At 43.9% G+C, this 102,784-nt stretch overlaps 1 protein-coding gene across 2 annotated transcripts; it reads left to right on the plus strand.

Annotated features, from left to right (window-relative positions):
- Nucleotides 1-1,447: 1,447 nt before the first annotated feature.
- ATP13A2 (ATPase cation transporting 13A2) lies at nt 1,448-94,054 on the plus strand. 2 transcript variants are annotated; one of them, XM_063436422.1, is made up of 29 exons: nt 1,448-1,518; nt 58,505-58,587; nt 60,680-60,847; nt 62,616-62,674; nt 63,878-63,992; nt 64,305-64,384; nt 65,658-65,735; nt 66,413-66,482; nt 68,431-68,565; nt 68,865-68,931; nt 69,366-69,497; nt 69,598-69,765; nt 69,931-70,041; nt 74,377-74,423; nt 74,632-74,820; nt 75,574-75,780; nt 76,303-76,407; nt 77,002-77,158; nt 78,473-78,593; nt 78,887-79,011; nt 79,101-79,261; nt 79,558-79,668; nt 81,672-81,751; nt 82,112-82,264; nt 82,578-82,674; nt 82,902-83,125; nt 83,364-83,515; nt 84,023-84,195; nt 92,877-94,054. In XM_063436422.1, the coding sequence occupies exons 1-29, from the start codon at nt 1,506-1,508 to the stop codon at nt 93,042-93,044; spliced, it is 3,549 nt and encodes a 1,182-aa protein (XP_063292492.1). In that variant the 5' UTR covers nt 1,448-1,505; the 3' UTR covers nt 93,045-94,054. The 2 variants fall into 2 exon arrangements, with proteins under 2 accessions (XP_063292492.1, XP_063292493.1); XM_063436423.1 differs by lacking the exon at nt 1,448-1,518 and adding an exon at nt 36,792-36,909.
- The last annotated feature ends 8,730 nt before the right edge of the window (nt 94,055-102,784 follow it).

The following is a 102,784-nucleotide window of genomic DNA, read 5'->3' on the forward strand; positions in this document are numbered from 1 at the left end:
AACTGATATCAATGGATACAGAGTTAGCCCCTCCCTGTCTGTAATATTAATAACTGATATCAATGGATACAGAGTTAATCCCTCCCTGCCTGTAATATTAATAACTGATATCAATGGATACAGAGTTAGCCCCTCCCTGCCTGTAATATTAATAACTGATATCAATGGATACAGAGTTAATCCCTCCCTGTCTGTAATATTAATAACTGATATCAATGGATACAGAGTTAACCCCTCCCTGCCTGTAATATTAATAACTGATATCAATGGATACAGAGTTAACCCCTCCCTGTCTGTAATATTAATAACTGATATCAATGGATACAGAGTTAATCACTCGATGTCTGTAATATTAATAACTGATATCAATGGATACAGAGTTAATCCCTCCCTGCCTGTAATATTAATAACTGATATCAATGGATACAGAGTTAATCCCTCCCTGCCTGTAATATTAATAACTGATATCAATGGATACAGAGTTAATCCCTCCCTGTCTGTAATATTAATAACTGATATCAATGGATACAGAGTTAACCCCTCCCTGCCTGTAATATTAATAACTGATATCAATGGATACAGAGTTAGCCCCTCCCTGCCTGTAATATTAATAACTGATATCAATGGATACAGAGTTAATCCATCCCTGTCTGTAATATTAATAACTGATATCAATGGATACAGAGTTAACCCCTCCCTGCCTGTAATATTAATAACTGATATCAATGGATACAGAGTTAACCCCTCCCTGTCTGTAATATTAATAACTGATATAAATGGATACAGAGTTAATCACTCGATGTCTGTAATATTAATAACTGATATCAATGGATACAGAGTTAATCCCTCCCTGCCTGTAATATTAATAACTGATATCAATGGATACAGAGTTAATCCCTCCCTGCCTGTAATATTAATAACTGATATCAATGGATACAGAGTTAATCCCTCCCTGTCTGTAATATTAATAACTGATATCAATGGATACAGAGTTAATCCCTCCCTGCCTGTAATATTAATAACTGATATCAATGGATACAGAGTTAATCCCTCCCTGGCTGTAATATTAATAACTGATATCAATGGATACAGAGTTAACCCCTCCCTGCCTGTAATATTAATAACTGATATCAATGGATACAGAGTTAATCCCTCCCTGCCTGTAATATTAATAACTGATATCAATGGATACAGTTAACCCCTCCCTGCCTGTAATATTAATAACTGATATCAATGGATACAGTTAACCCCTTCCTGCCTGGTGTGAATGGTGGTGTGTAATAGATAATTATTAGATGTAATTAATGGCTCCCTGCATTATTTTGTTTGTTTTAGAGGTAGATTTGAGAAGTTTATCTCGAGAATAAAATTAAATTTATAGTTCAGCTCGCCCCCTCCTCTCTGTCTAGTGGGAGGGACTACAACTCCCGTCATGCCTCGCGCCCCGCCCTCCCTGTGAGCCCTGCGCCTGGTTTGTGCTGAGATGAGAGCGGCCGGGGGGCAGCATGGAGGACACAGGTCAGTGGGGGGCAACCTGCATGTGGGAATGGGCATGTTCAGGGCTCTTTATCAGACAGCTAGTATGGGGGGAGCTGGCATAGAGATAGGTGGCACTGGAAGGGGACTGGCACAGACTGGGCAATGGGAGACAGGCAGTGAGATGGAGACTGGGCAATGGGAGACAGGCAGTGAGACTGGCAGACTGGGCAATGGGAAACAGGCAGTGAGACTGGCACAGACTGGGCAATGGGAGACAGGCAGTGAGAGACTGGCATAGACTGGGCAATGGGAGACAGGCAGTGAGACTGGCAGACTGGGCAATGGGAAACAGGCAGTGAGACTGGCACAGACTGGGCAATGGGAGACAGGCAGTGAGAGACTGGCATAGACTGGGCAATGGGAGACAGGCAGTGAGACTGGCAGACTGGGCAATGGGAAACAGGCAGTGAGACTGGCATAGACTGGGCAATGGGAGTCAGGCTGTGAGATGGGGACTGGCATAGACTGGGCAATGGGAGACAGGCTGTGAGATAGAGACTGGGCAATGGGAGACAGGCTGTGAGATAGAGACTGGCACAGACTGGGCAATGGGAGACAGGCTGTGAGACTGGGCAATGGGAGACAGGCTGTGAGACTGGGCAATGGGAGACAGGCTGTGAGACTGGGCAATGGGAGACAGGCTGTGAGACTGGGCAATGGGAGACAGGCTGTGAGACTGGGCAATGGGAGACAGGCTGTGAGACTGGGCAATGGGAGACAGGCTGTGAGACTGGGCAATGGGAGACAGGCTGTGAGATGGAGACTGGCAAAGATTGGGCAATGGGAGACAGGCTGTGAGATGGGGACTGGGCAATGGGAGACAGGATGTGAGAGACTGGCATAGACTGGGCAATGGGAGTCATGCTGTGAGATGGGGACTGGCATAGACTGGGCAATGGGAGACAGGCTGTGAGACTGGCATAGACTGGGCAATGGGAGTCAGGCTGTGAGATGGGGACTGGGCAATGGGAGACAGGATGTGAGAGACTGGCATAAACTGGGCAATGGGAGTCATGCTGTGAGATGGGGACTGGCATAGACTGGGCAATGGGAGACAGGCTGTGAGACTGGCATAGACTGGGCAATGGGAGTCAGGCTGTGAGATGGGGACTGGCATAGACTGGGCAATGGGAGACAGGCTGTGAGACTGGCATAGACTGGGCAATGGGAGACAGGCCGTGAGACTGGCATAGACTGGGCAATGGGAGTCAGGCTGTGAGATCGGGACTGGCATAGACTGGGCAATGGGAGACAGGCTGTGAGACTGGCACAGACTGGGCAATGGGAGTCAGGCTGTGAGATGGGGACTGGCACAGACTGGGCAATGGGAGACAGGCTGTGAGATGGAGACTGGGCAATGGGAGACAGGCTGTAAGATGGAGACTGGCACAGATTGGGCAATGGGAGTCAGGCTGTGAGACTGGCACAGAATGGGTAATGGGAGCCAGGCTGTGAGATGGAGACTGGCATAGACTGGGCAATGGGAGTCAGGCTGTGAGATATAGACTGGGCAATGAGACAGGCTGTGAGATGGAGACTGGCATAGACTGGGCAATGGGAGTCAGGCTGTGAGATATAGCTTGAGCAATGGGAGACAGGCTGAGAGACGGAGGCTGGCACAGATCGGGCAATGGGAAACAGGCGGTGTTATGGAGACTGGCATAGACTGGGCAATGGAAGACAGGCTGTGAGATGAAAACTGACATAGATTGGGCAATGGGAGACAGGCAGTGAGATGGGGACTGGCACAGACTGGGCAATGGGAGACAGGCAGTGAGACTAGCAGACTGGGCAATGGGAGACAGGCTGTGAGACTGGTAGACTGGGCAATGGGAAACAGGCAGTGAGACTGGCATAGACTGGGCAATGGGAGTCAGGCTGTGAGATGGGGACTGGCATAGACTGGGCAATGGGAGACAGGCTGTGAGATAGAGACTGGGCAATGGGAGACAGGCTGTGAGATAGAGACTGGCACAGACTGGGCAATGGGAGACAGGCTGTGAGACTGGGCAATGGGAGACAGGCTGTAAGACTGGGCAATGGGAGACAGGCTGTGAGACTGGGCAATGGGAGACAGGCTGTGAGACTGGGCAATGGGAGACAGGCTGTGAGATGGGGACTGGGCAATGGGAGACAGGCTGTGAGATGGAGACTGGCACAGATTGGGCAATGGGAGACAGGCTGTGAGATGGGGACTGGGCAATGGGAGACAGGCTGTGAGAGACTGGCATAGACTGGGCAATGCTAGTCAGGCTGTGAGATGGGGACTGGCATAGACTGGGCAATGGGAGACTGGCATAGACTGGGCAATGGGAGTCAGGCTGTGAGATGGGGACTGGCATAGACTGGGCAATGGGAGACAGGCTGTGAGACTGGCATAGACTGGGCAATGGGAGTCAGGCTGTGAGATGGGGACTGGCATAGACTGGGCAATGGGAGACAGGCTGTGAGACTGGAATAGACTGGGCAATGGGAGACAGGCCGTGAGACTGGCATAGACTGGGCAATGGGAGTCAGGCTGTGAGATGGGGACTGGCATAGCCTGGGCAATGGGAGACAGGCTGTGAGACTGGCACAGACTGGGCAATGGGAGTCAGGCTGTGAGATGGGGACTGGCACAGACTGGGCAATGGGAGACAGGCTGTGAGATGGAGACTGGGCAATGGGAGGCAGGCTGTAAGATGGAGACTGGCACAGATTGGGCAATGGGAGTCAGGCTGTGAGACTGGCACAGAATGGGTAATAGGAGCCAGGCTGTGAGATGGAGACTGGCATAGACTGGGCAATGGGAGTCAGGCTGTGAGATATAGACTGGGCAATGAGACAGGCTCTGAGATGGAGACTGGCATAGACTGGGCAATGGGAGTCAGGCTGTGAGATATAGCTTGAGCAATGGGAGACAGGCTGAGAGACGGAGACTGGCACAGATCGGGCAATGGGAAACAGGCAGTGTTATGGAGACTGGCATAGACTGGGCAATGGAAGTCAGGCTGTGAGACTGGCACGGAATGGGCAATGGGAGTCAAGCTGTGAGATGGAGACTGGCATTGATTGGGGAGTAGGAGATAGGCTGTGAGATGGAGACTGGCATAGACTGGGCAATGGGAGTCAGGCTGTGAGATGGAGACTGGCATAGACTGGGCAATGGGAGTCAGGCTGTGAGATGGGGACTGGCATAGACTGGGCAATGGGAGACAGGCTGTGAGATAGAGACTGGGCAATGGGAGACAGGCTGTGAGACTGGGCAATGGGAGACAGGCTGTGAGACTGGGCAATGGGAGACAGGCTGTGAGACTGGGCAATGGGAGACAGGCTGTGAGATGGAGACTGGCAAAGATTGGGCAATGGGAGACAGGCTGTGAGATGGGGACTGGGCAATGGGAGACAGGATGTGAGAGACTGGCATAGACTGGGCAATGGGAGTCATGCTGTGAGATGGGGACTGGCATAGACTGGGCAATGGGAGACAGGCTGTGAGACTGGCATAGACTGGGCAATGGGAGTCAGGCTGTGAGATGGGGACTGGGCAATGGGAGACAGGATGTGAGAGACTGGCATAAACTGGGCAATGGGAGTCATGCTGTGAGATGGGGACTGGCATAGACTGGGCAATGGGAGACAGGCTGTGAGACTGGCATAGACTGGGCAATGGGAGTCAGGCTGTGAGATGGGGACTGGCATAGACTGGGCAATGGGAGACAGGCTGTGAGACTGGCATAGACTGGGCAATGGGAGACAGGCCGTGAGACTGGCATAGACTGGGCAATGGGAGTCAGGCTGTGAGATCGGGACTGGCATAGACTGGGCAATGGGAGACAGGCTGTGAGACTGGCACAGACTGGGCAATGGGAGTCAGGCTGTGAGATGGGGACTGGCACAGACTGGGCAATGGGAGACAGGCTGTGAGATGGAGACTGGGCAATGGGAGACAGGCTGTAAGATGGAGACTGGCACAGATTGGGCAATGGGAGTCAGGCTGTGAGACTGGCACAGAATGGGTAATGGGAGCCAGGCTGTGAGATGGAGACTGGCATAGACTGGGCAATGGGAGTCAGGCTGTGAGATATAGACTGGGCAATGAGACAGGCTGTGAGATGGAGACTGGCATAGACTGGGCAATGGGAGTCAGGCTGTGAGATATAGCTTGAGCAATGGGAGACAGGCTGAGAGACGGAGGCTGGCACAGATCGGGCAATGGGAAACAGGCGGTGTTATGGAGACTGGCATAGACTGGGCAATGGAAGACAGGCTGTGAGATGAAAACTGACATAGATTGGGCAATGGGAGACAGGCAGTGAGATGGGGACTGGCACAGACTGGGCAATGGGAGACAGGCAGTGAGACTAGCAGACTGGGCAATGGGAGACAGGCTGTGAGACTGGTAGACTGGGCAATGGGAAACAGGCAGTGAGACTGGCATAGACTGGGCAATGGGAGTCAGGCTGTGAGATGGGGACTGGCATAGACTGGGCAATGGGAGACAGGCTGTGAGATAGAGACTGGGCAATGGGAGACAGGCTGTGAGATAGAGACTGGCACAGACTGGGCAATGGGAGACAGGCTGTGAGACTGGGCAATGGGAGACAGGCTGTGAGACTGGGCAATGGGAGACAGGCTGTGAGACTGGGCAATGGGAGACAGGCTGTGAGATGGGGACTGGGCAATGGGAGACAGGCTGTGAGATGGAGACTGGCACAGATTGGGCAATGGGAGACAGGCTGTGAGATGGGGACTGGGCAATGGGAGACAGGCTGTGAGAGACTGGCATAGACTGGGCAATGCTAGTCAGGCTGTGAGATGGGGACTGGCATAGACTGGGCAATGGGAGACTGGCATAGACTGGGCAATGGGAGTCAGGCTGTGAGATGGGGACTGGCATAGACTGGGCAATGGGAGACAGGCTGTGAGACTGGCATAGACTGGGCAATGGGAGTCAGGCTGTGAGATGGGGACTGGCATAGACTGGGCAATGGGAGACAGGCTGTGAGACTGGAATAGACTGGGCAATGGGAGACAGGCCGTGAGACTGGCATAGACTGGGCAATGGGAGTCAGGCTGTGAGATGGGGACTGGCATAGCCTGGGCAATGGGAGACAGGCTGTGAGACTGGCACAGACTGGGCAATGGGAGTCAGGCTGTGAGATGGGGACTGGCACAGACTGGGCAATGGGAGACAGGCTGTGAGATGGAGACTGGGCAATGGGAGGCAGGCTGTAAGATGGAGACTGGCACAGATTGGGCAATGGGAGTCAGGCTGTGAGACTGGCACAGAATGGGTAATAGGAGCCAGGCTGTGAGATGGAGACTGGCATAGACTGGGCAATGGGAGTCAGGCTGTGAGATATAGACTGGGCAATGAGACAGGCTCTGAGATGGAGACTGGCATAGACTGGGCAATGGGAGTCAGGCTGTGAGATATAGCTTGAGCAATGGGAGACAGGCTGAGAGACGGAGACTGGCACAGATCGGGCAATGGGAAACAGGCAGTGTTATGGAGACTGGCATAGACTGGGCAATGGAAGTCAGGCTGTGAGACTGGCACGGAATGGGCAATGGGAGTCAAGCTGTGAGATGGAGACTGGCATTGATTGGGGAGTAGGAGATAGGCTGTGAGATGGAGACTGGCATAGACTGGGCAATGGGAGTCAGGCTGTGAGATGGAGACTGGCATAGACTGGGCAATGGGAGTCAGGCTGTGAGATGGGGACTGGCATAGACTGGGCAATGGGAGACAGGCTGTGAGATAGAGACTGGGCAATGGGAGACAGGCTGTGAGACTGGGCAATGGGAGACAGGCTGTGAGACTGGGCAATGGGAGACAGGCTGTGAGACTGGGCAATGGGAGACAGGCTGTGAGATGGAGACTGGCAAAGATTGGGCAATGGGAGACAGGCTGTGAGATGGGGACTGGGCAATGGGAGACAGGATGTGAGAGACTGGCATAGACTGGGCAATGGGAGTCATGCTGTGAGATGGGGACTGGCATAGACTGGGCAATGGGAGACAGGCTGTGAGACTGGCATAGACTGGGCAATGGGAGTCAGGCTGTGAGATGGGGACTGGGCAATGGGAGACAGGATGTGAGAGACTGGCATAAACTGGGCAATGGGAGTCATGCTGTGAGATGGGGACTGGCATAGACTGGGCAATGGGAGACAGGCTGTGAGACTGGCATAGACTGGGCAATGGGAGTCAGGCTGTGAGATGGGGACTGGCATAGACTGGGCAATGGGAGACAGGCTGTGAGACTGGCATAGACTGGGCAATGGGAGACAGGCCGTGAGACTGGCATAGACTGGGCAATGGGAGTCAGGCTGTGAGATCGGGACTGGCATAGACTGGGCAATGGGAGACAGGCTGTGAGACTGGCACAGACTGGGCAATGGGAGTCAGGCTGTGAGATGGGGACTGGCACAGACTGGGCAATGGGAGACAGGCTGTGAGATGGAGACTGGGCAATGGGAGACAGGCTGTAAGATGGAGACTGGCACAGATTGGGCAATGGGAGTCAGGCTGTGAGACTGGCACAGAATGGGTAATGGGAGCCAGGCTGTGAGATGGAGACTGGCATAGACTGGGCAATGGGAGTCAGGCTGTGAGATATAGACTGGGCAATGAGACAGGCTGTGAGATGGAGACTGGCATAGACTGGGCAATGGGAGTCAGGCTGTGAGATATAGCTTGAGCAATGGGAGACAGGCTGAGAGACGGAGACTGGCACAGATCGGGCAATGGGAAACAGGCGGTGTTATGGAGACTGGCATAGACTGGGCAATGGAAGACAGGCTGTGAGATGAAAACTGACATAGATTGGGCAATGGGAGACAGGCAGTGAGATGGGGACTGGCACAGACTGGGCAATGGGAGACAGGCAGTGAGACTAGCAGACTGGGCAATGGGAGACAGGCTGTGAGACTGGTAGACTGGGCAATGGGAAACAGGCAGTGAGACTGGCATAGACTGGGCAATGGGAGTCAGGCTGTGAGATGGGGACTGGCATAGACTGGGCAATGGGAGACAGGCTGTGAGATAGAGACTGGGCAATGGGAGACAGGCTGTGAGATAGAGACTGGCACAGACTGGGCAATGGGAGACAGGCTGTGAGACTGGGCAATGGGAGACAGGCTGTAAGACTGGGCAATGGGAGACAGGCTGTGAGACTGGGCAATGGGAGACAGGCTGTGAGACTGGGCAATGGGAGACAGGCTGTGAGATGGGGACTGGGCAATGGGAGACAGGCTGTGAGATGGAGACTGGCACAGATTGGGCAATGGGAGACAGGCTGTGAGATGGGGACTGGGCAATGGGAGACAGGCTGTGAGAGACTGGCATAGACTGGGCAATGCTAGTCAGGCTGTGAGATGGGGACTGGCATAGACTGGGCAATGGGAGACTGGCATAGACTGGGCAATGGGAGTCAGGCTGTGAGATGGGGACTGGCATAGACTGGGCAATGGGAGACAGGCTGTGAGACTGGCATAGACTGGGCAATGGGAGTCAGGCTGTGAGATGGGGACTGGCATAGACTGGGCAATGGGAGACAGGCTGTGAGACTGGAATAGACTGGGCAATGGGAGACAGGCCGTGAGACTGGCATAGACTGGGCAATGGGAGTCAGGCTGTGAGATGGGGACTGGCATAGCCTGGGCAATGGGAGACAGGCTGTGAGACTGGCACAGACTGGGCAATGGGAGTCAGGCTGTGAGATGGGGACTGGCACAGACTGGGCAATGGGAGACAGGCTGTGAGATGGAGACTGGGCAATGGGAGGCAGGCTGTAAGATGGAGACTGGCACAGATTGGGCAATGGGAGTCAGGCTGTGAGACTAGCACAGAATGGGTAATAGGAGCCAGGCTGTGAGATGGAGACTGGCATAGACTGGGCAATGGGAGTCAGGCTGTGAGATATAGACTGGGCAATGAGACAGGCTCTGAGATGGAGACTGGCATAGACTGGGCAATGGGAGTCAGGCTGTGAGATATAGCTTGAGCAATGGGAGACAGGCTGAGAGACGGAGACTGGCACAGATCGGGCAATGGGAAACAGGCAGTGTTATGGAGACTGGCATAGACTGGGCAATGGAAGTCAGGCTGTGAGACTGGCACGGAATGGGCAATGGGAGTCAAGCTGGGAGATGGAGACTGGCATTGATTGGGGAGTAGGAGATAGGCTGTGAGATGGAGACTGGCATAGAATGGGCAGTGGGAGATGGGGACCAACAGGCGTCCTTGCATAGAATGGGCCTGGCCTTGAGAGGCGTCTCTGAGCGCTGCCTGTCCCTGAGAGGCGTCTCTGAGCCCTGCCTGGTATTGACATTCTGTTCTGTGAATACAATAAGACTGACTGTGAGCCGTGGTATCTCAGTGGGAAATTCTTTGTCAGACTTTGATGTAGTTAATATCCACCACTTGGTAGTCATGTTAGAGCCAGATTATACTCCCTGCCATGTTCGTTCCATTGATAACCTCATTGTGACTGATAAGGAGTAATACATTCAGCACTGGTACCTGGCGTTCAGTGGGCGGACTAGATGCCAGGAATGGAGACAGATAAGCAGAGACCATTGTCCATTCAGCTAGCAGAGATTATAGTGAGGATATTGCTTTATTTCCTGTTCAGAATGTGTTAAAAGATTGTCAGAAAAGCTGGGCACTCTGTCATCCATTCTGAGTATTAACAAGGTTTCTAGTGACCTGTCAGGTGGCAGGGTGCGCCAAGCCCACTGTACAGGTGGTTAAGCTCATTATTGGGTTGTAGATCGTGTGGGTAGAAAATGACTCAGTGCTTGTCCTACGTCTGTCTTTGCCCAAACAAGGGACAGCTGACTGCGATCTAACATTGATAATTTGCTGCACAACGTGTTATTCTAGGTGATCCTATGGGAAGGGGGTTCTTTAACCCCTTAAGGAAACATGACATGTGTGAGATGTCATGATTCCCTTTTATTCCAGAAGTTTGGTCCTTAAGGGGTTAAATGGGTATTCTTCCATGTTAGAAATGAGAAAAGCAGGCAGCGGTCTCAAAATATACTTTCGCTAATAATTATAAACATACACAATCTCATGGAGAGTTAATAATGTGTGACAGGGAGTGGTTTAGAAGCCTTATTTACTTGGCAACAAACACTTATTTTCATTGCTTTTGGCATGGTGACATATGGCTTCCGTAGCATTATTCTAGCCTTGGGAAAATGAGGAAATTCGATTTTATTCAAAGAGAGTTCTTCCTTTCCAGTAATCACTATAATTCTCCGCTCTGTGATGTCCAGGGCGATGACGTCTGCTGATAAACACCATATTAGAGAACGTGGAGTCTGAATACCATCTATAGCACCCTCACTGCGCCGTTATCGCCATGGATTTAAAACAAATTGTCATAGTGTGCTCAGGACTAGGACTGCCAAGAATTACAAGTAAATAAATGACTATCCAATACTAACTTGTGTCGGGGAATAATCTCAGAAGTGACCGTTCAAAAGAGCCAGTTGTTTAAAGGAGCACTATAGGGTCAGGAACACAAACATATATTTCTGACCCTATAGTGTTAAAACCTCTTGCCTCCATAAATATAGTAAAATCTTACTTGTATTCAAGCCTGAAGCTGTTGGCTCTGCCTCAGACCTGTGAGCTGTCTGCTGACATCATCAGAAGTGTTATTCTGAGCCAATCATAATGCTTCCCCATAAGATTGGCTGAGAAAGAGGCAGATCAGGGGTAGAGCCTGCACAATTCAAACACAGCCCTGGTCAATCAGCATCTCCTCGTAGAGATGAATTGAATCAATGAATCTCTATGAGGAAAGCTCAGTGTCTGCATGCAGAGGGAGGAGATACTGAATGTTGTGATGCACACTAGGCAAGACTGAAATAGGAAGCGGCACTAACAGCCATCTGAGGAGTGGCCAGTGAAGTTATCACTAGGCTGTAATGTAAACACTGCATTTTCTCTGAAAAGACGGTGTTTACAGCAAAAAGATTGAAGGTAATGATTCTACTCACCAGAACAAATGAAATAGGCTGTAGTTGTTCTGGTGACTATAGTGTCCCTTTAATACAAGAGTAATCAGGACTAAGCAGTCAATATGTATCAAAGTGTCATATTCCACAATGAAAGCTTCAGAGAGCCTTTAATTTAACAACAAACTACCTTCTAAAATGTGTGCCCCCTGTAGATGATTTTGGATAGATTGGGAAGTGTGCCTCTCTGCCTTGGGGCGCTGAAAGAAGTCTACGATTTTATAATTCTAAAATATGTTTTAGCATCCTGTTTTTCACATATTTTTTGTTGTTGTTGTTTATTTAGATTTCTATAGATGTATATAATTGTTGAATTTCTACTTTTATATAAAAATAGTTAAACTTATAATAACGCTGACTTTTGGAGCATGTTTGCTATCTGGCTGTTCTAAAAATGTTAATTCATTTTGAATTCCTGACAATTCTCACTTGAACGAATAACGCCGACATTGTTTTATAAATCAGACATACATGTGGTCCTAAAAATCAGCAATGTACTTTACACATTTAATATATGAATCTTGCTTAAATTACTCAGATTTGGGATAACACTGTTGTTTCACAGATATAAAGAAAAATCCTGCCCTGTGACAAATCACATGGTCTCAAAAAACATGGCCGCAGGGCACCGTGCGAGCGTAAAGACTGTCCGAATTCAATATATTCATCTAATAAATGCACAATGAGGCCTTTTACTCACAGTGTCTGCACCGAGCACGTGATTTCTCTTTTACACAATATTTCGCAGAACGTAACAAACATTTTCAATATTTTGAGGAAGTAAATATCCCCAGTCACAGGGTTTGTCAGCACTCATGTTTAATTTCTATTACAAAAAGCCAGAATGTACAGGAAAGACACATAACCATAATGCTTGGTAATAGTAGATTGTAGTTTCCAGTCTGTCACTTTGAGATCTAAGGCCGCGTCACATTGAGAAGTGTTGCCATTGTAATTAACCGTAACATCATTTAGGAAACTCCACTGTGTTGTAAGAATCATTTATTGTAAGTGTGACCTACAATTGGGGTCAAGTGTGAACATGTCCTTAGAACATGCCTTGCTGAGTCTTCATGTTTATAATGGCAGCTCAGGGCGCTGAGTTCACCATGCCTTGCTGAGTCTTCCACGTTTAAAATGGCAGCTCAGGGCGCTGAATTCACCATGCCTTGCTGAGTCTTCCATGTTTAAAATGGCAGCTCAGGGCGCTGAATTCACCATGCCTTGCTGAGGCCTCCATGTTTAAAATGGCAGCTCAGGGCGCTGAGTTCACCATGCCTTGCTGAGTCTTCATGTTTAAAATGGCAGCTCAGGGCGTGGAGTTCACCATGCCTTGCTGAGGCCTCCATGTTTATAATGGCAGCTCAGGGCGCTGAATTCACCATGCCTTGCTGAGGCCTCCATGTTTAAAATGGCAGCTCAGGGCGTGGAGTTCACCATGCCTTGCTGATTCCCATTGTGCAGTTACAATGTTTATAATTTTTTTCTTTATTAATAATTATCAGAGGGGTTCGGTTGAAGATAACGTGGTACTGCTGCACGCATGACATCAGTGTGTTACAGTATGTGAGTCGGGAAGTAGCATTTTCTGCTCTTATAACCAGAGAGCTAAGGGGCATGGCTTCAAGCTGTGCTTCCAAGCCTTCTTTTTAGTTTAATATTGGGTTTTGATGGGTAGGACACAGTGGCTAGAACTGAAAGCACTATAACAAGCACATTAACACCTGGACACTGTGCTGTGCTTATTGTCCACATGGGGGCAGACTACACATTTCAAATATCACACCTGATATTTGGCTAGTGTTGCCAAATACACCTTATGTTATTGGAATGGTATTAATTCGTGCTGATGGGAAGGACTTGAAATGTGTTGCCTTGCTGTATGTAGAATTCATATGCTGGAGTCTTCCATGTTGACTATGGAATTGATTTAAACCAGGGGTGCCCAAAAGGTAGATACCCAGATGTTGTAGAACTACAGCTTCCATGGTGCTTTGTCACACTAAAGCATTCTAAAGGCATGCAAAGCATCATGGGAGTTGAAGTTCTACCTTGTGGGGAACCCCTAATTGAAACATGGTACAGGGCTGCCCATTGATATGTATTGGTGACATGTCCAGTAAAACACATTGCCGGCATTAAAGGAACACTATAGTGTTAGGAAATCAAAAATCCCGACACTATAGTGCTGAAGTGACTGCCCCCCATCAAAGCAGTGACCCCTCCTGGCCCCGCCTCCATGGCTGAGATGGGAAAGCATTGGGAGGCTAGTGCGCATGCGCAGCATAACGCCTCAGTGTGCCAATCAGCATCTCCTCATTGAGAACCATTGAATCCATGCATCTCTATGGAGAACGTTCAGTACCTCCGTGCAGCGTGTGAAGACTCTGAATGGAGGACACAGGATGCACCTCTAGTGGCCGTCTGAGTGACTGCTCCTCGAGTGTTACTAGGTTAATCACCCTGTTCACATATTAAAGGTTTTTTTTACATTCGACTGGCATGTTGTCCTTCTCTAACCATGAATGGTGCTATTGGTAAGCTGGGACAGCAGATTCAGTTGTATTTTTTTTTTTTCATGAATGGAACTGCTGCTTAGTATTGAACAATATTTCCATACCTCCCAAGTGTTCCTATATAGAAGGGACAGTCCCTATTTTGGGCCCAAACCCCCTCTGTCCCTCTTTTCTCTTCTAATGTCCCTCATTTCCAGGAGCCCCATATAGTTGGTGTGTCTGAGTGTATAACAGAGCTCCACACCCCTAAAATGAAAGTGTCCCTCTTTGTCCATTTGCAATGTGGGGAGGTATGCCGTTCCCATAACCCCCTGCTCAGCTTGGTTATTAGAAACGATGAGAAGATTATTGGCTTATAGGTCTTATCTACTTCCCAGTGTGAGCAGAGCTCGCTGCAGTATCCCTTTAAGAGCTGAGTGGGTGCTAATTATTGTTACATTGATTCCCCTTGTTCTAGTAAGTGTTTGTTCTGGAGAATAAAGGGTGCTCCGTATAATAACCGCAGCCGGCTTTGGGCTATTGGTTGCCTGAAGCTTTTAGCTGAGATCCTGCTGCTAACATCACCTGATCACCGTTGGGTTCATTTAGAATTTTAATTCAGGGCCTTCCTGAATGTCAGGCTGGCTGAGAACACCTATAACAATGAGCGTCTGTCACTGAGCGTCTGTCACAGCCTTTGCTATAATTCACATTGGTTCGCAGGTATTGGGGTCATACGTTGCCTGCGTCTTTCTGCTATCATTTTATAACCTGATTTTACTTCTCATATATTTTTAGTTTGTTTTGTGTATTTTTCAATTTTATTTTTTTGCCATTGTATAACCTTTTTTTTTTTTTTTAAATTCTTTATTTTGGTTGTGCACAGGATGAACAAACAGCCGGCTTGTGCCACAACAGCGACATCCGGTAGGATAGGTGAACAGTGGTATTACATAGTGTGGCTTTTGATGTACAGGCACATTTTTTTATAGTATTGATATGTCTTCATAGGTGAAATACACGAGTTATGCTAAGCATTTTCATAGGTGAATTACACGAGTTACTCTAAGCATGTTTCATAGGTGAAATATACGAGTTACGCTAAGCATTAGTCATAAGTGAAATACACGAGTTACGCTAAGCATTATTCATAAGTGAAATACACGAGTTACGCTAAGCATTTTTCCCAGGTGAAATACACGAGTTACCCTAAGCATTTTTCATAGGTGAAATACACGAGATGCGCTAAGCCTTATCCATAGGTGAAATACACGAGTTACGCTAGGCATTTGTCATAGGTGAAATACATGAGTTACGCTAAGCATTTGACATAGGTGAAATACATAAGTTACGCTAAGCATGTTTACTATTAAATAGCCTAGTTAGGACGATTATTCAGATAAAGTAACGTAAGGTATTATAAAACAAACTAAATGCAGTGTCATATAGAGATATTGCTAGGCTAAAGAGGAGAGTGCTGCCTCTTCTAGGTACTGCTTACCCTATGCCTATCAATGGCATCCAGACTGCCCCATATAACAGGATTGTAACTTCGAGCCCCCCACCCTGAGTCCCATGGCGGTCCATAGAGCCCATATCCCATGGCACAGCTCTAAGGGCATGTTTGACTTGTAGTCGTGGATGAGTGTGGAGCTTCGCACGTTCCCGCGTATATGCCTTTCGAGGTGCTCGTGGAGGTAAGTCCTTTCGTGGGTGCGAGTCGTGGGTATGAGGGCGACCCCCCCTGAGCTGTAGTGCTAATAGCTCCCGGATTCCTGCCGGGTCCGGTCCTCGAGAGCGGTGTTGCTGCGGAGGTTCCTGCTTTTGGCTCTCTCCCTGCCGTGTTGCGCCCGGGTCTCGACTGTGTGGTCGTGGCGTGGCTTTGTCTCGCTGTGGGTCTGGGGTGGGCTTTGTCACTTGGAAAGGTGCCCTTGAGTGTCGTCGGGATCGGGCCACAGTAAGCCGGGGGCTTCTCTGGGCTAGAGGACGCCGGGCTGGCGTCCGCGTTGAGCAGGCCTTGCGCCTGGATGGAGGTACCTTAGCCTCCGTTGTCGTTAGGCTTTCACGTGTTGAGGTTAGTCGGTGTGCCTGGGGTTTCATGCGGAGCCAGAATGCCTGCCAGAACTTTTCAAAGGCGGTCTCAAAGGGCTCAATTTCTCGATTGCCCCCTAGACCATCCGCCATCTTTGGTGACCATGCGGTTCCAGGGTCTTTACTCCATCTTGTCGACCCTGCTGAGGTGAGGTGGCACTCAGAGGGGACCGGGATATCCCCCGCCGGTCCAGGGGGGGGGAGCAGGGCTGTGCAGACTTTTTTGGCCGCCTGGAGTCCAGGGTCGGGAGATCGGCCGTCTCCCCCAGCACCCTGACCGTCGACCGTAGTAGGCCGCAAGCTGAGGCTCCGTATGCTTCCATCGGGTCACCCAAATTCAAGCTTGGGGAGTAGTTGAGTGTAGTGAGGGTGCTCCCTTGGTTGCCTAGGGCCGAGTTTCTCAGGTTTTGCCGCAGTTTTTAGCTGTTTTAACGTAGTTTACCAGGAGCTAGTAGCAAACACATCTGGCCATCTTGGCTGTCAGGCCCCGCTGTATAACCTTTTTATAGTGCCCTGACAATGCGTTGAAGAGGCAGCCTGCATTGGTTGTAAAATCCAGTAAGACCGGTTTAACTGCGGAAGCCAGATCTCACAATCTGAGCGCTGGATCAGCCACATGTTCTGTGAAGTGATAATGGGGTTGTTTAAACTTTGCTCTTAGCTTTATTACATCCTGCTTCTTGTGAACCTAATATTGTTCAGTAGGGAAACGATATTACTGATATTTGCTGCTGTTTCACTTGGCTTAGTGAAGTCCATTTATATCATAATAGTAGCTAAAATATTGGCTTAAAAAATTAGATTGTCACCACAGTGGAAATTAAAGGGATACTTGAGGTACCATAGCCACTACAGTAGCCAATGAGCTAAGCCAGGGTTCCTACATGGTAGATCCCCAGATGTTTTAAAACTACAGCTTCCATAATGCTTTGTGCTTCTAAATGCATACAAAGCATCATGGGGGTTGCAGTTCTATAACATCTGGAGATCTACCTTTTGGGCACCCCTGAGATAAGCACTAAAAGAGGAGGCAGCTTGTGGCGCAAGGTAAGAAGCCATCCCCTGCTAGTCTCGCCTTGATAATAAAGATTTGGATATATTCATATTTTGTCACATGTGATGCTTGGAACTTGGACCTGTAGCCTCCCCTCGTTATCCTTTGTTTTGTGTTACCTGTTTCAGCTGTTTAAGTTGCTCTGCTTATTTCTGGTCCTTTCCAGAAGGGAAATTCCTGATTTGTGTCACATCCGGTAAATTTTTTTTGCCAAAAACCTGTAGTGGTTATGGTGTCCATTGAAGTCAACTGATTTTTCACCACTAAAATAGGAAAAGTAGCGAAGGTGGGAAATTTACCCGAGATGAAGACCTTTTCAGATTTAGCTATCGCTGTGCTGTCCCGAGGACATTTCCTTGAGGTTCCCGAATGGGAGACAACCGGGAACAAAATTGTGGTATGATGACGGAGTTAGAAAGAAGCCAAATTTGTATTTTTTTTTTTTTTTTGCTTCAGTTCAGATATCAACTACAGATCTGTACCCAAATAACCTTGGCAGCCTGTCTCCCGCTATGATTAAAGGAACATTATAGGGTCAGGAATACAAACGCATTCCTGACTCTGTAGTGTTAAAATCACCATCTAGGCCCCGCCCCCATACCACACTAAATATTGTAAACTCTTACTTGTATTCCAGTCTGCAGCTGCTGGCTCTGCCCCTGTTCTGCCTGCTTGGCTGACATCATCAGAAGTCGTGGTCTGAGCCAATCACAAATCTTCCCCATAGGATTGACTGGGGATCAGGGGCAGAACCAGCACAAGTCAAACACAGCCCTGGCCTATCAGCATCTCCTTATAGAGCTATATTGAATCAGTGCATCTCTATGAGTAAAGTTCAGTGACTCCATGCAGGGTGTGCAGCACTGCCCCAGGAAGTACCTCTAGCAGCCATCTGAGGAGTGGCCAGTGGAGGTGTCCCTAGGCTGTAATGTAAACACTTGTACACACTGCACATTACTGTTTTATTCGTGGGGAGCTCTGTGATACACTCGTACACACTGTATATTACTGTGATGTTTATTGGATTGGAGCTCTGTGATGCACTTGTACACTGTATATTACTGTGATGTTTATTGGATTGGAGCTCTGTGATACACTCGTACACACTGTATATTACTGTGATGTTTATTGGATTGGAGCTCTGTGATACACTCGTACACACTGTATATTACTGTGATGTTTATTGGATTGGAGCTCTGTGATGCACTCGTACACACTATATTACTGTGATGTTTATTGGATTGGAGCTCTGTGATACACTCGTACACACTGTATATTACTGTGAGTTTTATTAGATTGGAGCTCTGTGATACATTCGTACACACTGCACGTTACTGTGTTTTATTCCTTGGGAGCTCTGTGATACACTCGTACACACTGTATATTACTGTGAGTTTTATTAGATTGGAGCTCTGTGATACATTCGTACACACTGCATGTTACTGTGTTTTATTCCTTGGGAGCTCTGTGATACACTCGTACACACTGTATATTACTGTGATGTTTATTGGATTGGAGCTCTGTGATACACTCGTACACACTGTATATTACTGTGATGTTTATTGGATTGGAGCTCTGTGATACACTCGTACACACTGTATGTTACTGTGATGTTTATTGGATTGGAGCTCTGTGATACACTCGTACACACTGTATATTACTGTGATGTTTATTGGATTGGAGCTCTCGTACACACTGTATATTACTGTGATGTTTATTGGATTGGAGCTCTGTGATACACTCGTACACATTGTACATTACTGTGTTTTATTCCTCAGGAGCTCTGTGATACACTCGTACACACTGTATATTACTGTGAGTTTTATTAGATTGGAGCTCTGTGATACACTCATACGCACTGTGTATATTACTGTGTTTTATTAGATTGGAGCTCTGTGATACACTCGTACACACTGCACGTTACTGTGTTTTATTCCTTGGGAGCTCTGTGATACTCGTACACACTGTGTATATTACTGGGATGTTTATTAGATTGGAGCTCTGTGATAGTCTTACACACTGCACGTTACTGTGCGTTTTGTTTCTCTGTACCTCTGCAATATATACTCTACACATACTGATCGCCTGCAGACTTTACTCAGTGGAGTCCTATCAAATTACTTTAATTTAATTATTTTTACGCTGGAGTCACAATTAATATTTGCTTTGTGTTTATACAAACCCGTATCCTGGTTCTTTTCACTTGCACTTAATCATCTCCTCTGCTGGGAAGTGCTCTCTGTACAGGTGATTGGGAAGAAGTGTACCTTATTTATTCATTAATCCGCATATTACGTGGATTCTCCGCGGTTAGACGCAGGTAGTCCGTGGCAGCTCTCCTGCTCTGTGATATCTATTGAACACGTCCCACAGCGGACTTCCGACAGCTGCAAATTCACTGATAATTAATTGGTTTCAGAGGGTGTTTTATTTTCTCTGCCACAGAGGCGTTCAGTCACACTTTGCCTGTGAATGGAATTGAATCATGTCCTGACTGCCTCAATTCAATACGTAATGCTCAGATCTCAACGTGAAAATTGCAGCATCCTCATCGCGTTTTATTAATGCAGATAGTACCAGGACAACTTTATATAGTAAACTCATTAACCACCAGTGACGTTTACGGTCGTCATAACAACCTATCGCAGACCCTATTTTGATGCAGAATTATCTGTTAATAATGTACTTTTTTATAAATGTTTACCGTTTCACCGACAAATGTTTGTGCATCTACTTTTATTTGGCATTATAAAGCATTGAAAACCAAAGAGAAGAGTTACTTGTGCACATTTAAATAAACTGAGTTTTTTTTAGTAACTCCAATGGTCGTTTCAGTGTAAGCTCACGGGCCACGTCAAGGCAAACCTCCATAGGGGGGTCCTACGCTAACAATTCACCTTGCTTGCTTCAGCTTCTGAGAAAAATCTGAGACAGAGAGGGGTATTTTTCTAAACCTCTACTGTGATGTAATTCCAGTAAAATACAAGTTTAGCAGGCTAAGATTGCCACAAGGCATATGTATGTATATGTGTTTGTAGTATCAGTTAGTTAATTACACGTAGCTAAGATACTGTTATCACTGTACTGACCAGGTGCAGGAATGTAAGAACTGGAATTACGCGTCCCTCTCCTTTGTATCAGATGAGCCACGTGGTTAGACCGGATGGATGAGTTTAGACTCTATTTATTAAATAGGTTAAGGGTATGTGTGGGTGTAGTTAATTGTGGGAGGAGCTACAGTGCTATATAAGGAATGTACTCTATGTATTCAGTACTCAGACTTTGCTGTATTTTGGTGACGCTAGTCCCTCTGAGTCCCGATCGGTGATCCAATAAAGAATCTCTTCCTTCCTGAAGAAACCTGTGTCCATCTCTCTGTGCTTGGCTTCCGTCAGTTTCTCCGGTATCATTTGGTGCATTGGCCGGGAAGCTCATCGTTCAACGGTAGCTGAGAGGCAGAGGCGTGAGACGGTCTATCTTTGCCCACGTTCTCTACGGCTGCACCCCTGAACTTCTGCGTGGACCTCCCTTCGTCTCGGCGCCACTGGTCTGTTGTCCAGGAGATCATCGGCCTCTACGTGAGAAGTGCTGGGGTGTCCCCGTCGATGAGTGTGAACTCAGGTTCAGGAACGAGGAGGTAAGACAACTGCTGTTTTAGACGGCAGGACCCACTAGGGGTATACCGATTGTGCGGTAGGCCCAAAGGGGTTTTGAATCTGTGTATCTGCCCCCTCTGTCGGAGGGAAGGAGCGAAGGCGCACCGCTCGATCGAACGCTCTTTAGTCAGACCGTTTGATTTGGTTAGTCAGGCGGGGTCCTGGTGTAAATAGCCCTAGCCGGACACCGGTGTCTTGTCTAGACTAGCGTTCTAGGGTGTATATTACGTTCGCTAGGTCGGAGGGACCGGGAGACTAAGCGGCGCCTGTGTAAATTCGGTTCGCTAGTTCTCATCCTATCTGGGCTAAGTGGGAAGGCGTGTAAATTTGGAACCCACTAGACTTTTGATAGTGCGACTAAGAGGCGCCTGTGTAAATTCGGTTCTCTAGCTCGCTATATATGTGGTGATTGGGCAGTGTGGCTAACCAAAACGGGTGTATATAGTTTTAGGTAGTCCATTCAAGGTACTGGCCAATAGTTTAGTTGGGAATTGTAAATGTGTTAACGATTGTTTTAGTAAAGTGTATATCTTGTTAGATAGCGCGAGCTCAGCCGTCTAGCGAGAGTGTTAATAGTGTGTTGCTGTATTATAGTGCACGGTACCATAACCCTGTATATTTACTGACATTATATAATAAGTACTAATCATTGTCGTCCATTGCATGTTTAACACCATAACCACTAATAATTGTATTGTGACCTTAACTTGTGCTTTGACCTATGCTAACCGTACTGTAACCGCTATTTGTAAAAGACGATGTTACTGGGGTGTGTTATAGACGGGTAATTCGTATATAGAGAATTATAGCGTGGGTGACTGTATAGTTACGCCAAAGGGCATAATATTGATTATATAGTGACTGGTGTAACAGCTGTGTGTGTACGGGAATTCCCTGAGTGTTTATTGTTATTGTGTACGTTTCACTTGGTAACCGTACCACGTGGTGCTGTTGCCAGAGGAAACGGGTGTGACTGTTGAATAGTACGCGTGTATAGTATTCGTTGTCGACGACGTTCCATTGTTAAGTATGGGTGCGTCGCAGTCAACGATTCCGGATCCCTTAGGATGTATGGTTAAGAATTTTAAAAAGGGATTCAAAGTTTGTGATTTTGGGGTAAAGATGTCTCCTGTACGTTTGGTCACTTTGTGTACTAGGGAGTGGCCTACTTTGGTTGCGGCATGGCCGCCACGTGGCAGTTTGGATCCAACTCTGGTACAGCGCTTACACGTGGCTGTATCGGGTAGGCCTGAACTTTACGGCCAGTTTCCTTATATTGACTGTTGGAGACAGGCCGTAAATGACTCGCCAAAATGGCTCCAGACATGCCACGAGGAGCAGTGTCGCCTCATGGTAGCTAGGACTTGCTCGTCCACTAGGACTGGTGTTAGGCCCATTTTGGACACGCCCCCTGAGTCCGAGATCCCTTTGCCGCCCCCTTACTTTCCGTTAAGAAGAAGTGACGCAAACGCAGGAAGTCCTGCACCCCTCCCCTCATTACCCTCATCCACTTCCGCTTCCTCCTCCAGTACAGGATCCACCCCCCCTCGTACTAAATCTCCCCTTCCGGAACCAGAATCCACCCCCATTAGAAACGAATATCCTGATTTGGCGCCACTTCAGACTTCCGGTCAAGCTTCATCTAGCTCGGCTCGAAGTGTTTTATTTACGACCTTTTCCCAAAACCGACCTCCCACATCCCCATACCCTATCTCTCCCCGACCGGAACCCATGACTGACGCCTCTCTACGTAGCCCCATCCAAACCCGACAGTTGACTGGTGCCCAACAATTAAAGCACTATCAGATGCCTCTTCGTCTGAATCCCGGGTCAGCTTATATCGATGCCGCAGGTCAAATGGCACACGCTGACCCAGTCTTCGTATATGTCCCATTTACCACAACCGATCTTTTAAACTGGAAGACCCATAATTCCTCGTATACTGAGAAACCACAAGCTATGACTGATCTGTTCACCTCAATAGTACAGACGCATAATCCGACATGGGCTGATTGCCAGCAGTTACTAATGACTTTATTTAACAATGAGGAAAGGACAAGAATAAATCAAGCAGCCATTAAAGCATTAGAGGATAGAGCCCGTGCTTTGAACCAAGCCAATCCAGCAGCATGGGCCGCGACACACTATCCCAACACCGATCCCGATTGGAACGTAAATGGTGCTGATATGGTTCAACTCAGAGCCTATAGAGACGCTATAATTGCTGGCATGAAAGCCGGAGGAAAGAAAGCCATTAACATGTCGAAGACAGTTGAGGTGATCCAGAAAAGCGATGAAGCGCCCAGTGTCTTTTATGACCGATTATTGGAGGCATACCGCTTGTATACCCCCTTTAATCCGGAAGACGCAGACAATTCCCGAATGGTTAACTCCGCCTTTGTCAGCCAAGCATACGGAGATATTAAGCGCAAGCTACAAAAGTTAGAAGGGTTTGCAGGTATGTCCATCACCCAACTAATGGAGGTAGCAAATAAGGTCTATATGAACAGGGATACAGAAAGTAAGAAAGAGGAAGAGCGCAAGATGCGTAAAAAGGCTGATATGCTAGCGGTAGCGATCGCAGGCGTAGATAAACGGGGCCCAGATAGAGGCAATAATAGATGGAGTAGGGAGCCTTTGAGTAGGGATCAATGCGCGTATTGCAAGGAAGAAGGGCATTGGAGGAACGAATGTCCGCAAAGAGAGCAGTACGAGAGAGACCAACCCAGGGCAGGCTACGGAAACTTTAGAGGTAGAGCGAGAGGTAGAGGAGGCCCCGGAGGGAGTAATGGTTATAGAGGGAGTAATGGGAACAGAGGAAGTGTTAGGGAAGACAGGTATATTCCAGCAGCGCAAAGGTCCCGCGATAGAGAAGGTAGGGACTTTGTAGGATTGGCTGACACTGTCATGGAGGACTATTGATACCGACCGGGCTCCTTCCCCCTTGGTCGAGCGGAGCCTATGGTCGATGTATCAATAGGGGGGAAAAGGAGTGCGTTCATGATCGACACTGGTGCTGAACATTCAGTGGTGACTAATCTAGTTGCTCCTCCATCTGGAAGGACTATTACTGTGATAGGAGCAACTGGAAGAAGTGCTGAAAAACCGGTTCTTAAAAGTCGACTCTGTACATTGGGAGGCCACGTAGTAAAACACCAATTCCTTTATATGCCTGAATGTCCAGTCCAATTGCTGGGACGTGATATGCTATCAAAATTACAAGCGCAGATTACGTTCCTACCAAATGGAACAACATCCTTAAAGTTTAATGGACCTTCAGGTATTATGACTTTATCCGTACCAAAGGAAGAAGAGTGGCGACTTTATACAGTGTTGACTAGCCAAAACCCTAGGAGTGATGAGACATTGTTTAACATACCAGGAGTTTGGGCAGAGAACAACCCACCAGGACTGGCCCGCAATATTCCACCAATAAAAATTGAACTGAAACATGGGGTTTATCCAGTGAGCCTAAGACAATATCACATTCCGCAGAAGGCTAAGAAGAACATCCAATCCTATCTGGATAAGTTCATACGGTATGGTATCCTAAAATTCTGTACTTCCCCCTGGAACACCCCATTGCTGCCTGTTCAAAAGCCCGGCACAGATGAGTATCGACCTGTACAGGACTTAAGAGCAGTCAATGATGCGGTTGTTAGCATACATCCAGTTGTACCCAATCCATATAACCTGCTTGCTTTAATTCCGGGCGGGGCTACTTACTTCACAGTCTTAGATCTCAAAGATGCCTTCTTTTGCCTCCGAATTGCCGCAGAAAGCCAATGTATTTTCGCTTTCCAATGGGAGAACGCTGTAACGGGCTCAAAACGCTAAATGACTTGGACAAGACTGCCCCAAGGGTTTAAAAATTCACCTACCCTATTTGGTTCAGCTCTAAGTCAAGATCTACTGGATTTCGAGTCTATCCCAGGAGAATGTGTATTGTTACAATATGTAGATGACTTGTTGATAGCAGCAGATACAAAAGAAAAATGTCAGCAAGCAACGCACGATCTACTACATATTCTCTGGAAGGCAGGATACAAGGTGTCCAGGAAGAAGGCTCAGTTGTGTTTGCCAACTGTCAAGTATCTGGGATTCCATATCTCTGAAGGTCAAAGGATTATGGGGCCAGAGAGAAAAGAAGCTGTCTGCCAAATACCAATACCCAAGAATAGAAGACAAGTGCGAGAATTCTTGGGGGCAGCAGGCTTCTGTAGGATATGGATTCCCAGCTATGCGATACTGGCAAAACCTCTGTACGCAGCCATCAAAGGTACAGAGCACGACCCCTTCTTATGGACCCAAGAACAGCAAACGGCATTTGAAGATGTGAAGAAGGCTTTGATGAGTGCCCCAGCATTAGGTCTACCTGATCACACACGACCATTCTACTTATATGTACACGAGCAAAGAAGAATGGCTGTGGGAGTATTGACACAGTACTTGGGATCATGGCAAAGACCTGTTGCCTACATGTCTAAGCAACTGGATGCAGTGGCCAGCGGACTTCCACCTTGTCTAAGAGCCGTAGCTGCAGCCGCCCTGCTAGTAGCTGAAGCCGATAAACTCACTCTGGGTCAAGAACTTTATGTACGAGTCCCACATGCAGTACAGACGTTGTTGGATTACAAAGGAAATCATTGGTTTAGTAACAGCCGTATGACCAAGTATCAAGCAATGTTGTGTGAAAACCCAAGAGTGCATTTAGAGACTGTAAACACCTTAAATCCAGCTACCCTTTTGCCGCAACCTACTGAAAGTCAACATGATTGTTTGGAAGTAATGGATGAAGTATTTTCAAGTAGACCAGATCTTCGTGATTTTCCCATCCAGAACCCCGATGTTCAATATTACACCGACGGCAGTAGTTATGTGAAAGAAGGGATCCGCTATGCAGGATATGCAGTGACAACAATAGACAAGGTGATAGAAGCTCGGCCACTGGCGAAAGGAACATCAGCACAAAAGGCAGAATTAATAGCACTAACACGAGCGTTACAATTGGCTGAAGGTTTAAGAGTAAATATCTATACGGACTCTAAGTATGCGTTTTTAACCACTCATGCCCACGGAGCTTTGTATAAAGAAAGAGGACTACTGAATTCAGAAGGCAAAGAAATCAAGTACGCAGCTGAAATCCTACAACTATTGGAAGCAGTGTGGGAGCCGAAAGAAGTCGGTATCATACATTGTCGAGCGCATCTGAGAGGAGATGGTGATGTAACCAAGGGAAATCGGATGGCAGATAGTGCAGCTAAGCGTGCTGCTGAATCAGGAAGACAGGAGTATGTGGGGCATATAGCTGCTCTTATACCAACTCCACTGTCCCAATGGACTCCAGTTTATACAGCTCAAGAAGAGGAGTGGTTAAAGACTGAACCGGGAAAGTATTTGGAGAACAAGTGGTATCAGCTAGAAGATGGAAGAATAGTCATACCAGCATCACTAGCGGTAGAAATTGTCCAAAATTATCACAACGGGACACATTCTGGGAGAGACAGTACTGAAGAATCTCTCAGGAAACATTTCTACATACCAAGATTGTCCAACTTGACTCAGGCCATTGTACGCAGATGTGTAACGTGTGCTAAGAATAATGCAAGACAAGGACCAGTAAAGCCACCAGGAGTCCAGTTTATGGGGGGACTCCCCATGTCCGATCTACAAATAGACTTTACAGTAATGCCTAAATCGGGTGGACATCGTTACCTGTTGGTAATTGTGTGCACCTATTCAGGCTGGGTAGAAGCATGTCCTACTCGTACAGAGAAAGCAGGAGAAGTTGTAAGATTCCTGCTACGAGAAATAATACCCCGATATGGACTACCCTGTTCTATAGGATCGGACAATGGTCCAGCTTTTGTTCATCAGTGCCTACAACAACTGACTCATATGCTTGGTATAAAGTGGAGGCTTCATACTGCATATAGACCCCAGAGTTCTGGTAAGGTAGAGAGAATGAATAGAACTATAAAGAACCAGTTGGCTAAAATGTGTCAGGAAACCCAACTTAAGTGGAACGTTCTCTTACCCATAGCTTTATTGCGAATCCGCAGTACCCCTACCAGAAGGATGGGCCTCTCTCCTTTTGAAATCATGTATGGGCGACCACCTCCCGTACTTGGTAACTTAAGGGGGGACTTGAGTCAGTTGGGAGAAGGAATTACCCGGCAGCAGGTTGTAGAGTTGGGTAAGACTATGGAGGAGGTACAGAAATGGGTACAAGATAGATTACCTGTGAATATTTATCCCCCTGTTCATAGTTATCATCCAGGAGACCAAGTGTGGATTAAAGAGTGGAATAATGTACCGTTAGGGCCCAAGTGGAGAGGTCCTTATGTTGTTCTTTTGTCTACCCCTACAGCGATAAAAGTAGCCGAAGTAACTCCGTGGATACATCACTCCAGGGTTAAACCAGCAGCAGTCGATTCTTGGCAAATTACAGCAGATCCAGAGAATCCCTGCAAGATCCGGTTGAAACGCACTACTCAGTCGGAGTAACGAGGAATTATTGTGGATTACAAATTTTATTGTTACAGGTGTGAGTGAGAAGGCCATAATAAAGCCTGTCCGCTTACCAACACATAGTGTATAAGCCAGGAAAGTCTCGAAGGGACACCTGTGAAGACGAGCAGAACTCCATTCCCTGCAGCCCTCACATCCTGGAAGCTGAGGTTCCATCGCACGGACGAAGACTGAGGATGACGGCGAAAGATGTGCTTTTGATTGTGTTTATTTATATGTGTTTTTATATTCAGGAAGGTAGAGGTACCGACACTCCTAGCTGTGAGGTATGCATTAAGACTACGAGAACAGGTAACCATATTTCCCAAACCCTAATTTGGCATTCACAATACGAATGTAAAGGAGAGGTATCAAGATGTAGATACCTAAATATAGACTATAGTGTGTGCCATTTAGGAGTAGGAGAACCTAAGTGCTTCAGTCCAGAGTATCAACCTCGTACAATTTGGTTGACTCTCAGGAATGGAGATCCTCAGGGGACCCTAATTAATAAGACGGTGTTAGAATCCGTACATTCTTCGGGTGTTCTGCTATTTGATGCATGTAAGGCGATATCAAGTGGTAGAAAACCGTGGAATGTATGTGGGGATCTTAGATGGGAGAGGACGTATGGGTCTAATGATAAATATATTTGTCCCAGTAGTAAAAATAAATATGTGAGTCCTAGATGCCCAAATAAAGACTATAACTTTTGTCCATATTGGTCTTGTGTGGGGTGGGCGACTTGGGGACAGACAGTAGATAAAGACATGATAGTGACTAAGTTGCCGACTAGCCCTTATTGTAAGTCTATGGAATGCAACCCAGTCCATATACTTATTAATAACCCCGACAAGTTCCTAGATAAGTATGGAAATTTATTTGGGTTTCAGATATACGGGACGGGTTTAGATCCTGGGACATTATTGTTTATAGGAATAGAGACTGATACGGTATCCTCCCAGACTCATCAAGTATACCATTCCTTTTATGAAGAGATGAGTATAGATAATAAGATCCCCCATAACGCTAAAAACCTGTTCATTGACCTAGCTGAAAGTATTGCTGGTAGTCTTAATGTTACCAACTGCTATGTGTGTGGAGGTACTAACATGGGAGACCAATGGCCTTGGGAAGCAAAGGAGGTAATGTCCGGTTCTGAGGCAGTTGACCAACTAATATCTACACAAGCCGATTATCATTTGAGTGTTAGAGGTAAATCTGAGTGGAGATTAAAGACCTCCATCATAGGTTATGTTTGCATAGCAAGGAAAGGAATAATGTATAATACTTCTGTAGGAGAATTAACTTGTCTAGGGCAAAAAGCTTATGATGATGATACTAAAAATACAACTTGGTGGTCGGCTTCAAATGTCTCAGAACCATCTAACCCGTTTGCTAGATATGCCAGTTTAAAGGATGTGTGGTTTGATTTATCCATCACATCTACCTGGAGAGCCCCAGCAAATTTGTACTGGATCTGTGGTAAGAAAGCCTATTCGGAGTTGCCACAGGACTGGGAAGGGGCATGTGTGTTGGGTATGCTCAAACCATCCTTCTTCTTGTTACCGATTGAAACAGGTGAGACTTTAGGTGTTAAAGTGTATGATGTGAATCATAGGAAGAAAAGGGGACCCTTAGAGATAGGCACCTGGGAAGATAATGAATGGCCTCCCCAGCGTATCATAGATTATTATGGGCCAGCCACGTGGGCAGAAGATGGTACCTTTGGTTATAGAACCCCAATTTATATGCTCAACCGTATTATAAGATTACAGGCGGTGGTTGAGATTATTACTAATGAGACCTCACAAGCACTCAATCTTCTAGCGAAGCATAATACCAGGATGAGGACAGCAGTGTACCAAAATAGATTAGCCTTGGATTACCTTTTGGCAGTAGAGGGAGGTGTATGTGGGAAGTTTAACCTGAGCAATTGCTGTCTTCAAATAGATGACGAAGGGCAAGCAATAGCTGAGCTTACTAGCCATATGGTTAAACTAGTGCATGTGCCTACTCAGGTATGGAAAGGGTACAATCCAAGTAGTTGGTTTGGTAGCTGGTATGAGTGGTTTGGAGGGCTTAAGGCAGTGGTAGGTGGAGTCCTACTGATTTTACTGTTGTGTCTACTCCTACCGTGTCTTATACCCTTAGTAGTTAGGTCTGTGCAAAGCCTGATAGGAAGTATAGCAGAGAGGAAGGCTGCTGCACAGATAATGGCGATATATAAGTATAAGGCTCTAGATCAAGGAGAACCAATGCAGGAAGATGAGTGTTAAAAGATTCACATCATAAGATAAGTCTGGTCTGGTTCATGGTAACCTGAGGTATATGCAAACCAAGGTTAAGTGATGCCTCAAGTAAATGTGAAATATCAGAGGCATCAAAGGGGGGAATGTGATGTAATTCCAGTAAAATACAAGTTTAGCAGGCTAAGATTGCCACAAGGCATATGTATGTATATGTGTTTGTAGTATCAGTTAGTTAATTACACGTAGCTAAGATACTGTTATCACTGTACTGACCAGGTGCAGGAATGTAAGAACTGGAATTACGCGTCCCTCTCCTTTGTATCAGATGAGCCACGTGGTTAGACCGGATGGATGAGTTTAGACTCTATTTATTAAATAGGTTAAGGGTATGTGTGGGTGTAGTTAATTGTGGGAGGAGCTACAGTGCTATATAAGGAATGTACTCTATGTATTCAGTACTCAGACTTTGCTGTATTTTGGTGACGCTAGTCCCTCTGAGTCCCGATCGGTGATCCAATAAAGAATCTCTTCCTTCCTGAAGAAACCTGTGTCCATCTCTCTGTGCTTGGCTTCCGTCAGTTTCTCCGGTATCACTACATACTCCCATTACTCCTGGGCGGCAGCGATGACTATAGTACACAACTGCCCCAATACAATTGTAAAGCATTGCAAAAAAAATGTAGTCCATGAATCCATCCATACTAATCTTTTATATCCCTGAAATGATTTTAAGCTGGGTGAGATCGAAAACAGGGATTTACTTCCATGGAACCCCAGTAAATGGACTGAAAAATACATCCCCCTCCCCCGCCCCCCCCATGAACCCATGCACTGTAAGGGAAGTTTAAAAATGAATATATGTCATTGCATTCTAACAGTCAAAGTTGGGAAGCACAGAAGGAGGTTTCTGCTAAAACTCAGAATGATACAGAGATTAAAACCTTTATTCCTGATCATGTAGTGTTAAAACCACCATCTAGCCTCCCTTGCCCCCCTAAATATAGTAAAATCTTACCTTTATTCCAGTCTGCTGGCTCTGCATGTGATCTGCCTGCTTGGCTGACATCATCCAAAGTGTTTCTCTCAGCAAATCACAATGCTTTCCCACAGGATTGGCTGAGACTGAAGGAGACAGACCAGGGCCCTGGCCAATCAGCATCTCCTCATAGAGATACATTGAATGAATGCCTCTCTACAAGGAACGTTCAGTGTCTGCATGCAGAGGGTAGAGACGCTGTCCGTCACACTGTGCAGCACTGCCCCAGGAAGCACCTCTAGTAGACATCTGATGAGTGGCCAGCGGAGATTTCCCTGGGCTGTAATGTAACCCCTTAAGGACAGAGCTTCAGAAGCTTGTCTTTCACTTAATGACAACGGCATTTTTTGCATTTTTTGCTATTTGCGTTCAACTGCAATTTGCATTTTACTAATTTATTGCACCGACACATATTATATACCGTTTTTTAAAGGACAGAAAGGGCTTTAATTTGATGTAACACATATATATACATGCTTATTTATTATAAAAAAATACAGAAATATGCAAAAAAATGAATTTTTGTGTGTTTTTTTTACAGTTTTTGCAATAATAATGTGTACATAATTAGTGCAGGTTAAGGAAAGTAATTAAAAATAAATTCATTTAGTTGTTCTGAATTACAGAATATATAATGTGTCTGGGATTTTAAGTTTTTTTTTGGTAGTTACAGGTCACAAAGCACAAGGAGTAAAATAAACTTTTTATGTGGAGCGATTTTAGAATTTGGTATGTTTGTCTTGTAAGCCTAATAGCCATAAAAGAAAACAAAATTGCCACACAAAAGTATATATTTATATAAAGTAGACACCACAGGCTATTTACCTAAGGTTGTTTTGACACTTTCTACGTAGCCATTTTACCGCCAACCTCTGCTAAATATTGGTGTAAAATTGTGTTTTTTGGGGGTTTTCGCACACAAACTTATAACAAAGAACTTCTCATGTGTATTTTGTAAAGTTGGTGTGTGCTATTCCTGTACAAAGTTTTATAATGTGTTCAGTTACTTCTGCTGAGTACAACGGTACCCCCATTGTATGTCTTTGTCACTATTTCGTGAAGCTACAGTGCCATATAGGAGACCTGTCCTTTTCAGTATTCACAGTAGAATTTTGAGAGACGGATTTAATGAGCCTATGCTTCCATTTGGGGTATTATAGTAGTTTGACTGTTCAAAAAAAACCCACAAAGGCCTACCATTTGTAAAAGTAGACACTCCAGGGTATCTCATAAGGTGCATATTGTGCCTTAACATGCCCCCATTTTTTTACCATTACATGCCAAAGTATGTGGTAAAAAATAATTTTGTGCATATTTTACATACGGATTGCATTTTTGCTGGGCATTTTGTATATTTCATGTGTGCCACTAAGTTCAAACCCCCCAAATTATGCTCAGCTAAGTCTTCTGAGTAAAAGGACACCCCCATTGTATGTCTATGGCACTATTTCGTGAAGCTACAGTGCCATACAGGAGACCTGTCCTTTTCAGTATTCACAGTAGAATTTTGAGAGACGGATTTAATGAGCCTATGCTTCCATTTGGGGTATTATAACAGTTTGACTGTTCAAAACACCCCACAAAGGCCTACCATTTGTAAAAGAAGACACTCCAGGGTATCTCATAAGGTGCATATTGTGCCTTAACATGCCCCCATTTTTTTACCATTACATGCCAAAGTATGTGGTAAAAAATAATTTTGTGCATTTTTTACATACGGATTGCATTTTTGCTGGGCATTTTGTATATTTCATGTGTGCCACTAAGTTCAAACCCCCCAAATTATGCTCAGCTAAGTCTTCTGAGTAAAAGGACACCCCCATTGTATGTCTATGGCACTATTTTGTGAAGCTACAGTGCCATATAGGAGACCAAGCCATATCAGTTTTGACCGAACTTTGAATTTTGACGCCGGGCCTATGTGCAATTTCCAAGCATCTTTGCAGGTTTTAAATTCAAACTACCCCACAAAGGCCTACCATTTCTTAAAGTAGACACTCCAGGTTATTTCAAAAGGCATATTTTGAACCTTAGCGTGGGATCATTTTTCCGCTAGCTTGTACCAGGTGTAGTGGTAATAAGCGTTTTTTCTGCCTTTTTGACACACAAAGTGAGTTTGCACAGTATATTTTGCAAACCTTATGTGTACTACCACTGTATAATACTTCATATGTTGCTCAGCTATGTCTGCTGAGTACAAAAATACCCCCGTATGTACCTTTGCCAGGTATATGTGGACATCGGAGGGGCACATTTGGGACACAGCCATTCCATTTTTTTTCAAACTTAAAATTTTTACGCTGTGCCCATGTCCCATTTTAGAGTATTTTACCAGGCTATATAAACCAAATACCCCATAAAGCCACACCATTTCTTAAAGAAGACATCCCAGGGTATTTCAAAAGGCATATTTTGAACCTTAGCGTGGGATCATTTTTCCGCTAGCTTGTACCAGGTGTAGTGGTAATGAGCGTTATTAAATGTATTTTTTTACTTTTTAAAACTTTTTTTTACTTTTTAAAACTATTTTTTAAACTTTTGTTTTGATTATTCATTTTTTGAAAGTTTCCTAAACTTTCGTAAAACTTTTTTTTACAGATTTAACATTTTTCTAAGCTTTTTTTTTACGTTAACCCCTAACTAGCAGTAAGCAGCACTAACAGTAAATTCCCCATTTTCCCATAAATCCCACCCACCCCAGCTAGCAAAATATTTAATTATACAATATTTAAATTAGTTAATTAAATAAATTTAGCCCCTGAGGGTTAAAAAATAAATAAAAGTTAATCGTCAGGGGTTAAAAAAAAAATTAGAACAGTATAATACTGTGATCTGTATTTTGATCACTGTAGGCAGTGATCGACTGGCAGGGAAGGGGTTAATTTTTATTTGGACTGGGTAAAGGGTTTATTTTTTAAAATTTTTTACTTAAATGTTATTAAAACTTTTTTTTTAACTTAATTTTTTAACTTTTTAAAGCTTATTTTTAAACTTTTTTTAACGTTAACCCCTAGTTAGCGTAATACTAAATCCCCCAATTCCCCACTAACTTCCACCCTCCCCAGCTAGCTAAATTTATAATTTAAAAATATTTAAATTAATTAATAAAATAAATTGAACCCCTGAGGGTTAAAAAAAAAAGAATTAACCCTCAGGGGTTAAAAAAATAAATCAGATCTTAGTAAAATGTAATCCCTGCCAATTGATCACTGTAGTCAGTGATCAATTGGCAGGGAAGGGGTTAATTTTTTATTAAAATGGGTAAAGGGGGGGTAAAGGGGGGTGGGATTTTAATTTTACAATGTTTTCTTTCCACCAGGGGGCAGGATCACTGAAGATCCGTCTCCCTGCACTTCACACAGAACCAGGAAGTGCAGGGAGGCGGAGGTGAGTATAGAGAGCACATGTGCCCGCTCTGGCATGCTGTCAGAGCGGGCACATGTACTCTGACAGCCCGATCCGGTGCTCCCGGTTTGCCTCTAATGCAGAGGCAGACCGGAGCACCATTAACCCCGCGATCGCCGCGATTGCGGCGATCTGGGGTTAATTTTAACGGGTGACGGACGAGGTCCGTCACTCGTCATTAACGCATTCCCCTGAGTGACGGACCTCGTCCGTCACTCGTCGTTAAGGGGATAAACACTGCATCTTCTCTGAAAACACAATGTTTACAGCAAACAGCCTTAAGGGAACGATTATACTCACCAGAACAAATACAATCAGCTGTAGTTGTTCTGGTGACTATAGTGTCCCCTGAACTGCATGTTGCTGTAGCATTTTGCAAATTGTATTGTAACTGTATTTTACAAAGATCCTGAAGATACCTTAATTTTTTTTCGAGAAGGTTTTCACATTTAAAGTCATCACAATTTGCAGGAGACTTCACAGAATCTACCATCCTCCAAAGCTCTGGATTACTTTATTCTCAAACTAGAATCTCTTGGAAATTAACTGTCTCAGTTGTTCATGAGTTAACTCTAGGCAGCAACTTTTTTAAGAGTTGATTAAATGAAAAAAATAGCAGATACAGCCAATAGTAAAAGTTCCGTTAAAACTTAAAGGGTTATTCCAACCACCATGATTGTAGTGGTTACGGTGGAAGGAGTGTGTATACTCAGTGTTTCAGCTTGATACACTGCACATACTGAGTTAGTGGCACATTTTTTTTTCTGGTGGATAGTTGCACCCCCAACATGTGACATAGGCAGAGCAGAACTCTGCGTTCTACCTGCGGCCCCCAAATAGGATGGGAAGACCTCCTCTGATCGGCACTACAGGTGGGCAGAGACATCGAGGACCAGCCGCTATAGGCGCACATGCGGTGGTTTGAAGTCCTCTTAAAGGGGCCATGTCAGTGCAGGCGGTGTGTTGTGAGGCCCATCGTTAGTATGCGGGGGTATACCTCTTCACCCTGATATAACAGCCTGTCTGCTAGTCCTCTTTGCTCGGTTATACTGTGTTCCTTACTTCTTATTGGATTCCTGGTATTTGTGTCAGGATCCCGCGGGCGGCTGCGAGGGGAGGCTGCAGTCCGCTCGCGGCACTCACCCTCAGAATTAACCTATGGATTTATATACTTACCTTTCCTGTTCCTCTCTGCCCTGTTGTGGTCTTTGCTTGCTAGTATTGCTACCGAACTTGTGTTTCTGGTTACGTACTCTCTGGCTTGTTTATCTGACTTTGTGACTTTCTCCTACCCTTTGACCTCGGCTTGTTTCTCGTTATTCTGTCTTCTGGTTCCCCTTACTCGGCTTGTCTCCTGACTATTCTTTGTGTGCTTAGCCCGGCCACTCTAAGGTCCGGTACTGCACCTTTTCTGTGTGTGTGTTAGCGTGTTTGGTTCCCGGAATCGTGACATTACAACAGGGCCGAGAGGAACAGGAAAGGTAAGTATATAAATCCATAGGTTAATTCTGATTGGATAATTTCCAATCAGAATTAACAATCACACGTGGGAGATATCTAGACATCCCACTGTGAATGAGGCACTGTGCCTTTAACGCCGGGTCAGGTGGCTGACCCCGGCGTTTAATAAAATGGGCGGTCTCCCAGCGTGCAGCGTCATGCATGCTGCCGCTGGGGGATGCAGAGGAAGACGCGGGCGGCATCCGTGGCTGGGAGGATGCCGAGCGCACAACAGGAAGGGGACCGCGGACGGCTGGAGGGTGAGTGCCGCGAGCGGACTGCAGCCTCCCCTCACAGCCGCCCGCGGGATCCTGACAATTTGACCGTCTGTCTGACCCTTGTAGGAGCGAGTGCTGTCTGACTTTTTGCTACCCTGGCCACGTTTATTTCCTGATCCTTAACGGTACTTCGACTTTAGTATTTCTGTTGCAGTTTTGGCTCCTTCCGCTAAAACCTTACATTGTCTTACTCTCCGTAACTGTCTCTCTTACGCCTTACAATACGAGTGGCGTTTCTGAAGATCTAACTCCAGCTCACTTCCAATCTCCTCGTTTTTAGTTTTTTCTCATTTTTTGCTTTTTTTGGAACCATCACATGATATTATTTACCCCATATTTAAATAGAAGTGTCCAATATGGACTGTGCATATGGGCTATTATTTGAAATACTTGTATTTTCTATTTTTGAATTTCCATTTTTGCTGGCTCTCCTGGCACAATCAGAACATGGCTTGTCAATTATTCCCCACAGTGCCGTGCACACATACAATATATCAGTGGACGATACCCAACCCACCACGGCGCGTGTGTGATGGGGTTGCTAGCCTGGCCTTAAAAGTTACTGGCCACTCCAAGCCTTGAGGATCCATGGCACACTCACCAGGGGTGCTAGTGGTGAGAGGGAATCGTGTGCTCTGATACATAATGTAAAAATACAGAGAACATTCTATACAATACGTTATCTATAAAAGTAAAACCCTGTATTACTAATCCTGGCTTTGCCGCTAACAATCGGCAGATTAATGTTAACCTTTACAGCACTGCCAGAAGGATTTTAATGTATTTGTCAGCCGCTGCTGAATAGGTTAAACTGTCTCTGTCTTAATGGAAAAACCTGTTTAGGAGCTGGCGAGCCTGCTTGTATTACAGAGCTCCTATGTGGCTGTTTTGCAGGAGTGGGAGGGGTTATTGTAAATTCCTAATGAGTGCCTGTGTCATTTGTCACTGTGTGTACCTGCCTGCCTGCAGGAACAGTCACCTGTTACAGGGAACACTGACTGGTGGACGGGAAAAGAGAAACTGCTGGCTTCGTGCAGAAAAGGGGCTTTAAATGAGGAACAGCTGAAATCCAGAAAGGTGAGAGCCAAAGGGTACAGGTAATCGGAGCTGGTGTAACCTAATCCTGCAGGTTTTACCGGGTTATATGTCTGTGTCTGTACAATGAGCTGATAGACTCCAGCCACGGATAATCCGGATCACAGCACTGACTGCTGGTATATAACAGGTTAATATCCCCCAAACTGGTAAATTAGAACCTTGCTGGATGTATCGGGGCTGCAGGAATGTTGGGGGGGAAGGGGGGCAGTTTAATGATCCCTTTAATTCTGTGTGTTATATCTGGTGTGTTTTTCCCCTCTGTGGAGTCTTTATAGAGTATTTAATGGTGTTGGTGCTGCATACTTTTGCGTCAGTGCTTTTTCTAAGATCGGGTTCCAGTAGCAGACTGGCAGGAACAGGTGGGGGGGACCCTATAGCGTTCTGCCGAAACCTTTCAAGAACCCCTAGACGAGCTGCTAAATCCCTTTCACATCTACTGCATGTGTCCTATGGGTCCCCCAGACAGTTTGAATTCACCTGTATGAGTTAATTATATTCATGGATAAAATGCCTGAGGAATTGGCGTAGATTGTGAGCTAGGGTTAATATTCTCTGCTGTCTAACTGAGTAAATGCCCCATCCTAGGTGTGGGATCTACCACTTCGAAGTGACGCCTCCTGGGGTGGCTGACATTTTCTTTACACTGTGGGTTTGTCTGTTTGAGTATTGGGACGACGATCTGCTTGTACTGTGTGTATTGATGATTAATGGGACTGAGACGTTTTCGCGTCTTACTGTGCGTGGAAAGCTGTGCTAACCATTTGTGCGCTTGAAATTTGTTGTTCAAAATCCTAAAAAAAAAAAATTCTCATTCCTGTCCCGTTTGCCTCCGCCGTGTAACCCTACGTTATGATCCGGCGTGTCGAGGCATAGCAGGAAATCTTGTGGGAACCTGGGATACGAGACGTGTTTCTTTTTTTTTTAATTCTTTATTTTTGATTCAACACGGAATGCGGCATAGTGATATACAGTGGCTCACGCAGGGGCCGATTACCAATAAGTTTTACAGGGTATGTAACAATAGAAAGGTGGTTTTTCAGCACATTAGTGATTTTGTGAATTAATACATTAGTATTTTGCCGTTCTATGTCGTCTTTAACTGAGGAGGGCATTCCTTGCCCGTTCATAAAGTAAAAAGAACACAACAATACAATAAAATACGTTACACTGTAAAAGTACAATACGTAGTTCAGGACACTTTCTAACCGATTCACAGTGGTAACATACAATCTGTTTTTTGCTTAAATCAGGTCGGGCTTTAATTGCTTTGTGTTGAGTCGACACTAAGGGTGGCATGGTGATATACAGCGGCTCATGCAGAGGCCGATCACCGATAAGTTTCGTTTGGCATACAATAACTAAGAGGTGTTTTTTCGAGGTATATGACATTGGTATTTTGCCTTCCTGTGTCGTTTGTAACCGCGGTGGGCGTTTCTAGCCCATACATAAAGTAAAAAGAACACTACAATACAACACAATAATATAAAAAAGAAAAATACCTTAAACTGGGAGAGTGCGATGAGTGCAATACGTAATTCGAGTCACTCTCCAACCTATTCACATTGGGTGCATACAATCGTTTGTCTGCGTAGCGCAGTTCTGGTTTTTGTGCTGTCGGCTGTATGTCGTGGCCAACGCCGTGTGTGAGTTGGAGTCATGTCGTGGTGGTGTTTCAGTCGTGTAGGTTCGAGTGTTAATTGTGACTAGTGTCGACCTGTCCCTTGGGCCGTCCCATCTTTCTTCTCGGGACCGAGGGGAGTATCGTGGGGAGGCCCCAGTGCCGGGTCGTGTGCTTAAGGTGATCGCGGTGCGTTACTTACACAGCGTAATGTCAGCTTAGTGGTGTGGTGTTACTTTTGGTTTGGTGTCTGTTTAAATTCGTCACATTGTCCGATTTGTATGAAATGAAAAATAAAAATAAAGGAGGGGGGGAGGGGGTGGGCCAGGTCGTGGGGCTGGGGGGAGGGGGGAAGGAAGGGGAACGCTGTTCGTTGGGGCGTACAGCGGATCGAGGCCCTCTCGGGAGCCTCTGTCTTTGTCATGGTGGTATGACATTAATCGTCAAGATAGTCTTCCAAGGGTTGCCATATTTTATGGAATGATTTCTCTGTGTTCCTAATTTGGGCTGTGAGTTTGTCCATCAAATATGTGTCTTTGATCTTTACAATCATGTCATTATCTGTGGGTAAGGTGGGCTTCAGCCACGCCTGGGCAAGAGCCCTTCTAGCCGCCAGTGTAATTTTATTAAAGAGTTGTTGTTCTTTTCTGGGGAGGCCGTCTATGGGTTTGGACAATAGGACCGACCACGGTTCTAGATCAACATGTTTCATTAGTACGTCAGCCAGTAGTGTCTGTATGCGCTTCCAATATTTGTGTATTTCAGGGCATTCCCACCACATGTGCACGAAGGTGCCCTTACCACCGCAGCCCTTCCAACATGTGTCTGTCGTGGTTTTCCCCATTCTATGTAGTTGCACTGGTGTGGTGTACCATCTCATGAGCATTTTATATGATTGTTCTTGGTGCAGTACACAGATTGAAGTTTTGGCTGTCGCTTCCCATATGTCCACCCAGTCCTCTCCCTCTAGTGCCCCCCCTAGGTCCGTCTCCCATTGGCCAATGTATCGTGGGTCTTTAGCGTCTTTGGTAGGGGCGCTGAGTTGTGCGTAAATAGTTGTTATTAAGCCCTTTTGTACGGTTTCGGTGTTACAGAGCTGTTCATAGAACGTCATGGGGGTGTGCGCTGCTCTTTTAACCTCTGGGGTTTTGGCGAAGTCTCGTAATTGCATATGGCGGAATACGTCCTTTGTAGTTAGGGGTGTTAAATGTTTCAAACTGTCAAACGTTCTAAAGGTGTCCCCCTCGTACATATGGCCATATCTCTGCATCCCCGTACTCTCTATGCCCCTAAAGTCTCGTGCGCTCAGCCCGGGTTCAAACGCTTTATTCCTCAAATATGGTGTCAATGGCGAGGGTGTGTGTTTAAGTGCGTACTTGGTAGCTGTCTTGTCCCATATTCGTATGGAATTTAGAATTGCCGGGCAAGTGGTTCGTAGGGCTGGTCTGTCTTGTTTGGGTACCCATATCCAGAATTGTGGCAGATCCGTGCTCATGAGCTTTGTTTCCAGGTCGACCCACCAGTGTGAGCCTTCTGGTGCGTGCCACGCTACTATTTGGGCTAACTGAGCCGCCAAGTAGTATTGGTACAGATTTGGAAGTCCCAATCCTCCCCTTGACTTCGGTCGGTACAGCACCTGTCTAGCTATTCTGTGTCGTCTTTGTGCCCATATAAAGTTATCTATGTGTCTTTGTAGTGTCGTTAGATATTGCTTAGTAACTTTAATCGTCAGGGCCTGGAACAGGAACAGTAGGCGAGGAAGCAACGTCATTTTTATGGCATGTAGTCTCCCAATCCATGAGATTGGCTTTTCTTGCCATTTTTCTATATCCCTACATAGTTTTTGCAATGTGGGTGTGTAGTTCGCGTCGTACAGTCTCTCTGGGTCTGCGATTAGTTTAATCCCTAAATATTTAACGTCGGTTCTTGAGAAATTGAGGGAGTGGTCGGCTTGTATGGCTGTGATCTCTACCGTATCCAGTTTCAGTGGCATGGCCACTGATATTTCGAAATTAATTTTGTAGCCTGACACCCGACCGTATTATTCGAGGAGGGAGAGAAGGTGTGGCAAGGATCCCAGGGGGTTGGTGAGTGTGCAGATACTTTGTATTCCTCCCCTCCCGCCCTAATGCCTGTTATGTTTCTATCCTCCCTCATCCGTTGCAGAAGTGGCTCTAGCGCTAGGACGAACAACAAGGGGGAGAGGGGGCAGCCCTGTCTGGTGCCGTTGGCGGGTTTAAATGGGGTTGAAGCTGTTCCTGGAACAACTGTTTGCGCCCGCTTTTATGCCCTTTATGAACGTTTACGGCATTCGTAGGTGCTCCAAGAGTGAGAAGAGGTAGTGCCACAGGACCCTGTCAAACGCCTCCTCCGTGTCCAAGGATAGGAATCAGAGAAGGCGTCCGGGTCCTCACCGCCCACCAAATGACATCCGCCCCTCTCCTGGTGTTCTTGTACAGTTGCCGAGATGGCACAAAGCCGACCTGGTCTGGGTGGACCAATGTTCCCAGTAGGGGGGTTCACGCGCGTCGCTAGGATTTTAGCAAACAACTTTACCTCAAAATTGATCAGCGAGATGGGCCTGTAATTCCCCGCCTCCGTCGGATCTTTACCTGGTTTGGGGATGAGAGTGATGTCTGCCGTTAGTGTTTCTGGGTTAGGATGTCTCCGTCCATCCATTCCGTGTACACCTTCACTAGCCGTGGGATCAAAGTGTCTCTAAGGATTTTATAGTAGGAGCCGTCGTAGCCATCCGGTCCTGGGGCCTTGTTTCCTTTAAGTGCCGTGATTGCCCTATCTATCTCCTCCTCCTCTATCGGAGCTCCCAACGTTAGTATGTCTTCCGGCGTTAGACGTGTCCTATTCGTTTTGGTTACGTAATTTGCGACCACTTGTGCATATGATTCATTGTTTCCGTTTAGTTCTGGGGAGTGATTATAGATGTTGGCTAGGAGCTCCGTGAAGATCTGGTTAATTTCCGTGGGGTTATGTGTCACCTGCCCTGTCTTGTCCCGGTTCGCCATTATGGTTTTGAAGAGACGTGTTTCTTAATGGTATAGAGATTAGGTGTTAAAGTAACACTGTAGTCACCTAAATTACTTTAGCTAAATAAAGCAGTTTTAGTGTATAGATCATTCCCCTGCAATTTCACTGCTCAATTCACTGTCATTTAGGAGTTAAATCACTTTGTTTCTGTTTATGCAGCCCTAGCCACACCTGCCCTGGCTATGATTGACAGAGCCTGCATGAAAAAAAAAAACTGGTTTCACTTTCAAACAGATGTAATTTACCTTAAATAATTGTATCTCAATCACTAAATTGAACTTTAATCACATACTGGAGGCTCTTGCAGGGTCTAGCAAGCTATTAACATAGCAGGGGATAAGAACATCTTAATTAAACAGAACTTCAAGTTTGTGGTACCAACATCAGTCCATCCTTGCAAGCGCGCTGTCTTGGCGTCATACTTGACTCTGGTCTCACCTTTGAGCCTCACATCCAGCATGTTGCCAAATCCTGTAGATTCCATCTTAAAAACATAGCCCGCATCCGCCCCTTTCTTGCACCAGATACTACCAAGGAGCTTGTCCATGCTCTAGTAATTTCCCGCATGGATTATTGTAACCCTCTCCTGATTGGTCTTCCCAATAGCCGTACTGCACCCCTACAGTCCATAATGAACACTGCTGCTAGATTGATTTTCCTCTCTAGTCGTTTCTCTCACACCTCACCCCTCTGCCAGTCCTTACATTGGCTCAATTCAAGGTACTAACTCACACCTATAAAGCACTGAACAACTCTAGCCCCTCTTATATCTCCTCACAGATCCATAGGTATGTCCCTTCTCGGTCTCTCTGCTCTGCCCGTGACCACCTCCTGTCCGTTGTCCGCACCCGTACTGCCAACTCGCGCTTGCAGGACTTCTCGCGGGCGGCTCCCTTCCTATGGAGTAGCCTGCCTACCGCCATCAGACTCTCCCCTAGTTTTGCATCTTTTAAGAAGTGCCTTAAAACCCATCTCTTTAGGAAAGCTTATGGCCTCCAAGACTAACCCCTACCTCACATTTCTGTCTCTTGCCCTCTCCTAAAGGGCAGTCCACCTTATTTGATTGCAAACTCCTGTCCTAATGTGTTTACACCCCACCTCCTATAGAATGTAAGCTCGATCGAGCAGGGTCCTCTTCAACCTATTGTTCCTGTAAGTTTATTTGTAATTGTCCTATTTATAGTTAAATCCCCTCTCATAATATTGTAAAGCGCTACGGAATCTGTTGGCGCTATATAAATTGCAATAATAATAATAATAATAATAACTTGCAATAAAGAAAGCCTAAATAGGGCTCTCTTTACAGCTCTAATGCGCATTAGGTCTCCCCGGCCGGTGGGCGGAATCAGTCTCGCCAACTGGCAGACGTAATGCAGAGGAGGAGCGGCAGCGGAGAAAGAAGCAGCGACGTGGGACATGCCGCTGCCTCTGGTAAGTGACTGAAGGGGTTTTCACCCCTTCAGCAACCGGGGATTGGGAGGTGGGAGGGAGAGGGGACCTGCAGTTCCAGGAAAACAGATTGTTTTCCTGGCACTGGAGTTTCCCTTTAATCACACACAGGAGGCTCCTGCAAGGTCTAGCAGAGCAGAAGAAAAGAATTTCTAAATTAAACAGAATTTGCAATAGAGGAAGGGTAAACATCAGATGACTATTTACAGGAAGTGTTTATGGAAGACTGTGCAAATCACATGCAGGGAGGTGTGACTAGGGTTCATAATCAAAGGGATTTAACTCCTAAATGGCAGAGGATTGAGCAGTGAGGCTGCAGGGGCATGTTCTAAACACCAAAACTGCTTCATTAAGCTAAAGTTGTTCAGGTGACTAGTGTCCTTTTAACTGGTGAATTTAGAAAAAAAGAATAACTATTCCAGACATCCACTCCAATGGAGATGGGTGTATGGGAATTAGTACAACCTAAAATAGATTAGTAGCATCAAAAACCAAAAAATAAAAACTCCTTTTTGAATGAGATACAGATTATCCCTCTGTGTTCCCCAATCACCACTTATTAAGTTCTGCTTGATAGCAGGGTATCCCTCTTAAGTTGAACGCTTCATGTACCCCTTATCTGTCTCGTAGGGCTGATACGCCATTACCCGGTGTGCAGACATTTGTTTCCTATTTAAGACCCTCTATTAGATATAGTAGCACTATGCTTTTAGATTCTATTTATTTATTTATTTATAAAATATTTTACCAGGAAAGACACATTGAGATTTCTCTCGTTTAAGTATGTCCTGGGTTTTTATTTTTTGCTACTAATCTATTTTAGGTTGTACTAATTCCCGTACACCCATCTCCATTAGAGGGTACGTCTGGGATATTTTTATTTTATTTTAATTTCTAGTAATTAGGGTTACCCCCTGTTATGCTAGTACTACCAGGTGACCCCTTCCTAACTAGGGGATAGGGTTATAGGTCTCCCCTAGCCTATGTACTTTGGCTTATGGCGGATGTTTTGACCTATCCCAGGGTTAATATCTTAAAAGCTGTTACTGGTGAATTTACCCTATAGGCCGGCCTTGTTACTCAGTGGGTACAGTTTGACGGACACAGATGCCCAGGAATGTTTGTTAGATCTTTGACCCCCTTACGAGGCACGCTATGCACACAGTGAAAATAGCAATTTCCAAGTCACCGCAATCCATGAAAAAGAAAATACTCCAAAATATGACATTTTGAGTCATTTGAATCTCTGGTTTTCTTGACAAAATGCTAATTTCATCATCATTAACTTTGGGCCATCAAAGCTGAGTGCATTGACTTCTCGGACACCTGTACTGCCGAACGCCACTTCCTTTTCTGTTAACCATGTTGACGGTGGGCCACGGGATTCCCAATGCCATGATTGGCCCACCATTTCCATTATTTCCACTGCGAGATTCCCAAACTAGAAAAACTAGCCAGGTTTACAAGTTACTAGCCACGGCACACCTGGAGGGTCCATGGAACACTTTCCAGTACTACATTTTTACTCTGCAATGACTAGTAGGCGAGTGGAAATTTTGAGCCATATATACAGCCAAATTACCTCCAAATGTCCAGATGGTGAAGGCTGCGTGTTGTGGGAATGTTAACTACGTTGTATTTTTATTTTATGCAATGACTAAAGTGCTAGCTATTGAAGTGTTGACTGGTGTGAGGTGTGCAGCGGAAGATAATTGTGCCATCATCTTCGCAGGATGCCCCACAATGCAGTGCATGTTTGCAACATCATAAGGATACCAAAGATTTGCATAGTGTGCCAGGCTATGCCACTGTAGCGTTGTATCAATCAACATTTTATAACCATGGTATTTGGAAAAAACAAATGCTACTAATCACTACCACATTATTTCAGATAATCAGATATTTGTTTCATGTTTGGGTAGCATACTGTTCATATTGTGTTTATTATAAGTCTGGGGCAGGATACCATTAAATAATGTTGTACGATGGAGACTTTTTTAGTTTAGAATCTGCTTTTTAGTACGGAATTTCTAAACTCTAGATGGCTACCATTAGAACTGCCAACTATGTGATACCTTGTAATTTAGAACCCCAGCTGTCCGCTACGCCGGGTGCTTTGCATTCTGAAATGGTTAGTGTGACGTAATCATGATGGGGTAGTGCGGTAATCCGGCCCTTTTGTCAATCATAGAGTTTGAATGGAACCACCTGTTTTCCCAGGTTCTCAGTGAAAGTCCATGTTCCCATATCGTAATAATTGTACGACAGCGGCCAAATAAACATCCTCTCCTGTTGATGAATAAAGGGTGTTTCTTTGTGCAATTTATTAACTCCTGGGTTGTTAAACATACACAGCATGTATTACAGAACCCATAGAAGCAGAACGTGTGTTAATAATTCCTTAGACCTTTGGTAAATAGGACCTCACTGTTTGTGTTTAACCCATATGATGTATAATGTGCTAGGAAAACACAAACCGAGATATTACAGATTGTCAAGCTCTAATGGGATTTTACCGACTCCTTGTTAAATCGGGATTTTTTTATTTTTTTTTATATATATGTCCAGGTATGTCGCTTAACAAAAATTAGTGATACGGAAGAAAAGTAAAATAATTTCAATTGGAAAATGTTATAAACTTTTTTGGGGATTCTTCCATTGGGGTTTATTCCCTTATCCATGAATTTTATAGAATTGACAAATGAATTTAAAATGTTTAACTGCAATATCGACTGGTTATAATCACTGCCTTAAAACTGCGAAACCCAGATTCGAATCCCAGTTGGACCACCTCTGGGAATGACACCCAATGACCACATTAAAACACCTGCCTAATATCGTGTAGGTCCCCTCGTGCTGCCAAAACATCTATAAAGCATTGAGGTGTCCTGTGATATCTGGCACGTAGACATTAGCAGCAGATCCTCCAAGTCCTGCAAGCTACAAGGTGGGGCCTCCATGGATCTGATTTGTTGTTCCAGCACATCCTATAGATGCTCAATCAGATTGAGATCTGGGTAATTTGGATTTCAAGGTCTGGCACTGTGCATTATCCTGCTGAAAGAGACCTCTGGCCTCAGGGACCATCACTGCCAAGAAGGGGTTGGTGGCCTCCAACATCTGTAGGCAGGTTGGACGGGTCAAAGTAACATTCACATGAATGCAAGGACTCAAGGTTTCCAAGCAGAACATTGCCCAGAGAATAACACTGCGTTATTCTCATAGTGCATCCTGCTGCCATCTCTTTACCAGGTAAACGAGCGCACACACACTCAGCCATCCACCTGATCGAAAAGAAAACGTGATTCATCAGACCAGTCAACTTTGTTCTATGGCTCAGTCTTGACACTCTTTGCCAGGGGTCATCGCGAGCCCATACTCTGCAAATTGTGATGCACTGTCTGTTCTGACACCTTTCTATCATGGCCAGCAGTAAGCAATTTGAGCTACAGTATCTCTTCTGTGTGGTCGTACCAGACAGCTAGCCTTCGCTCCCCACATGCATCAGTGAGCCTTGGGCACCCATTACCGTGATGCTGGTTCACTGGTTGTCCTTCCTTGCACCACTTTTGGTAGGTACTAACCACTGCATACTGGAAACATCCCACAAGACTTGTCGTTTTGGAGATGCTCTGACCCAGTCGTCGAACGACCACTATTTGACCATTGTCAAAGTCACTCCGATCTTTTCTCCTACCCATTTTTCCTGCTTCTAACACTTGAAATTCAAGAACTGACTGTTCACTTGTTGCCTAATTAACAGACGCCATTGTAACGATATACTCAATGCTATTCACTTCATCTGTCAGTGGTTTTAATGTTGTGGATGAATCTTTTCCCCTTTCTAGAATTGTAAAGCGCGTTGGAATATGTTAGTATTATATAAATGCAGATTGAAGGGGAAAAAAATCAGCTTCATTTTATGTTATTTATAAAAAAAAAAAACGTTTGCACTAAAATTTGCAATTCCCTTCTAGCAATCTCCAGTTTATCAGATAAGCCATTTTTTCTAAAGTACCTTGTGAACATCCATCTGATTAATAAACTCTGAATCTGCGACATGGGCACTGGTGGGGGGCCTCGGTGAACAAGCTTTTAAAATGCTGCACTTCGAAATAATCATCTGCTTCACTGATTTGCAAGAAAAAGACGGGTTTTATCTTGTCAATCTCTAGCATATAGTGTGTACTCTTCATGATACTTAAAATAAATTCTATGCTATTCCAGAAAATGCTCAGGGTCAGATTGTTTGCTCCTCTGTTCTGGGTCCCCGGCAAGAGATTTGGAGCCAATCATTCCATCAAACTGGGGAATGTACGGTATATTGTTCAGCTGCCATTCACGGGAAATAAATCATTTTTTAATTCTTTATTTCAGAGATCAGGGAGATAGACATTACAGACAAATACAATAGTCACCTTTACAACTTGCAGCTCCAGGACGATGACATGCTGTGAGGTTTAGTACATGACATATAGTGCCGATACATAACTGGAATATCATTAGGGGTCATATTTGTGTCTCTGTCCCCCGTCTCTAAGTTTCTGAACTCTTTTTAGAAAGGGGAGGCGAATTCTCCGTCTCCAGGTCTGCAGCACGGTCTATCTCAGGGTCGTTATATCTCCATCTCACCCATGATACTCTTCCAACATTTGCTACTCCTTGTTAAATGTTGTCATCGCGTTCCGTCCCCAAACTGAGAGTTTGCAAATGAATCTTTTCTATTGTGCTTTCTGGCATCACGGTGGTGGTTTCTTTATGATTTTCTAACAGTATTTTGGGGTCTGTAGCTGATGCGTTTATTATTTTCTACCTCCCCTTTTTAAACCTATAATTTGCCATTTGTTTGTCAGTTCTCTACGATGAACAGTTTAATGAATCCCATTATTAACCCAATTTCTTTTGTGACCTAAGGTCCTTTGTTTGTTTCATTTCCAGCCCTGCAACATGTATTGTTTAGAAGACTTCCCTAAATGATTTACTGACACCGATTCCTTCCCTATCCTCCATGACCCAAACCGTACTGTGCAGCCAGAGCTGAACTCCAGCTATATGGTGTTACTGTGTATCGAAGGCTTATCTTCTGACGATAACACCCTTCTAATAAAGAGGAAATATCACAGCTCAGAGAGAGTTCCTCATTCCAGGCCTGGGTGCACACTATGACTATTGGAGTGCTTACTGGGTTAACGATTGCGGTGGAGGTAGATCTAAAGCATTCTTACCTCTGCCTTTGGGTTGCGGGCGAGGGCACCATTACATGCTGCTCTGTGTATGTGCAGGCTGCCCCCCACATTCCTTCAATAGTGCCATAATCGTGCATGCGCCCCCTGCATTCCTTCAATAGGGCTATAATCGTGCATGCGCCCCCTGCATTCCTTTCATGGTGCCATACTCCCGCATGCGTTTTTGGATGGGGTATTGGTTACTGTGCGTTCCCTTTAAGCAGTGTTTTTGGATGGGGTATTGGTAACTTTGAGTTCCCTTTAAGCAGTGTTTTTGGATGGGGTATTGGTAACTTTGAGTTCCCTTTAAGCAGTGGTTTTGGATGGGGTATTGGTTACAGTGCGTTCCCTTTAAGCAGTGTTTTTGGATGGGGTATTGGTTACTGTGAGTTCCCTTTAAGCAGTGTTTTTTTTGGATGGGGTATTGGTTACTGTGAGTTCCCTTTAAGCAGTGTTTTTGGATGGGGTATTGGTTACTGTGCGTTCCCTTTAAGCAGTGTTTTTGGATGGGGTATTGGTTACTGTGAGTTCCCTTTAAGCAGTGTTTTTTTTGGATGGGGTATTGGTTACTGTGAGTTCCCTTTAAGCAGTGTTTTTGGATGGGGTATTGGTTACTGTGCGTTCCCTTTAAGCAGTGTTTTTGGATGGGGTATGGGTTACTGTGAGTTCCCTTTAAGCAGTGTGTAACAGATCGACGGGCACCCCAACTGGGTACCTCCATTGAAGGATGCTCCTAGCGCTGCAGCAGACACCACAACCACCGAACCGGAGAAACATATACATTCTCTCAAGCATATGAATGCTGTATACATCCGAATAGGACAAACCATGCGAATAGGTTTACACTTCTAGCAGTCAAACTGGAACAGCATACAATAAATCCTCCCCCAATAATGAGACGACACTTAATTTTGAGGGTTAAGAGGAAACTGCAAATTTATTCACACAACCTCCTTTTAAGACATTCTTCCATGCAAGGGAGGGATCCACAACAATTAGTACAACAGCCAATAATGTACCAGTTACCTCCCACCCATCTCCTCCCACTAACTTATCTGTTAACATAATTAAACAGTCCACAATTTCCCCCAAGTTTTAGATGTACCCCAAATATGGTAGGTACACCTTTAAAAATAGCCCTGATCTGGGTGTGCAACATACTCAAAAATCACCCAGATCGGACCAGGGGTTCGGGAGTTATGGCTGTTTAAAGTTTTGACCGACCGCACAGGCAAAGTATCCGAAAATAGTTCCAAATACTTTGGCCCTGCGGTCGGTCACAGAAAAGTGAATGAAAACATACGAATTGCCGGGGTTCAGGGGCGTATTAGCCGCGAGGCAAACAAGGCATTTGCCTTGGGCGGCATTTTCCAGGGGGCGGCAAAAAAAGCTGCCCCCAAATGCCCAAGGCAAATGTCTTCTTAGCCTTGCGGCTAACAGACATGCCGGCGGGCTGCTAGGCTGGGCGGGCGGCTGGCGAGGGAGCACTTCCTCTGAGCTGTCTGCTCAGCTCCCTCGCGCGCCGCAGAGTGAGGCTGGGAGCCGGAAGATGACGTCATATTCCGGCTCCCAGCCTCACTCTGAGGCGCGCGAGGGAGCTGAGCAGACAGCTCAGAGGAAGTGCTCCCTCGCCAGCCGCCAGCCAGTGCCGCTCGCCCAGCAGCAACTGGACCACCAGGGACGAAGAGACCCCCCCCCCAGCATTCCCAAAGGTAAGGAGGCTGGGGGGGTGTTTAAATACATTTTAAAAAACGTGTTAATGTGGGTGTTAGTGTGTGTGTCTGTTAGTGTGTGTCTGTTAGTGTGTGTCTGTTAGTGTGTGTCTGTTAGTGTGTGTCTGTTAGTGTGTGTCTGTTAGTGTGTGTGTCTGTTAGTGTGTGTGTCTGTTAGTGTGTGTGTCTGTTAGTGTGTGTGTCTGTTAGTGTGTGTGTCTGTTAGTGTGTGTGTCTGTTAGTGTGTGTGTCTGTTAGTGTGTGTGTCTGTTAGTGTGTGTGTCTGTTAGTGTGTGTGTCTGTTGGTGTGTTTCTGTTGGTGTGTTTCTGTTGGTGTGTTTCTGTGAGTGTGTGTTTCTGTGAGTGTGTGTGTCTGTTGGTGTGTTTCTGTGAGTGTGTGTTTCTGTGAGTGTGTGTGTCTGTTAGTGTGTGTGTCTGTTAGTGTGTGTGTCTGTTAGTGTGTGTTTGCCTGTGAGTGTGTGTGTCTGCTAGTGAGTGTGTGCGTATCTGTCAGTGAATGTGTGTGTGTGTATTTAGAATGCGGGGCGGGGGGAATGGTTGGGTGGGGGTGGCACGTGGAGGGGGGGGGGGCGCCTGAGTTTTGTCCTGCTTAGGGCAGCACAAAACCAGGATACACCACTGCCTGGGTTATAGAGCCTGGGGAGGATTTGAATGAATCCCCTTGTTCGTGGGGTTCTTTCTACCGAACGGCGGGCCATTCGGAAGTTTCTACACAAATTCATGGAAGTCTGGAGGTCTCAGCGGTGTTTGCCTAGTCGAGTGTCCGATTTTAGTTCCAGACACTCGACGGCAAAACATAGCTGTTCGGGAGTTTAAGATGGCCGCCGCCACGTGTTCGTTTCCCGAATGGCGGCCACCCAGAGGACAAAACCACACATTGCCAATTACCCGTTTGCAACATTGTTGTGAACGGTAATTGGAGGCACACTTTAATCCTGGGTGGTCTGGTTGTTCGGTAGTTTCACTCAATATAATGAATGGAGTGATTCTACCGAGCAATCATACGAATGCTGCATACACATAACACAGTTTACCGAACAAGACAGCCTGAATGCAATCTGCTACACAGTCTTAAAGGGGCATTGTTCCTAAAAGTCCTAATATGTCCACGGATGTCCCTTAAAGGGCAAGTAGCAGCAATATAAAATACCACATGCCCGAATATTGCATTCAAAGGTACAAATTTACCAGGGACCATAGTCAGCAGGTAGGAGGCGGGCAGCCAGGCCTCTCCCAGTGGCGAGGCGGGATCCACCACACAGTGTTTTTAGATGGAGTATTGATTACTGTGAGTTCCCTTTAAGCAGTGTTTTTGGATGGAGTATTTGTTACTGTGAGTTCCTTTTAAGCAGTGGTTTTGGATGGGGTATTGGTTACTGTGAGTTCATTTTAAGCAGTGTTTTTGGATGGAGTATTTGTTACTGTGAGTTCCCTTTAAGCAGTGTTTTCGGATGGAGTATTGGTTACTGTTAGTTCCCTTTAAGCAGTGGTTTTGGATGGGGTATTGGTTACTGTGAGTTCCCTTTAAGCAGTGTTTTTGGATGGGGTATTGGTTACTGTGAGTTCCCTTTAAGCAGTGTTTTTGGATGGAGTATTGGTTACTGTGAGTTCCCTTTAAGCAGTGTTTTTGGATGGGGTATTGGTTACTGTGAGTTCCCTTTAAGCAGTGTTTTTGGATGGGGTATGGGTTACTGTGAGTTCCCTTTAAGCAGTGTTTTTGGATGGGGTATGGGTTACTGTGAGTTCCCTTTAAGCAGTGTTTTTGGATGGGGTATTGGTTACTGTGAGTTCCCTTTAAGCAGTGTTTTTGGATGGGGTATTGGTTACTGTGAGTTCCCTTTAAGCAGTGTTTTTGGATGGGGTATTGGTTACTGTGAGTTCCTTTTAAGCAGTGTTTTTGGATGGGATATTGGTTACTGTGAGTTCCCTTTAAGCAGTGTTTTTGGATGGGGTATTGGTTACTGTGAGTTCCCTTTAAGCAGTGTTTTTGGATGGAGTATTGGTTACTGTGAGTTCCCTTTAAGCAGTGTTTTTGGATGGGGTATTGGTTACTGTGAGTTCCCTTTAAGCAGTGTTTTTGGATGGAGTATATTGGTTACTGTGAGTTCCCTTTAAGCAGTGTTTTTGGATGGGGTATTGGTTACTGTGAGTTCCCTTTACGCAGTGTTTTTAGATGGAGTATTGGTTACTGTGAGTTCCCTTTAAGCAGTGTTTTTGGATGGAGTATTGGTTTCTGTGAGTTCACTTTAAGCAGTGTTTTTGGATGGGGTATTGGTTACTGTGAGTTCCCTTTAAGCAGTGTTTTTGGATGGAGTATTTGTTACTGTGAGTTCCTTTTAAGCAGTGTTTTTGGATGGGGTATTGGTTACTGTGAGTTCCCTTTAAGCAGTGTTTTTGGATGGGGTATGGGTTACTGTGAGTTCCCTTTAAGCAGTGTTTTTGGATGGGGTATGGGTTACTGTGAGTTCCCTTTAAGCAGTGTTTTTGGATGGGGTATTGGTTACTGTGAGTTCCCTTTAAGCAGTGTTTTTGGATGGAGTATTGGTTACTGTGAGTTCCCTTTAAGCAGTGTTTTTGGATGGAGTATTGGTTACTGTGAGTTCCCTTTAAGCAGTGTTTTTGGATGGGGTATTGGTTACTGTGAGTTCCCTTTAAGCAGTGTTTTTGGATGGAGTATTGGTTACTGTGAGTTCCCTTTAAGCAGTGTTTTTGGATGGAGTATTGGTTTCTGTGAGTTCACTTTAAGCAGTGTTTTTGGATGGGGTATTGGTTACTGTGAGTTCCCTTTAAGCAGTGTTTTTGGATGGAGTATTTGTTACTGTGAGTTCCTTTTAAGCAGTGTTTTTGGATGGGGTATTGGTTACTGTGAGTTCCCTTTAAGCAGTGTTTTTGGATGGGGTATTGGTTACTGTGAGTTCCCTTTAAGCAGTGTTTTTGGATGGGATATTGGTTACTGTGAGTTCCCTTTAAGCAGTGTTTTTGGATGGGGTATGGGTTACTGTGAGTTCCCTTTTAAGCAGTGTTTTTGGATGGGGTATGGGTTACTGTGAGTTCCCTTTAAGCAGTGTTTTTGGATGGGGTATTGGTTACTGTGAGTTCCCTTTAAGCAGTGTTTTTGGATGGGATATTGGTTACTGTGAGTTCCCTTTAAGCAGTGTTTTTGGATGGGGTATTGGTTACTGTGAGTTCCCTTTAAGCAGTGTTTTTGGATGGGGTATTGGTTACTGTGAGTTCCCTTTAAGCAGTGTTTTGGATGGGGTATTGGTTACTGTGAGTTCCCTTTAAGCAGTGTTTTTGGATGGAGTATTGGTTTCTGTGAGTTCACTTTAAGCAGTGTTTTTGGATGGGGTATTGGTTACTGTGAGTTCCCTTTAAGCAGTGTTTTTGGATGGAGTATTTGTTACTGTGAGTTCCTTTTAAGCAGTGTTTTTGGATGGGGTATTGGTTACTGTGAGTTCCCTTTAAGCAGTGTTTTTGGATGGGGTATTGGTTACTGTGAGTTCCCTTTAAGCAGTGTTTTTGGATGGGATATTGGTTACTGTGAGTTCCCTTTAAGCAGTGTTTTTGGATGGGGTATGGGTTACTGTGAGTTCCCTTTAAGCAGTGTTTTTGGATGGGGTATGGGTTACTGTGAGTTCCCTTTAAGCAGTGTTTTTGGATGGGGTATTGGTTACTGTGAGTTCCCTTTAAGCAGTGTTTTTGGATGGGATATTGGTTACTGTGAGTTCCCTTTAAGCAGTGTTTTTGGATGGGGTATTGGTTACTGTGAGTTCCCTTTAAGCAGTGTTTTTGGATGGGGTATTGGTTACTGTGAGTTCCCTTTAAGCAGTGTTTTTGGATGGGGTATTGGTTACTGTGAGTTCCCTTTAAGCAGTGTTGGATGGGATATTGCTATCAGTTTGTGTCATTATGTTCCTCTGGACTTTATCCCGGATTACGGAAGTTGTCCTTTGATTGCACAGTTTATAACAGCTGGTGTGACCTGCAGGAAATCAGTAACGTCTTGTTAATAACCAGGAACGCGTGTTCAGTGTGTGCAGGGGTACATTTACTGAGCAATAAATTGTCAGGAAATGAAAAGAATGCTCAGGCCTCAAAGTGGATTTCAAATGTAAGATCAGAATAGCTGAACAGGAAAAGTTCCATATCGGCTACTTCAGCCTTAAATTTTAAATTGACTTTGAATTATTGTATGTATTTATTTTTTGTGTAGTGAGACTTCCCCTAACATTTTAACTCTTCGTAAATCTCTTATAATTACTTGAAGATGGATAATTTATTATCAGAGCAAGTGGAGAGGATCAAGGGCCTTTAAGAATAACATAATTACATAATTAAACCTGCATAGAGATAAGGATAATCTGCCAAGTGTACTGTGACCTGGGATTCTTATGGCACCAGTTACAAAACATTATTTAAAGGGACACTCCCCTGTCCAGATTATAAATAAAATTACTATTTAGTAGATCTATCCACAATGAAAACATCCATGCATTTAATTATGCATATTTTTTCATTGGGGGTATATATAAAGCCAGTTTGTAAAAGCTGCAGATCTCTTGTCTGTAGCCTTTGCAACCCCTCCCCTTCTAACCCCGCCCAGACTTTCTGTGGCTGTCCAATCACAGACTTCTCAATGCAGATCAATGAGAAGTCTTTGCAAGGCAGAGGTTTGGGGTAATTGATGCTGTTTTAATTTAGCTTCACTGAGCTAACCAAACCAGGAAGTAACATGACCGGTTGTCGGCCTGGGGGTGTAACAAGGAACACATAAAGCATATATGAGTCTGCTTGATATTTCCGTGTTTGGAGGTCATTTTATCCTGCACTGTAAATTGTGCAACCGGTCATTATAAAATTGGGATGGTTTACTTGCTCATTGTATTTTCCCCAACGTACAAAATCTCTCTCCCCCTCCCTTCCTCTATACCACGTTTTATTTTTTGAGGTTTTACTGAAAAGCAATAAAATGTACATAATATTTAAAAAAAATACCCATATAGTGCACATTGCAGGCGATCAGGAAGAGGGCAGAGGAATTGCATGCTGGGAAATATTATTTTTACATGTTGGTAATGTCACTGCAACGTGTCCTTTAAATATCTGGAAGGGACACTTCAGGCTGTCACATTTGTTTCTTTCTTTCCTTTTTTTTTTTAAAGCTTCTGCTGTGAGCTCTGCCTGGTCTAGATTGTGACTCTGTCAACCTTGCTTAAATGAACACATCACGCACCATTACCACTGTAGCATGTCTCCCAACAGTCACGATTTTCCAAGGGCAGTTCTGCTTTCCTGGTCCTGTCCTTTTTGTCCTGAGTTCCATTGTGTTCCACTTTTGGGCGATCCGAGCGTGTCATCATTAGTCGTGCTCACGCGATGTTCAAGGCGTTAGGACCCTGGCGATAGTGCAGGGTCTGCCCTTGGTAGTCTGGCCTTTTAAGATTGCCAGTCAGGCTGACCTGCCCCCTTTACCCCTCTCCCACCGGCATCACAATATCTGCAATGCCCAAGCTGGGAGGCTTGTTATAGCCTGCTGTAGTAGTTTTGGTGCGAGGAATGCCCTGGTACCCACGTAGGATACTATTCTAACAGTTTGCCAACCTGCCTGGGGCCCACTGAGTGCCCTGTTATCTCTCTGTAGTGGAAACTGACAATTGAACTAAAACTCCTAAAAGCCCAAGACATGGAGTCCTGGACAGCAGTATTTTTGAAGCAAAAAAAACAAAACTTACTCTGGAGGTTAATGGGACAAAACTATAAATAAAAAAACCCACAAAAGTAGAGAAACTAAAATGTTTATTCATTCCCCCTTGCTCTCTGAATGCTCCCATTTCCTCGCAGACTCTTTGTTAGTGGAAGGCGTAGGTCACTAGTCATCAGTCACTAATTTTTAACCATATGTAGCAAGCCACTACACTTACCCAAAGCAGAGCTGACGAGGTTCAGTCATGTCTGGAATTTTACAGAATAGTCCTGGTTATATTATCATCCCCGGACTCTGTTCTGCATTTTAAAAATGTTATCTGCCTGACCACCTATTCCAGGGCCGTGCTCCAGTGGTGGTGGTGGAAGCTGGTGACATAGCCGCATTATAAACGGTGGGTAGATCTAACGGACTATATAGCGGCAGGCTTATAAATTATATGACTGTCATATGGCGGCGTGTTAGGGGTGGGGAATAGTGGCAAGGGCTACTGTTAAAGGACCACTATAGGCACCCAGACCACTTCAGCTTAATGAAGTGGTCTGGGTGCCAGGTCCAGCTAGGTTTAACCCTTTGTGCTGTAAACATAGCAGTTTTAGAGAAACGGCTATCTTTACCTATGGGTTAATCCAGCCTCTAGTGGCTGTTTAATTGACAGCCGCTAGAGGCTCTTCCGCGCTTCTCACTGTGATTTTCACAGTGAGAAGTGAGAAGACGCCAGCGCATTCAGCCAGGGACGTTAGAAAAGGGAGGAGAGTCCCCAGCGCCGGAAAAATGTAAGGGATTAACCCCTTCCTCCCCCTTCAGCGTCACGGGAGTGGGAACCTGAGGGTGAGGTCACCCTCAGGGCACTATAGTGGCACTATAGTGGTCCTTTAAGCGTGATCTTCACGCCTGTAAATTGATTGATAGCTCTGCTGCCAAGTATTCCTGGGCATTTCTCAAATGTAGACACCTATGGATTTGTGTCTAGGGACAGGGTCTGAGTGTTCACAATGAAATCTAATTACTAAAAAAAAATGTGTACATCATGGCCACCCAGACCACTGGATCTCACTGAAGTGGTCTGGTTGCAGTCCGTTTCATCCTGCAATGAGGAACATTGCTGTTTTGTAGACTGTTTACATCGCAGGGTAAAGTCCACCTCTAGCAGCTCGCATACTGACATCTGATAAAGGATCTTCTAAAACTCGTCACGTGACATGGAATCCCCAGTAGGAACGCATTGAATACTTTCCTATAGGAACACTTGAATGGGTGCACATTAGGTCCCCAATGCTCCTCTATAAGGAGACTATGATTGGACCATCGCTGAGGAGGCCAAGCCTCTTCCATGATGTCATTTGAGGTGGGAAGGTAAGCAGCGCCGAGAAAGCCTCGAGATAATCCTTTAATTTAATTGATCTTCATGGCAAACAGGAGAGATAACTTTAATGCCACTAGGGGCAGGAGCCCTACAGGTTTGTAGCCCTAACTACAGTGTTTCTTTAAGCCTATTAACATGCATTGTGTTTTGTTAAGTTTTGGCGATATCCTGTTACTGATCGGAATATTTATTACTGAAATCTCTGTATTCAGTGTAAGGTGGTTTCTTGTCTTGCACTGTGGCATTGTCATAATGTCTGAAGGACACTTTGTAAAATCGCTCTAAAGTCCCATACACACTTTATGGCATTAGTGTAACGTCCCATGCACACTTTATGGCATTAGTGTAACGTCCCACGCACACTTTATGGCATTAGTGTAACGTCCCACGCACACTTTATGGCATTAGTGTAACGTCCCACGCACACTTTATGGCATTAGTGTAACGTCCCACGCACACTTTATGGCATTAGTGTAACGTCCCACGCACACTTTATGGCATTAGTGTAACGTCCCACGCACACTTTATGGCATTAGTGTAACGTCCCACGCACAATCTATGGCATTAGTGGAACGTCCCACGCACACTCTATGGCATTAGTGGAACGTCCCACGCACACTCTATGGCATTAGTGGAACGTCCCACGCACACTCTATGGCATTAGTGGAACGTCCCACGCACACTCTATGGCATTAGTGGAACGTCCCACGCACACTCTATGGCATTAGTGGAACGTCCTACGCACACTCTATGGCATTAGTGGAACGTCCCACGCACACTCTATGGCATTAGTGGAACGTCCCACGCACACTCTATGGCATTAGTGGAACGTCCCACGCACACTCTATGGCATTAGTGGAACGTCCCACGCACACTTTATGGCTTTAGTGTAACGTCCCACGCACACTCTATGGCATTAGTGGAACGTCCCATGCACACTTTAGATCTGTCTTGACACAGGGTACTTCGTTGTAGTCACTGTACGGATACAATGTCTGGTTGACTTGCTCCTTGGGTGGATTCATGGATTGTAAGCTCGTCTGAGCAGAGCCTTCACCTCTTGTCTTTGGTAATTTTTGTATGTCAGTTACTTGGTGTCTATTATGTAATTTCTATAATTGTAAATTGCAGCAAAATATGTTGGCGCTATATAAATATTAATGCTATGGACACTCTGTAGCTGGCCTGGCTTACAGCGGTTACTGACTACAAACTGTGTCTGGCTGAACATGTTTGTGCCCGGTGGGTACGCTGTCTGTATGACCAGCCTCTGGGTGGACACAGCGGTTACTGACTACAAACTGTGTCTGGCTGAACATGTTTGTGCCCGGTGGGTACGCTGTCTGTATGACCTGCCTCTGGGTGGACACAGCGGTTAGCTTACTTAGAGCCGCTGCTAAGAGGTTCCCTGACATTTATCCATTGTGTTTGTAGTTGCAGATAAAAGAACGCTACTGGGAGACCAGACAACCTTTAACTACGGCTCGCTGCCCGCCTTGAAGCCCAAACCCTGCATGGTGAGTGTTCTATCAGTGTCTGTCTAGGAATCTCTCCGTCCCTGTATTTTATTTATTGATTTAGTCCATCTAAGATCCTATACAGCCCTTGTACGGAAGACTGATTCAGTTTGTAGAGAGCTCTGGATAGACGTCACAATGAAACACCTGGGCTCTGGCATTAAGCTATGTTCCATGATGTAGATCCTTCGTACTCTCCATGCTGCGTCTGTTACCAGTGTGAAAACTAGTGCAGGGCCAGGTGAGGGCTGCAACCAGGCTGCTAGGATAATGACTTACAGCACGGGAGTGTGTTATTCTGTGTCCGCTTCTTATAATACCAGTAAATCATTTTAAAATTACGTGTTCTTGGCGGGTTTTAAGGTGTGTACTATTTCAATTGTTCTTGCTCTGCCAGCTACTGGTAGGAAACCTAACGTAGACCATGGTTAGAGGGGGCAGAGCTGGGTAAATACTGCGTGCCTAATTATATTTAATGTTACTGTTTATAACAATTTACTGACCAGAATGTGAGCCATTCTCAAAGTGATCATATTAATTGCACACTCTAAGCATCCAAACCACTTTACCATAATGAAGCGGTTTTGGTGCATAAATCAGGCTCTTGCTGTCTTACTACACTGTTTTCTGCCATTTAGGAGTTAAATCACTTTGTTTATGCAGCCCTAGTTTACCCTTCCTCTATTGCAAATTCTGTTTAATTTAGAAATTATTTTCTTCTGCTCTGCTAGACCTTGCAGGAGCCTCCTGTGTGTGATTAAAGGGAAACTCCAGTGCCAGGAAAACAATCTGTTTTCCTGGAACTGCAGGTCCCCTCTCCCTCCCACCTCCCAATCCCCGGTTGCTGAAGGGGTGAAAACCCCTTCAGTTACTCACCAGAGGCAGCGGCATGTCCCACGTCGCTGCTTCTTTCTCCGCTGCCGCTCCTCCTCTGCATTACATCGGCCAGTGGGCGAGACTGATTCAGCCCACCGGCCGGGGAGACCTAATGCGCATTAGAGCTCCCCATAGGAAAGCATTGAAAATGCTTTTCAATGCTTTCCTATGGGGAATTGAGCGACGCTGGAGGTCCTCACACAGCGTGAGGAAGTCCAGCGACGCTCTAGCACAGATAACCTGTGCTATAATCCAGGAAGTGCCCTCTAGTGGCTGTCTAGTAGACAGCCACTAGAGGTGGAGTTAACCCTGCAAGGTAATTATTGCAGTTTATAAAAAACTGCAATAATTACACTTGCAGGGTTAGGAGTAGTGGGAGTTGGCACCCAGACCACTCCAATGGGCAGACGTGGTCTGGGTGCCTGGAGTGTCCCTTTAAAGTACAATTAACAGCAAGAGACAAGAACTTATAAAGTAAACACACTGTGCTGTAAAATGTGATAGAAAATTTTAAAAAATTTCTTTCAGGTGTGACTAGGGCTTCTTGGGCGGAAACAAAAGTGATTTAACTCCTAAATGGCAGAGAATTAAGCAGGTAGACTTAAGGGGCATGATCTATACACCAAAACTGCTTAATTAAGCTGAAGTTGTTTTGGTGCTTAGAGAGTCCCTTTAACTACTTCCCTGCTGAACTTCCTCGGAATTCAATGCGCAGGTTTTTTTTTTTTCAAATTTTCTCCTCTGATGGCAGGAACAGAAATGTAATAAGTGCAGTAAACCGCCATCTTGTGTTTAGATTATAACTTAATATGTTTCTTACTTCATGAAAGATTGCCATATCTGTGCCAGAGCTCACATTGGGGTGTTTGTTTTGCACAATTATCCTTTCTTGATGCTGAGGGTCAGCACATGAAAAGAGCTGCCCTGCAGTTTGTAACGTTCAGCGGCTGCAGCAGGGAATCTGTTAATCAGTCCTTTTCTATTTTGAATGCTTAGTGATTGAGTTTCTTTCTACAGCATATGAATGCTTTGTACTGTAGGGCATCACTTTTCATGCATTGTCTAACCTCTCGTGCCAGTTATTTACGTTAAAGGAAACCTGGTTAATTTGGCTGCCCTAAGCAAAGGAGAGTTCTTATATTTTTATTTTTGATTCCTGAAACCCAAATGGAGCTTGCAAATTCTCATTCTAATGCATAATGTTCTGACCCCGCAGGAGACAAGTGGTTACCGGAAAGTAAAATGGCGGATGGTACTGTGTTACACGCTGTGTGTGCTGACTCTGGGAATCCTGCTGGTTATCTTCCATTGGAAACCTCGACTGTATGTCCTGATGATCTGCAAAAACTGCCCGCTGGCTGAGGCAAACTGGGTCATCATTAAGGTGAGAGAGCCCTGGCTCACTTAGGCAAGAACCTTACTTAGCCACCTATAGGTCCAACTAGCCGCGCTACAACATCAGCTGAGACAGAAATTCCTCCAGTTCATTTATTTTATAAACATACGATCAAAAGGTAAATAATGTCTATAAATTATTATGTTTAAACTGCCCAATGAGTTTCAAGTTTTATAAAATGAAAACCGGAAAACATACGTAAATCATTGCAAAAAGATAAAGTGTTTAAGGTACTAGCGTTGTTCCTTTAAAAGTAATGTAGAAAAGATACTCACATTTAATGGTTCTACACTTGCGGCAAATCCTCAAACTGGGAAATCCTAATTTAAAGGGAAACACTGCAACTTGGGAGGAATAGATAAAGTCAACTCATGAAGCAAAAGGATTTTTATTTTTTTAATAGAGAATGGGATGATCTACCGCCCCAAAACAACCACACAAATAAAACAATATTTAATGTGCCCTTATAGTGCAAAACGGAGTATATTCATATGTACGTACACTTATTTACAATTAAAAAATAACTTGTGTTTTTTAATATATGGAATAAAGTAATATATTTTATATAAGTCCTATTCCTGGTCCACATTTCTGGTTCCGGCTATATCCTGGGTGGGGATTATACCACCAAAGCTATATACACTAGAGCAAGTCACTGCTCAAAGAATTGTAAGTAGAATACCTCTTTTCTTCTTTTATTATATGTATATGTACCTGTATATATTTTTCTGATTAAGCACTATTAGACACACTCCTGAGCAGATCTGCATACATCCTGAGGCGGGGATTGTACCGTCCAGGCGCTATACAGCAGAGCTCTTTGCAGCTCAGAAAAGTGTGAGTTTAACATCTATACACCTTTAAAGGAACACTATAGTCACCTAAATTACTTTAGCTAAATAAAGCAGTTTTAGTGTATAGATCATTCCCCTGCAATTTCACTGTTCAATTCTCTGCCATTTAGGAGTTAAATCACTTTGTTTCTGTTTATGCAGTCCTAGCCACACCTCCCCTGGCTATGATTGACAGAGCCTGCATGGAAAAAAAAACTGGTTTCACTTTCAAACAGATGTAATTTACCTTAAATAATTGTATCTCAATCTCTAAATTGAACTTTAATCACATACAGGAGGCTCTTGCAGGGTATAGCAAGCTATTAACATAGCAGGGGATAAGAAAATCTTAATTAAACAGAACTTGCAATAAAGAAAGCCTAAATAGGGCTCTCTTTGCAGGAAGTGTTTATGGAAGGCTGTGCAAGTCACATGCAGGGAGGTGTGACTAGGGTTCATAAACAAAGGGATTTAACTCCTAAATGGCAGAGGATTGAGCAGTGAGGCTGCAGGGGCATGTTCTATACACCAAAACTGCTTCATTAAGCTAAAGTTGTTCAGGTGACTATAGTGTCCCTTTAAAAATACTCTAATACAGAGTTAATATATTGCACTATTATCTGTACATATTGGTCCTGTGAGATCTGGAATTGCCAATCTTTGATTGTAAATAAGTGTATATATGTATATGAATATACTCAGTTTTTGCGCTATAAGGGCACTTTAATATGATTTTTTTATCTGTGGTTGTTTTGACGCGGTAGATCTGTTACAATAAAAAGGCTTTTACTTTGTAATTCAGTGCATCTCTATGAGAAGATGCTGATTGGCTAGGATGGCATTTGTGTATTAATTTGTGATTGGCTTAGCATGACGCACTTTGAATGCCGACCGTTCTCATGCTCCGCCCATTCCTTTTCCAGGATGTGTTTGGACAAATCTCTATAGCCGAGGTGAAGACGGAGCACGGCGTGGACCCCGGGTATGTCAAGATTCCAACCCAGCCGCGGGGGGAAAAACCTGTAATTTATACAAACTCTCCATTTTATAAAAACCAGGAATGCTTTGTTTTCCATTCTGCTTAATATTGATTTATTGACACCATGTCATTCACCAAGATGAGAAATCAAAGGGAATTTTAAATTTCAGTTCAACTGGAAAAATTTGGTTTTCGTTCGGCTGCTTTGGTCTTACGTTTGAAATTCATTTTGAATTCTTACTTCGTGCATCACCCGGTTTGTATGAGATGAGAGAGTGTGGACAGGGACGGGGTTATTCCAGGACATTTTAGGTGACTTTACGACCTGCTGATAACCATTTATGGAACTGAAAATAAAATTGATAAAGTATTTTATTTAAACAGATACATTATCGACCACATAAGATAACAATGTAAATAGTGCAGTTAGTTTGGGAATGGGGGGTACTGGCATTCAAAGAACCCATCCAGCAAAGTTGTAATCCTAGATATGACAATCTGCGCACTCCATGACATTTTCAAAGTTCCAATTAACTTCCAGCCAAGGGATTTATTAATATCTAGCGATACTGCCTTTAATATGTATATTACTATAGCGCCCCCTATTTGTTCTTGGTGCTCATTATAGACGTATAGGCAGCATGAATACATGGAAATGACTCTGTAAGTTGGAAGCTAGCTGTGTTGGTTTGCATCACGGCTGTGTCATTTGTTCAAACCTCAGAGCTGCAGGTTCTTTGCTTGGCAGCGTTAACACACCCTTTCTGCCTTCCAAGGCAGGTAACATGAATGCGATTATGTTGGTTAATTAAAAACCAATCATCTATAATATTTTTAGTTATCCTTCATGATAATAACAATGTTGGGTTTTGGGCTTAGCTATTTTAGATTTATTCTTGGTATTTAGTCAATAAATTAATTAATTAGCCGTATTCCAGAATGGAATACACTGAGTGGATCTTTATTTCAAACTAAATATTTCAACTAATATACTGTTTTTCTAACACCATGTATAAACGCAGATTTAAGGAAACTCGGTTCGGAGGTGGTTCTTTCTACATAGAATTAATTGTTGCCATGTTCTGTTTTGTGACCCTTACTGTACCCTGAGAAAGTTTGTAGGATGCCCCAAACCACCAGTCACCTTTATGACAATCAAAGAAATATTCTCTATTTGTATGTTTTTGTTTGTTTTTTATCCCAAAGCCTGGAACAAGGTCCCAGAGACCGTCTGGATGCGGTAGAAAATGGCAGCGTGGCTATTGCTGTGGCTGAGGAGGACGATTTTAAGGACACAATCCGGCTGCATCGCAAGGAGGAGGTGAGCATTCAAACCATGGTGGAAAAATAAAAATTAAAGACGATAAAATTAACAGCACCGTTCATAACTATCTGTAAACTAGCCTTTATGTTAAAACAAACGTCTGTGCCTGAGGAACATCTAGAAAATATGAGGCTCAGTGTTAGTCCATCCACACGTTGGTAGAAGCCATCATTTGGTGCTTTTTATCTTACCACGCCATCCATGTATTGATTGGGAAGTTTTACATATATTTTGGGAAAGACACAAAACGCTCTGTGTGTGATTTGTACAATGCTTTAAAGTGGTTCACGTGCTTGTCTCCCTTTACAGAGTGATGTGCTTCGGTACTTTATTCACGAGGGTATGCGCTACATCTGGAGTGATCGGTCAATGGATTTCGTGACGGTAAGGTAAGACGACCTGCGACCGGGCGAGGGGTTTTCCGTAGAGTCACTGTTTAGAGCCACAGCCACAGTTTCCATTAGAGCCATTAAAAGGTGTATCTGAAACCAGACTGCCTGTCATTGCAGCTAGGGGGGACTCTGTGGTTGGTGAAACTAGTTGGGTAATAAGATAAGAGACCCCTGAATGTACTTGGAAACCAGAAACAAACCGAATGTACCATGTTTGGTTAAATTCTTTAACCCCTTCCTGACCGCGGAAGTATCAGGTACATCCAACAAAAAAACGGTCCTTAAAGACTGCGTACGTACCTGATACGTCCGCGGCTAATTTGAGCGCTGGAAGTAATCATGATCGCTTCCAGCCTCTCTGATGGTATTGCAGCGATGTCTCAATGTCGAGGCATCGTGCAATACCTCTCCTTACTTCTGGGCGCCGGGTGATCGCTGCCCCTGGAGCGATCACTTCCTGGTTGCTCCACATGGCTCCTGGCAGTTAAGCAGAGGATCGGAAGCCATCGGGTAGGCTTCCGATGCTCTGCCTGTGCTGAGTGCCTCAAGGGGTCGATGCACTCAGTGAATAATTAAGAAAGTTTTAAAAAATATAGAAAATAAATGTAACTTTAAAAAAAAAATGGTTTGGAAATAGCAAAGTGCTACTTGTACTTATTGCCCTATAACGTGCAAAAAAAGCTAAGAACATGTTAACATGGGGTATTTCTAAAATCAGAACAAAATGTATAAACTATGTAGCACTGGTGTTTTTTGTCGGTTGTAGATGCGCAACAGATTTTGGGGGTCAAAGTTTAAAAATGTGTGTTTTGTTGGTTTTTTTTTTTTACATTTTTTTCATCATATTTTATAATTTCTTTTATAGTAAACTATATGATATGAAAATGATGAGAAAAACGGTATATAATATGTGTGGGTACAGTAAATGAGTAAGAGGAAAAGCTAAAAACAAACACCGCAGAAATGTAAAAACAGCCTTAGTCCTCACCGGTAAGAAAATTGAAAAACGGTCTGGTCACTAAGGGGTTAATGCTGTTCTGCTGTGCATTTTGAGGTAACATCGTAGCGTTGAAGCAAGGGGTTATAATATGCTTGTAACCGCTTTACCTGTCAATATGTTCCATTTACATACATTTTTCTTTTTAATTATAGTTTGATGCTTGTTAAGATGCGGGATGTTGAGATGTAGGATATATATTATTCAGTAGATGCTAAGAAGTATAAGGCTGGGATCACGATGTACATGTTAATTGCATCAATCTATTCACAGTTCGTTAACGGATGGCTTGACCTGTGGGGATTTGCACAGATTCAAATCAGGACTGAGTATCGCAGATCACAACTCACGGTGAGCTTCGATTCAGACAGACTATCCACTAAAGTGTGAATAGCCGATTTGGGCGATTCTTTTAATTCTAGTTTGATTTATTTTGCCCTTATTTTTTTAAATATAGCTTTAAATTCTTGATAATTCACAGTGTATTAAACAACCCTGAGAGTGTAGTCTTATTTTGGCACTATAGATATTTAGAACTACATCTCCCATGATGCCTTGCCAGCTGTCATTTCATTGATATCTGCATTGGGAATGTTATCACTGAACTGTGGGTTGATGTGCTGGAACCTCACAATGAGCAGCCATCACCATTTGTATTGAAAGAAGATCCATGGTGATTGTTATTTTTTTATGTAACTTCATTGCAATGAAGTTGCTATAGTGCGGGGAGGTCCCGACCTCTGTCTTACTTAGTCCGCTAATAAACGCTGATGTTGTCAGACTATTGAAGCTTCGGACATTGCGCAGACGTGCAAGGGCCAGGCGTTGCAGACTATGGGGTTAAACTGATCGTTAATAGTGTAATCGAAGTAAGGCAGCACCTCGGACATGCCTGCACCATAACAACTTCACTGCGGAAAAGTTGTTATGGTGCCCCTAGTGTCCCTTAAAGTCATGTGCAGAATTTTTCATTTTATATGAGATCAGTCTGAGGGAATATCTAATCTGCTTTCTTTATATCCTCTCAGGAAGCAACTTTATGGCCCTAACGAGATAGATGTCCAAGTGAAATCCTACGGGATTCTATTAATCGACGAGGTAAGATTACGGATCCTCTTCTGTACTAAGATAATTATTTATTATGTTTTGGTACCGTTTCTATCCCCTTATCTAGCGTTAAGCCTAGTGGCTTTTGTTAATGTTCTCGTTTATATCGCAATAACATTTTTTCATTTATGTTATAAAGTATTTGAGGGGCCTATCTGTGTCTTATATGCCATGAGAATTAATATCATTATAGGCCTCTTTAGCACGCTATTGTCCCCCTGGGGGAATATATTGTTCTTCTGTACATAACCTTCAGAAGACATTATATTAAACCTCCACAAGGTTATTGTTATTTGAAAATACAAAAACTCAAAAAAAACATACATATTGCTACAGCGTTTCAGCGCTACTATACTATAAAACTTTTCAATACCTCAGACGAAGGCGCTAAAGAAGCGCCGAAACGCGGGTCAGGCTTACTCTTTACTTTTTAAATTCACTGCACGTTTAGTTAACACTATGGATAGTTTATGAGGGACTTTTGTATAATACCTATGAGGGGATTTAGTTAAGGACTATTTTCTAGCCAGCACGTAAGGTTCGGCTTTTCCTGATCAGGAATCCTATTTTCTTGGTTTTCTATCTAGTAGCCTCCAGCCTTGATTTTACTAAACTTTTTCAGATAGCGACCTTGAAGTCGATTCATTTTTAGTAATTTTTATGAAGGCTTAGCTGCTATTTTCACCTCCAGTGACCATTACCCCAGGATTCCTTTCCGGTGGTGGTGGTGGTGGTGGTGGTGGTGGTGGGGGGGGGGGGTTATTGATTTCGATTCATTGTAGCTAGACCTCAAAAGTTTAATATTGCTCAGCAACTTACAATCAGCTGGTTAACCCTTTGAGTAAATATATCTGAGGGATTCCTCTTGGGTCCGGGGGCTAATGATTTCAATCTGTTGTCGTGAAACTTTATAAGTTTTACAGTGCTTAGCAATTTACAATAGTTGATTAACCCTTTGTGAACCGTGTATTTTTCACTCACCACAACCACTTTAAGCAAGAGTGACTTGGATCTATTCAACCTTTGTTCCTCCTACCTATAACTATAGAATTCACAAGTTGCCTTCATTGCTACAGAACCCCTTCCAACCCTTCAACATTGCAGAGCTTATTAGCTTCTGATTTTTATTTTGTGTGTATTTATAAGTTTCCTTTTTTTTTCTATTTTTGTTTTGTGGTTTTGGTTATATATTTTTTTTTAATACACGGAATTTGAAATCATATTGTATAATACATGATTTTTATATAGGGACTTCTTTGTGTCCTCTGGACTTGGACATTTTTCTGTATATGCTAAAGGTTGGCAAAGGATCATGGGAGAAATAGTTCTTCGGCTGGTGTCTACCTCTTTGTCACTCCTGCAATAAATCAGGAACTGTGTGTGTGTGTGTGTGTGTGTGTATATATATATATATACACAATATATTCAAATGTAAACCATCTTCAATACAGAGAGCACAGTGTGCATTAACAGCCTGATCTTCAGTAAATTGCTGATAACTCCTGTGCTCCTTACTCCTTTCCAGACAGGAGATTGCGTTTAGGGTATTTTGGTACGGCCCCTGTTAATTGCCAGACGCAACATGTTCTCAGCATGACTAACCAGCTTAAACAAAAAATTCTGGAACTCAGACCAAGTCGATACAGCTTTACCACAGCTGGAACTGGGCATCCACGGAGTCAGAAAGCAGGCGTCCCCTCCGCTGCAGCTATGTGAATTGCAGTTCAGTCTCCACCCAAGCAGAAACTGGGGAGAAAAAGGACACTCTGTGAAACATGGCGCAATTATTGAAAAAAAAATGTATTTGTTATTTAAATGCACGGCACACGCCATAGGATAGCACAAATCCAAATGTACAAAGCGGAGAGCTGCCCAACGCGTTTCACGGTTAGCGCAGTGCTCATTGCCATTTCCAATTCGAATTGTGCTCTCTCGCCAGGTGCTGAATCCATTCTACATATTCCAGATATTCAGCGTCATCCTGTGGTTTTTCGAGAGTTATTTCTACTATGCCGGCTGCATCATAGTCATCGCTGTGGTGTCAATCTGTATCTCTCTGTACGAGACCAGGAAGGTACGCTAGTGTGTGTCAGGACACGTTGAGCCAAATATCAAGAGAAAATAATGAAATCTTGTGATTATGGAAACATTTTAATAATAATAAAATTAGATTAAAGGTTTCATTTATGACTGCCTCCGGAACCCTTATTTATGTAAATAAATACTTGCTGCTAATCTGGTGAAGCTGATCCGTGTTCTGCCTAAACGGAGCCAGATTTCTAGCGGGTAATGGCAATGGGTGATCGCCCTGAACACGTGACGGCTTCAGTTTTTATAGCTGGTGCTAACCTGCTCCTCCTTCTGTCTCAACAGCAAAGTATGACGCTACACAATATGGTGAAAGTGATGGTGAGCCTGAAAGTACGACGTGCAAATGGAGGTAATTATGCGCTCTGTCAGAATTTATAGCTTTTTAACTATTAACGGAGAACGGTCACTGCCCTGGGATTTACATTATTGAAAAAAACATTAAATATTACCTAGAACTTGTGTTTTTTGTTTTTTTACGTGATGCTTGTTTTTATTTTTAATTTATATTAAAGTTAGTAAATGATGACATCATCCAGTTCAGAGACGCAAAGTCAAGGCGAATGTAGAGGAGAAATAGAACCACTGGGGGAGAATTGTCTCTAGTCTGATATAATATTTGATATAGGTTTATTCTCCAGTAGCCGTTCCACTCGTAACATAGTAGCCATGACTGCTATCAGTTTACACAGAGCCCGGGTCACTGCTTTCTGTACTGGTCTTTACTCAGACTTGCCACCTTAATGACTGGAGCTTGTTCTCGCCATCCAACTGGCTCTTTTACAGAGGAGGTTTTCTTGAGTTCTGAGGATCTTGTTCCTGGTGATTGTATTATCCTCCCTGTGGCCGGTGTGATGCTGCCGTGTGATGCCGTCCTGCTGTCCGGAGAGTGCATGGTGAATGAGAGCTTACTAACCGGTGAGAAGGGAGAACCAGAAGATACATTTTACACAATATTTTCACATCTGAATGATCTCCATGTTTTTAGCTTTCTTAATTATTATGGTTTTGTTTTGAGGCGAGAGTGTTCCCGAAATGAAGACTCCTTTACCCGATAGCGTGAGCACCGCGAACACCTTGTATTCTTCTGACGAGCACAGACGGCACACGATTTTCTGTGGGACACAAGTCATCCAGGCCAAAAGCTATGTGGAGCGAGATGTCTTGGCGGTGGTGACAAAGACAGGTAAAGTCTCTTAAAGGAACGTTTCATGTATAACTGACCAGCACTGGTGCTGTAATGGACCACACAGTGCCAGCTTTCTGCTACCAGGTTGTGCTGGTAGATCTTCTAGTCTGAATATTGGTTTTATGCCTCACAACCCGGTTTCTTTGTTGAATTTTTGTGTAGGTTTCAGCACCATCAAAGGCAACCTCATCAGCTCAATTCTTCACCCCAAACCCATTAAGTTCAAGTTTTACAGAGATGCCTTCTTGTTTGTCCTCGTCCTAGCCGTGTTTGGTAAGTACTTGGCACATGCATTACTATAGATTACAAATTAAAGCGAAACACATGCATTAAAATGATACGCAAATACATTACAAATATAAATTCATTTCACATGTGAAGTTTCTGAGGTCCTTTCCTGGGCTAGGAAGTGGCTAAAACCTCTCAGCCAATTCTAGACATCCCATTGTTCGTAGAGGTAATGATGAGCATAAACTAACTAGATTGAAAACATGGTGTGCCTATTAGAAGACCCCATTCAATGCAGTTACTTGTATGGAAGGCATTTCTCCTTTTTGACGTCTGTTGTTGACAAGTCTTATTACTCAGCAATTCTCTGCAGTTATAAACAATAGAATCTACTTGCATGAAGGCTGAAGCCGTACGCATGAGTTCTGTTTGCTGGGAGTGCACCTTGTTAATATTGGATTTCACCCCGAATATGAGGGCTTTTCAATAAGTGTATACAACTGGAAAGCCAAACTTGAATTTGAATAATGGATGGCAGGGGTGGGGGCCGGGGGGGAGGACAATAGGTGTGTCCCCCTTATTGTTTTTTTAGGGCCCCCACCCGCCGCGCAGGGGTGGGGGTCAGGGCGAGGGGAGGACAATAGGTCCCCCCCCTTATTGTTATTTAGGGCCCCCACCCGCCACGCAGGGCCGGGGGTAGAGGACAATAGGTCCCCCTTCAGTTTAATAGCCCCAACTCGCGCAGCACAGGTGGGGGCTCGGGAGGGGGGACACAGTGTGTTTGTTTGTTTGTTTTTTTTAACAGTGAGCAGCCACAGGCAGCAGAATTTACAAATACTAAGTAATCTTTACTTAGTATTAGTAAATGTGACGGAAAGACCAATTTAGGTCTTTCAGCCTTTTGGTAGATAGTTCCCTGATACCGTGGGAATTAGGGAGTTATCTACTAAGCGGCTGCAAGATGCCACAGCACGAATAGAATCGAAGTTTCATTCATTCAAATGAAATTCCGATACGAACAAAGTCCCGAATTGCGTCCTCACACAAATGTAGAAACTGTTCTCATTCTGTTCGGACGCAATTCGGTAGTTTGACGGCGTTCTGTCTAAATCACCGGAAGCATCGCGGGAACAGGGAGGAAAGCTAAGAATTGTGGGAAAATTTCTCTGACCACCAGAAACGGAGCACACTTTGCTCCTCCGCTGGTCAGAGATGGTCAGGCGTAGGAAACCTCCATAAGACAAGTAGTCCCTACTTTGTCTTATGTTTTAAAGAAAACTAGAGCAGACAGGAAGAAATGAATAACAGATCCTGACAGAGGGAGAGAAGAGGAATCGATTGGGGAAAGGTTCGGCATGACAGTGCCGCTTTAAATGGAAAAACAAACTTCTGTTATTCTGTATCTCTGTACAATGAATACTTGGAAAATATATATACTAAAAAAATGTGATGCTAAATAATAAAATGATTGTGTGTAGATATATATATATCTATCTCAAAAAACAAGAAAGTTATGTTAGGGGAAAAATGTGATTGAAAACCCCTTCCACCTAATGTCAGTGTACAGTCAATACTTTGTTAAAACACAGATCTGCACACCAGTCAAGTCATAAGCCAAAGCTGTTGTGTACAGCTAACACAAACTCCGAGGAATCCGTGTTTAAAATGGAATGAGCCAAAAATGTCTGTCTTTGTTGAACTAATTTGCATACGCCCACCCAGAATCCCTTGCAGTACTAACATCACTGCAAATTGGAGAATACTGTGGGAAAAGCAAATCTTATGGCTTGACTGGTGGGCAGATCTGTGTTTAACAAAGTATTGACTATATATATATATATATATATATATATATATATATATATATATATATATATATATACAGGGAGTGCAGAATTATTAGGCAAGTTGTATTTTTGAGGATTAATTTTATTATTGAACAACAACCATGTTCTCAATGAACCCAAAAAACTCATTAATATCAAAGCTGAATATTTTTGGAAGTAGTTTTTGGTTTGTTTTTAGTTTTAGCTATTTTAGGGGGATATCTGTGTATGCAGGTGACTATTACTGTGCATAATTATTAGGCAACTTAACAAAAAACAAATATATACCCATTTCAATTATTTATTTTTACCAGTGAAACCAATATAACATCTCAACATTCACAAATATACATTTCTGACATTCAAAAACATAACAAAAACAAATCAGTGACCAATATAGCCACCTTTCTTTGCAAGGACACTCAAAAGCCTGCCATCCATGGATTCTGTCAGTGTTTTGATCTGTTCACCATCAACATTGCGTGCAGCAGCAACCACAGCCTCCCAGACACTGTTCAGAGAGGTGTACTGTTTTCCCTCCTTGTAAATCTCACATTTGATTATGGACCACAGGTTCTCAATGGGGTTCAGATCAGGTGAACAAGGAGGCCATGTCATTAGATTTTCTTCTTTTATACCCTTTCTTGACAGCCACGCTGTGGAGTACTTGGACGCGTGTGATGGAGCATTGTCCTGCATGAAAATCATGTTTTTCTTGAAGGATGCAGACTTCTTCCTGTACCACTGCTTGAAGAAGGTGTCTTCCAGAAACTGGGAGTTGAGCTTGACTCCATTCTCAACCCGAAAAGGCCCCACAAGCTCATCTTTGATGATACCAGCCCAAACCAGTACTCCACCTCCACCTTGCTGGCATCTGAGTCGGACTGGAGCTCTCTGCCCTTTACCAATCCATCCATCTGGCCCATCAAGACTCACTCTCATTTCATCAGTCCATAAAACCTTAGAAAAATCAGTCTTGAGATATTTCTTGGCCCAGTCTTGACATTTCAGCTTGTGTGTCTTGTTCAGTGGTGGTCGTCTTTCAGCCTTTCTTATCATGGCCATGTCTCTGAGTATTGCACACCTTGTGCTTTCGGGCACTCCAGTGATGTTGCAGCTCTGAAATATGGCCAAACTGGTGGCAAGTGGCATCTTGGCAGCTGCACGCTTGACTTTTCTCAGTTCATGGGCAGTTATTTTGCGCCTTGGTTTCTCCACACGCTTCTTGCGACCCTGTTGACTATTTTGAATGAAACGCTTGATTGTTCGATGATCACGCTTCAGAAGCTTTGCAATTTTAAGAGTGCTGCATCCCTCTGCAAGATATCTCACTATTTTTGACTTTTCTGAGCCTGTCAAGTCCTTCTTTTGACCCATTTTGCCAAAGGAAAGGAAGTTGCCTAATAATTATGCACATCTGATATAGGGTGTTGATGTCATTAGACCACACCCCTTCTCATTACAGAGATGCACATCACCTAATATGCTTAATTGGTAGTAGGCTTTCGAGCCTATACAGCTTGGAGTAAGACAACATGCATAAAGAGGATGATGTGGTCAAAATACTCATTTGCCTAATAATTCTGCACGCAGTGTATATATATAGCGAGAGAGAGAGCAATTCAGAACTCAAGCTGTCAATCAATGCTTGTGGCTAGAATAGTTCATTCAGTATTATGAGAGGAAGGGAGATGGTAGGAGCGCAGTGCGGTGTGCGGCAGATGTGAGGTTTGAAGGACGGCTGCTCTGTGTTTGTAGCTAACAGTCTTTGTTTCACACATGTTGCTGAATGAGTGAATCCTCCAGGCTTGTGTTTATTTCCAGAGAAAAGTGCACTGTGAAAAAAAAGTGCACTCTTGGCAGTCATTCTAATCACACAAATTCATCACACAGCCCTCCCTCCCATCCACGTTACGGAGGTCTGAAACGCAAGTTAACCATTTACGTGGCCATCCACGTTACGGAGGTCTGAAACGCAAGTTAACCATTTACGTGGCCATCCACGTTACGGAGGTCTGAAACGCAAGTTAACCATTTACGTGGCCTAGGCATGTTGGCTCTCACCAGCCAGAAATACAGGCTCTTCCAGATTGACAACTATGTATCTTTCTTTTGCCAATATTTATTTAAGATTTTTTTTCTATCAAGTGACAAACCGATACATGAAACGCATCCCACACCAAGGAGACAAAGAGAGCAGAGATATGTCAACAAACAGGGCTGGCCCTGTATCTGGACTGAATATAAACCGTTTGACATGTTCTGGTTTTATTCCCATGAGGGGGGAAGTATTTACCCATTGCACACTTCCTGAGATAATTTACTCAATCTATAGGGGGAACATACAGCTAAAATAATTCTTGTTTTACATTAAAGACACAAACTTGGCCAATTTCAAATCTATTCCCAGTATATCAAAATGTTTACCTCTGTCGGAAGATCACAGACCCTTTGATGTTGTTTTGTGAGGGATCCTGAGGGCGTTATATATAAAGCATGTCGTCTGCCCACATCTCATATTTTTTATTCTTTAACCAATTCTTCTCATTTTCAGCATTCTTTGGAACCATTTACAGCCTCGTAATACTGATCAGAAATAAGGTAAGTGCTCCGATAAAAATTGTTCTGCAAAGGATTGTCCCCAGTATTGATTAAGAAATAATACAATAGAATATATCATAAAGTAGTGATAACCGACTCCTCAGCCCAGTTTAGCCCTTTTAGCTGTGCATTCTAGGTAGCCATGTTTTCCATTGTGTCACCTTGTAACGTGACTCTTGGTCCCTTTTCACACAATGTGTATCTGCAGCTTCCTGTCTATCAGTTAGTGATTCGTGTTCTTGATGTGATCACCATCGCCGTCCCTCCGGGATTGCCAGCTGCCATGACTGTGGGTACAATCTATGCTCAGGGCCGTCTGAAAAAGAAAGGGATCTTCTGTATTAGTCCCCCACGTATCAATGTGTGTGGCAAGGTCAAGATGGTGTGTTTTGACAAGGTATGATCAATGTGTATATTTAGTGCTATGTTCTATGTAGACAGTGCTGTGTGTTCTTCAGATTAAATCAAACTGACAAAGTGGCTTGATTTATATCATAAAGGAATGTAGTGTTAGAAAGCATGATCTGTACTAAGACTTGGTGTCAGCATGCAGCCAGTAAGCAGTATCTGGTCAATCCATGAAGCTATGGATATTACAATATAACACATCTATTTCACAAGCTGCTTATGCCTCTGCTTTGAATCTTTCCTCCTCCTTTAAGACCACAGAGTGACAATGCGCTAGTGTTATGATACAATTGGAAGGCTATCATATTTATTTCTGTAGTCTTTCCTCTTACTGACGTATTTACGAACTAGTTTAGTAACTGCTAATCGGGCCAGATCACACTACAGTTATCAGTAGAACATAACGCATTGGTCATGCACGCCTATAATCTTTCTTTCCTTAAAGGGTAGTAAATCAGCGCATCCAAAATCAACTGTGTCCTAAGACATAAAATAAAGTCCAAGTAGTCAGTGAGATAACTCAGTGGATAGGACTCCAGCGGTGGTATTATACAGTAAATGGTTCGATTCTAGACAAAGTTAACTTCTTCAACAACATCTAGGCCCAGGTCGGACTTGGAAACTAGCAACAAACTAAACATACATTCCTTGGTCACATACTTTCATATTATGATTATGTGTTTGTAATGTGTCTCGTGTTTAGTCCTGGAACTCTTACAGTCCGTTCATGTTCTGCTCCTAGACAGGCACTCTGACCGAAGAAGGGCTTGATGTTTGGGGAGTCGTTCCCCTGGATAATGTAAATTTCCTGCCCATTGTGCATGAACCTCGATACCTGTTGGATGGGCCTCTGCTCTATGCCCTCGCTGCCTGCCACTCGGTGACCCTACTAAATGGAAGTCCCATCGGTGATCTCATGGACGTAAAGATGATGGACTCAACAGGTTGGGTAAGTTAGAAGTAGCCGGGAAAACGATGCAACAAGGCTCTTCCTGCTTTTGTGGTATTAGTTTGCGGAATAATTTGGTGAAATTGAAATTCCTTAAATTCAAAGTAAATTTCACATTTTAGGCCAAAATTTTGAACTCTTGACAATTCCCACTTAAAACTGAAAAGTATATGTTCATTAGATTTAGCCAGCTGTTCTATTGGAATATCCATGCTTGCTTAGTTGCCGTTCTTCCTGTCCGAACACATTTGCCGGTCTTAACATTCGCTACTACGTACACGGCTGCTCAGTGGTTTCTTATGGGATATACTTTCCACATGCTGTGGTAGTTACTTTCATGAAAATACATGAATGAAACTACTTTGCATAAAAGAATGGTTGAAACATTGTTTTCATAAATGAAGCCAGTAGGGTGCCCATGAATTAAAGCGCAAACTTGTCATAAATGAAGTTTATTAGTGAGGGGGGCGGGATACATGAAGATGATCCAGATATTTATGTCCTTTTTTGTGTGTATTTTAGACCCTGGAAGAAGGTGAAACAGAGGAGCAATTGATTTCTATTTTCGGCACAAAGATTTTAACCATGATCAAGCCACCCCCTGGTGACGAACAGCCCCATGGGCCGGTGAGTGTCAGCTCTGTGGGTCCCTCCTAGACGAGTGCAGGCAGTGCTATGGAACAGCCCTTACTCTTCAGTTTCAGATAAAACCTCACACTTAACATTCAAATAGCAAGAAACTTACTTGTCACTTTTCAATTAACAGAGTCGTTAATCACTTTATGGTTTGTTTCCGTGGCTTACACTGCTTGTCTGGAATTCAAGGGGAATTTTAAATTTCATGCACCCATGCAGAGGGTGGAGTCACTAAATGGCAGTCACACGGTGCAGCACTGCCCCAGGAAGCACCTCTAGCAGCCATCTGAGGAGTGGCCAGTGGCTAGGCTGTAATGTAAACACTGCATTTTCTCTGAAAAGATGGTGTTTACAGCAAAAAGGCTAAAGGGAATGATTCTACTCACCATCAATAATCTGTAGTTGTTCTGGTGACTATAGTGTCCCTTTAAAAAAAAATTCCCCACGGTAGTAATTAATCCTGACAAAGTTATCTCCATCTATCTCTATGGACTAACTAGGATATTAAATCGACTTAACACAAAGTAGGAATACTAAAAATGAAAAACAAGCTTGTATTGACATACTGAGCTATTTTCCCCCCAGAAACACCAGGTGCCGGTGGGCGTTTTGCAGCGCTTCCCATTCTCCTCCGCGCTGCAGCGAATGAGCGTCATTACCAAACTACCAGGAAGCTCGCACTGTGATCTGTACATAAAGGGAGCCCCAGAGATGGTTGCCAGTCTGTGCAGGAACGAGACCGGTGAGTCTGGCTTCTCAGAGCAAACTGAGAGAGGGCTGGGTATTCTAAACTCAGAGTGTGTGTTCAATGGGAAAATAACCTGTTAGATCTATAGGGTCCATTTATACAGTGTTCTAACAGGTGTAATAACCTGCCCTGAGTGTTCTCACAGGGGTAATAACCTGCCCTGAGTGTTCTAACAGGGGTAATAACCTGCCCATGTGTGTTCTAACAGGGGTAATAACCTGCCCATGTGTGTTCTAACAGGGGTAATAACCTGCCCATGTGTGTTCTAACAGGGGTAATAACCTGCCCTGAGTGTTCTAACAGGGGTAATAACCTGCCCTGAGTGTTCTAACAGGGGTAATAACCTGCCCTGAGTGTTCTAACAGGGGTAATAACCTGCCCTGAGTGTTCTAACAGGGGTAATAACCTGCCCTGAGTGTTCTAACAGGGGTAATAACCTGCCCTGAGTGTTCTAACAGGGGTAATAACCTGCCCTGAGTGTTCTAACAGGGGTAATAACCTGCCCTGAGTGTTCTCACAGGGGTAATAACCTGCCCTGAGTGTTCTCACAGGGGTAATAACCTGCCCTGAGTGTTCTCACAGGGGTAATAACCTGCCCTGAGTGTTCTCACAGGGGTAATAACCTGCCCCGAGTGTTCTCACAGGGGTAATAACCTGCCCTGAGTGTTCTCACAGGGGTAATAACCTGCCCCGAGTGTTCTCACAGGGGTAATAACCTGCCCCGAGTGTTCTCACAGGGGTAATAACCTGCCCCGAGTGTTCTCACAGGGGTAATAACCTGCCCTGAGTGTTCTCACAGGGGTAATAACCTGCCCTGAGTGTTCTCACAGGGGTAATAACCTGCCCCGAGTGTTCTCACAGGGTTAATAACCTGCCCTGAGTGTTCTCACAGGGGTAATAACCTGCCCCGAGTGTTCTCACAGGGGTAATAACCTGCCCTGAGTGTTCTCACAGGGGTAATAACCTGCCCCGAGTGTTCTCACAGGGGTAATAACCTGCCCCGAGTGTTATAACAGGGGTAATAACCTGCCCCGAGTGTTATAACAGGGGTAATAACCTGCCCTGAGTGTTCTCACAGGGGTAATAACTTGCCCCCAGTGTTATAACAGGGGTAATAACGTGCCCCGAGTGTTATAACCGGGGTAATAACACTCAGGGCAAGTTATTACCCCTGTTATAACCTGCTAGAAGTAGAAGTTAGTTTCTGTTTAGTTTGTGTAGCGAGTGTTGCAGGGGGCATAATATTCTGTCCTATGTCTTGGTAACGCTCTATGTTGTGGTAATGCCCTGTATGGTATGTGTGCGCAGTGCCCCCGGATTTCTCTGCCATGCTACGCCAGTATACCCAGGATGGGTACCGTGTTCTTGCATTTGGATATAAAACGCTCCCTTCAATCAACTCGTTTGAAGACGCTCAGGCGATGGCTCGGTGAGTATCTCTTTTTTTTTTTTTTTTTTTTTTTTTAATATTTTTTTTTTTTTAAAGTAACATTCCTGTATTATCAGAAAGCATTTGTTACCAGTGTCATTGCTTGGTCAGGGGTAAAAATATCAGAGATATTTCCTGTACTCTCGTCCCTGCATTTGTTAATATTTTTTTGTAGCAGAGGAGAATACTTCCAATTTAGCACTTTTCCCCCCCCGATTTGCAGTTCAGTTTGCAATGCACTATAATCCAGTGTTTAGTGAATAAGCCCCAATTCCTTTGTGATGTCCTTGCAGGGAGTCTGCCGAACGTGATCTCACTTTTTTGGGATTTCTTGTGATGAAAAATGTTTTAAAACCGGAGACTGCTCCCGTTATCTACGAACTGCGCAAAGCAGAGATCCGAACTGTCATGGTGACCGGTAAGTCATAAAGTCGGGTAATGAGAAATTAAGCCAAGTATTTCAGGCTGTGGTTGTTACTCTACGTATTCTGTCTCTTTCTTTGGCAGGTGATAACATGCTGACCGCTGTAAATGTTGCCAAGAGCTGCCACATGGTGGAGTCCACTGAGAAAGTGTACTTTGTGAATGTCTCTCCTCCTTTGTACAGTAGTGCAGCCACTCTGAAATTCATCCCATCGGAGTCGTCGCCAGGGGAGGACCCCCGAGAGGTAAACCACCGTATACTTCTTCCAGTTAACTAAAATCCATGTTTCCATTGTCTCTAACGTTACATTCCATTAAACAATGTGGAAATAGTCCGGTAGGATGTAGCTGGATTGAATTATCTGATCTGGGAATGTCAGAGCGCAGATTAACGATTAACTCTTTCAGTGCAGTTACTCGAGATGTGAAGAAAAATTAGTTCGGAGAGGTTCCGTATAAGGGGGTCAATTTAGGGAAAGGGATCCTTATTTCCTCTCCCTGCATGTAGTTTAATTTAATGTTCTGTTTTTTTTTTTTTCAGGGATTGTACCAGCAAGGAGGGACCTTCCTCAACAAGGAGCCCTTTTGCTTTGCCATGAATGGAAAGTCTTTTGCCGCGTTGACGGATTACTTTCCAGATTTACTGCCCAAAGTAAGTGCATCGTTTAGGGGCTCGGGTCAGCCATTTAATCTGCTATGTATTTTGGGGTGGGATTTGCTGATATTATCTAGATTGGCAATGTCTGGTTTGCTCCATTTATATGTGAGAATATTTAGCGACCGGTCCTGGAGATGCCTTTGTGGATGTCATTTTATTTGAAGCAGGTAAACAAATTGCCAAATACTATGAGAGACAAGTAAACTGTCAGCTTGTATTCAACATAGACTTGTATATAGCTGGCGGGTTAATAGAGGAAACAATGCAAGGTTTGTGGGATGAATGGGGAGCGATACAGAAAATAATAATTCTTTAAAAGGTCGGTATGTTAATGGAATTGCCGCCCAGCCGCAGTAATCCGAGAATGAGATAATGAATTAAATAACTTTATGAGGGCAGCCAAGCCGAACGGCCGCACATCAGACGAGCTCCTCAAAGAAACGCCTGAAATAAGCCAGAAACTACAATAGACTCTAAAATTTACCTGCCTTGCAGCCCAAAAGAAAAGGGCTTACCACTGAGGAAGTGATCCAGCGAGTCTGCGGCGGACCACAAGCGACATACCGGGTTTCGACCTGCGGCCTGTAAGCGGCCTACACGGACGGCACGGGGGAAGCGGCCGGCCCCTCTGCTGACTGTGGCCGAACTACTTGGACCTGGAGGTCTCCCCGACACACTCACTCCCCCCCACCCTGCCGGAGAGGGATATCCCGGCACACGGCTCACGCCCCAGGTGCACGGCAACAATCTAGTCTACCCACTCTAAAGGTCCAGCACTACGCAACATGGCGGACACCACGTGCAAGACGGAATGCAGGGCCTCATTGCCGCCACTATCGGAACGGCTGGACCACCTGCTGGGCGACTTTTGGGCAAAGATTACGAGCCACAAGTGCGAAAGCACTGGCAACAAACCAGCGGGTCACCGAGCCACGACCAGCGACTACAGGAGAAGGCCCAACTGCAGCATGGAAGGCAGGGAGGAGAAGGCCGGAGACCCGACACAAGCCACGGCGGGTCAGTAACAGCCCACCAGCGGTGAGTTGCATACCTTACAGGCAACAAGCCCCAGGTCCGCCCGCTCAATCTCCCCCTTCCCTAAAGGTGACCACCGACCCTCCTGGGCGAAAACACCCCGCCGGACGCCCCCAGACTCCCAAACACGACCCAGCCAATCGTCTTTGCTTAGTGGAGTTGGGGAGCAAGGGGGGACCCCTGATACCTCACTGAATCGCCCTGACAGCAGATTCCAGCAACCACCAACCCTGCAACCCCGGCCAGAGACACCAAACCCAAAGCAAGCTCACCGTGGGCCAGGGGACTTCTGCCACCTTGTCCTCAGACTCCATCCCGGCTGGAAACTGGATGAGCATCGAAGGGGGGGGACCCCCACCGACAACAACTTCGGGCACCATCCCTAAGGTTGGAGGGGATCGGTTAAACTGCCCGACCTGGACTTGGCATCACTTCATAAAGACTATACACACCAGGCTCACCACGATGTGTACACTCAGTCGATCCCTGCACCTGAGCTAGCTACCCTATTAGCGAGCAACACACTTTGAATACTCACTAGCGATAGCCTTACATTCAACATGCAGAAACTCAAACAATTACCAGTAAATCTCTCACAAGCATATTCTGCATTAGCCACACCCTACTCTATAGCACTACACACCTATTACCCTGCTTTGTCTAATCTTGTAATCTACTATTCATGTTCAGCTGCATAGAACAACACCCAGATAAGCGACATTACTATATATATTTAAAAAAAAAAAAAACTGTGCAGTACCCACTAATGCCTAACTATTGTCATGCTATGTTAACAAACGCTTACCCTAACTGTTGTGGCATTGTACGCCAGATGTGATTCACCCATGCACAAATAAAATGAAGAATATAAATAACTTTATGAACATTTCTGCCTGTGTGCGAGCTTCTTAGAGCAGGAACATATACCTGCATCTATAACTCTTGCCGTTTGCGTTGTTTAGATCCTTATCCATGCCACCATATTTGCCAGAATGTCACCTGACCAGAAAACGCAGCTGGTGCGCGACTTCCAGGAGCTGAAGTGAGTGGTTCTCAATAAATGGGGTGTTCTTTTAAAATGGGCGGAATAGCAGGTTTGAGGGTACTTGCAGTAGATTGTAAGAAGATTTAGATTGTAAATGGAATGATATCACAGACTGTTTGTTTCAGGACTGCAGGTAGACATAGAGGTAGATGCAGGGACCCAGAAGAACAGATTCTGATTGGTTAGAGTGAAGGTAGGTAGTGACACATTACTGGTCTCCTAGAAATTCCCATGACTTGGTTCTGCTTCTTGTTCATGAGATGGGTGGAACCTGTAAGGTCAGAGTTGGTAGTGCAGCCCCTCACCTGAAACCTCTTCCCATCACTAATCAAGTTCTGTACTGACCATTCTAAACAGTTACTGCGTAGGAATGTGCGGGGACGGAGCGAATGACTGCGGCGCACTTAAAGCAGCAGATGTGGGGATCTCGCTCTCTGATGCGGAAGCTTCTGTCGCGTCTCCCTTTACCTCCAAACTCTCTAACATTGAGTGTGTGCCAGCTGTCATCCGGTGAGTATGCATGGGCAATGGATCTGCCTTCACAGGGCAGTGCCTCATTTTGTGAGCATCATTAACCCTTCCCAGTCCACAACAGAGGCAGTGCCTTGCAGCACCCAACACAATATCACCTTTTATAATTGGAAACAAAACTGTCATAGATCATGCCTAAAATAGGCCAAACATGTATTTTTTTTATAAAATTGAATATAATTTTACTTGTATTTAGTTCTGTGAATATTGCTTTAGTAATGGATTATAATAACAAGTTCTATAATGGTCTTATGGGATCTTTCCCTTTAACTGAGTATTTCTGGAATTGTAGGGAAGGACGCTGCTCTCTCGAGACGTCATTTGGAGTGTTCAAATACATGGCATTATACAGCCTCACTCAGTTTATAACCGTGCTGGTCCTATACACCGTGAGTACACTCTGTCTGTGTCTGTGTGTAACGTTCTATGTGTTAACATTAAAATTGGGCTCTCTGAGAGTTCTGTGTTTAATATTATATCACATTGAGGTTTGTGTGTGTGAAAGACTGTGAGTGTGCCCAGCTTCATGATAATAAAACATTTTGTATGTAAATCTTGTGACTGAGTGAGGATTAATAAGAGTGAGTGCAGACTGTTGTAATATCCTTCCCAACAGGTGAGCACTAATCTTGGCGACTTCCAGTTCCTGTTCATCGACCTGGTGATCGCTACATCTGTGGCCATCTTAATGGGCAGAACTGGTCCTGCCGATGAGTTGGGGATTAAACGCCCACTAGGAACCCTAATTAGTATCCCTGTGCTGGGGAGTCTCATCCTGCAGATCCTGCTAATCTGGATTGCCATCCTTCTGTCTGTCTTTATTACCCAATCACAGAGCTGGTAAGTTAAACCAAACCGGATCAGGTCAGTCGCTGGGGCCAAGTGCTATGACCCATCACTAGTACGGATCATGTAAGCCACTGGGGCCCGAGTCTAAAAGACTAACCTAGCCCGGTGTAGACATACATTTAAAGTAGGAAAGAAACCTAAAAACACATTTACATTAAATCCATGCTGCTTTCCATTTTTATTCAAGCTGTTTTGTTTTATTGTTACCACCTGATTATTTTTATTGCAGGTTTGTGCCCATAAATGCCACCAGCACAGCTCCGCAGCATCTGCCAAACTATGAGGACACCACTCTATTCTGCTTGTCCATATTCCAGTATCTGATCCTGGCCGTCGTTCTGTCTAAGGGATACCCCTTCCGAAAGCCACTTTACACCAATAGTAAGCTGTCACTCTGTGTATCCCACTCACATCCTCCAGAGACAATCGCTGCTACCTTTAAGAGAGTTATCTCTCCAACACACAACTTTTATACCAACACCACCAGTAAACCATGCCAGCAGGCTTTTACTTTGCCAGTGCCTCTGTCTATAACCTTGGAGTCTATTCAAGGAATAATTTACGAGAGCAGGTTTAGACGCTTTTGGTTGGCTCATAATTCACTTTACTTTACATTTCTCTTTATTCACTATCAACAATAAACAAAGCACCGTAAACCCAGTGGCTCATCGTTGTTTTTGAACGGATCTCATTGCTGTAGTGAGATTTATTTAAAAATAGCTCCTGCTGCGTTAAAGCTAAAAGGTTCAGCTAAGTTTCGCTCACATGAATTTTGCTGAAATGACGAAATTTACCCTTTGTGAATAACTCAATGGGTTAGAATTGTGACCTCAAGCAGCATCCGGCTATTTGGTAAATGTAACATTATGTCTTTGTGTTTCTGTGCAGTTCTGTTCTTGCTCCTACTATTCGTCTTGCTCGTGCTGGCATTCTGGATAAACCTCTATCCCCTGAATTTCATGATATACTTGCTGCAGTTGAAGAACATTCCCGACTTTAACTTCAAGTTTGTGATCATTGGACTGGCGGCCGTGAACTTCATCGCTGCCTTCCTTGTAGAGGTGAGTCTGTCATGGTGTCGGCATTATCGTTCAGATCGTAGGATCAGCAAGGCATTTAGGAATACTAATATTTTATCATATCTGGGCTGTTAAATGGGGAGTTTACTGAAAATGTACAATTCCTGTGTCAATTCTCCCCAAAGTTAGTATCCCCCGTGAGAGCTGGAGGATTTGGGGATAAATATTTAACGATCTCCTTGTTAAACCTATTTATTTTCTATCATTGGCGTTTAATATCGCTTAGTCACATTTGCACATTTCTTTGGTTAGAACTCCACGGCAAACCCTTTCCTCTCCAGAGGCTTATTCAGTGCTCGGCCATGATTTGAAGCACTCCCCCTCTATTTAGAAATATTATAAGATCAGATGAAACTCGCTTGATATGGTTCTTGCCTTTGACAAAATCGTACAGATCTCTTATTAATTATGTATAGCGCTTATCTGAGCTTCCAATTAGCCTCAAACCACCAAAAGTACACCGTTGCACTGGACATACCCCTCCAGTCTCCCCTACCTGATTGTCTAACCCCAGCTTCGCCCCCATGCCCGCCCTCAGCACTGAAAGCCACACACGTTGTAGTATGGGGGCACAGTGTTAGCGAGCACCTGTTCAGACCTGTTCAGGGCCTGTTCCAATGCACATTGAGCCTTAGACACACAGTGACACAGAAAGCTGATCCAGATCCAGTAAGGGGGAGCTCTGCCAAAACGTACAACAATAAGACAGGCGTGCCAAGACTCGACTGCACAGAATAGTTTAACCCTTTCATACCTTATCACTCTCACCGTGACTGTGATATTACCCAGAATATTCCTGACCTGGGTCATGGCTGGCTACTTGTTTCTGTCTTGGCCTAAACCTGTGTAAGATGCAGAAGAGGTCATGTTGCGCTAGGGAGCAAAAATTCCCTCTGAACCACTGGCAGGGGAAGTTACTGAGCTGTCAATTTAAATGGATTATAGGGAACATATAACAATACTAACAATATATTTAACAATACTCCGCCTTTCACCTGTCCAGGACCTATACAATAAATAATATTATCCCCTGAATCCCAGGGTGTGCGTGACATTCAGTGACGGCTAAATGGATCTTTCCTGATTAAATATTCTGGTGTCCTCATCATTAACAGCAGCATTAAACAACGCAAGTAAAATTTACAGAAATCAGTGGATTGTATACAGTCAAAGTTAGGAATATAGCTATACATTGAATGCTCGTAATAAAAGCAGTTTAAAGGGACACTCCAGGCACCCAGACCACTTCTGCCCATTGGAGTGGTCTGGGTGCCAACTCCCACTACTCCTAACCCTGCAAGTGTAATTATTGCAGTTTTTTTATAAACTGCAATAATTACCTTACAGGGTTAACTCCACCTCTAGTGGCTGTCTACTAGACAGCCACTAGAGGGCACTTCCTGGATTATAGCACAGGTTATCTGTGCTAGAGTGTCGCTGGACGTCCTCACGCTGTGTGAGGACCTCCAGCGTCGCTCATTTCCCCATAGGAAAGCATTGAAAATCTTTTTCAATGCTTTCCTATGGGGAGCGTTAATGCGCAATTGCGGCATTGCCGCGCATGCGCATTAGGTCTCCCCGGCCAGTGGGCGGGATCAGTCTCTCCCACCGGCCGACGGAGTCAGTAGGAGGAGCGGCTCGGAGGAGGAGACAGCGGCGAGGGACATCGTCGCTGCCTCAGGTAAGTGACTGAAGGGGTTTTCACCCCTTCAGTAACCAGGGATTGGGGGGTGGGAGGGAGAGACAACCATAATGTACTTTTTTTTTTTTTTTTTTTTTTTTTTTTTTATTGACCTATTACATTTTAAATAAAACTTAAATAGATTGTAAAATAGTGTTTATATCGGACTAGATGTCAGATTTAAATGCAGCTTTGACTTCAGTATGAGCTGAGTAGAATTGAAGAGGCTTAATGCAGAGAGGGTTTGGGGATTGGGCCTAAGGAGGAGTAGAGATAGATACAGTTATTTCAAGATTCTCTGTGAGAATGGTGTCTGTTTTCTATCAAACCTGTGTCTTATCTGCACCATGTCGCTTTAACCCCTGTATCACAACTCAACTTTGAATTCTATGTGCCGTCTTGCTCAGAAATGCTTCAGACTTGAGAAAGGGAGGTTCTCCCAAAAGCTGTTAGTCCAATAAAAAAGGTATTACAAGATACGAATTGTATCTGTTTTTACATCTACACCACTGGACTAATACTGCTACAATCTCTACTTGAACAGTTATTTCTAGGAATGTACTGCTAGGAGGGGCAAGCAGAGGGGGGAGTGGGAGGTCACAATATAGAATTTTGCCAAATCCGATCAGCCAGATTGTTAATAACTACATGTGACTGCAAGTACAAAATATTACAGTACTACACTGTAGGTAACAATAATAGCATTATTATAATAAAGTAATAATCTAGTGGCAAAGGTAAAAGAATTCCGGTGCAGTATATTCTGTACCTTAACGTTGCAGTGTTCAATTGAAGAGGCTTGATGCAGAGATGGTGTGGGGATTGGGCCTTCAGTTAGGACACAAAAAAGGCAGCAGATCTGGGAGATTTAATACATTTCTTTAAAAGAAGGGCTGCTATATACATCATTGGCCTTTACTAGGGCTGTTATGGGCATCAATGGCCTTTACTAGGGCTGTTATGGGCATCAATGGCCTTTACTAGGGCTGTTATGGGCATCAATGGCCATTACTAGGGCTGCTATATACATCATTGGCCTTTACTAGGGCTGTTATATACATCATTGGCCTTTACTAGGGCTGTTATGGGCATCAATGGCCTTTACTAGGGCTGTTATGGGCATCAATGGCCTTTACTAGGGCTGTTATGGGCATCAATGGCCTTTACTGAGGCTGTTATATACATCATTGGCCTTTACTAGGGCTGTTATATACATCATTGGCCTTTACTAGGGCTGTTATATACATCAGTAGCCTTTACTAGGGCTGTTATGTGCATCAATGGCCTTTACTAGGGCTGTTATATACATCATTGGCCTTTACTAGGGCTGTTATATACATCATTGGCCTTTACTAGGGCTGTTATATACATCAATGGCCTTTACTAGGGCTGCTATATACATCATTGGCCTTTACTAGGGCTGTTATATACATCAATGGCCTTTACTGAGGCTGTTATATACATCATTGGCCTTTACTAGGGCTGTTATATACATCAATGGCCTTTACTAGGGCTGTTATATACATCATTGGCCTTTACTAGGGCTGTTATATACATCATTGGCCTTTACTAGGGCTGTTATATACATCATTGGCCTTTACTAGGGCTGTTATATACATCATTGGCCTTTACTAGGGCTGTTATATACATCAATGGCCTTTACTAGGGCTGTTATATACATCATTGGCCTTTACTAGGGCTGTTATATACATCATTGGCCTTTACTAGGGCTGTTATATACATCAATGGCCTTTACTGAGGCTGTTATATACATCATTGGCCTTTACTAGGGCTGTTATATACATCATTGGCCTTTACTAGGGCTGTTATATACATCATTGGCCTTTACTAGGGCTGTTATATACATCAATGGCCTTTACTGGGGCTGTTATGTGCATCAATGGCCTTTACTGGGGCTGCTATATACATCAGTAGCCTTTACTAGGGCTGTTATATACATCATTGGCCATTACTGGGGCTGTTATGTGCATCAATGGCCATTACTGGGGCTGTTATACTCATCAATGGCCTTTACTGGGGCTGTTATGGGCATCAATGGCCTTTACTGGGGCTGTTATATACATCATTGGCCTTTACTAGGGCTGTTATGGGCATCAATGGCCTTTACTAGGGCTGTTATGGGCATCAATGGCCTTTACTGGGGCTGTTATATACATCAATGGCCTTTACTAGGGCTGTTATGTGCATCAATGGCCTTTACTAGGGCTGTTATATACATCATTGGCCTTTACTAGGGCTGTTATATACATCATTGGCCTTTACTAGGGCTGTTATATACATCAATGGCCTTTACTAGGGCTGTTATATACATCATTGGCCTTTACTAGGGCTGTTATATACATCAATGGCCTTTACTGAGGCTGTTATATACATCATTGGCCTTTACTAGGGCTGTTATATACATCATTGGCCTTTACTAGGGCTGTTATATACATCATTGGCCTTTACTAGGGCTGTTATATACATCATTGGCCTTTACTAGGGCTGTTATATACATCATTGGCCTTTACTAGGGCTGTTATATACATCATTGGCCTTTACTAGGGCTGTTATATACATCATTGGCCTTTACTAGGGCTGTTATATACATCAATGGCCATTACTAGGGCTGTTATATACATCAATGGCCTTTACTGGGGCTGCTATATACATCAGTAGCCTTTACTAGGGCTGTTATATACATCATTGGCCATTACTGGGGCTGTTATGTGCATCAATGGCCATTACTGGGGCTGTTATACACATCAATGGCCTTTACTGGGGCTGTTATGGGCATCAATGGCCTTTACTGGGGCTGTTATATACATCAGTAGCCTTTACTAGGGCTGTTATATACATCATTGGCCTTTACTAGGGCTGTTATGTGCATCAATGGCCTTTACTGGGGCTGTTATATACATCAGTAGCCTTTACTAGGGCTGTTATATACATCAATGGTCATTACTGGGGCTGTTATGTGCATCAATGGCCTTTACTGGGGCTGTTATATACATCAATGGCCATTACTGGGGCTGTTATGTGCATCAATGGCCTTTACTGGGGCTGTTATATACATCAGTAGCCTTTACTAGGGCTGTTATGTGCATCAATGGCCTTTACTAGGGCTGTTATATACATCATTGGCCTTTACTAGGGCTGTTATATACATCATTGGCCTTTACTGGGGCTGTTATATACATCAATGGCCATTACTGGGGCTGTTATGTGCATCAATGGCCTTTACTGGGGCTGTTATATACATCAATGGCCATTACTGGGGCTGCTATATACATCAGTAGCCTTTACTAGGGCTGTTATGTGCATCAATGGCCTTTACTAGGGCTGTTATATACATCATTGGCCTTTACTAGGGCTGTTATATACATCAATGGCCTTTACTGGGGCTCTTATGTGCATCAATGGCCTTTACTGGGGCTGTTATGTGCATCAATGGCCTTTACTGGGGCTGTTATATACATCAGTAGCCTTTACTAGGGCTGTTATATACATCATTGGCCTTTACTAGGGCTGTTATATACATCATTGGCCTTTACTAGGGCTGTTATATACATCATTGGCCTTTACTAGGGCTGTTATATACATCATTGGCCTTTACTGGGGCTGTTATGTGCATCAATGGCCTTTACTAGGGCTGGTATATACATCATTGGCCTTTACTGGGGCTCTTATGTGCATCAATGGCCTTTACTGGGGCTGTTATGTGCATCAATGGCCTTTACTGGGGCTGTTATATACATCAATGGCTTTTACTAGGGCTGTTATATACATCATTGGCCTTTACTGGGGCTGCTATATACATCAGTAGCCTTTACTAGGGCTGTTATGTGCATCAATGGCCTTTACTAGGGCTGTTATATACATCATTGGCCTTTACTAGGGCTGTTATATACATCATTGGCCTTTACTAGGGCTGTTATATACATCATTGGCCTTTACTAGGGCTGTTATATACATCATTGGCCTTTACTGGGGCTCTTATGTGCATCAATGGCCTTTACTGGGGCTGTTATGTGCATCAATGGCCTTTACTGGGGCTGTTATATACATCAGTAGCCTTTACTAGGGCTGTTATGTGCATCAATGGTCATTACTGGGGCTGTTATGTGCATCAATGGCCTTTACTAGGGCTGGTATATACATCATTGGCCTTTACTGGGGCTCTTATGTGCATCAATGGCCTTTACTGGGGCTGTTATGTGCATCAATGGCCTTTACTGGGGCTGTTATGTGCATCAATGGCCTTTACTGGGGCTGTTATATACATCAGTAGCCTTTACTAGGGCTGTTATGTGCATCAATGGTCATTACTGGGGCTGTTATGTGCATCATTGGCCTTTACTGAGGCTGTTATATACATCAATGGCCTTTACTAGGGCTGTTATATACATCATTGGCCTTTACTAGGGCTGTTATATACATCATTGGCCTTTACTGGGGCTCTTATGTGCATCAATGGCCTTTACTGGGGCTGTTATGTGCATCAATGGCCTTTACTGGGGCTGTTATATACATCAGTAGCCTTTACTAGGGCTGTTATGTGCATCAATGGTCATTACTGGGGCTGTTATGTGCATCAATGGCCTTTACTGGGGCTGTTATATACATCAGTAGCCTTTACTAGGGCTGTTATGTGCATCAATGGTCATTACTGGGGCTGTTATGTGCATCAATGGCCTTTACTGGGGCTGTTATATACATCAGTAGCCTTTACTAGGGCTGTTATGTGCATCAATGGCCTTTACTAGGGCTGTTATATACATCATTGGCCATTACTGGGGCTGTTATACACATCAATGGCCATTACTGGGGCTGTTATACACATCAATGGCTTTTACTAGGGCTGTTATGTGCATCAATGGCCTTTACTGGGGCTGTTATATACATCAATGGCCATTACTATGGCTGTTATATACATCAGTAGCCTTTACTAGGGCTGTTATGTGCATCAATGGTCATTACTGGGGCTGTTATGTGCATCAATGGCCTTTACTGGGGCTGTTATGTGCATCAATGGCCTTTACTAGGGCTGTTATATACATCAATGGCTTTTACTAGGGCTGTTATATACATCATTGGCCATTACTGGGGCTGTTATACACATCAATGGCCATTACTGGGGCTGTTATACACATCATTGGCCTTTACTAGGGCTGTTATATACATCAGTAGCCTTTACTAGGGCTGTTATGTGCATCAATGGCTTTTACTAGGGCTGTTATATACATCATTGGCCATTACTGGGGCTGTTATACACATCAATGGCCATTACTGGGGCTGTTATACACATCAATGGCTTTTACTAGGGCTGTTATGTGCATCAATGGCTTTTACTAGGGCTGTTATATACATCAGTAGCCTTTACTAGGGCTGTTATATACATCAATAGCCTTTACTAGGGCTGCTATACGCATCAATGGCATTTACTAGGGCTGTTATACGCATCAATAGCCTTTACTAGGGCTGTTATATACATCATTGGCCTTTACTAGGGCTGTTATATACATCATTGGCCTTTACTAGGGCTGTTATATACATCATTGGCCTTTACTAGGGCTGTTATATACATCATTGGCCTTTACTGGGGCTCTTATGTGCATCAATGGCCTTTACTGGGGCTGTTATGTGCATCAATGGCCTTTACTGGGGCTGTTATATACATCAGTAGCCTTTACTAGGGCTGTTATGTGCATCAATGGCCTTTACTAGGGCTGTTATGGGCATCAATGGCCTTTACTGGGGCTGTTATATACATCAGTAGCCTTTACTAGGGCTGTTATATACATCAGTAGCCTTTACTAGGGCTGTTATGTGCATCAATGGCCATTACTGGGGCTGTTATACTCATCAATGGCCTTTACTGGGGCTGTTATATACATCATTGGCCTTTACTGGGGCTGCTATATACATCAATGGCCATTACTGGGGCTGTTATACACATCAATGGCCATTACTGGGGCTGTTATACACATCAATGGCTTTTACTGGGGCTGTTATGTGCATCAATGGCCTTTACTAGGGCTGCTATACGCATCAATGGCCTTTACTAGGGCTGTTATATACATCATTGGCCTTTACTAGGGCTGTTATATACATCAATAGCCTTTACTGGGGCTGTTATATACATCAATGGCCTTTACTGGGGCTGTTATACACATCAATAGCCTTTACTGGGGCTGCTATACACATCATTGGCATTTTACTAGGGCTGTTATGTACATCAATAGCCTTTTACTAGGGCTGTTATACGCATCAATAGCCTTTACTAGGGCCAGGGCTTCAGGGAGCAGAGCAGAGAGAACACAGCTCCCTTGCCGCGTCTCACAGGGAGACAGGCGCCCGCCACACTGAAGCCCCACTGGACCCCAGGGACAGGTCCACGCCAGCTCTCCAGGTAGGGAGGCTGGGTGGACATTTTTAAATTTTAAAAAATGAATAATAATTTGTGTTTCTGTGAGTGTATGTGTGTGTGCACGCGTTTATATATGCCTACGAGTGTATATTATTATTTGGGGGTGTGGGGGGGGTGGATCTTGGGTGAGTTCCCACACTTTATTCCCCAGGACTTGATCCCTGACTAGGGCTGTTAAATATATATCTTTGGCCTTTACCAGGGCTGTTATATACATCCCTAATCCTTACTAGGGCATAACCGCAATATTGTAGGGTTAACACATCTCTAGTACCTCTCTTCCTGACCGCCACTAGAAGCGCTCTCCCTGTGAGAACCGGATAAGGCTTGGTTCCCAAACAAATGTTTCTCCTAGAAAGGATTTAATTAGCGCAGCACGGCTGTGCATGCGCACTAGCCCCTAATGCTTTCCAATGGGGAAGGTGGAGAGGGCCAACATGGAGGCCAGAGCTGTGATTGAGTAAAGTTAACCCACGTTTTCATGTTTTCCTGTTAACATTGTTTTATTTCTTTCGAACTCTGTGCTCAACTCCTTCTCCTCCCATCTTCCAGACCGCCCTGGACCACGGATGCCTAAACTGCCTGCGGCGCCTACGAAAGAAAAAAGAGTCAAAGAAAGTGTATAAAAGATTAGAGAAATACCTTCGTGGTCAGCATTCATGGCCTCCTCTAAACCAGACATTGTACCCCAGCTCTAGTCATGCTGCTCTGAAAAGGTAGCAGAACCCACACTGTCACAAGTTTGCAATCTATGCAAACGAAGATTAGGTCACAATGCCACGTTTTCCCAGCATCCTTCTAACTCTGCTCTTTTCTGGGGACCCAAATGGAGTATAGTTTTAACGCCGGGAGCAGAGCTTTATCACGTAGCCAAAGTTTCCAAACAAAATGTATTTATTTTTGTAGATTTTTAAAAGACAAGGAAATCCTTGGAACCACTGTTTGCGAAGGAGTGAAGCCAAAGTCTGCTGAATGGGAGATCATGTCTTTATTTAAACTACTGTTTATGCAGCGCCAAATGTGAAATGATCGTGTCTCCATAACACTGGTAATAAATACAATGTTTCTATCCACAAGGATCCACTAAATGGGAAAATATTTCCTGTAACACTGGAATTGTTTACGGTGTTGAGAAGAAAATTGAAGGATAAAGGGTTTTGGGATTTTTCTTTTTTTTTTTTTTTTTTTTTTTGCGTTGGAAGCCTGTAAATGTTAACATCTCTCCTAGAATCAGTTTGTTCTGTTTAAAACCATTATAAATCATGTTTTACTTTTTAATTCCCCTGCAGACAGTGGATCCCGCAAGCACCAGTCAGGGATATTCGCTATACTGTGAAATGACAATGAATAATGCCACTTCCTAGATTGGAATAGCCAAACTGCAAAAAGTCTTAAGTCCTGCTGTCTCAAGTCTTCATGTTTATTTTTCCCTTGAACCAAATAACCCTTAAACATTACTCCTGCTGCACTGATGCACTTTTCCCTCTAAGAAAATGAGATCTTACATGTGTTATTTGTCAGTGAAGAGAGTCTGTCGTTGCATTTTTTTAATGAGACTGTACCCAGTATACCTGTCTGCGTCTTTCGACTAATCCACTTTGGAGAGAAAACGTTGTGTAACTTAAAATACAACGGGTTTTCTGCAGATTATACGAGTCGCTAGAAACCTGACTTTTGATTCTATAGAAACATTAAATGTTATTAAATAAAGAAGTGTATTGTTTATTTAATATGCTTACTGAGCTGTTATATTGTGGGCCATATTGTTTACAATTAGAGTGGGTTATTATTTATTGGGAAGATTTATATATACATACGGTAGTTTTCTAATATTCTTTTTAAAGGTGGTAAACTTTTATCATATTCATTTTTGACCCTTATGGGTACAAGTAGAGGTTTTAAATTCTCTCTAGACATACAACCGGAAAATTAATGTTGTTCTACGGCAGAGGACTGAATGGCCAATGGGAGATGAGCTAAGCAGTTATTCAGTCTCTGATTGGACATTAGCTATCCTGCCAGTCTGTCTAACCTCCTGTAAGTACTTACCTGATATCACATGTAGTTCCCATTCCTCTAGTAAGCCCCAGTTTAAAACCTAAAGGAATTTTGTCTTTTTCTGTCTTATTGCTATAGAAAAATTCCATTCCTCCATGACCTTTTGCACAGATTGTTAATTTTTCTTTACAAATCACCAGCATGTTCTGCAGCTAAAACACAAGTAAGTTAAGACACTGAAGAATTTAAAGGACCACTATAGTGCCAGGAAAACAAACTCACTATAGTGTTAATAGGTCCCCCCACCCTTATGGCCCGCCTCCCGCCAGGCTCTAGGGGGAGGAAGGAGTTAAATTCTTACCTTTCTCCAGCGCCGGACTCCCTCGGCGCTGGGGACTCTCCTCCCTCTTCTGCCGAATGCGCATGTGCGGCAAGAGCCGCACGCGCATTCAGCCGGTCCATAGGAAAGCATTCTCAATGATTTCCTATGGATGCTGGCGTCTTCTCACTGTGAAAATCACAGTGAGAAGCGCGAAAGCGCCTCTAGCGGCTGCCAATGAGACAGCCACTAGAGGCTGGATTCATCCATATGTAAACATAGCAGTTTCTCTGTTTACAACAGGCAGGGCTAACCCTAGATGGACCTGGCACCCAGACCACTTCCTTGAGCTGAAGTGGTCTGGGTGCCTATAGTGGTCCTTTAAGCCAGTGGGTAAAGAGTCGACTCAACCCCCTAGGGTAAAGCGGTTTCATCTATAATAAATATATGTTTAGTGTCAGGAAAACAAACTTGTTTTTCTGACACCATATAGTCCTCAGGGTCCCACTCCCGCTGGGCTGAAGGGATTAAAACCCCTTCAGCCACTTACCTTAATCGAGCACCGGGCTCCCTCTGTGCTGGGGAACTCTCCTCCCCCTCCGACGTCAGCTCCCGAGTGGAGCTGAATGCGCATTAAAAACGCCCATAGGAAAGCATTACTCAAGCATTACTCTGACTACCTTACACGTGGTCTGAGACCTTATATTGACACCCTTAAGCCATCCCTGACGAGCTAGTATTTTTATTTCAGATTTTTAGGCTTTTTCTGGTCTCTATATATGGCCTCAGTCTATATAGTTAATCACCAAGTGATAAAACAATGTCACCCATAAATGATCTGTAAAACAATCCAAGTTTGGTTTGATCTAACTCCGCACCATGTTTCGATTGTGGTCCGGCCCAAGCTTTGTGTGCCGCATCATTCTCGGAAGTGCAGAATGTAACCATCACTGCTTTAGTGAGTGAAACAATGTAACAATATAGTTTGCAGTCTAACTGACCACACTCCCTATCCCGGTTTTGCAGACGGGGGGAGGTAGCAGAGAAATCTACCGCGCCACGCAACAATCTAATTCTCTGTCACTATGTATCATCGTTCCACTCTGCAAGTGTTCTACCAGAGAGACTTTCACATCTTCTATTTACTTGTAAACTTATTTTTTAAACCTTTCCCCGTATTGCTTTAACCTCCAAATATTAATATATTATTGATGGTTTATAGATTAATATTTGATATACCGCCCCTCTATTTTTACAAAGTTAGGCTGTTTTAGGTCCGTGAGACAAAATACTAATAAAATCTAAGACTAATTAAACAAATCCTATAGCTCCCTATACAATATATAGATATACAATCTATGTATGAAATGGTGTCTTGCCAAGTCAGACTGTCTATGAATTAGGCGTGATACACCCAGGGTTATTCATGGAAATGTTGTTTTGCCCAAAGTAGCCAAACTGAAAAATTATCTTAATTTTGTTTCTGACAGTTTCTTCAAATCCCCACTGGGGGGCAACACTGATCAGGGGTTCCCGTAAAGCAAGCAGTAGATTGCACATTTCGGGGGGGGGGGGGGGGGGGAGGAAGGGATCTTCTCTGCAGAATGCAGCTTTGTGAATAATTCAGGGTTTTTGTTTGTGAATGTTCGGTCTGCGTGTTAATTGGATTTATGAGCTGTTTGTACCCTTGATTTTACATAGAGATAATGTGAATTTCATCCTTGTAGGATGCTCGATCGGTCATAGACTTTGTCTATGTGACATCACTTTTCCTGTACATGTAAACAGATTCTAACTAGAGACGTTTCTAACTTACCTGAATTGTTACACCATGTGCCTGAGACACCAACTTGAAATTCAATAAAAAAATGAATAGTTTCAACCATCTGACACATCTGGTCCTTGTTCTTTTATTTCCCTGGAGTGTGTGGAGTCTATCATATTCTGCTGATCGTTCATATGTACAGCGCTATGGAATCTGATGGCGCTATATAAAGAATACAATAATAATAATATGTGGATTTATTCAAATGTTTATCTTAGTTTTATTCGTAGCCAAGTGTAAATGCATATTATATAAAATATATGATGATTTATAATGAGAGGGTTCTATATAGGATATACGATAAGACTGATTTGTTTTATACTATAGAGAGATTGAGAAGGAAACATCTGACATTAAATATATGTATACAAAATGTAAGTTTGGCACTATTCCTTAGGATCGTACTTAAATGCTGTGACCAGGGTGCAAACCCGCGATAGAAATCATAAAGGTGCACACCTGGATTAAAAAATGTAAACTTAATTTATTGTGCAAAAAAAATATTCAAAGGATCGACGTTTCGCCCTCTATAAGGTCTTTCTCATGTGAAATGATATACCGTATATAACAATCTGGATTGCTTTTCCTTGAATGTAGTTTGTTCAGTTTTGAGACCCAGTGGGCTACATTTTGGGTGCTATAACACACGTGTTGATTGTAGTTGTTCAATGCTGATTAAATACCGTATACAATGTGTCTACACTTCGGTAAGGAACCCTATATTGCATTTTATTTTATGTTCACATGACACTTCTTATTTGGAGGTAGAGATATAATTAGAGGAAGAGAATGGTTGTCCCTGCAGCATTGAAAGTTGTTTGCTTGAAGCCAACACGTAAGTGTGCGTTCCTGGGTCGTCTTGCTCATGAAGTTGGATGGAAGTACCAGGCTGTGACAGCAATTTTGGAAGAAAAGCGGAAGGGAAAGGTCAAAATTCACTATGAGAAGAAGAAACTGGTCATGAAACTGAAAAGGCAGGCAAAGAAGAACATAGAGCGCAAAATCGCCAAGTATACCAATGTTCTAAAACCGTACGGCATCCGTGTTTAAATAAAGAAAACTATCCTGCTTTGGAATAAAACATATAAAAAAGTTTTAAAAAAAACTTTCAAAATGGTGCTGTCACTAGAAATGTACTTTGCATAACTCAACTTTAGACTAATCTTCATAGATTCATGTGTTTATGTAAATTTATAGTAATTTTTGCTGTAATTAAGACTTGATGGTGTGTTGGTTTTGAGGAGGTTTTTCGCTTCCTGTAGAGGCAGCAATTTTGGACCTGAATCATAGTTTTCAAATCCTCCTTTACTATTAAAACAAAAGCCCCAAGATTGATTATCATCATGCAATGTCCGCAGCCAATCAGAGACTGTAATTTGTGGGGCAGCTCTAGTGAGCTCGAAACGGTTTAGATGTTCGGTGGCCCAGGAAACCCGAAGCTTGGCTTGGAACTGTTCTCTGTATTCAAAGCATGAAACACATTTTAAAAATTATCAAAATAAGGTAGGTGCAATTTAAAAAACACACAAAAAGCTGTTTATTCATCAACGATTTCGGTGTCGGTGTCTCTAATTTTCTTCTTTGGTAATGCCACTTTAGCATTGTGTAGAACAGGATCCGACGACCGAGTTGTGCAGCCCATTAAGAGACCTATTCAATAAAGCATTCGCCTTATGCAGAGCCAAGTGGACTTGAGGCCTTTTAAAAACACATGCGGTAAGCAGTTGTCTGTCTCTGATTATTACAGGAAATAAACCACATTTGTAAATGGAGATTACTGTAGATTTGTCTGTAAACTTTAACGGTTGCTCACACAATCTGTGTTTTAAGTATTTCATGGATAACTTTGGATTAAAATTGGACAGTTCTCACTAAAACCAAATGTGAAATGTGAAAAGAGTTCTGACGGGGGAAAAAATATATACGTAAATTCTTTTATCAAATATTTACAGACCTAGCACCTAATCTCAAGGTTTTTATTCAAATAGCTTAAGATACTCTTAGGGGTGACGCGCAGGCCCGGTTTCATCTACTGTGCAATATATTGTAGCAAAGGTAAGAGATTAATGTTTTATTCAATATTTTTAATCTCCATATAAATCTGTTTCTTCACTACTTTTTGCCCAGGTGATATACGTATTCAAGTGTGATAATAACCCTTTAACTCCATCGTTTGTAGCTCCTCATTCCCGGAATGAGTGGATTGCCTCGGGGGCGGAAGGAATCGTTACACAAAAGAGCCGGTCCAAGAGAGATCATTTGTTCGTTTTTGCCTCAGGCTTGTTCCATGGGTTTTGAGGATGATGTCAAGGTAAAAACAAACTAAAATAAACCAAAGGTACGTGACAGGAAAGAATGAGCAAATCTTTTCCCGTCAGCTGACAATCCGTAAATTAAGACCCAACATGAGAGCGGCAGAGAGCTTCTCAGTGAGTTCCTGTATCGCCCCTAACCTGGGGCTTTAATAAATCCTGGATACTAACCAGACCAACTGAACATGGCTGACAGTAAGCCCGCAGCGCCATGAGTCATATCCACTAAGCAGTGTTAGAGAATGCCAGGCACTCTCTGAGCACAAAATATACACCTTAACCTTACTGTTTAAATGCGTTTCTTCTAAAACTGATGGCTCCACGATCCAGCAGTATTAAAACCAGGTCATTGCTTTACATGCGGTCTGGACTGAACCTCAGAATCATAGGAGTAAGTAAGTGACCACCAGATTTTGAAAATAACCCCGAATACCTTCAGGCAGGTAATGTAGGCCAGTGGAATCTAAACACGTTTCATTACGTATTTTCTTGTTTGTGTGTAATGTGAGAGAACCGCCATATTAACTGTGTGGACTATTTAACTGTTTAGCCACACCCACTGACAGATTAATTCAGACCAATAAGGTTGCTGCAGGCCGCGTTCTGCCCTCGTGGTTGAACCGTTAATACTGAGAACGGATAGGTTATAGAAATATTAATTGAAGGGTGGATTGTCAGGAATTCAAAGTAAATTTAGGTCAAAGTTTTTCCAGTCTAGCTATTTTGAATATAAAATATATCACAGTTTTTGTATAAAGCCCAGTGAATGTACTTTCCATATTTGTTTATCTCCAGGTCTCCATATTTGTTTATCTGTTTATCTCCAGGTCTCGGGGCTTTCGGTTTATTAGGTATCTATATCTGAACCACCGCTCGGTGTAATAATATCAATAAATCAGAATTACGTGAATTTGCAAAGTCCTTTCGATGGAATAGTTTGGTTTTTTTCTTTGTATTTGGCCCAGTAATGGACACACACGCTGTCTGAATTTTCCTGGAAGTTGGTATTTGATCTTCTCAGTGCCAAGGTGAATGAGGCATTATAGCTGTGACAGTAAAAGGGTTAATATAGTTTGGATTTTTCGAAAGCATTAGAGACAGATTCCCTTCTAGCTGAGGTGTCCATGTAAGATAACAGTGCCTGCAGAATTAAACATGTCTGAACAAGCCTACCTTGCCCTCCGTAGCTTACACTCTCACGGTAGGACCTCTGTTTCCCATTTTTAGGTTTTAGTCCATGAGTTTAACCTCTTCCTCAATAATGTTCAACATCTAGGGGTAAAGATATCGTGGTTCATGATTTAACAACTCCTACACTTTTAGACACTGTACAGCGCTCCTCAATATGTTGGTGCTATTGAAGGTGGGGAGAATATTTGAAAAAAGTAATGGCTCAGCTGTCGGGAATAGTTACTAAAGCAGTGTATGTGTTCTGATCTCCTGGTTGTCAAGACAGTGACCTGTAGATGGTGTTTTCTAACTGCGCGGGCGCCTCTCCGGCCCACGTCTATTAGGGCAGTCGCCATTCTACGATTAAACTAGCTGCGCTGGTAGATGAAGGATATTTGAAGGATTTTTCCACTTTGGCTTACACTTTGCAATTCATTGGCTTATTCTCCTTTATTTCATGTCTGGTGGATAACCCCGCATACACCTCCACCACGTTATCCGTTTATTGGACCCGGTTACAGCAGTGAGGGCAGGGAGCAATGCGTTTAAAGTCTCTCTCTAATTGGACGGTTTATTTTAATAGTGTTACACTCTCATCCCTTTATGTCACTGAGTGCCTGGGAGGAGAGCAGTCATGGGGTTAGAATTAGGGAAATCATGTTTTATTCACTAGAAGACTGGGGGGGTCAATACTTTCTATATGTGTTTTTTTTTTCAGTGGGTTTTAACACTAGTTCCATACTTCTCTACTGATGGATTTACCTGGAGGACAAGAAATGGTTTCACAGATCTTTATTGCTCTCCATCACACCTTAAAATGCAGGCAGCCATTGTTCCTCACATAAAGAAACTGTCAGTGAGCTGATCACTTGTTAACAGACAGAAGGTGCTAACCTCAGTTGGGGAACAGCTGCAAATGGATAATTGTCAGATCAACAAATGGAAGTGTTGATATAGCCCTTCTTCACACCTCTGCCACATGTCACGTCCTTAGAATAACCGTGCTCAGTCTGCCATATCCCCTTCCAGGCCCATTTAACAGCAATATACCCCGTCACTTCCCATTTGCAGGGATTGTATTCCCAGAGCGCGTGTTGACTTAGTATCCATTTCTTCAAAATTGTGTTGAAAAATGTCCCCAACATACACTGTCTTTGGCCAGCTCTACAAATAAAGCCTAATGGGGAAAAGGGAAATCAGGGTGTGATGAACGGTACCCACTCTTAAAGGGGCGCCTTCATTTCTCTGGAAAATACATCATTTAATAAAATATGAAAAATCTCTTATAGCCTTTATTAACCTTTTTATCATGAGATGCTTAGTTTTCTTTTAAATGTACAATAAAGATTTAGCGATTAATGTCACAATCTAGTTCAGTCCTGGCACAGCCTGGCGCACATTACGTTGGAGGAGGAGCGACAGATACATTGTTTCATGTCTTCTTTTCTCTCTGTGCTCTCTCTATACTGACTGCCAGGTGCAAAGGGCGGAGCTTATAACAATGATTGACAGGGAGCTAAGATGGAGGTGGCTCTCTCTATACTGACTGCCAGGTGCAAAGGGCGGAGCTTATAACAATGATTGACAGGGAGCTAAGATGGAGGCGCCCAGTTGCAGAATAGTAAGGTACCGATTTTGTTTGATTTTTCGTACCTCACAATACATTTCTGTTAAATAAAAGGATAAGTAAATATAGTTTTAGAAATACTATCAAAAGACAATCCTCCTTTAATATAAATAGTGTGGAAACGGGAGGGTAGGAAGATATAATAAATTATAACAGCCCTCTTAGGTTTATTAAAGTTTATTAAAGTGGTTTTGATGCAAGGAAGTTCTCCGTTTAAATATCTATTTTACGTCCTTATTTTTCCATGACTTTTATCTTTAGCCCCCCCCCCCCCCCCCCCCCCAGTCATGTCATATTAGAAAGGCCTTCCCACTGAGCCATGAAATTAGGCTAAACTGACCGATTTCCTTCACCAGGAAGAAGAAACGTCTCTGCCCAAAAAACGGGAATAATCATCTTTTTTTAAGGGAGGTTATCATTATGACTGGAGCATACAGAAGGAAGTGGGTGAATCAATTCTGACGCGTTTCGTGCCTACTACCGGCTCTTCATTGAGCAGTCCAAGTACTTGTCATGCGTGAGTGCACCCCCAGCCCTGTACAGGGCGCCAGACAGGGCACAGTGCTGCGTGTGAGTGAGGTTACCACCCAGCCGCTGTAAATGGACGAGGATATTCAGTGGAAAACTCGACTTAGCCGTATAATGTCGGTTGCAACAGGGTGGAGCCCGTATGCCATCGCTTTAGATCAGTGGTAGTCAACCTTTTTCTACCTACCGCCCACTAATGCATCTTTTTGGTTGAAAAAATTTCCTTACCGCCCACCAGTTTTCGCGCAAATGCAGAATATTTTTTAGAAAGGAGGGTGTTTTAAAAAAAATAAATGTACGTACATTTATCTTTTTATTTCTACTTAATGCAGGTTTATAAGGTTTTTAACTTTATAAAGTTTAATGAGAAAACAATAAAGTAAATTGAAATTACCTTTACTAGTGATTAATGAGATCCTTGCGGTTGATGCTGTGAGACTAAATATTTGATATCTGGTTCGATTTTCGTAAGGAACAAACGAAGGTCTCTTTCAGTGATATTCAGACGACTTCTCTGTTTGCGCATAATATGATTTCTCATTTGTGCGCCAGCTCATCTCCTCTCCCTCCTCAATTCCCCTCCCCACTTTTTTTCCCTTTTTTCTATTTTTTTTAACTTTCCTTGTAGCAATGCCCAGTAGGAAGGTTGAGCTAGGTAGCCCACTTACTATAGTCCACTAT

This window comes from Pelobates fuscus, chromosome 11 (genome assembly GCF_036172605.1).
Source record: "Pelobates fuscus isolate aPelFus1 chromosome 11, aPelFus1.pri, whole genome shotgun sequence".
NCBI lineage: Eukaryota > Metazoa > Chordata > Amphibia > Anura > Pelobatidae > Pelobates > Pelobates fuscus.

What these genes read in the sequence shown, in the direction of transcription:
- ATP13A2 (XM_063436422.1), top strand. An exon ending in GAATGAGAGCTTACTAACCG is followed by an intron (nt 69,498 to 69,597) that starts GTGAGAAGGGAG and finishes TTTTGTTTTGAG; the next exon opens with GCGAGAGTGTTCCCGAAATG. An exon ending in CAGGGGAGGACCCCCGAGAG is followed by an intron (nt 79,262 to 79,557) that starts GTAAACCACCGT and finishes TTTTTTTTTCAG; the next exon opens with GGATTGTACCAGCAAGGAGG.